At 38.5% G+C, this 144,179-nt stretch overlaps 1 protein-coding gene across 3 annotated transcripts; it reads right to left on the bottom strand.

Moving 5' to 3' along the window:
• Positions 1 to 27,678: 27,678 nt before the first annotated feature.
• CHRDL1 (chordin like 1) lies at positions 27,679 to 128,818 on the bottom strand. 3 transcript variants are annotated; one of them, XM_077147043.1, is made up of 13 exons: positions 128,363 to 128,818; positions 124,699 to 124,847; positions 108,619 to 108,731; positions 105,918 to 106,011; positions 102,838 to 102,894; positions 66,656 to 66,801; positions 65,147 to 65,240; positions 51,164 to 51,231; positions 44,985 to 45,156; positions 40,012 to 40,221; positions 35,124 to 35,291; positions 32,953 to 33,042; positions 27,679 to 29,735 (listed from the first exon to the last, which is right to left on the bottom strand). In XM_077147043.1, the coding sequence occupies exons 2-13, from the start codon at positions 124,793 to 124,795 to the stop codon at positions 29,638 to 29,640; spliced, it is 1,407 nt and encodes a 468-aa protein (XP_077003158.1). In that variant the 5' UTR covers positions 124,796 to 124,847; positions 128,363 to 128,818; the 3' UTR covers positions 27,679 to 29,637. The 3 variants fall into 3 exon arrangements, with proteins under 3 accessions (XP_077003158.1, XP_077003159.1, XP_077003160.1); XM_077147044.1 differs by lacking the exon at positions 102,838 to 102,894; XM_077147045.1 differs by lacking the exon at positions 102,838 to 102,894 and having other exon boundaries at positions 66,656 to 66,798; positions 128,363 to 128,817.
• Positions 128,819 to 144,179: the final 15,361 nt, after the last annotated feature.

Below are 144,179 nucleotides of genomic sequence, written 5' to 3'. Positions count from 1 at the left end.
AACTCAACTGCAACATTTATTTATCATAAAGAAACATTAAAAGTATAAGATTGCTTGATAAACACAAACATTTGAAGTCAGGAGTTAAATTGCAGTTGTATAATTTCACTTTTGTAATTTGTTTTGGTTACACAGTGGGAAGAATAATCTGATTCATGCAAATAAGTATTTGCAAATAGTAATAATTCATATTCCCTCATTCAACAGAATACTGTAGAAAAACAGGATGTTCTTTGATTTAACTGGATGGCAAGTGAAGGTTGACTTCTTCACAAACATGAAATCTACTGATCAATTCAGGCTAATCCACTGTTAGTTTTCAATGCATTAAAATTTGACATATAATATTTTTTAATGAACACATTGCTCTAAGTTTCATTTTCTTTAGTAACAAATTTTAAGTTGTCTACAAATATTTTAAATTATATCAAGTTGGTTTTAGAACTCCTGAATCATTTCTGCCAAATCTTCAGAAGTGAAAGCATTTACCTCTATCAGTTTTTTTCCCAAGCACTAATTTGGGTACTAACTTTACTATTTTTATTATATCCATAACCACTTGTCCTACTATTCACTTAATATATTTCATCAAGTTGATCAGCTTTTAAAAATATATAGCCTCATCCTAAACAATAATAATCTGGAGATTATGGGTTTGATATGGTAGTTATATTTTTATAATACATGTTGAAATAAATATATAAATACTTCTACATTTTCAAAATTAATTTTTTCATTTGCTGGTGATAATACACTTTCAGAAATTAATGACCACAATGCAAAGAAATATATTTTATGGTTTTTGTGTCATATGGTTATGTGATAATTTTTTAAAATACGGAATTATTATTATGATAACTAAGGTAACTTATTAAGGTAACTAAGGGTTCCCTATTGGGCTTCAAGCTACACACTTAAAGGAGATTTCACAGAATAGTGTGTGGTGGCAATAAAGGATTTAATCTAAGAAAATAAACATATCTGTAAGAATTTAAGCTGTAGTTTTTCCACACCAGTTACAAGGCAGGGATGCCATCTCTATATAGAATTGCACTGGTTCCTTGGGTTCTTAAGGTCAGTGGTATCAATTACTTTTGAAATAAATGATGTAAAGAATAGTGGGGGAAGCAAAAAGGTAAAGAGTATCTCCATTATAATTTTGTCTTAAATGATAGTAGCCACTGACCTTTCAAATATGTTTTTTCCCCTGTTTTTGACAGTGCCAGATAATGGACAGTCTCTAGAGGAAGCTCTATAATGGGAGCAGATGTGAAGACATTGAAGAACAGAAAATCTTTGGGAAACATTCTAAGAAAAAAATACAATTCACATTAAGGTCCAGATTGTCAAGCTTCTCACACTTATAGCATGAATCCTCCTTGATAGAAACTCATAAACATCAGATGCTTTTTTGTCCAGCTCTACAACAGAGCAACAGCAGGAAACAGCTGGAGAACAACTTGCAAATCCAGGGGTGGCTACCTTCTGCATGTGAGCTGCAAGAGCAGCCTGGATTTGACTCCACCATATGGAAGATTCTCATTACATGTGATACTTGATGGAATGACATTACAACTCAAGTTTTATTCACCACTTAAGCCATCCTCCATCACTGCATAAAGATCCATCAGTCAGGACAAAAGAGCCTGAGGCTAAATAAGAATATTGTTGCTTTGACTCTCACAAACCAAGATACTGAACTGAGAATTAAGAGTGAAGGTAACCTTGTCCTTGTCACTCTGGTTTCTCCTGGTTTGGTGGTCTTGATTTAGGTAAAAAATGTTTGCCCAAACACTGAGATAGGAAAATTGTAAATACCTTTCAGCACTTTGATCATGAGGTCCTATAGGAGAGGATTTTATCATTCCACATAGGCCAAGCTTATACAGAATGGTGATTCCATGAAAATTAGTTGAGGAGCTTAGTATAAAAACAGCATTCAACCACTCACAAATGGTACCAGGAGACTGAACCAGAATGGTCAAGTCATCACTGAAATAGTGTAAAATTGGAATCAGCCTAAGAAACTATCAATGGGAGAATGGATAAATAAAGTGTGGTATATTATTATAATGGAAGACTGTACGACAGTGAAAATGAAAGATCTTGAAGTATATTTATCAATTATGGATACAACTTGAAAATATATTTACAATGTTAAACCATTCATACAAAGGTAAACAACATGCAAATAAATATTGTGTATTGTTTAGGAATATATCCATATATATGCATTCATTTGTGGTAAAAGTATAAATAAAGAGCAGACACCATCTTCAAGAGAGAGGTTACCTCTGGGAAGAAAGGTAAGAAAATGAGATAAGGGGTGGGTGATGAATACATAGTTTTTCAGTACATTTTTCTCTATGTTTTTTAAATATATCCAACACTTTTTCATAAAAAAGCATTATTCAATTATGCTCATTGCAACAACTCATCTGACAGAAATCTATCAAGTTCCAGTGGTCATCCCATATGAGCTGAGTTATTCCACATACTGGACCTGGAAATTTTACAGATCAACAACCTTGTGCTGATCCAAGAAAGGGCAGGCTATTTAATGTTTTAACCTCAAAAGTGGGTTTTGCGTCGTAAACACTCTGGGATATGAAACCCATTAACACCTTGTGACTGGATTAGCCAGTTACCTGGCAGGGCTTTGAAGGGATAGGATCTGGGAGAGGCTGATTGGCTTGGGCAGAACAGAGATAAGTCTAGGACAGTGGCCAGTAATTTTTTTTTATTAATGAGGGCCAATTCAAGAAAAACTAAAATACCTATGAGTCACATTTTTTCATTATTTGTAATGAAACAATGTTTACTAAGTTCAAACTTGGATTATTTGCTTTATAGCCAAAAAAAAATGCCAATGACACAGATCAATGGTTCTGCCACTAAACATTAATATCCAGCCATGTTTGAATTGCCTTTCTAATAGCTCATTTTGAAATTAGGTTGTAAGTGTGTTATAAGGTTGGTTGGTCACATGAGGCTTACATTTCTGTGGGTAGCTCATCGTTGTCATAGAGCAGGGGATGATAAAAACAAGCCATGGTCTGTATCTGCAAATAAGGCTTACTGGAACATAGCCATGTTCATTCATTTATGTATTGTCTATCTGCTTTTGCACTCCAATGGCGAAGTTCAGTAGTTACATCAGAGACAGACTAGCCCACAAAGCCTGAAATATTTACTTTAGTAAATAGTAATAGAATATTACTTCTAGTCCTTACCAAATAATTTTTATCAACCTCTGGTCTAGAGCATGAGACACTGACAAAACTCTGTGGAGGGCAGGCAATGGTGGCTCAGTGGCAGAGTTCTTGCCTGCCGTGCCGGAGACCGGGGTTCAATTCCCAGTGCCTGCCCATGTAAAAGCAAAAAGTAAAACAAAATACTCTGTGGGGCAGTGGAGGAAGTGGGTTTCAGGAAGAACTGGGAGAGGCAGACAAAGGGCAATTCAAGTCAAACTTGGGTTCATTTCCCCAATTTACAACCTACCGACTCTATCTGTATCCATGCTGCGGTTACTCCAAACCATTTTTCTCCCTGGCACATCCCGTCTAGCCACCAGCTGCTACCTTTTATTCTGGTGTCTCCAGATCTGGTCAAACTCAAATCCATTAATTACCAAATTCCTGATGTCTCACCACTTCTCAAACCTGCCCCTCAATTTGTCTTCCCCATATCAGTTGCTGGCAATTTGATCCTTTCAGTTACTTAGAATGAAATTCTTCCAGTTATTCTGGAACTCTAATGCTCTTTTTCTGCATCATTCACATCCAACCCATCAGCAAATTCAGTCAGCTCTACTTTTTAAGTATATCTGAATTTGACCATTTCTTATCTTGCTATCACTACTTCACTGGTCCAAATCACCATAGCCTTTTGCCTGGATTATTACATCTCATTCCTAATTGGTCATCTCACTTTCGTATTTGCTTCCCTGCAGTTTATCCTTCATGTAGCTGCCATAATTATCCTTTTAAAACATAAATAAGATTATGTTATTCCCTTACTGAAAACCCTCCAGTGACTTCCCATCTCACTTATAATGAAATTAAAATCCTCAGTTTAAAAGGTGCTATGCCTTCTGGGCCCCTGTTCAACTCACACTACTCATTTTACATCATTTCAACCACACCTGTCTCCTTACCGTTCTTCAACCATACCAGGCCCCTAGCATGGAACAGAGGCCTTAGCCACTGCCTGGAACAATCTTCCTACAGATTACTTCTTTCCTTACCTCTTTCAGGTCTCTGCTCAGATGGGACCTTCCCCATGAGACCTTCCCTGATCTATCTAAACTCATGGCCACTATTACTACCACCACCAAATCTAATAGTTCTTACCCTTTCTAACTTTGCTTTACTTTCTTTATGGCATTTATTATTTGATACATTATATATTTATGAAATTATTTTGTTTAAGGTTTATTACCTCCTATTAAGATGTAAGTTCTGTGAGGGTAGAGATGTTTGTCTGCTTTGTTCACTGTTATATTCAATTTGCTTAGGATAGGCCATACAGTATATGTGGCATATAGTAGACATTCAAAAAATACTTATTAAATGAGTTATTAGGAACCAGTTTCTAGTGAAGCCCCATGAGCTTTGAAAATCACTAGAAACACTCACTAAAATGATTACTATGTTTTCTCTAAAATATCTGCTTGTCTCATATACCTCTGATAGAGAGCATCATGGAAAAAAGGCTCAGGATTTCTAGTCATGGTGGGCTGCTCAAGTGTTACACTTTGCTTTGCTTCTGAAATGGCACATTAGCTTATGGAGGGGCGTTATCCTCCTTCTCAACTCTCCTTCCCTCCAAACGGGGAGGTTGAGGTTCAGTTTTCTTACTTGACACCTCTCTGCCTTATTAATACTGGGAAAGGCAGTACTTTCTCTTTTTTACCCTGTTGATGCTGTTGTTTTATTATCTCAAACTGTTGATATAAACTGGATTTTTTTGAACATTGAAATTTTAAAAATTAATTTATTTATGTACACTCCATATCCACCAAAGTTGCTTTCTTTTTTGACCTCATATGAGAATGGCTATGAACTACCTGAGAAGAGGAACAGCATCTAAGCAGCTGTGTTGGCAACAGAGGCAGCTCATTAGGTCCAACAACCACTTTTCTTTGCAACCTTATCTTGTTAGCCCCAGGTCCCCTTCATTCCAAAGAGAGCCACTCCTTTGTTCAGCTTAAGCCACAGTTTATGGGGATAAAAGAATCTATGGTAGCTTGAAGTCAAGGCCAATATCGAGGGTTATAATAGGCTTAAAATAGCTCTGTAAGTGCATAAACTCTTAATAATTCATCTTTCAGCAGCTCTGGAACATGAGAAAATTTTGTTTGAAGCTTCATTCTTTGGTTACCAATCACAACAAGAATGGTATCTTTATTCCTTTTATCAACCTGAGTAATTATGCTGCGGCAAGTGGGTCCAGTCACCATCTCCTTCCTTAAGAAGGTTCCTCCAAGAATGAGTAGGCCAGGTGGGCACAAAGGTCCACTTGCTCTTTTCCACCGAAGAGCTGGCCTTGCTCTTCAGGAACAACTGATTTCAGATGTTGAATGCTCTGCTCAGGAGATGTTCCATGAGACACTATGTACCTTTAGCTTAGATTTTCTAGCTCTGAGTTCATTACCGTTTCCAGAGGTGATTGGCTTGAGAGACTGATAGTACCATGGGAAATGGAAAGGGCATCAAGATGTTATTCTGACCATTCCCCTGCTTTCAGGCTATGGCCAGACCAGATGAATAAGAATATCTGTGATTTAGGAAATGAAAAAAAAAAAAAGCTTGCTTTGGCAACAGTGATTGTGCAACCTGCTCTACGCCTGTGCTGAGAGTCAGAATGGTGTTTCCCTCCAAGAACAAGAATTTAAAGCCCGCTATATAAGGCTGACAGTTCCGCTGTCTACTCTTCTCAAGCAGAGTCTAGTATTAGGTCACCTCTGAGCACATGAACATCTCAACCAACAGACTGAACTCTGAGCCCTGCTGGGATTATGCATGACAATCCCTTTGTGCATATTTTCACTTCAGCAAAGATTTGGTATTCTTGTTTACATGTCACTCAGAAGACATTATTTAATTTTTTGTTAATTCATTAACTCACTCAACAAATAAATATTTGTTAATTCACTCAACAAATACTTATTGGGCACTTACTATGTCAAAGATCTTGCTAGGCACTGGAAGTTCAATAGTGAGGATGTGCAGACATGGCTTCTGCTCTCATGTCATTCATTTGGGAAGACAGGTGTTAATCATACCCAAAATTATAAATTTACCACTGTGATAAATGAAGGAGGGGCACATGGCATTATGGGAGTTTGAGGAAGTAATTATTGAGCTGGGTCCTGAATGATGAACAGGCATTAAGTAGGTGGAGAGAATAGTGGAGAGTATCTCAGGCAGTAGAAACAACCTGAATAGAGGTCCTATGGTGGGAGGGAGCATGGTAAGTACAAGTAATCAGAAGAAGCACATGTGGCTGGAGTCCAGAGAGTCAGGGGATTAATGTGGTTCGAGATGAGCCTGCAGAAATGTGAAGCAGGTGAAGAGTTGTGGTAGGAAGCCTTTGAGATGGCCCCCAAAGATCTCAACCTTCTGATATTCAAGCCATTGTGTAATTCCCTTCCTTTGACTGTATGCTAGACTGACTGACTCACTTTAAAAAATAAGGCATGGTAGAAGTAATTTTGTCACTTCTGAGATAAGGTTATAAAAAGACCATTACTTCCATCTTGAATGCTCTCTCTCATTCGCTCTTGCATTTCTCACTCTGTAGTAAGCCAGCAGCCATGTCATGATATAACCTTTTGGATGGGCTCAGGTGAGTGATCCCATAAGGTGATTTTCTGAGTTCTGCCAATAGCTATGTAGGTGATCTTGGAAACAGATCTCCCCCAATTAGCCCTTGAGATGACTGCAGTACCAACTGATACCTTGATGATACCCTTGTGAAAGATCCTATCCTTAACCAACCATTTAAGCTACTCCTGGATATCTGACCCACAGAAACTGTGATGTAATAAATTCTTGTTGTTTGCAGCTATTAAGTTTTGTGACAACTTTTTATGCAGCAATAGGTACCTAATGCAAGGATTAAAGAAGAAAAGCCTTATAAGCCATGATAAGGAGAAATTCCTGAGAGATAAGTTTATAGCTATTGCTCCTTGTCCAAGAGTAGGGAAGAGCCAGAATTGGCTAATTGTAGGATGGGAATATTATCTGCTTTCTGGCTCCAATTGGTTTTAGGTTGGTCCTGTAAATGTCCATAGTGTCAATAGGCAGTGATACGGTCAAGGAGAGGTGGCTTGTACAAGTACAACCAGTTGTGAACGGGTGAATTAGGATCAGGGAACAGTACATTATTCCAAAGTTCTTCTCAGACTTCCAAATTATTCCATCTGAATAGTCTTCAAGGATTGTAGATGACTTCACTAGTTAAGGCATCCCTCTCCATCATGTCAGTAAACAGATGATCACTTTATTTCCCTTAGTTTTAATTAAGTAGTGATTGATTTAACAACAATTAGGAGTCATAAATAAAGCTTTCCTATGAAGTCCCTTCATCTAGCTCTATAGCTTTACACTTAACATCAAAATTCCTGATTGCTTGTAGGCCATTTTAAAGTTCTTTAAAGGCTCTTTCAGTCTCAGAACAGATGGAAACCAAGTAATAGTATATGGAAATGATTTGCAAAGGACACAGGCTGCAAAACTCAAGATATTCTCCAAATTTTTAAAATCTTCCTTATTATCTTGCCTTTTCTAAATGATTTACTCTTATGTGTGCTCTTTACCAACAAGACACCTTTGAAGATGATTTTAAAATTCTCTCTGTAAAAACATTTCACAGCCTGCTACATTTGCATTGTCCACATCCTGATTTTCTGCTGCCAATAATTAGGCAGCCGCTTTCCAATCCCTCACCCCTTGGCCCATCTCAACTAAATTGCCATGATACCAAGCCATTGGTAAGGATTTGTTTGTAGCGATAAGCTTCCCAGAGAAGGGAATGAGCTTGGAGATGCCATTATGACTCAAAACTCTGTTGTATCTCTGCAGGTAAAAAATTCCTGAATGCCCGCCGATAAATATCCCCTTCTCCCAACATTCATTTCATCCCCTCTGAAAATATTCATTATCAACATCTGTGCGACATTTTAGAATCTACAAAGCACCTTCTCACATCATTTCTTGCATTTGATCAAACCAACAAACATGAATTATCTCATTATCTATCTCCATTTTAAACATGAAGAAAATGAGACTCAAAGAGGTTGACTTACCCAAGTTCTCACAGCAACTAAATGCCAGAACTGGGAATTCTCAAACCCTGACTTCTTTCATGAGATCCCTCTCTGCTTGGGTATTGTGGTGGTTTGGAGTTGTATGTACCCGACAAAAGCATGTTCTTAAAGTTAATCCATTCCTGTGGGTGTAAACCCCTTTTTAAGTAGAACTTTTTGTTTATGTTACTTCAGTTAAGGTGTGGCCCACCTCAATCAGGATGGGTCTTAATCCTATTACTGGACTCCTTTATAAGAGAGAGAAAGGTACAGAGGGAGGAGCCAGAAGCTGAATTCGTAGTAACCAGAGAAGGGAGAGACCAGAAGAGGCTACCATGTGCCTTGCCATATGACCAAGGATCGCCAGCAGCCAGCCCCAGAATGCCACAGTCTTTGGGGAGAAAGCATTACCTTCATGGTGTCTTGATTTGGATATCTCCTTAGCCTCAAAACTAAGAACTAATAAATTTCCATTGTTTAAGCCAATCCATTGCATGGTATTTGCTTGAACAGTCAAAGAAAATAAAACAGATGTCTCACAGGCACCTTTAAATCCACATGTTCAAAACTGAAATCATCAGTTCCTCCTTAATCTAATTCTTCTATGCTTGCCCCTTTAGTGAATGGATCCAACATCCTAAGGCAGAATCCTTGGGATCATCATCGATGCCTTCCTCTCCTTCACTCCCCACAGCCAATTTGTCAAATCTGTGGAGACCACCTCCTAAAACGTTGTTAAAATGTATTGACTTCTCTCACCCCCACTGCCACCTCCTTATTTCGATCCACCATCCTATCTCATCTAGACTCCTGCAGTGATTTTCTAACTGATCTTGCTTCCATTTTTGTCTTGTTGCAATCCATTCTCCATGGAGTACCCAGAGTGATCTTTCTGAAATCAAGGCTGATCATGTCTTCAGTTTTGTAGCTGTTATTGAGTCTTTTAATAAAGGGACATGTTTAATTGAGCCTTAATTATGTAGTAGATGAAAGAATAGGTGTTCTCATTAAAGTGAGAATCAGAGGTCTAGATCCTTGAAATTTTTTCTTCTGCTTTCACTGAAACACCAAGTGTTCTGCAGGGCAGAGGGTAAAAACCACTAATCCTACAGAATAAACTTCTTAGCATGTCCTAAGAAGTTCTTCATGATTAGACCCTTACTTACCTCTCTGGCTCCATTCTTCAGTCCTGCTACTCTTCTTTTCTGTATTAGTTAGTATAAGCTAGGTTATGATGCAGTAACAAATAAATCCCAAAATTTAATGGCCTAAAATAATAAAAATTTATTTCTCACTCATGTTACTTGTCTATTTCAAGTCAGCAGGGATACCTGTTTCTCTTCATCTACATTCTAAGACAAGGCCTGATGGTGCCTCTACCATGTAGAGCATTGCCTGTACTGTGACAGAGGGAAGATAGGTGGGTGAAACTCTTAGTCTGACAACTAAATGTTCAGACTGGAAATGACAGGCATAATTTCTGTCCACAACTCATTGGGCATCCCTGGACACAAGGAGTCCAGAAGGTCACTCATACCATATACTAAGAATGATGGGGTTGGTAAAAATGCATGCCATGGAGTATTAAGCAACAGTTAGAAGTGACAGATTAAATATACATCCACCATGGATTGATCTAAAAACCTAATGCTGCAAATTCAAGAAACAGAATAAGATATATAAAACAGTACCACTTATGTAGATTAAGAATGCATGTATACCAAACAGCAATACACAGTTCAAAAGAACACACAAAATGAAAATATTGCACATTAAAACATATTAGGATGCCTCTGGGGATAAGGAGATGAAGGGGAGTGAGAGTGGGTTATTAGGTTAAAAGAACAGATAAAATGAACACAACTCAATATAGGGGTTTTGTCTTTAGAGAATAACAATTTCTACAGAGCTGACACTATTCAACTATACAGCCTTATCCAATTCACTTGACTCAACTACATTTTGGTTTCCTCAGCTTGCAGACAAAGAATCCTATTTTAACTGATGCATTGTGGTTGTTTTAAAAATCTGGTTTCTTACAAATGCACCAACATGAAACCTCTTAAAATAAAAAACAAAACAAAGCAAAACACAAACACAGCAACAAAAAACAGGAATCAAAATGGGCAGATCTTGAGATTGGATTGACACACATCTTTACACAGGATGGAATGTTCTTCAGGAAGTACCCTGAAATGATTGTTCGAGGTTTTCAGCTGTTCCATATTGCAAATGATGTCAGCTGTTCCTATTCCAAATGAAGAACAAAGATAGCCATTTTAATACATTTGTTTCTTGATCTATAGTTGACAAGAGAAAGAATTCTGGAAGTAAAATTGTTGCAGGTGCATGACGATTCCCATACTTTAGACACATGTGATGAAATGAAGACTTGGTTCATGAAGAATGCCCCTCCAGAGGGTTATGGACTTCAGAATTGGACACTTCAAGGAAGCATGGGGGCCTAAGCCTGCAGTGTCCTTTTCTCAGCACAGTTCCTTAGATTCCAGAGGCTGGATGTGGAGCAAATTTTGAAATGGTACAGCAGCCAAAATGCTCACAGAAAGAGCTACGTTCATCATCCAAACTGCTGCTTTCCTTCAGTGGCCTTGCCTTCTAGAGAGAGTGCTTTAATATTCCAAAGCATTTTTTGTACAGTTGATTTGTGAACGCATTCACAGATTTGGGACAGCAAAGCAGCAGGAGGAAAGAATAAGCCTCGGGAATGATAGCTCTTGCTTGTCCCAAACATCATCAGTTTTGTGGCCAAAACTTATCATTGGCCATACAAATGTTTACTAAGAATAATGAAGCATATGGAAGTTTGTAACTTAGGCCCTGCACTCATTAAAAAGAGTACTCAGATCCAAAAGAACACCTAAGGCAATATATAAGGTTCTACAAAGGTTTCATGCACTAGGGTAACTTTCCAGAAACCTACAGCCTCCAGATGGGTCCCTGGACCAGATAAGCCCTGAAACCTAGAGGGCCCAGTCTCTCCAGAGCATCAGCTAGTTCCATCTTTCTACCCCATATTATTGACAGTCCCTTCCAACATGAAACATTTAGAATGGCCATAGCCCAAATACCTCTAAAGAGTGGGATAGAAAGTTCAAAGGTGATGGTGGAGTTATACAGAGAAGGTAGGGTTAAACAAGCAAATATGATGCTGAATCATTAAGTTGCTATTTCTTTTAGTCTCCAGTGTCTTAGAGCAGCTAGAAGTAAAAACCTAAAATTGTGGAATTGTAACCCATACCAAACTCTGAAATTTGTTCTGCAACTAATTGTTGTGCTGTGTTTTGAAATTTATTGCTTTTATATATATACATTATTTATGACAAAAAAGAAAAAAAAGTCAATTGTGATGATAAAAAATATTTATTCCTTCTAGCCTCCTATATTCTGTAATAGCTAGAAGGAAAAATTTGAGAGGATGGAATGGAAGCCCATGACAAACTCTGGGATCTGTCCTGTAACTACTTGTTGAAGATTGCTCTGAAAAGTATTGCTTTCTCTTTCTTTGCTTTTTGTATATGTTATAATATACAATTAAAAGGTTAATTAAAAAAAAGAATACTCAGTTAGCAAGACAGAAAATAGCGTTTCACTCACTAGGCTCCCTTTTAAAACATAGATTATGCGTAATTTACTTCTACTTATCCTCAGCTCATATATCAGTTCCTCAGAGATGCCTTCACTGGTCAAATCCATGTAATACATATGCTCATAGCTCCATTTAGATCGCCCTTGTAGCACTTAACATATTTGGTTTTACGTTTACTTGTGTGCTTTTTTGATTAAAGTCAGTCTTTCCCACTAGGCTCTAAGTTCCATAGAAGCAAAGATGGTGTGAGTTTTTATTATTTAACAAACCTTATATAACTTATACTATGTGTCAGGCATTTTTCTTATCCATTTACAATTATTAGCTCATTTAGTTCTCATAGCAACACCATAAGGCATTATTATCATCACATATATGGAAGAAATTAAGACCTGAAGAGGAAGAATAACATGACCAAGTTCATGAAAACTACCTAATAAGTGATAAAGCCAGGATTCAAACCCTGGGATTTTGGGTCCAGAGTCCATGCTCCCTCTCACCATTATGCAAAGCCAATTGGCTCATCATTGTATCTAGCACATTACCTGATTCATATTATATTCTCAATAAACATTTGTTGAATAAATTAATGTATCTTTTCCTTTCCTAGTTCACATCAACTTATATCACATATTCATCAAATTTACGTTCCAAAAATAAGACAATTTTAATCCATGTTGTGATTTTTTCCATTTTTAAGTGTCTTTTTCTATTTCTTCTCCTATAAAGTCTTTAAGATTTTTAGTCAATAAACATGGAGGTGTCCTAAATGAATTAGCAAAAATGTAAAATATTATATAGAAGGGTTTCAGTTTCTGGTATGGCTGAGCAAGCTCCTATCAGACTCAACCCTCTTGCAAACACCAGACTAGTGGGGTTGGCAAACTATGTACATAGGCTAGATTCAGTCTGCCATCTCTCTTTCAAAATAAAGTTTTATTGAACAACAGCCACATTCATTCATTTATATATTGTGTATTTCTTCTTTAATGCTATAATAGGAGAGTTGAGTATTTGCAAAAGACTGTATGGCCCACAAAATTTTAAATATTTACTACCTGGTCCTTTACAAAAAAAGTTTGCTGACACCCACTCTAGACAAATAAGGCACTGATGTGTGAGCAAATGTAGGCACTTTCTGTACAGGGGCTGACATTAGAAAAAAGGACAGTAGTGAATGAATTTCTAATTTTTTAACTCCTTTTATACTGAGGAAAGCCAGAGTTGGGATTGTGTGAGGCAGACAACATTCCAGTAGGAAACCAGTAGTCTTTCTGGCCTGAAGAACCAGAAGGCAGAATTCTGAGCAACCACAATCACTGGAAAATAAGGGGAGAATTCAAGAAAGGTCAGAGCCAGACAGAGGAATCATCAAATTCTGCCCAAATATCTGACTTACCTATGAAGCATACATTGCAGGGCAAATGCAAAGCAGCCCAGCTAAGGAATCAGTTGGCAATTTGAATCTAAACATGATCATTTCTTGCTTTTAAAACAAAAACATCCATACTAATCAGGAGAATATAACGAAATCTCAGAACCTCCACAGACATGCTGTACAGGTTTCTGTACAAAATTACTTGACATGTGAAGAACCAAGAACATGCGACTCAGTCTCAAGAAAAAGAAAAGACAATAGAAACCAGCCAAGAGATATCTGTAGTGATGAAATTAGATGCTAAGGTTATAAAGTACTATTGATACTATGCTCAGTGAAGTAAAGAAAAAGTATGATTACAATCAAAGAAATGATAGAAAATAGAATCAGATAAATAAAAATGTCATAAAACAACAAAATGAAAATTCTATAACTTAAGAATATAATATGTGAAATAAAGAGTCACTGTATAGGCTTAATAGCAGAATGAAGATGACAGAGGAAAGAATCAGTGAACTTGAGGATAGATTGATAAGAATTACCCAATATGAAGAAAAGAGAGAACTAAGATTGACAAAACTCTACAGAGTCTCTGGGATCTGTGGGAAAGTACCTAAATGAAATTGAAGTCCCAAAAAGAAGAAAGAAAAATGGCAGAAAAAAATACTTGATATAAATTGTATAATGTCCAAAAACACCCCAAATTTGGTGAAAGAGTCAAGAAGCTTAGTGAACCCTAAGTTAAATAAATACAAAGAAAATCATTCATAGACACATCATGGTCATATTTCTAAAAACCAAAAATAAAAAGAAAATCTTGAGTTGGAAAAGAAATGACATCAGAGGCAAATGGAAATCTTCAAGAACAAAGAAAGAACAAGAGAAATGGTAAGCATCTGGGGAAGTATAACAGATTTTTCTTCTTCTGTTAAGTTCTTTAAAATATGTTATATGGTTGAAATTAAAAATTATAATACCTTTTGATTGGGCTTTCAATGTATATGCATATGATATATACAACGACTACATAATAAAATGGTTTTGTGTAAATGGAACCTTATGGTAAGGTTTCTACATTTCACTTGAAGTGATAAAATGTTAATCCTAAAATTAATATTGGAAAAAGTTAAGTATGCAAGTTATAATCCCTACAGTAACCACTAAAAAGAATACGCAAAGAAATTTAGTAAAATTTCAACAGATAAATTAAAATGGAATACTAATTGTTTCAAATAACACAAAAGAAGGCAGGAGAGAAGAAACAGAAGAACACACAAAAATTAATAAAATGCTAGACCTAAGTATAAACATGTCAATAATTAAAGATAAACTGTCCATATCATACTAATTAAAAGACAGAGATTGACAGAATGTATAAAATCACAAGACCCAAATATATATTGTTTATGCTATAGCCACTTTAAATATAAAGATATAGATTAAAAAGTAAAAGGATGGTAAATAATATATCACGAAAACACTAAACAAAAGAAATCTGGAATAGCTATATTAATAATAGGTACAGTAGACTTAAGACCAAGGGATATTATCAAAGAAAGTGAATCATAAGTATATAATTATAAATTATAATCACATAACTATAAAGGAGTCAATTCTCCAAGAAGATAAACAAATATTTAAAGTGTATGCATATACTAACAGAGCTCATATACTTTCACAAAAATTGATAGAAATAAAAAAAAGAAATAGAAAAATCCACAATTATCAGAAACTTTAACACTCCTCTTACAGTAACTGAAAAGAAACATACAAAAAATCAGTAGGGCAACACGATCAACAATTTGACCTAAATTGCCATTTATAAAACACTTTTCCCAAAAAGAGGAAAGTATACATTCTCTTCAAGTGCATATGGAACATACATAAGACAAACTATATTCTGGAAAATAAAACAAACGTTGAGAAATTTAAAAGAATAGAAATCATACAAAGTATGTTCTCTGATATTTTAATAAACTTTTGTATTGTATAATATAACGTATTTACAAAGCAAAGAAAATAGCAATAGTTTTCGAAGCACTATTCAACATCAGTTACAGGACAGATTCCAGAGTTTGTCATGGGCTACCATAACATCCTCTCAGATTTTTCCCTTCTAGTTGCTCCAGAATATAGGAGGCTAGAAGGAATAAATATATATTTTTTTATCATTATAATTGACTTTTTGTGAAAAATAACATATATACAAAAAAGCAATACATTTCAAAGTACAGCACAACAATTAGTTGTGGAACAGATTTCAGAGTTTGGTATGGGTTACAATTACACAATTTTAGGTTTTTACTTCTCGCTGGTCTAAGGCACTGGAGATTAAAAGAAATATCAATTTAATGGTTCAGTAATCACACTCATTTGTTAAACCCTAACTTCTCTGTTTAACTCCACCAACACCTTTGATCTTTCTCCCACTCTTTAGGGGCTATTTGGGCTATGCCTCTTCTAACTTTTTTATGTTGGAAGAGGCTGTCAGTGATATGGGGTAGGGAGATGGAACTACCTGATATTTTGGAGAGTCTGGCTCCTCTAGGATTCAGGATTTATCTGGTCCAAAGACCTATCTGGCGGCTGTAGGTTTCTGGACAGTTATCCTAGAGCATGGAAACTTTGTAGCATCTTATATATTGCCCTAGGTGTTCTTTAGGATTGGTTGGAATGGTTTTGGTTGGGGTTTGGTAAGTTATGATAGGGAGAAATGTCTAAATGAAGTTTGCGTAAGAGTGACCTCCAGAGTAGTCTCTCGACTCTGTTTGAACTCTCTCAGCCACTACCTTACTTGTTACACTTCTTTTCCCCGTTTTGGTCAGGGTGTCATTGTTAATCCCACAGTGCCAGGGCCAGACTCATCCTTGGAAGTCATCTCCCACGCCACCAGGGAGACGTTCAGCCCTGCATGTCATGTTCCACATAGGGGGCAGGGCAATGATTTCACTTGCAGATTTGGGCTTAGAGAGAGTGAAACCACATCTACGCAGCAAAAGAGGTCCTCCAGAAATGACTCTTAGGCATACCTATAGGTAGGCTACGCTCCTCTGCTACATACATAAACTTCACAAGAGCAAGCCTCAAAATCAAGGGATTGGCCTATTGATTTGGGTGTCCCTAATGTTTGATACAGTATCAGGGGATTCCAAGATGGTAAAGTGTAATAGTTTCATATTTTTTCTCCCATCCTTCAAGGGACTTTGCCAATACTTTTTGATTATCTGCTTGATATATTCTAGGATGTATCCAGGCATTACATTAAGGTGTACAGGATTAAAGGGCCTCATTCTTATTCTGGACTACCTGTGTTTCAATTACTTAAATGCTCTATCCAGACAGTTTAAGTTAGATTATGTGCTACAGAAAATTTAGGTTCCAGGCAAAATAAACCTTTCTTCCTTTGGTCTCAAAGAGTAGATGAGGTTCTAAAATATAGACAATGTCTTCCTTACTGCTGTGTTTCTGAATTACCTTAATCCAAACCTGACTGGCTTTGTTCTTATCTCTAAATATCAGGTTATACAAATATAAAATAGTCTCTCAAAATCCAGAAATAATAATTACCACCCCAGAATACATGTGACTGACATAAGAACTTACAATCTAGGTGCCTGTTTTCTTATAAGCTTTTTCTAAAGGAACCCATACAATAATTGCTCTTTTGTTTCTAGTTTATTTTGCCTCACCAAATGTCCCACAGATTCATTCACAATGTTGCATGCCCTCGCAACCTCATTCCTTTTGTAGCAGCACAATATGTGATTACACGTATACAGCATAGTTACCCAATCTACTTCTCAGTCAGTGCATTCATCAGACACCTGCATTCATTAGGCATCATATATAATGTCCAAAGTCCACAGTTCATCAACATGCTCAATTTTAGATAATTTCATTGTTTCCAAGAGAAAGGTAACCAATAAACATACCCTCATGAAATAGGAAATCTAAACCTCCTCTTAACTCTTGTCCCTCCTCACCATTAGAGATAAATCTGTACAAGGGTGTAAAGGACTTGTACATAGAAAAGTACAAAACATTGCTAAATGATATCAAAGGAGACCTCAAGACTAAGTAACATTTAAGATGCCAATCATACCCAAAGCAATGTATAGATTCAATGTATTTCTAATCAAAATTCCAACACAGTTATTTGCAGAAATGGAAAATCCAATCATTACATTTATATGGAAGGGTAAAGGGCCCCAAATAGCTAAAACCATCTTGAAAAAGAAGAATGAAGATGGAGGACTCACATTTCTCAATCAAAACAGCATGGTATTTGCACAAGGACTGATATTAGAATTAAATTGAGAGCTCAGAAATCAATCTTCACATTTTTCGGGACCTAATTTTTGACAAGCTGTCAAAAACCACTCAATTGGGAAAGAATATTCTCTTCAACAAGTGCTGTTGAGAAGACTGGGTCACCATTTGCAAAAACAAAAAAAGAAGGACGACCCTTACCTCACATGATATACAAAAATCACCTCAGTATGGATCAAAGACCTAAATATGAGTTAGGACTATCAAATTCTTAGAAGAAAGCACAGGGGGAAGCATCTTCAGAACCTTGTGTTAGGCAATGATTTATTAGATTAACACTCAAAACACAAGCAGCAAAAGAAAAATTAGATAAATGTGACCTCATCAAAATTAAAAACTGTTGAGCCTCAGAGTATTTTATCATGAAAGTAAAATGACAGCCTACACATTTGACAAAAGTATTTGGAAACCACCTATCCAATAAAGGCTTATTTCCCCTAATGCATAAAGAAATTGTTAAACTTAACAAAAAGACAAAACACCCAATTAAAAATGGACAAAATACTTGAATAGACATTTCTCCAAAGAAGACATACACATGGCCCCAAAGCACATGAAAAGATGTTTAACATCATTAGTAATCAGGACAATTCAAATCAAAATCACAATTTGTTAGCATTTCACACCCATTTGAATAACCGCTGTTAAAAAATGGAAAATAACAAGATTGGAGAGGATGCAGAGTAATAGGAATACTCATCCATTGCTGGCAGCAGTAAAATGGTGGAGACTTTGTGGAACGCTGTTTGCAGGTTCCTCAGAAAGCTAAGTATAGAAATACCATATGACCTGGCAATCCCACTGCTAGGTATATACCCAAAAGAATGGAAAGCAAGGACTTCATATATTTGAATACCATTGTTCATAGCAGCATTATTCAAAATTTCCAAAAGATGGAAGCAACTGAAGTGTCTATCAACTGATGAATGGATAAATAAAACATAGTACATACATACAATGGAATAGTATTGAGCCATGAAAAGGAATGAAGTCCGGATACATGCAACAACCTGCATGAACCTTGAAGACATCCTGTTAGGTGAAATAGGCAAGACACCAAAGGACAAATACTGTATGATTTCACTGATTTGAAACAATTAGAATAAGCAAACTCATAAAGTCAGAATATAGAATATAGATTATCATGGGACAGAGAGCCAGAATCTAGAATACAGGTTATCAGTGGACAGGGTGGGGATAGAGAATGAGAAGTTATGGCTTAAAATATCTGGGGTTCTTATTTGGGATCATGGAAATATTTTGGCAACGGATGTTGGTGATGGTAGCACAATATTGTGATCACAATTACCGGTACTGAAATATATATCTGAATATAATTAAAAGGGGAAATGTCAGATTATCTATGTGGTGTCTAATGTCTTATTAATAATTGTGATGGATATCAGTAATGAGCTCTTATTTCTGAAATTAAAGATCTTCAATATATACAAAAAAAGCTGAAATAAAGTGAAAATAATCCCTATATTTGCTTGAAAAGAATATAGGAATCCACCAAATCCTTCATCTTGTACGCGATAGGAATGATAGGCGTGACTTGATTCTGAATGGGTCATGTAATCAGCCATTAGTTTAACAGAATTTCTGACTGCATGCTGCCAACTAGAGGGCATGTTCTATGTGTTTCATCCGGATGTGTTTAGAGTTCTTAAAAGGATAGAGAGCTGAGACTTCATTAAACTTATGGAACAGGTTTTATAACATGTTGTGCCCATTATACTAATGACTAAATTTCTATGTGAGGCATAATTTTATCTAAGCCTTGCTTCTTAAATAATTTGGTATGGAGAGTGTAGAGGAGTAGTTAGACTTCACTGCCTCAAACCTCTTTGCCAACTACTATTATTAGCAAATAAGAACTATGCATTGCTAAATTATTATCCTAAGCATTTTGTGTCATTAATCTATTTATTTCTCAAAACACTGCTAGGAGGCAAGGATAAGTAGTATCAGAAAAGAGTAAGATGAGGCTCAGGGAGATGAAATGAGGCACCTAAGGTCATACAACAAAAACATGGACCCAGGCAATCTGATTCCAGTGCTGGTCCACTTAATTCTACTTCACTAATTGATGTTTTTCCATCATCATCATTTCTTTTCAGGGTATACAAAGTCAAGAAAATGATATCAGTAGGAGTCAGTCTTGAATGGAGCTGAGGCCAGCCTAAACTCATAGGCCCTGGAGTTATGAGAGCTCATATATGGGGATCTTAATGTGGCAAATGTGCTGACCTCAATATTCCTGATGATGTTCATTGGTTGTTTTTTTTTAAGTAAGATTTTTATTAAGATGTAATCCACATACCATGAAATTCACCCATTTAAAGTTTACAATTCAGTGGTTTTAGTATATTCACAGAGTTGTACAGCTCTTCTCCAAAAGGTCTGTTTTGAGAAATTAATACACCTGTATTTGTGACAGTAGTCAGACTTTGCTATTGTTCAGCCATCTCCACTCCCAAAAGTCAAACCATGAAAGGTCTATCAACTTCCTGCAGGGTTGGTCTTTCTGTAAGTCATTCAAATGAGCATTTTGGATGGTATTTTGGAACATGAGCATTTCTTCATTTTTCTTTTGCCAGCTGTTAATTAGCCCTGCCCAGACCACCTGCAGAAACTATAACTGTAAGGTACATGAGAAAGGGTCCACCCCTCCCTACTGGCATAAAAATAACTATGGTACCAAACTTCCAAAGAGATTGAACTTCCTGCTTTAACCATTTTTTTTTTCTGTTTAATACAGCAGTTCTTAATCTGGGGCCACAACCCTCTGATGAGCTAGGGAGTTACTGTGGGGGACTTGCAAATCTCCCTGGGCCAAGGCCTTGCCTTTATCTTAAATAAATATGCCTTGTACAAATATTTATTACTATTTTTCAAATGTACATGGGTGCTAATTGTGACTAATAAAATACAAAACCTTCTAACCATGTGGCTGAATTCCTAGAAAATCATAACATACTAAAAGTATAACCACTATCAAGTGATAATCAAAGCAAGCTTTGATTGAGAAAAGCAGTCATTCATAGTCAAATAGTTTAGGAACCACTGAGTTAAATAAAGACCCTTCTTCATAAGCTACAAATGTTTCACTGGGTAGGGCATCAACTCATTAACAGCTGTTAAAACATTAGTCTGAATTAATTAGCTTGCTTCAGAGTAGGCCACTGGACAATTTCATTCTAAAAGCAGAGTGGGGATCAGAAATGGTCCCAAGCAGGTCAAGATATCAACTGGACGGGTTAGCCTTTGGGGAGCCATATGTGCTTGGGGAAATGGATTTTTTTGGATTTACGGCAGTACTCAGCTTCGATTAATCAAATATTGTTTGACTATTACCACTCCATAGAGCCAAATCCTGAATGTTCCCCAGCTTCATCCAGTGCTGGAAGACAAGCAAGGGGAAACAGGTGGGTGCTGAGCATTAGGGGTGGGGGCTAAACAGTGGGAGGGGCTGCCAAATATGTGGACGAAACTAAATTTGCCTAATTCTTCGTTTGTGGGAGGGCAAGGGTAATGTCTACCCCAGAAGTTTAACAGACTGGAGTCTTGAGAAGCCTACATTATAGATTGTCTTTCCTTTAGAGGTTCTTGCTTCTGTTTGTTTTTTTCCCAGAACTTCCTTTTCTTATATTTGTTTGTAAGCCTTCCCCATCCTATCCAATCCAGAGTCCCACTTTCTATCCAAAGCCATTCAATCAGCTCGAATTGTCTATGTTTTTCTGGAAGAGTTTCTTCTCCCAAGTTGCCAGAATGTCTCAATATTCTTGGAACTTGTCTTCAGTTTCCAAAACTTCAGGGCGTCCCTGAGCCCACAGCTCTGATTTCAATGCACATTGACCTTTTCTTTTCAACCAAATAGCCTCCTTCTTTCTCATTCTAATGCTTCAGAGCCTCCTCAAGCCTGTGGACTTGCTCCAGGCACCCCCCTGTTTGTGGCGTATGCTTAATATCTGATCCTTTTCAATCCCATGCATGTGATTATGTCTTTGTTTCAGATCCAGAAGAGTAATCATCTCATACTGGTCTCCACTAACCAAAGCACAAGAAATATTTGAGGAAACAAATGACCAATCCCTACAGAAGGCGGGGGTGGGGGTGGGACGGGGTGGGGAGGGAGGGTGTTTAGTTGCCTGGCAACTGGCAGATTGCCTTAATTCTGCTGTTTTACATGACCTCTGGGCAACAAAGAGGCTACTTTCCCCATCACTAACAGGGCTCTAACAAGTGAACAATGAGAAGAGGCCACTTCCCAAGGGGTATCACAGAGAATTTATTTTCTTAATATTTCAGAGTAAAGGTTACTGTGAACTGGGCTGAAAATTTTGTGTTTGGCTTTCTCCAATCTCTACCTGACTGCCACCTAGTGGCAAACATGGAGATGGGGGGGGTGGAGTGGTCCACCAGGGTGCAGTCAGTAGGCAGGTGCATTATCTGTAGAGAATTTAAAAACAAAAATAAAACCAACTAAAAGTCAGCCAGACATTTATCATCACCATGCACAGGTGATTCTAAACAATGTCAGCAATAAAATACTGATCCTGTGGGTACAACACTGCACCTATCACAGCACCTACATGGCTCCCTCAGCTCTTTTGGAGAGTCATACTTAAACCTGACTTTTTTCAAATAATCCCTCATAATTATACCCCATCCTCTATCAAAATGTCTTTGTCCTGTGTTCCATCCCCCTAAGGCTCTGCTCTCTAGTTTTCATGATGGAATTTCTTTATAGGGGAGTGGCTTATGGTGGGTCCCCAGTTCCCCTTACCAGGGGCACCTACATTGCAACAGAGGTCAACTGAAGAGTCAATTTTTAGTCTAATGGTCTTTCAAATCCTTTTAAAGCAGTAAGAACCTATTTTGAAACAACTCCTAACTTTTTTTCAAGTCTCACCTTCAATGTCATTTCCTTCAGGACTAGGACAAGTTCTACTAATCTTATAGCACCTTGCACTTGCCGTTTCATACGACCCATCACACTTGTAATTACTCGTTCAGTTTCTATTCTCTGTGTAAGCTCTATGAGGGAAGATAGCATATCTATCTTGTTCGTTCTTGGACCCTGAAAGTCACGCACAGCGCTTGGCCACTGTAGGTGTTGCATAAATAGCTGAAGAATGAATGAAAACATTTCTGTTATTACAGTAAACAAATGTTGTGAATAGCCAAATCACACACCACACTAGGTTTTTACTGAAATTATGGTCAACCATAACCCCTCATGTCATTTTCTAGAAAAACTAAAAGTGGCTAATCAGGTTTCCCTACCTTTAGTTATACAATTACATTTAAATTTAATTAATTAAACTTCCAGTTTCTAGTGGGTGTATTCTCTTTTTGGCTATATCAGGTTAGGACTTCCTACAAAGCCATGTTCAAGTTCCACTTTCTGACTGAAGCTAACACAAGGTTAGACTGCTTTCCTTTTTCTCTGAATACTCGAGCTCAAGAACAAAGAGCTATTTTTTTAAAGGGCATTTACTGTGTACATGTTCTGTGCTAATCACTTTATGTTATCTTATTCAAACCTCACAAAAACCCTATGAAGTAGGGATTATTCTTATCCCCATTTTACAGATAAGGAAATGGAGATGTAGGAAACAGGGAGATAGGGAAATAAATATGAATTGTTAGTGCCCAGTCTTTTCCTGTTTCCTGAATGGAGTGGGCTCCTTGCTAGGTGTGCCGGTTTGAAAGTTTTGTATACCCCAGAAAAGACATGTCCTTTAACCCTGATTCAATCTTGTAGATTAGATTATCTCCACAGGATGTGACATGCCCAACTGTGGGTGTGGCCTTCTGGTTAGATGGAGATGTGACTCCGCTCATGCAGGGTGGGTCTTGATTAGTTTACTGGAGTCTTTTAAAAGAGGAAACATTTTGAAGAGAGCTCAAGACTGAGCAGATACAGAAGCTTGGAGAATAATTGCTTCAGAGATGACAGAGCCAACACAAGACCCAGATGTTTGGAGAGTCAGGACCCAGCAAATGTCACCATGTGCCTTCCTATGAGATGTTAAGCCAGAAACCCGATTGTGTCTGGAGGAGCTAAGTGAAGGACCACAGTCGCCAAGTGAGGAACCCTCATGTGAAACAGAGGCTGGAACCCAGGAGCAAGGGACCAGCAGATGCCAGTCATGCCTTCCCAGCCAACAGAGGTGTTCTGGATTGCAGCAGCCCTTCTTGAGTGAAGGTAACCTCTTGTTGGTGTCTTAGTTTGGACATTTTCTTGGCATTAGAACTGTAAACTTGTAATTTATTAAATTTCCTTTTTAAAAGCCGTTCCATTTCTGGTATATTGCTTTCTGGCAGCATTAGCAAACAAATACACTAGGTTGGTTCTAATCTTCTTATTTTATTTTAACATTAATTTTGGAGATTCCCTGAACAGAGGTGCACACCTTGATTGCTGGACTGCAAATGCTTAAAGCCATTCTGCGGTGTTTCCTTTTTCCTTGAATACCTTTAGATGAAGCTGTCTCCCTTCATTGATACATTCATAAATTTAAGAATTCCTTTCTGAGTACTCCTTAATAGGGTTAGCAGAGAGCCACAACCCGGTGAGTGAAAATGGATAATTGCACAGACAGCCCCTTCCTCCTTGCCAGAGCCTCTGTTGCCACGAAACTACTCCTTCCCACAATAAACAGACTCCAGACCTGGGCATCGTAGAGAATTAGCAGGTTTAGATACGAAAGAAGGAGAAAGCCGGAAAAGCAGGCACAACATTAGCACTGTTTACAAGGGGTGGAGGTGGAGAGAGCAGATATATAGGCAGGGATGGTAGGTATGACCTATTTGACTGGTGCTGCCTACTTCCCCTACTCCCCCAAAATCTCACCTCTATCCCCTGCGCCACATGTGAAGCATTTTCCTATTGCCTCCATTGCCAGAAAGGTTTCACTTACCTCTTCCCTCTGACTATAATTTTGTAATTGGGGAATTCATCTTGAGGGTAATTAAGAGTAAAATTTCACTTTAAATGCGAAAGGTATCTGAGGATTAAGGAACTATCATTAACTTCACTAAATTTGCTCCCTTCCCAAGAACCAGACAGCTGCCCTGAAGAGATTCAGGTTTTGATTGTTGAGTAAGTTGGCTAATGGTAGAGAGTAAGGTTCTTTGTGGAGCAATGTAAGCCTTTCTAGGACTATAGCTGGATCCATAGGATGGAATGACAGGACTGGTGACTCTTAAGAGTCCATGATGAAACAGTGAGAGGAGGCCATCAAGTACAAACTTTGCCCTCTTTGAGATTTTTACCTAGAGCCTGTTTCCACCCCCCTCCCACTTGATCCACCTAGGAAAGTGAAAGGAAATTCCCTGATTGCTCCGTTCTCCTCACCACCTGTCCCTGCCTCCAGGACCAAGCTTAAGCAGGTACTAATTAGTACTGTATATTACTTGCCTACATTCAGGGTTCAAAAGGCTTGTGTGGACTGGCTTGGAATCTGAGCATCAGATAGAATGCTGTTTCTATAAGAAAATGCATGCTGAAATTGTAAAATTTGTCCAGCATTATGTTTCTAGATTGGGAGCTGCTTATTAGAAACAATTCAGAACTCCTCTTGTCTACATGAACTCAAAGCCAGGCCTTGGATTTCTGGTGTGGTCCATTTTGTGAAGGGTCCAGATATACCATAATGGAGCCTAATTATTCTCTCTCTCTCTCTCTCTCACACACACACACACACACACACACACACACACACACACACACACACTTTTGGAGAGATATAGACAGATATAAGTATTATAAATATGTGTTATAGATAGTCTAAATATTATATTATAGATAGTATACATAGATATATCGAAGTCTTTTACATCTGAGTATTGCTATGTAGACTGTGCCACAAATGCAAGGGCGTCTTGCTTTAAGTCTGAAAAAAAAATCTAAATGCAAATCTGATCTTTATCAGTTATTTTAAAAGACATCTTATGACCAATTCTTTTGCAAAGGAAACAAGCACTTTTTCTTTGTATTTCTAACCACAGACTTTTCTAGTTTTTCTTAGAGTAGGCTCTAGAGAAAATGTCCTAAAGGTCTGCCTAGCCCCTGGACATGTAAGTATTCCCTGATCTGCTTTCTTTCCCAACTGGAGAATATTGTTAGAGTGATTATCCATTTGATGAATATTTGTTGAATGTCTGGTAGTGCTATGCTTTGGATCCCTGCCCTCTCGGAGCTTCCTGATCTAGTCAAGGAGAAACTGGAAGAGAAAATATTTCACATTTTCACATATAATGTTATGTAAAAGGTGAATGCCCTCAATGTTCTCATCTCTAAAACAGAGTCAATAATTGTACCTACCGCATAGGGCTGTGGTGAGGATTAAATGAGGAAACATATGCATGTAAATTGATTCTACAGTGGCTGTCACAGGGTAAGTGCTCAGTAAATGTTAACTGTGGTTATTATTTCCTGGGAATATGGACAAAGGACAATTAAATGTGCGCGAAGTGGACAAGCTATCACAGATGAGCATGATGACTATAAAAGACAAGTAGGTGTTCATTAAGCAGAAACACGAGGGGATGAACCTTCCAGGCAAAGAGAACTGTGTACAAAAGCACAGAAGAACTAAAAACATGACACATTCCAAGAACTTTGATTTGCTTCATGTGGTTGGAGAATATAATACATAGAGGCACAATGGTGAAAGAGTCTTTCTGCTGTGGCTGGAGCTTGGCATTCAAGGAGCCATATTTCCCACTTGGAGTTTTCTGTTTTCTTGGGCATATCAGGCAGAGTGGTGGGATGAGCCCTCTGAGGTTAATGTAAATGAGGGTTTTGCTGGGGTAATGAAGCAGCACATGTGCACCAAATGGCAGAGGGTTTGGGATGACTATCGCCTGCCTGTCTTGGAGGCTTGTACACAGCAAAGCCACTGCATACTGGCCACTGAGCCTGAGAAAAGGGCTGAAAAGGGCTGAAAAGTGGAACCTGAAGGAGTTGTTTCCATGAAAATCTCTATGAGACCTTGGAGCACAAAAAGATTCTGCCTTAGTCCATATAATATACACTTAAGAGCCATTTGTTAGCTGGTCTAATATAAGATTACAAAGTGTAACCTCACAGGTGGAGAGAGAAGAGGTCATTGACTCCATCCGTGCACAGGACAAAAACTTTCCTTTCACCTCATATGCTTCTCCAGCTACTTCCTTTACATTGTCTCCCCACTTTCTGTAGTTCAGCTTCTTGAAGGAGTTATTATTAGCTGCTGTCTAAAATCCCCTATATCGACTCACTTCTAGCAATCTTCTCTAATTTGGCTTCTGTTCCTATCACCCCACCTAAAATTTTCTGAGATCACCAATGATTTCTGTGTTGCTAAAATCAATACATGGTTTTCTGTCTTTATATTATTTAACATCTCCTCCATAGTACTCAATGCATTTGACTACTCTTTCTTAAAGTACTTGTATATCTTGGCTTCTGCAATAGCATAAATTTAGCTGGTAATGGGGGTTTTAGGGATTTTAGTTTGGATTAACATTTGGATTAACATGCTCCCCTTTATAGATTTATCCATAAGAAGCAGACCAAAATTGAGGATTCTTTGAGATTCAAGTTAATGGCCTCTATCCCCAATCTTATAAAGGTCTTGACTTTTAGGGAGTCCAGACACCAATGGCCAATTTCAATGCCACTTCATCCTTGACCATTTATGGTCATAAATGAATGTTAACTATGTACCAGACATTATTCTAATCACTTTATATGCACCAACTAGTATAAACCTCATAGCAAGATGGCAAGTAAAGGGACAGGACTATTCCTATTTTAGGGCTGGGGAGACTGACAAACAGAGCTGGTAAGTGCAGAGCTTGGATTAAAAACCCTGGTACTCTGACTCCAAAGACCACACTCTTAATTACTGTTCTATATAGTGTGATAAGTATGTCAAGCTGAGTATGAAACTGCCAGGGCCACCCATGACCTGTTACTCAGTCCAAGAACACTGTTGAACAGAGGGTCAAACACTCACACATTATTGCAGATAATTATTCAAAATTAATTTTGTTTATTAATTTAAAAATCCACAAATACAGTGACTACATAAATAAGTACCATATTTAAGGTACATGTCCTGTGAGGGAAGTGAAAAGATAATACCTGTTTTGTTATTCTTACTTGTTTACATGACTTACTATGAAATTGTTACAACTGCTAAATGTGGTTATCATCTCTGTTGTTTCAAGTGCTTATGATACAAATAAATACACAAGATGAATCACATTCATTCTTCTCTAGTTAACTACAGGCAGCTTGGCCCCTTTTACCTATGTCCTATTACCTACACAACATCAAACACTAGAGGGTCTACGATTGACTTAACATAGCTCCCCAGCTCCTGCTTCACACAGCACTTTGCAAAGGTGTGTCGCAGCACCTGGAGGCATGAGTCTATCTAGGGAAGCTCTCTGGGTGTTCCCTTATGCTTGAGTTTTCAGAGAACACCTGGGTGGGAAGGCTTTGTGGTGAATCATGGAGAAAGGAAATCATCCCTTCGCTTCAGGATCCGGTTACTAGTCTCCACATCATGGAAATACTGACACCTCTGGGTGGGAAGGCAGCAGCTGCTTAACATTCCCCTCCTCCACATCTCCCCACTTTCACCACACACATGCACAAACTAATACTCTGTGGCATTTCATCCCAGGATGGTCTACCTCCCATTTCCAAGGAGAACGTGCTTGATGGGCTGGTGAGAGTTTTGTCCCTTGAAGTCCTGACCACAAGGCTTGTGTGTTTCTTCATGAGAACAGATTTCTCTATGCCAGGTTGCCATAAAGACTGAACCTTTCGTGTCTTTCCCTGCTGAGGCCAAATACTCTAAGAAAAAGGAAGTTCCTGACAACAGGAAAGTTTGGGATAGAGATCTTTACCAGATCCCCAAATGAACAACTTTCTTAACTGAAGATGCAACACTAAGAATCTAGTGAGGAGTAGGTCACTTTGCAAAGTGAAAACCAACCCCTTACTTGTAGAAGGAAAACCTGCTCTTTGAAGGAGCTTCTGGAATTTACTAATAAACCTAAATTTTACAGCTAGAGAACTATGACCTCAAGAAAATTAGTGGGTATTGAGCTATTAATTGGAGAATGTATTGATTTGGGAAAAAAATGATAGCCTTGTTGATCTCTATTAACTCCTTTATTTAACAATTGTTTAGCCTTACATGGATTCATTTTTAAAAAATCCATCCAAAACTATCTCCTTTATGGAGACCCTATACGTTCATGGAAAAAAGAGAGGTGTATCATTAGGGCAAAGTTGTTTACTACTTGTTACCATGCTATCACAGTTGGTGACTTTAACAACCACACCAAAGAACCAAGGGCAGAGCCTTCTGCCGACCCTTCCTTATTTATTGTCTTAGTCACCAACAACCTGTAAGATACTTAAGAGCCAGACAAGGGATAGGAGAGTAGAGTTTAGGTTGACTTTACTTCAGAATAACTGCTATAGTTTAATGTATGGGTGTGTGTATGGTGGGGGGTGTTAATTAAAAAAAAAAAAACACAAGACATTCTAAAATTCAAAGAATATAATTTCGTATGAGTAATTGCTCTGTACTCCAGAGCTCCTAATAAGCATTCCCTTCTCTTTCTTTCATTTGAATAACTTTCTAGATTGAAACCCTGGATTTTGTTCGCTCTTTAACCTGTAAAGAAATGTTATTTTCCAAGAAATTAGAGCAGTGTTGTGGTGTTTTGTCCCTCTTCCTACCACAAATAATTCAGGACTCTTCTAGCCTCTTTGGAAGGAGATGTTTAAAGGCTGACACACCACTCCACATAAAGGAACAAGTTATGCTGTGCAAGGCGTGAATAATTGACTGTGTTTGAGTTTGGGGTTTTAGGGCACTGTTGACTTAAGCAAAATAACCCTGCAGTCCAGCTGCAGCTTGAGTTTTTTTGCTTTACCCTATCCAATGCTGTCTGTTTCACCTAACAGTGGCCCTTTTCAGAACTTTCCAGGTACTAAACCTTAACCAAATCTTCAAGCTCTGTTCTGCACACACGACTTGAACACATTTGGCTGATGTGAGCTTCTCCTTCAGTGAATATCTTCCACTGGCCTAAAAAGCAAACACAAATGTCCAGGAAAGTGTAAAAAGAGAGCAGAGCAAATTAGGAGTAGAACCGATATATCCTGTTCTTACCCACTCACTCATGGACCGACTAGGGAACACAAATGTCAGATGCTTTCAGCAAAATAACTGTCCCCCCCAATCCAAATAAAAACTTATCTTGGGCAGATGTGGAAAACAGGACACGGATTTCATTTCAACACTTAGAATTTGTAAGAATAATACCTAACTGCCTCCTTGAGAGTAAGATATAAGTATTATTAGTCTTGGAAATTTCACAGTATACTTAGCATTTGCAAAATGCTTCACTATCAGTTTGTTAGCATTTTGAACCGCTCACAAAACACTTTGGAAAAACAGTACCTGGTGCATTAGTGGGGGTCTGCTAACTTTTAGGGGCCCCCAATATTGGTTTTGGTTACTTGATTATTTACTGCTCTTTTCTCTATTCCTGCCACCCTTTAGCAAAAACTGCTCACTTCTGCTTTCTTCTATACCTAATGCTGTCCTTATATACACTTTAGCACCTGTAAATTCCTCCTCATGGCTCCTTAATTTGTTCCATTCTCTTACTCCCCATGTTATTTCTTTCCATGCTGGGTAAACTTTGTTGCATCCCTTCCGTTCCCTTTTGTCTCTGGTTGTGTCCCTTTTTGCTTCCCTATTTTTTCCTCTTCCTCCATGAAACTATCCATACTTCCAATGTTTCCTTACCAACTTCTCTATTTCCCCCTCTTTGTCATGCTAATGGATGAAACATTTTTAAGTGCATGCTCTGTGCTCAACACAGGAAACCCCTGTGTGTCTCTGGATCATCCCTTTTCTAACTTTTCTGATCTTCAGGGGGCAAGATCTACCTTCTCTTTCTATCGTCTTGCTCTATCAATCAAGCTTCATCACAAACTTCCCATCCTGAAGATCCTTCTTTGGTCTTCATTGCTGTGTTTATGATGCTGCAATCTGGAGAACTCTTAATCCAAGGTAAGCAATCTCCTTTTAATTCAGAACCTATTTAGAACGCTTTTTCTTTCTTTAGCCATATGGACCTCATTTCTCTGCTCCTTTCTCTCTTGAACTCTTCACTTTTCCCCATTACCTCTGCCTCCATGGAATAGGAGGAGGGAAAAGGAGAGAAGGGCTGGGCAAACAGAACCAGCTTTCACCCAAGACCTCCTATGTGACAAGCTCTGATAGGCACATAGAATGAAGCTTGTGCTTCTTTGCCCTCAGGTGACCCTGTAGGATCATCATATTACTGGCTGCCTTCAGCTGTACACAGTTTGCCATACACAACATCTCCTTCCATTATCACTCCAAATCCTGACTACTGTGGGCTAGAAATATGTCTAAATCATCTTTCCAGTACCCTAGTGCCTAGCAGAGTGCCCTGCTCATGGTATTAATTAAAAAGAAGTTCTTCGAAATTAATTGGTAATTTCAAAAGTCACATCATTGATCCTGTTATCCTAAACTCTGCCTCATTTATTCCTTACTCACATGTAAGGATTCCCAACTCCTCTATTTGAATTTTCATCTGGTCCAGTTTATTTTTTATCATTCTCCTGCAGAAGACAAGCAACTGACTCAATCACCCCTTTGTCCAGCTGCCTCCTGGATAATTCTGCTCACAAGACCCTTAAGCATCTTAATCTAAACATGTTCTAAGTAAACTCATATGCATTGTTTCATCAAAACCTGCATATCCTCCAGAGTTTCCTGTTGGTGAGTGGTAGCACTAGTCACCCAGTTTTATAAAGTTGTTAATATTGAAGTCATTCCAAACTCATTTGTCTCTTTGATACCTGATCTTGTTGATTTAACTCAGAGATGTCTCTCATAGTGACCTCTCCTCCCGTCTCACTACTTAATATAGTGTAATAGCTTTCTAATTCAGACTGTCAGCAGCTCTGTAATGGACACTCCACTTTTCATCCACACAGCAGAACTGCCTCTTCCTAAAAATCAAATATGCATGCATTTTTACTTGATTATTAACCTTTATGGGGGAACTCTGGTGTAGAGATCAACATCAACTTCTTTGCATGGCATCTTGGACCTTTCATAATCTGGCTGCATTAAGATGGGTGGCTTTAATAAATCCATCTGGCAGCTGAGAGACATCTTTCTAAAGCACCATTTTGATATCACTATGCTGTCTGTAAGTTTACAGCAACTACCAATGCTACTTGCCTTATATTTGAACTTCTCATTCGGTTTTTCCAGGCCTTATGACAACTCCCTAAATCCAACACTTCTCGTCTTTCAGTGAGCCCTATGTGGTCTTTGCAATTGTTCTTCACTCACTTACCTACACCTACAATTCTTGTTTGCTCCTGTTTGAGTCTTCTCTTAGGCTGCACCCTCTCCCTGGAATGATTTCTTGACCTGTTGCCCAATCACACCGTTTTCTTTCAAAACACAGTAAAACCTCACCTCCTTCCCAAAGACTTCCCTGCCTAAGCTCACCTGGCTCTCATCTCATTGCCTTTTTCAGATTCCTCTGAGCACTTAGGTATTTAACTCCTCAGAACTATACTAATTCATACTTAAGGCATTTCATGTTCTGTCTTGCTCATTAGAATTCCCTGTGGATAGAGATTTTGTGCTTTTATTATTTAGAAGTAAGTGCCCCCACCCCCATGCCTAGTGGTATCTAGTCCCCAAGCTCCATCTAGTGTATAAAATGGGAGAGCTGTAAGTATGCTTGAATGCCTGAAGGCTTTAAAAGAAACATGCCACCCATGTGCAATTAAAAAAAAAGTCAAAGAGAACTTTAATAAAGCAAGGGAACTGATATGTATTTGTTTTCTCTCTGTTTTTCATGCCCACCACCAGAAGACATATCCTTCCAGATGTCAAATCTCCACATATATATCATACCTGGATCTTGTGAGCTATCTCCACCCCTTTTGAGGCTCTGGGTCTAGCAGTTTCATTAAAGATACTCAGAAAACTTTGGCCTGAGGTAGTTTACATTCAAATTACATTTGGGTTTGTATTTACCATGTCCAAGCTTTACAGTTCACATTCAGTCACCCTATTTGCTGCTAATTCACCCAGATGAAAGACAGAACATCCTCTGATGTTGATATTGAGAACTGTTAATGTTCACTGAGGTACAAAGGGACTTTAATTGGGGTTAAGCTACATTGATAATGGGATGCCTTTTCCCAGGGAGTAGTAAAGAAAGGAAAGTACCACTTACTCAGGGTTGTCCTGGTCACCAGTTTGAAGTGATGGAGCTCCTCAAACATCCTCTTGGAGATCTTCTCAATATGGAAGTGCTGGAGGATGCCTGGAGCCAAGTAAAAAGTGGGGCAGGTGGTCAGGTACTCTTCATCTGGAAACACCAACCCATTTTTCTGCTTGGGCTGAGCATATCATCTTATTACTGGGGCTTAGGAGCATTGGGCTGGGCTGTGTAATGTGCTTAACCAGGAACTTGGATGGCTCAAGGGTTATAATTGACTCCATTTGTTTTCTTGGCTCTCTGGCCTCTCATTGGCTTTTCTAGGGGATGAAGCTAAAGGAGATAGTGCTGCTGAACATGGTACCCCCCCCCCCCCGCCCCCTAGAGAAAGCTACATGGAAGCAAGCATGGGTGCTGGTGCAGCTTCTGCAGCCAAAGGCAGTATTAGAAATTCTGCCTAAGCCCCAAGTCCCTGCCAAACTACTGGGCTGCCCTCCTGGGTAAGCAATGAATGCCAGCAGTAGGATTTCAGGCAGGTTGTTTGTGTAAATGGAGAAGCCATCCCTGTTCCTGAACTCACTGAAAAGTCTATTTTCCTTTCGGAAATATTCACAGGTCCTTTAGCCTTCTTTTATTTAAAAAAATGGGGAGACTTAAAATAGTGTGGCTCCCAAAGTCTCAACTTCGCCTGAGTAGCATTCATCAAAGTAACAGGTAAACAAGAGAAAAGTGCTTTGCATGTTACCACTCCACTTAAATAATCCTCAAGAGATCTATAGGGGATAAAGTAAATGAAGTCTGTGCTTTTCTCTACCCACAAAGCACAGACACTGATTGCCCCATATTGTGACTAACAGGCTATTTAGATGCTACATTAGCAAGTCGAAAAATATCTACAGACCTCTGTGGGGTGAGAGATGTGGGGAGACGAATAGTGAGCCCCATGTCTAGGAAGCCAACAAGCTAGTTTTAGTCCTAGACAGCCAGTTATGGGTGAGCTAGGAAGTTAGGGATAGAAAATAAATATTGCTAGGTATAGAGCAAAAATAAGCACAGATGAGAAATATATATGCATATTCTAGTACATTCTGGAGGAGGGGAGGAATGCATTCTTTAGAGAAAACATAAGGCTGTTGTGAAAAGGAGGAGAAGCCCTCCCTTCCCACAAATACTAGAGGAGTGTTTCTCAAAGTAATTTACAAGTGCCACCTGCATTAGAATTACCTGGCTTTTTGTTAAAAATGCCAATACTCAGACCTTACTCAAAGCCTATTGAATCTGCATCTCTTGGATGGGCCCAGGAACCTGCAATTTAAATCAGCTCCTTGAGTGATTCTGATGCACATTAACGTTTGAGCCCTCTAGAGCCTTATGCAGGAGCCAGCAGAAAAAGGATGTGTTTTATTTCCCAACTGGAATCTCAATTCCCAGAAAACTTGACCAGACTAATTAAGCACTAGTCTTACATCTATAGAATGGTTTGAATACCTGTGGAATCACAGAGAATATAGTGCAGCTTGATATGGTTTTCAATGTGAGTGAACAGAAAAGAAACTGGATGTGATAACTGGAGGGGTTTTTCCAGTGAGGCCAGAACTTTCAGGATGTCAGGGACAGGAGGTCAGGGACAACGTTTTCAGCTTGATTTCTCCATAGTACATAGCATGATTCTGGGGATTTAGCTTCACACTGTATGAATGGTTTTCATGTTTGCTGAGCTTGATATTGGAAAGTGTGGTAGACTGTAGTGTGGTAGTTCTCAGCCTTGGCTATACATTAGAATACATTGTTTTTTAAGAAAAAAAACAAACACAACATTAATGCCCAGGCTCCACACAAGAACAGTTCATCAGAATCTCTGGAGGGTGAGGCCCAGGCATTGATATTTTTTTTAAAAAAACCTCCCAGATGATTCTGATATATAACCAGCCTTGAGAACTGTTCCAGCTTTTGGTGGTATGAGAAAGACAATAGATTACCAAGCTCAACATTTACTTTTTAGCACAGTCTATGGTTAAATTCAAAAGCCATTGCAACAAATTTGTTAGACATGTGTGAGTTTTTAAGCAACTGGGAAGAGTTCTGACCCAAACAAAGGAACAGATTGAATCAAAATTAAGGTGAATATTTCCTTACTTCCCTGTGCCATCCTTACAAAGAAAATAAATTAATGTTGTCTTGCTCACCCTTTCTAATGGTCCAAGCATGGACTTCTACCTGAGGTGGTCTCTCAGTCTCCAGTGCTATTTTTCTTGTGGTCTCCCCATCCTTCATGAACACAGACTCATACACAGGCATTGTTTCTTCTCCACAAAAGTAGCCTTTGTTTTCTATGCTTTGGCCTGGAAGTTCTTCTGGAATGAGGAAGCAATAGACATTTATCATAGTTTTCCAAAACACAGAACTGAGTTTATGTCTCATTTATGTCTCTCATTATTTGTGACACCTTAACACTTATCAAAAATGAACAATCAACAACATTCTCAGATAGATATTGGACCCATATTTCATTGACTCGGCTTAGATTGCCCCTGTAACAGCCATCAAATCACAAAGGAGCACAACATCTTTTATTCAAATCCATGTGATGACGAATCCATAGTTCTGCAGAATACTGACCCATAAACTAAACTGGATCCAAATACTACCATCGCTGAGAACTGGACCTTCACAAGGAGGATGAATGTGTCCAGCTACAAATATCTTAAAGGAACATAGGGTTTTCCACAGGCTCATACCCTGTCCAGCCCAGTGTTGCCAGCAGAGGCCCAGGAAATGGGCTGACGGAGGACCTTGGTTAACTTTCCTGACATTATTTAGGTATACTTGGAAGTCATTTATGACATTCATTCATGTGCATAAACTTGCCCGAAGGATCTATCCAAATTGACTTGACATTTCTGAAGGCTCTTTAATTTGTTGTAAGGGGAACAATAATATCAGATCAACACCAGTGCCAAAGCCTACATGTCAGATTAGTCATATGTATGTGATGCGAAATGTATGGTTGGGAGAAAAAAAAAAACAACTGGTCAAATCCCTCAACTGAAATTTATTTAATATATAAATTAAGCTTTTCAGCTCCCAGGCATAAAGATACCAGCTCCCTGATACTCTCCATACTCCTCTAAACTTCTCTTGCCTTAGACCACTACCAAAAAAGTTTCACTTGGTTGATTATCAGTGGGTTAGTTTCTTTGCTGGACTCGTAGTCAGCTGTATATTTAATGTGTACACTCACATCAAGAACTACAAAGAAAATCCTTGGACACCCTGAAAACTTCAAACATGTGCAGAAGCCCTCTGTAAGAATATCTGAACTGTTGAGGATGAAACCTTTCAGTGTTGAGTTCTTTGGATTTGTGACTCTAATTAGGGAGACCCACCACTAGTCAATCAGACACATTTGGACTAGAGGTTGTAATCAAATTGTTATTGCATGTCTCCTGCAGATCTGATTAACTTTGGCACTATAAGGATAAAACCATAATCTTCTCTGGATGATTCCAGGTCAGATTTCTCAATTTGTGGATTATTCTAGAATCAAGCTTTCTTTCTCCTTTTGTCCTTCCTCTTAGCTATTCAATTACTTGGTGGGATATTCTTCTTAGTGATATTGGGTAGTTAAGGGATAAATCCTAGCACCTTTCGACTGGGTGGGTTGAAGGTCACTAAGTATAAAAGGACATCTCTGTATTCCATTATCACCTTTACAATGGAGCTGAATTCATTTATTAAACCTTGCTTGTCAGCTTAACAATGGCCACAGCTATAACCAGCATATTAAATCTATGATTGCACTTGATGCACCTGTAATATGCTATAAATTCTCCCAGTGCCCTGAAGAGTTACTCTGCACTACTACCCCCTCCCCATCCAATAACTTAATTTACTAACCTGAAGGGACCTACAAACAACCAAACCCTTTAGTGCCTCAACCACGGCTGGCACTTGACAATACTAAGAGTAAGCAAAGTGTGTCTTTAGAACTATGTAATTGGCCAAATCCTCTGCATTCCATACTCTCCACCTTAAGGTATTATATGATCACTTGATGTTCACTTACTTTTGTTTCCTTAAGGGGAAGCATGCCATTTGTGGAGTCATCCCTGGTCATTCCCACCTTCCATGAGAATGCTCCTGCCCTGAGCCCTACCTGTTCTCTCTAGAACTAAGAAATTGAGAAACCATTCCTTTTGGAAGTGGTGATGCTGAAGAAGGAGATGCATTATTTCACCCCAGAAAACCTTTAAGTTCGAACAAGGGGTTTTTTATGGCATAACCCAAAAAGAGTGTTGTAGGTATGGGAATTGTGAGAGGTGGTTTAGCAACCTTCAGGAAGTGGAAGTCCTATTCAACCCTACAGGTGGCCACTAATATACAAGGCAAGGCCAGCCTCCAATACAGCAAATGGAAAAGAGAGATGTGAAACTCACAATCTTTATTTTGGCCCCAGTTTGATAAAGGGGCCTGTAATCCTGTATAACAAGGAAACTTTGGGCTAGGATCATCAGTGAATTTTATTTACATCTTTTCACTTATCAACTCAAATAACTGAACTCACTGTTATTTTTTTCACTCTTCTTCCCTCCTTACTCTCTTGCTGCTTTCCTTTTGTCATGTATTTCCTGAGAGCCCAGTGATGTCATGATCTTCCCATTTTTCACCCCTTCACATCATGCAGGACACTACTCAAATACCACCTCTACAGAGAAGACTACCTTGACCACCATGTAGAAAGTGCCCCCGCCCTATTCTCTATCTCTTGATGCTGAGATTTTTTCCTCAAAGCACTCATCACATCTTAACATTATTTTATTGCTTTGTGTTAATTGTCATTCTTCTCCCACTAGAATGCAAGAACCATGATGGTGAGTAACCTTTGTCTTGTTCATCACTATCCTTGGTGACTTAATAGTGTCTGGCACAGAGTAGCTACTTAATAAATATTCCCAGATTGGATGCATGAATGAGGGCATGCCCTTTGATGCTCTATAGTTGCTGAGTACATGGAGCAGATGTCCTGAGCTCTATGAACAGAGACTCTTATAAGGTGATGTGACTATCCTAAGTGATGCAATATGAAGAAACCCATGTCTGGTCCACCGAGAGGTCCACGGAACGGAATAGAAACTCTCTCCCTCCACATTGCCCAGGGAATCCTCATACATCTGAACAGAGTAGGAAAACAGGAAAGGGGGTTCTTCCAGAGAAAAAGGTTTAGCCAATTAGACTCTTCAAATTATTGTCAATTTGGATTATAAAAGTTGGTTTTTAAAATAATAACGTTAATTATTTTTCTAATAACAAGAGTAATCCATGTTTATTGTTGAAAATTTAGAAAACACAGATTTTTACAAAAAAGGAAGAAAATAAGAATTAATTATAATTCAGTCATCCAAAGATGACCACTGTTTAATTTTGTCATATACCCTTACATTCTTTTTTTTATTTTTCTCTAAGCATATTTGAATACCTCCTTTTTTTTTCTTAACATAAGTGAGATCATAATATACATATTTGCTCTTTGTACTTAACAAATACATTCTGACCATCTTTCCATGCCATTAAATTTTGGTCTACAATGATTTTAATTGCTGCATAATACTCCATATAATGGAGATACCATAATTTTCAAACATTCCTATATTCTTGGATTTTCAGATAATCTCCCCTTTTTTTGCTACTGGAAACAGCACTGGGGTAAATATCCTTGTTCCAATATCTTTGTATATGTCTCTGATTATTTTCTCAAAATTCTTAGGAATAAAATTGCTGCGCTAAAGAGTATGTACATTAAGGTTTTAACAAATACTACCCACCTGAGAGGGCAACTATTTAAAAGATAGTAAAGATAGTGCCTGTTCTTTGTCCTGTTCTCATGCCTTTTTGGGAGGGGGGGCAGCGCATAGTCAGGGAATTGAACCCGGGTCTCCCTCATGGAAGGCGAGCATTCTACCACTGAACCACCTATCACATGCCTTTTGGATTCTTTCTTTTCTTATTTGAATCACTACATAAAGCACACAGTAAAATAGGATTTTGTCTGAGGTCTGAGACTCAAATTGGATTATTTTACAGTGAGAGGGTTTATCTTAGCAGGGTAGTTTTGGTAACTAAGTTTTTGTCTGAACTTATCTTGTATTATTTATATAATTAAAGGTATTGCACCCTTGACAAAAGAGAAAATTGTGTTGATGGAACTACTGACAAGGGACACTGAAAGGTTTGGAGATCCAGTGAGATCACAGACTAGGAAGTATTAATAGGTCATTGTGGCTGGGTGGCCTCAATGTCCATATCATCTTTAGAATGTGCTCACTTCCTGTCCCTAAGCATGTACATTTCCTCTTCAGTACCAATGCCTTAGTTCTCTACTCCCAATCAGATAGCCCCTACCCTCCACACCCCACCCCTTATTTACTCTGGAAGGTGGGGTCATTATATTAAGGAAGATTTTGTTTGTGCCATAAACCAGTGCTTCTCAAACTTTAGAGTGTGAAATCCCAAACCACCATGGGATCTTGTTAAAATGTAGGTTCTGATGCAGTAGGTCAGGGGTGGAGGTTTGAGAGACTGCCTTTTTAACCAAGTCCCAAATGATATCCATTGTTTGGGTCCATGAACCACACACTTTGACAGTAAATCACCCTGGGCCTACAGCAATGGTTCCCAAATTTGTCTGCAAATTAATATTGCCTAGGGATGTTTCTTTATTTCTTTATTTCTTTTATTTTTACTATGATCTTTCCGTTCTACATATATAATCAATAATTCATAATATCATCACATAGTTGCATATTCATCATCATGATCATTTTTTAGAACTTGGGACTGCATGGGTCAAAGGTGTGATACTCACAAGCAAATCCCCAATATATTTCTGTGTAGCAAATTCCTTTCAAGCAACCATCTTCTCAGTCCTTCACGATAGGAGAGAATTAAGTCCATTATTATAACCACTATTATTACAATTATATGACAGGTTGATTACGTTTCTGATGTTCAAAGAATGTTGAGATTGACTATGTGAGGGAGCTCAGTCAAGCAAAGGCAGGGATCCAACCAACGCACCTTTTGCCTTTTTACCTGGACACACCTTGCAGCACCTTCCATCTATTTTTTGAGGATACTTGCAGGGGTATCGATTGGGGCAGTGGATTTTCTTACACTCCTGCTTGGTGACATTACAAGTGCACAGCACACACTCCACAATGCCAAATGCCCGGAGGTTTGGGTGCCAGGATTCGCCGTGGGAATAGGTCTTTCCATTGGAAACACAAACTGGAAGAGAACACAGGAATGGAAATTAAAGTCGATGGAGCTCAAATGAGTTCCTGTGCTCATAACCCAAGCCTTGAACTCCTTAAAACCTCAAGCATCCTTTGTTCTTGTCATGGCCATGGTGATAGGTTTAGAGCAGCCTCTGTAACCAAGAAACAGCTTGGGCCATGTTCTACCATCAGCAGCTATTCACATTGTACAGCAGTGGCCTCCAGATACTTACAAGTGCCTGACATATAGTAGGCAGTCAATAAGTGTTTTTTTTTTTTTAATGGAGGAATGAATGGATACATGAAAGCACATTTTTCTCTGTCTTGGGTATCTGGTAAGGAACACAGTGCTAATATTTGCAATTTCAGAAAAGATTTATATAGCCCAAGTGGATATTTTTACAGGCATGAAAATTTTTCAGAGAGATTTGGTGCCCAGGTTTGATCTCAGTGAAGCTAGAAGAAAAAACTGTTGCTCCTCCCAAAGGGCTGTTTTTTCCCCAAATCCTGAAGTCCATTCAGAATGTCGAATGCTGTGAGAGCCTGCTTAAAGAATATAGATGGGCATGGAGCTTAATGATGCTGACCTACTCTCGGGTGTGGGAATGAAGACGCTAAGACAAGATTTAGAGGAATAGAATCTACACCTCTTGGATAACTTATGAAAGAGTGGCTTTTATGCCTCATTTTTTCTTGCAATTTCCTCAGTCTGTACCTCAAAGGTGGGAGATATTCAGCTAGGGTGAATCACTGCCTGCCCCACTGATATCCTTTGTCACTCTCACATCTATTGAATTAGAAGTGAAGTCATTGGCTCTACGTTTTCTGAGGGACAACAAAAGGCCAAGCATCTTGGCTGCAGGCCAAGAGGCCTATGAAAGGAAGGGGCCACAGGAACAGCCTGCAATGCCAACCAACTAAAATCTCTCTGGAACCTACTGTAAAATATAGAGGTAAGCTCCCGAATAAGAACTTCATAGGGCTATGCATCTGGAGGTCTGAGAATGAGTTCTCTCCCTTTTTGAAAGCACTGAGACATTCTGGAGATTTCAAACAATGACTGAGACTGGGTGTGTTTCTTATTATTCCCTTCACCTCATCATACCCTGGGAGACCTGTCGGCATCCTAATCAACAGCATCTCTAGAGTGGGTTGTATCACTTAAGGCAGGGCTAGGGTGGGAGAAATAGTCCCACTTGAGACGATTCTAGGAATTGACTGATTTGGCTGCAAGACAACTGGTTCAGAAGGATGATTCATCAGCTTATTTCTTTCTCATCAAATCCACTGGGTCACATTAGGAAATATAGATGGTTTCACTGCCTTTTCCTATTCTTTGCAAGAGCTGCTAGATTACTGGGCACTCTCGCAGGTGAAATCCAAGTAAAGATTTCCAAGAACCTACACTGGGTAAGCTCTTAACCTAACAGTGAGATCAACCAGAGCCTTAATACCTAAACCATGAGGCTCAGGGACGTGGAATCATACAACAGGACAGGCTAAATGTGGTTTTCCCTCTTCTGCCTTCACTTTGTCTCTCTCCTCCCAAAACAATAACACTCCCTTCTAGACAGTGGGAACAAGTGGGTACATAGTTTGCTTCAACTAAATTTAAGCTGGGCTCAAGCTCAAAATGGGGAGTACTACCACTTCTCTTTTACTCTAACAGGAAACCAAGTAGGTATAACTTCAAGGACTACATCATTAGCAAGAGAGCTAAGAAGAAGGGCATCCCAAAATCCCTCATATTTTAATTAAGGGAACAGTCCAGACAGGGTGAAAACCCACTCTCTGAAGTGGAATGGGGTGAAGTCAGTTCCCTAGAGGAAAATGCATTCACCTTCTCCCCACCAAAAAATTCCCAAGATAATTTTGAGTCATCCAGCTGGGGAGTTGGGAGATGGGGTGGGGCAAGTGATTCTGCAGTGAATCGTAATAGAAAGGTCAGAAGAGAACTGAGGCATCCAAATCGATGGGGGCATATGGATAAATATAAACCAGCTGGGGCTTTTGTAGGACACGGAGAAAATCAAGGGATGAGCCTCTGCCCTGAAAATAAAGAGGCTTTGTGGAAATTACAGGATTTAGGTATTCAAAGTCCATTTCCCCACACTTTTTTTAAGGCTTTGAAATACTTTCAGAGCAAATGGAATCTATTGGAGTTAATTTAGGATTGAAAATCAAACTGCATCTTTACCTAACTCCTCCTCTTTTCACAAATTCATATCAGAATGCCTTGAAACTCAAATATAATAAATTTCAAATCAAACCCAGATCTATAGTAAATATTTCCAATTCTTCTCACACACCACCATTTTTATTAAGATTTCATTTTTTAATGTTCTTCTTTTAAGCCTGTACATTTCAAAAGCAATTTAATTTTTTTATCTGTAACCTAACTAGTAACAGATGTGATCAACTAGCTTTGGCTTGACTAGCTTTGTTGAGATTTATAGTAGGAGTTCTTTGTAACGGATTGTTTTTCACCCATGTTATTCAATCATTTGGTTTAATAATTTATTACTTTTAACCTATTCTAGAACTGCCTTTGATTTTGTTTTTCCTTTAAGGAAACAAAACATGGTTGTGGTTTCGTAAAAAGGAACCAGCTGAGCTCTTGCTCTAAAGAGCTGGTTGACACGATGCCTAACAAAGTAAGAAGCAGTCAATTGTTTGAATCTCTCCTCCTCCAACTCCCATTCCTGGAGCAGGGGTGGAGGCCAGAGAATTCTGTGTAGGACAAAAGAGGGCCATGGATGCATGTAGGTCTGTGCTATAGTCAGTTGGCCACTGAGTGGGCTGCAGGTCAGTGTTACCCTGATCACTTCTCCTGAGTCTGGGCTAGAAGAATTCTGGATTTATCACTAAATTGCTCATTTCTAAGGTCAGCTTTTTCATGCTGCACATTGTCAGGAATGTTGCTATGTTATTTTCTAGGAGAAAGTTGGATCTATATCATTTGGGGGCAGGGTATCCTCATGTGTACACTTGATCTATGGGCTTCTGTGGTTTGGAGGAAATGCTGCTCTCCAAGATGCTTTGTGTTCCCTAGGTCTCAGTGCAATGTTTTCCTTTGCAGGTACAGGTGGATAATAAAAATAGAATGGCCAAAATGTTTCTTCTGTGAGTTAAGGCCAACTCCAAATACAAAGAAGCTTAAACTTCTAGGGGCCAGGTCAGAGAACCCCTTGGCTAGGGTGGTAGTACACAGCCAAATTCTCCAAGTAGTTTACCTATAAGAGGTACAAAGATAGCATTAGACAGTATCAGTTTTATGCAGGCCGTGATCAGTACGCATTAAGTCCTTCAATTGGAGACAGGTAAGGCCAGATTCAGGTTTAAGGAAAATAATAAAATATGCCTGGGTAGACTTTAAAAGGCAGAACACTCAACTGTCATTCTGAAACTTTGGTGGTGGTTCCTTCCCAGGACCAAGGCCCTTTCCAGGTAAGTGTCTATGCTTAGAAGCCCTGATGGGTTCTCAGATGTCTTAGAAAATGTGCTATCCCATGAGTTAATGATGCAATTATGGTAGCTAAGTAGGTCTCTAAAGCAAACTTTTTGGGTTCTGAATTTCAGTGCAGATGAAGAGGAAATTTCTTATCTGGATTCTGAGCCCAGAGGATGGGGGACCAGACAAGCAATTCAAGTTGCCCCTAACTCTCTCAGTTGGGACAGAGGTATTTCTTTCTGGACACAAGGAAAGCTTTGCAGCACATAGCCATTAACAATATCTGAGAGAAAACTGTGGCTGGGGTCTAAATTAAATCTAGTCATAAGTAGTGGCAGCGAAGATACCTTTAAATCACGGTATTTTTAAGGGAAAGAGGAAGAGCAAGAAGGGCAAATGATGCTTGCTAAATGGTAGAAACCATTGTCTGGAGCCAGGGATGAAGCTGCTGGGATGGGAATAAAACCCTAAGTAGTCTCCCTATCAGAAGGATGCGACTAACCCTAGGTCCAGGCCATGGAGTCAGTGGGACTTCTTTTGAAATATGAGATCTACTAGGAGCCAGAGTCCCTACTCCAAGCCTAAGCTTGACAAAGAAACAGCGAGAGGTACCAATTGTGATACAACTTTCAGAGACATTTATGATTGTAATTCTTCTTCCTCTTAAGCCAGTGTTTCTTAAACACTGTTCAAGAAACCAATTGCATTAAAATTACTTGGGGGGCTTGTTAAAATGAAGATTCATAGGCTCTGACCCTACTCCAACCTCTCTGAGACTGAGGCCAGAATGCATATCTTTTATACATTCTTTCAGGAGAACCTGGGACAGATGGAGGTATGAGAACCCTTATTCCCAAGGTATGGAAAAGAGATTTAGAAGTGTTTCACACTGTGTACCTTTGAAATAGGGTGCCCTAAAGGAAAATGAACAACTTCTCATTTTATTAAAGACTCAACCAATTTTCCCAAAGGACCTTCCAACACTCAGGGATAGTGGCGAAAATGCAAGAGGTTGCAGAGAAGGGACTGCCAATATAATACTTTCTGTAGACTTTAGAGTCACTGCTTTCTTGCCTTTTGTCCTAACTAAGAACCAGGTATAGCTGATATGTGAACTATGCTCTTTTGGCTGCACTTGCAGAAATCCTAAGAGTCCCCTTAAGTCATTTGTCCATACTCATTTTGTGGACATGATGGTAAGTGATCAATGTACAAATACGTGAAAAGTGTGGAAGAAAAAGTGTTTTCCAAGTTCCAGGTCTCCAATGATCAGGGGCTGAAGCCCTGATGCGGATGCAGTACAAATGGAGGATGCCCCTTACCTTGTCCATGTTTATGTTTGTTATTGATGACAATCTGCACGATGGTCCCTGAAGCTTGCTGGGAATCCATAAGAGCTCCCCGGTGACTTCTGGCCCCAGGAAAACGGGTCAGGCTGCCTGCCTGTCGGTTTGGTGGTGGAGGATCATAGTGAGAACGCTGGTAAGAGTGTCTCTGTAAAATGGCAAGGACCGGTTCAGCAAAAAAAAATCACCCATGAGAGGGCAGAGATGAAGTTACATAGTTACACACATTAGCAGTCATTCAATGATTTTATTAATTTTTAGGGATAAGCTCTGATGTCAACTGCAAGTCCACCAATATCAATAGAAATAGGGATATGATGAATGTGAAAGTAGCACTGGCAACATGCTGAGACTTTTATCTTTTGCTAATAGATTGGACTAGATTTACTGACAAATGCCTGAAAGGAAAAACAACCAAAAAGGGTAAAGTGCCATTCCAGTAACCAAGAATCTCACGTTTAGGTCTGAGTTAGATAGTAGAGCACAACACAAGGCAGAATATGACAGGGGCCACAGTTATAGTATAAAGTGTCGTGCAAATTTAAAGGAGAAAAAGAGCTTCTAGGTGGGGAGGGTCTGTGACTTAAGCCATGAAGGGTGGGGGGACTTTTTACAGGCAGAGTTGGTGAGGGAATATTTCAGTCAGAAGTTTCCAAATTGAGAAGGTATAGCAGAAAATATAGAGTCCAGGAAAAAGGAACAGTTGAAGAATTAATATTCCAAAAATGGGTTGGAATCAGATCATGGGGGACTTCAAATGATAAGATAAAGGGTAAGGACTTTATTTGGTAGGCAATAGAGATGGGGTATGGAATCTTTAGAGGGATTTTTTTTAAACTAGGGAGATGATGTAATCAGAATTATTTCTAAGCACTGAATTCCTTGACAATGTGTAGGGTGAATGGCATAGGAGAAAGGGACAGGAGTAAGGTATAGTCTAGATAAGATGTTCTAGAACTCAAAATACAGCAGAGCACACATACCCTAGATGTTTTATAAATAAAAGAATTGACAGTACATGACAGTACTAGAATGTATGTTCTACAGAGTCAAGGACTTAGTTTTGTTCAATTGTATATCCCCATTGCCTAAAACAGTGTATAGCATATAGAAACTGCTCATTAAATTTTCTTTGAATAATTGAATGAAAGCTGTGGTCCCTAACAAAAGCTTGGCGTCTCCTAGCAAAAATAATCCATTCACTGCTTCTTCAGCAAGGATTTAGGACACACAATGAGCCCACTATTCTGCTACCCACTCCTCTCTCAGGAACTGAGGTAGGCTAGGGGCAGGGAATGATAGAATGAACAAACAATGGAACCTTAGGGCTTATAGCCAAATAATATTAGTTGAGTTTCTAGGGATGAGTTTTAGGAGTGAAGGAGAGGCACCCATTAAAAAATCCTATCCCAAGCAATAAAAAGTAAAATCCTTATATCTAGTGGTAAAAATGGCAGGGAACCTTGGGAAGGTAGTTCTGGGGTCACCTCACCCAACCAGTCCATAAAACATTTTTTTAAGTTATGTGCCATAGACACATATGCTGCAAATGTGGCTTTGGGACTATTATTGCTCTCTTAAGGGTAGGACATTAGTGGTAGACAGAGAGAGAGAACAGGAGCTGGAGTAAGAAGGTCTTTCAAAATACGATATTATTCTCCATATCTAAGAAGAGCCCATGCTAGTACATTGCTATGAAAATTTACACAAGTAAGAATGTGCATCAATTTATTATCATGCACACGGGTGTGATTCTTAGTGCAGATATTTTTCATTTCCATAAAGGCTTATATGTCATTTTCTGCCATCATCACTCACATTTCTCAAAGGCTGTTAAAGATAGTTTTGTCCTTGCAGGAATTTGTCAAAAGTTTTGCCAATGGAACACTGGAACACAGAGATGACAGTTTGGCTGATGGGTGTCCTTTAATACTAAAAGGAAGGAGTTCTACAGGGATACAGCTAGAAAGGGAAGGTCTCTGACCCTGGATAAGTACAAGAAGTTCTCTGATTCATGATGGTAAGCACAAAAGAAAAAGCTGTTCTTTGGTACCAAGGACTCAGTTCCTGGATATATAATAGGGACATAAAAATGATTCAAGGCACATAAAACACCACACTCAGGAATTTTGATCAGAGACCTTATTGTAGAACAGTGAGTCCCCAAGTACCTCTTCTTTAAGTCTTTTATTTTACAGACAGAGAAACTGAGGCCAGGGAGGAGAAGGGATTTATTTGGGGCCACAATAAAGGCTGAGACTTTACAGATGGCGGGAATGTGAGAGTGGGGAAAAGGGGATATGAGGACAAATAAGAGGAGAAGGAGGAGGAGAAAGTGAGAAAGATGATCTTTGTCAAGCTCTGTGGTTCAAAAACATTTTCGCAAAAAGCTGCGTCAAAGAGAAGTTCTTTCAGGTATGAAAGTGGGCTACATTATTCACAATCACATACATCACTGGTTTGCAAGCTAAGCTGCACACTGGAGTCACCTGGAGAGCTTTAATAATACTAATACCTGGGTCCAACCCCTAGGGATTCTGATATAATTGGTCTGGGGTAAGGCCTGGGCATTGGGATTTTTATATAAATACTCCCCAGGGGATACTGAAGGGAAGCCAACATTCAGAATCACTAACATAAAGGATCTTCTGTTAGAGTGGGGAGGGGGTGGTTGGGGTGTGATTTTGATTTAAGAGGAAAGGCTTTTTCAGACTCATTCTCCTAAACAAAGGAATGAGGCTGACCAAAGGCCATTATGACCTTGCAACTTATAAAAGGTGAAAAAGGCATTAACACCTTGGAATTGTGAAATTAGAACTTATCTTAAAAACCAGCTGTGACTAGGCTGCTTGAAAGAGCAAGTCAAAGCTAGTTAGTTAAAAATGACCATATTGTTATGCTTTATTTCTTTTTGCTCAATGTTTTGGTATTATTTGATTTACTTACTTGAAGGGCTGAAAACTCAGGCTTTTGAGATGACTCTTAACTAATTCTTTTCTGGTGTTGAAAAGCCCCCTCCATTGAAGTGGCTCCCTAGAATTTTCTTCCTTCCTTGTTCTAAGGTCTAAAAACATCAGGGTTTTATTGGTGGAGACAGGAGAACATCCAAGTCCAGTAAAGGCCTTCAAAGCGCCTTCATGCCAATATCCTGGTTGTGATCTTGTACTACAGTTTTGCAAGATGTTATGATTGGAACTGGGTAAAGCACACATGGGATCTCCCAGTATTAGCTTTTACAACTGCATATGAATCTATAATGATCACAAAGTTAAAAGTTTAATTTTCAAAAGTCCCTTCACAACATGTCCTAATTCACATAGCCATGAAAACATATTAAGTCGTAACTAACTTAGGACTATCCTCGCCTGGAAGACACCAGGTCAGTTGACTTCCCAAACCATTGTTCTGACAATGTGAATGAGACATGGATTTTTATCTCTTTCATATTGCTTCTTTTACTTTTCTAATGGTAGATCTTCGTGTAATATATTGGGGGCAAAATCAGTTTGTCTGTGGTTCAAAACAAAATCATGCTTGCTTTAATGTTTTAGCTTTCTACCCTGTGCCTACTTCTCTCTCCCTCCTTACATACCACACCACAGCACACACACACACACACACACACACACACACACACATACACACACACACATAACCCTTCCCAATGGTACTAGGACCAGAGCATGTGAAATTACAGTCTGGAAATCAAACAAAACCTGTTTCAGGTTTTCACAAAGGAATCATATTTGAACCACAGTTTCCTCTTCTATGAAGTTTGTAAAACTTGATAAACTGAGCATTTTCATCCATCTTGACAAAACCAATCAATCAGCTGTGTTCTTGTTGAACTGAGATTTAGATGGCTCGGTGTAAATAAGAAGGATCTATTGAAGAGCTATAGAAATGTGTGGTTTTGTTCTCCCATGCAAGCTGTTGGGCCTGCAAAGGATATTCAGAAGGGATTCTCCTATTTTTCATTTCAGGCTGGTCAAGAGCAAACATGAAGCCTGAAGAATTTCTCTCTGATTTGGGACAAATTCCTTAGCTATTAAAATTAATGAAAAGCCCCATATACTCAACTTCGTCACCCATTCATTCAATACATATTTATTGGGTGCCTACTATGTGCCAGGTACATACTTTTCCATTAATACAGATGCTATTCATTATTAAAATCATATCTCACTATATCTGCCTCTTTCAGAACAAAGGAAAATATTTATTTATATTAAAGTGGAACCATCTGGCCATTTTGGTCTACCAGGCTCAAATGTTTGCTTCTAAAGATAGGTCTTAAACTCGTTTGAAAATCAATAACTATTTCAAGGCTCTGGATTCTGTACTCGACCTCTTTAGCTAGAAAAATACTAGATTAAGTCCAGCCCTATCACTAGCAGTTTAAGAAAAACAATGAGACTGAAAAACAAAGGGTGGAGTTGGGGACACTGGAAGACAAAGTCAAGAAGAAAAGCTAACTAATGGCATTAACAGCAAGATCACTGGGGTGACCACAGGGCTCAGTACTAGGAACCTGTCAGGAGGTAGAACACACATCTTAAGGGGACCGAGCCCTAAATTTAGTTTAGAATGGTATCTGGTTGACAGCCACTAATTCAGCCATTTTTGACTTTCTACCACAATTTAAAAAAGGAAACTAAGAAAAATAGGAAATTTACAATACAGAAAACTGAGACTTACATCATCTCCTGTCAAGATCTGGAAAGAATCTCACTTACTATAAAGCACACAGAGATGAGTGAGGAAAACTTTTCCTCAGGGAATATATCAATCCCAAAACTGGGAAGCCCACCCTCTCTTGCAGTAATGCTGTTTTTTTGACACGACGTAGTACTTTTCTCCAATCCACCCACAAGCTTTCCACATTCATGCAGAAAGAACAGGCCTAAAAAACAGTACTACTAGACAATAAAGCAAGCATAAACCATTGCATTTCACTACTGAGGCTTCAGATTGGGTGCTGGCAAGCTGGGGACATGCATGCCAAAAGTGGCACACATGACTGCTGGGAAACATAGCCTAAACAACACTGTGATATTTGTATTGGCCACTCTATCATGTCCCCTATCATCGCTTTCCTCTCACCTTCACTATCTTCAGGCCGGCCATCTAATTCCTAGACTCTTGCCTTATAGCCAATGCTTATTGTCAACTAATCCCTAAGATTTTAGAAAATCATTTAGATCTTACTTATTACAAAATTAACTCTTGCTCATTGAAAAACAACAAATAATGTGGAAGATACGATGTAAAAAGTGAAAGTCTGTGTTTCCCCCTCCCAGTTCTATCCTTCCGAGATTAACAATCTTAATGTTTTGTTATGTGGTCTTCCAGAACAATGCTGCAATGCATAACCCTGTACACTCTGACATTCAAGGGTGTGATGACCCACCCTTTGTGCATAATGAACACCCTTGTATACTTAGTACACTTTTATGAGGCTTCTTATGTTATGCATTATTTGAACTAAAATATTCCTTTTTTGGATTTTAATAAGTTTAGGGTGTTTCTCTCCTCCCCCCCACCCCCACCTGATAAACATAAAAAAATATTTTTTTTAGAGAAGGGGCCTATTCAGTTAATTAATTAACAATACAAAGGAGCAGGAGATGCTATGCTATGAATGGACAAAGACATAATATAAGGCTTAGTCTGAGATTAGTACCTAAAACAGAAATGAGATGTTGTATAGTGAAAGGAGGAGAATCAGTCCTGCTACCTTTCCTCTATTCCTACTGTATGGCTTAGAATTCAAGGCTTAAGGAAAGGTTTAAGCAGATGGGCAGAGCTACCTTACAAAAGCACAGAAGGCCCTCACTGTTGAGCATAAGGGTAGTAACAGATCTTTCTTACAGAGGACATGAAGTTTTGGCAAGTCATATTGAAAACTACTGATCTGGATTAGATAAGGGCTGGGGCTTTGCTTTCTTTATGTTCTATGCCCTGCTTGCCAATTGCAGGGTGCACTTAAGCGGTTACAGGTTGCTGTTAATTCCATTCAAATTGCTGACAAAGGGGAAGAAAAATGGTATTTGAAATGGGCTCTTTCATGGCTATAGTGGGATACTGGCCATGGGGAGAGAAGAGTTTGGCCTGATGCTGTGGTGTGTGGAATTATTTGAGTTATTCATACATACTGCTTCTCTGTTGGCAGGTTGCCGGAAGATATCACCATCAGAATGTTCCCACGACAAGTCTCCATCCCCTGTTTTTAAATAAGAAATAAAGAATCATACATATATAGGAAGGAAAATTATCACCCTTGTGGCCCAGCAAAATTTTTTGGATCTACGACTCTACAGTTGTCGATAATTTTTAGTCTAAGTATTTTAATACACAGTGCTAAACAATTTCTCTGTTTTTGCCCCATTTTTCAAAACAACGCTGAAGGAAGTTGCCACTTTCTAAAATACACCATCTAGAAGCATTTCCCCCAATTTGGAAAATAAGAGGGAAAATAATCACCTTTCACTTTTATACAGCCATCATTGTTACTTTTGCTTATTTTATTCCAAGGACTGTTAAGAATTTTTCATGCCATATTTAAGTTTTGAGGATTTAATCAGTTATGATTTGTTAAATTCACCACTATGTCTCTGAGAAGCTATGACCTGATCTGAAAGTTCAAATAAAACTTCCTGTGGTTAAGATGTTTTCACAACAAATATTTAAGACACTGTCCTCTATTTTTACCCAAGATACCTATCCCTAGGTCTACATGACCCAAGGTTTGGAAGAGAACCCCTATCATTGCTGACTTCAAGGGTAATTGCCTTGAAGATATTCCTCTGCTTATTAAAGATCAAAAACAAGGGGATATTTTCCAAGAATATTACCTTTTGTTACTATGAACAAGCAAGCAGATGGGAAGAACTTGGTCTTAGAAATGTTTGAACTACTCTAAATGAGTACAATTTAAATGTTTTTAATCTTTTATGTGTGTGTGTGTGTGTGTATACATATACAACCTTGCTGAAAATAAACACAATATCAATTCAATCAGATATTTCATGGGATAACAAGGATAGGAAAATGAATATGCCTTAAGAATGCTCTATTCTAGTTGATCTTCCAAGCTTTCAAAACTTGAAGCTAAAATAGCAACATGTTACCACTTCAAACATGTGGTAGTCACTGTTAGGGAAATTGTTAAATATTGCTGGCTTTTAGGGCCTGAAAAGGACCTCAAAATTCATTTGATAGAAATATTGTAATCAGGCAGTGACTTATATAACAAAGTATGGCTTTAACCCTTTATGACTCAAAGATAATCATGTGGAATAAAATTATGAATGCTGAAGATTTAACTCTGGTTGCTAGCTTAATCTTTCTAAACCATTACTTTCACCATATAATCATATCACTTCCTGACCAAAACTCTCAATGGTTTCCCATCTAAAACTCGATAATCAGCCCCCACCTCATTTTATTTGGGCACCTACCTCCTTCCCAACTACATCGGCTACTCTACAGCATGTACCCTTTTATCTCCCTGCTTTTCATTGAACATGTGGCTGCTATTCTTGCTTCCATGCTTTTGCTCATGTTCTTCTGAAATTACCTCCCACCTCCTACCCCACGGTTCCCCTATGCCTATGAAACCCATATCCACATCTAATTTAAGTTTTCCTCCTCCACAAAGCCTTCCTCAAGCACTGTTACATGCTTCCTATTGCCTGAAGGACTTAGCATCACATAACCTTAGAGATATATAGGACTTCAAGCATAAGTTTATCCACTCTTTAGTGGATAAAGAAACCAAGGCTTAGAAAGGAGGAGTCGGCCATTCATCAACACTCAACGTAATGAGTTTCTGACAGCTAACATCAAAACCTCAGGCTTCCTGGTTCCCAAATCACTATGTTCACCCATAAGAGTAGGGTATTTAACTTGTGTTATTCATGGCTGTATCACCATCACCTATGACAGAGCCTGACACATAGGAGCTGCTCAATATATACTAGCCAAATGAAGGAATTCGGAGGCCTTCTCTGCCACCCTATCTAAAACTGCAATCCTCTTTCTACTTTCTCATCCCCCCTCTTTGTTTTTACTCCTGAGCATATATCATTATTTTAAATTTTACATATTTTATTTATCTTCTTATCTGTCTTCCTCCACTAGAATTCTCCATGAGGGAAGGGACTTCTGTCATAGTTAGCACTCCTTCAGAATTTGCTGAGCAAATAAATACTGGAACTTTATATAATACTGTTAAACTGTGTCCTGGGTCTGTCTTGTTCCCTGATGAAACTGTAAATCTCTTAAAACCAAAGAGCATGGAAAAAACCAAAAACCAAAAAACAAAGAGCATGCCGTAGATTTCCTTTAAAACCCCTAGAGCAGTGTTTCTTCAAACTGTGGTTTTTGACCAGCAGCAACAGCATCTCCTTGGAACTTGTTGGAAATGCAAATTCTTGGGCTCACCCAAGACCAACTGAATCAGAAACTCTGAGGTGGGGCCCAGAAGTCTGTATTTTGACCAATCCTCCAGGGGATTCTGATGCCTTGGGGAGTTTGAGAATCACTGGTCTACAGCAGTTAGCATATTGCTGGGTATACATCAGATGTTCAAGAAATATACAGAATTGAACCGTAGTCAAGGATGCAGCATAAAATGCTTGGTCAATAGTATACTTACCTCTGCCTGATTGTGTCATGTCTGAGAAAATGTGGTACACAAAGACTGCATGCAGACCTATGTGTAAACCCCAAATGACTCCGTAAAAGTGAACATGATTTCGCCTTTGTTTATGGTCAGTCAATACACACTGAACTCCTCTTGGGTTGAGAGCCTGATACTAGGGCAGAAGGAGAGAAATCAGCTTGGACCTTGCTCTCCAACCTGGTTGGAGGTGACAGAGAATCAATATGGGAAACAGCCGAAGACCTTACATAGAGCAACAACTGGAAATACAAATGGAATATGTGTGCTTAGGTGATACTTAATAGGAGGCAGTTATAATTGTGGAAATCGTCCTGAAAGAATTGTCACATTTTTAGAAGTAGATGCTGCTGGGCATAAACAGTTAGTGATATAGGCAGAGAGTATCCCATTAAAGGGAATTACATTTGCAAAGGAACAGAACTTAGGAAATAGCAAGTCACATAATGGGGACGTAAGAGAGATGGGGCTGGTAATTATACGTAGGAAGAGAGAGAGAGAAAAGAGAGAAAAAAGGGACAGGGTGGGGGCATGCTGTTGAGGTAAATAGGGATGGTAAATAATTGCTGTATGGTTTAAAAAGAGATAGAAGAATTTCACAGTTCAACCTGATACCAATATTTAAGTAGAGGAGTCACATGGTAAAAATGATATTTGTGGAAAATTATGTTGGCAATGGAGTGTAATCTAGTTGGAAACCAATTGGGATCTGCGCTGTCAACAAGGAAACTGTTGTAATAATGGGACTGGCAATGTACATCTACATTAGGATGGAGAAGGGTTGAATCAGATTACTGTAGATAAAAAGAAAATGATAGACCCTAATAGAAGATTTGATAATCACAGGGTGAAGAGAAAACCATAAAAATAACTCTAGGTTTGCAAATCTGGAGAGCTGGGAAATGGCACTGTCATTGACAATGATTGAGTGGGGATTCATTCTATTTTAACTGTGGTTCTAAGCAATGTCCTGAATCAAATGAAAACATGGGACCAGAGAGAAAAGATTAAAAAACAGAAAAGATTCACCAGCAAATATCAAAATAACAAGTAAAAGCTATAGATGTGATTTTAAGCCTTATTTAAGTAGCCAAAAGAGAGAGTACAAAAGACGAAAGGAAAATGACAGAATAGTTCTCTCCATCAAATGTCCTTTTTAAATGTGGATTTCATGATTGTTATCGACATGAAACGTTTGCTCAACATGGCTTTCTGAAAAAGTCAATTTATTGCCTTTAGACTCCAGAGTTTTACAAAGGCTTTCAAAGAATGTCTTTAAATACTTATAATCTAGTCAGAATCTCAAAGCATTACAGAAACATATAGTTCATGTTACAAATGAACAGATAGATAATATAAGGCAGTGAGACAAGTTAGTAACAAGTATAGCATCAGAATATCAATACTCTATAATAATCACAGGCAAGAAAATGATCTCTAGTTTAGATGAATGTGTTAAAATAGGGATGTCTGTTTGCAATAGTTTAGGTTGTTATATCTAAAGAAAAGTACATAAAGTAAAAGCAGGCACCAATATTCTTTGAAATTTGTTTTTTGTTTTGATTTGCTGGATGAATTCTCTTGGGTGAGAAGGGGTGTTTTTTTTCAGCCAAGGATTCTTTAAAAAGTGATTCCAATGGATACAGATAGATTCTTGTTAATTCTGAGAAGCAACAAGACATAATTTTAACCAATGTTTAGACTCAAGCGAAAAAGAACTCTAGTGTACTCTATGTCAAAAAATAATCATTTAACCTTAAAAGTGTTGTTTATTCAAACCTTAATTATATTCTGAGTGGTACCCTATGGAGTTGGAATGACTTGGCTTTTTTCATAATGGGAGAAATGGAGAAGTATTTGTAAAATTGTCCAGAACTAGGGTGCAATTCAGACTGTTTATGAGTCCCATTGCTTCCATTAATCTCTGGTTGGCTTGAGCATGTCATACAAGTAAACTCTGACCTCTCAAAGGACTAAGTGTACAATGAGCTTATGAGATACCCAAGAAGATAAGCCTCAAGCAACAAAACTATGCCATTTTCTTAACCACACATGATATTATAAATACAGTGACCAAAGGTCACCACATAATTATCAACATATCCCCGTCACTTTCAAAAGTGTCTTGTTTGGTTGAAAAATTAAATGGTCAAACAAACCAGAAGGTAATTAGAAATTAAATTGATCACCAAGGCTGAAAGAAATGATCTCTTGGACAAAGGTAAGTGCTCTCTGTATTTTCTGAGGACCAAGTTGAAATCAGTGGCATTAAAGCAAATAATTTTAGGGCTTTTAAGGGAAAGTGGAAAAGGGCAAGGAGGAAGAGACCCATCATGAAATCCCCATGTACCACGTGCCTGTTTCTGTGGAGGGGCACTTTACAGTACTCTAGTATTTGGCACCCAAGCTGCAGATGAAGAAGGGACTAGAAGCAGATGCCTATAGATGTCTCTGTCATCCATCTAACTCTAATTCTGCTGGGATGAAGTAAGCATGCTGAAATTTGAGGGAAGCTTTAAGGAGCACCTGTATAAGGATTTCCGCACTGATACATAGACCTTTGTGCGTCAAACAATGATATATAATACTGCACAATGTTCTCCCATGTCTTGTAAAGTATACAGTCTTTTTTTTTTAAGAAAATACTTTTTTGTCAAATAAAGCACATTATTGTCTTGGCTGTCCATATAAGCCCTTAGCATAAATATCTGCTTGAGAAAAACTAACACACAGATGAGGGGTTTGTTGGTTTCCTGCCAAGAGTAGCAAATCAAAATAATCATAAGTACTTATTTTCTTAAAAGTGCATTGAGAGAGTGCACATATGTACAGGGGAAAATAAGGAAATCATTAGCTGGATGGTGGCCACAACCCACGCTCTGCTATTTCAGTGGAGACCTGGCTAAACAGATCCAAGTTTATGGATAGAAATTGGGTCACTGCTTCCTATAGTAGTCCCAATGTATCTGTTGGAAATGCTATCATATCTGACCTTTGGAGCAGAGTCATGATAAAGTCTGCTCCTCCAAGTAGCTCCAGAGTTAACAGTTCCCCAAATTGAGAGGCAGCATGGTATAATAACTAAGAGAACAGACTGAAACTAGACTGCCTGGGTCAGTTAGAAGGTCTTTCTTCTTTCCATGAACACCACGTTGGCTTCTGGCCCTACCAAAAGAGGACTGCTCTACTTGGTAGGACTGTAGGGACATAGGCATGGCTTTAATAATCAAATTTAAGTGGAAAGAAGACATAGCCATACCAGCTTCTTTGCCTGAATTAAATGGGTAATTGCATCAACTGATCACTTTGGTTGGTCTATGGATGCTTGGATTTCGTAAGTTCTTTTGGTTGGAGTAACATTCAAATATAATCTTCTGCTTGAAATTCCCTCCTTTTCTCTCTTTTTCCTCTATTTATACTGTTAGTCAACAAATCAGAATAATTTCTGTAAATGTTGGAGTCTAAGTTCATGAAGAATATTTTAATATGAGTAATGGACATATTCAGTGGTATGTTTCAGGGCAGAAAGGGCATTTCTTGAAGTCTGGAGCTTCGAAAGGACAGGGCTGAAGAAAAAGTGGCTTTAACCACTGTGGTTGTTAGTCTAGACATGTTCTTGATCTTGGTCTGTATTCTGGTGGGTATGGATCCATTGTAAATAGGTTCTCTTGAAGATGCGATTTCAGTTAATGTGAGGCCCAAGTGAATCAGGTTGGGATTTAATCCAGTTTATTGGAGTCCTTTATAAACAGATTGAAATTCAGACATAGAGAAAAAGAGCCACAGGGAAAGAAACTGGAGGTCATCAGAATATGGAAAAGAAAGGAGAAGATGCCACCATGTGCATTGCCATGTGACAGAAAGGACAAGGACCCAAAGCCTGTCAGCAGGCAGTCCCAGAATGCCACAGTCTTTAGGGAGAAAGCATTGCCTTGCTGATGCCTCTATTTTTTCACTTCTGCTAAGTGCCAAAACCATAAGCCAATAAATTCTTGTTGTTTAAACCAACCTCTTGTATGGTATTTGTTTTAGCAGATGGGAAACTAAAACAACCACACATGAAAATCTAATTGCTCTGAAACGCTTCACTGTAAATTCCTTATTTTTATTGTAGAACCAGTCTTATTTATACCAGAAAAGATCTCAAGCCCATAAATAAGCTGGGGCATTATTGATTTTGACAGGATATCCCAGATGGCCAATTAGGAATTATCACTTTTTTTTTTGGCATGGGCTGGCACTGGAAATTGAACCTGGGTCTCTGGCATGGCAGGTGAGAATTCTACCACTGAGTCATTATCGCACCGCCCCACTATTAATTTTTTAAGCTCAGAATGAAAGTCAGTGTAGCCCCAACCACTTTTTGAAGGACATTCTGTCTTAGAAAAAACATTCTAGACATAAGAGACATGCCAAGAAGGAATATGAGGACTTTTTGTGGGTGGGCATCCTTGGGACTGTCAGCAAATGTATGGAGATGAATTCTGAGCTCAAGGAATGGAGAGAATAAAGATAACTTGGAAAGTTTTCCTGGAAGGAGAAAGCTTCTGGTTGGGGTTTAGAAGAAGAAAAGGGGAAGGCAAGGATGGAAAATATGGTCCTGTATTCATGAACTTGAATGATGCACTTTTTTTTGTACACTATATGGCAGGGTCACATTTCATTATTTTTCTATGTGAGTATTCCATTATTGCAGCACCTTTTGAATTTTTGTTTGTTTGTTTTGCTTGTTTGTTTTTTGGGAAGTGCATGGACTGGAAATCGAACTCAGGTCCTCCATGGCTGGCAAGAATTCTACCACTGAACTACCCTTGCACCTCCCTTGAATGATTCACTTTTGAAAAGGGATTACTATGGTGATCAGACTACTCTGTAGCTATGAAAAGATCAGAATGTTCCAATACAGTTTGAAGTTTAGTTGAGAATATACCAACTCAAAAACTATTAAGTTAATTTTAATTGTTAAGTAATGTTTTTTCACTGACAGTGTTTTCTTCCTTTCATTATGACCAGGAGATAATGTGTTTCTGCAGAAAATGTGGGTCTATATTAGAATTGCCATGATTTTCCCCAGTTTTCATTGAGTTTGAAAATTCTGAAAAATTTCGTGGGTTTTATGATGATAAGTAAATGAAATACCTCACACACCACTTTCCCAGAGATCCCTGGATTCTAGTCAAGATGGCACCTGAGGTGCAATTTTACTGCTTTTTGAAAAAAAGAAACCAACAGTCCTAGGTAAAATGGCAGTTGCCTCAAATTTGCTTTTAAAAAGTTGCTTTACAGTTCCAGTTACTTTGAAGAAATGAGACATACCTCAATTTCATTTAAAAAGTGACTTCAATTTTCTCTTTGGGCTCTTTAAGATGTGCTGGATGAATGATCTTGGATTGAATGAGTTAATCAAGAAATTTCTCTCACTTCCCTAAGCAAGGTCTGCACTTGAAGTACTGTCAAGAGTTTTTTGTGACTGTGGTTCTCTTTGTTTTCAATAAATCCATCAGAAAGGCATATGCTTAATACCATGCTAGGGGAAAGAGGAAGAACAAAAGAGGGCCCTTTCGTTACAGAGCTTCCCATTTGAGAAGACAAGACAAACAAAACAATGAACAATAAAATAAAATATTTTTAAATGCTGGACTCTATGAACCAGACAAAGTCCTGAAGGTGGTAAAAGAAGGAAATCATTGAGTATGTGAGAGTAATCAGGGAAGACTATTTAGAACAGGTGAGACTTCAGTTGAGTTCTTAAAAGCTGGATAGGATCTTAATAAGAAAGAAAGGAAGCTAATCCAGGCTTGTGGGAAGGAAGGGTTAAAGAGAAGCACATAACAGGAGTGAAAATAGAAAGGAACATAGCATATTATAAGATAAAAAGACACGAAAGCTTGGAGTAGAAGGTGTGTGTGTTGGAATCAGAGAAATGAAGATGGATGGGTAGGTTAAGGAAAGATCAAATGATTTCATAGAGGGCCTTTCAAAACAAGTTGAAGAATTGAGGTTAGATAATACAGTAAGGAATGTTAGCCAGTGACCAACATAATAAAGAAGTACCTTAAGAAGAAAAGCCTAGATTAGAATTTATGCAGCATGTATGATGTAGGAAGAACAGTATAGCGATTCCTACAGAATGGGGTGTGGTTTTGTTATGGGATCAGAAGTCAGGGATACTGGGAATATAGGATTGATGCCAGGCATCTCCCTAACTTTTGTGAGTCAATCTTCCCTTACCCTGCTGGAGTGCAGAGTGAGGAGGAATACGGTGTGAGTAGAGGATGAAAAGCTGGTTGTAGGTGTCTTCCTTTAACTCCCTGACTAGGTTAACATTGCCCTACCCTCCCACTCAAATATAATACCAAATACCTTTACTTTGTAACATGTGGCACAGTGACAATCTTATATTTCCTTGTATCATTATTTTATAAATGTCTGTCTTCCCCACTAATCTCCATAAGAGCAGGCTCCTTGTTTGCTTTTGTTCACCATTGTATCTCTGGCATCAGTACAGTGGCAGGTACTAAGTGGTTACTCAACAAATATTTGCCATATGAAAGAATGTAGATACTTATGCTCAGGCCTCTTTAAGCCTAGAGAGAGAGAGAGAGAGGGATGAACGTGGTCCCAGTTATTGAGAGTGTGTAGATTGAGGCCTTGGTGAGGAAAGACAGGCAGGTGTGGTTACTCTCTTAGGATTATCTGCTTACGCTAATGTGCCATGCATGTTTTCTTCACCTCTACTCCTGTGCACTAATAGAAGCCCTTATCATCTTCTGTGAATGGATCCTAACAGATAGTGTAGTGGTGAAGAATTTGGAATCTGAAACCAGACTGCCCTCAAATTCTAGCTCTGCCACTTACTACCATGTATCCTTGGGAAATCACTTAATCTCTTTGCCTCAGTTTCCTTATCTGTAGCATAGGGGTAATAATTGTTCCTACTATTATGAGGATCAAATGAGTGATTACATATAAGTGTTTAGAACACTACCTGACACATATTAAGCACCACGTGTACACTGTCTATGAAATGCAGACTTAATTCTCTACATAGTCAATAGCCTACCTCAAATACTTCTCCCTTGTCTAGAGTCCATGTATATAGTCTTCCCCCTTGCTTTGGCAAGATAAGCAGGAGACAGGAACTAGAAATGATAAATGGTGAAAGGAGGCTGGGTTTGAGGTCTGCCTGCCAAGAATGTAGCAGTAGTACAATCTCTGAAGAGATTTTTCCTTCTGATAAAGTTTCCCTTAAGGTTCCAGTGGATTTTTGCTGCTACACTTCCAGTCCAGATGAGGTTTGCTGAAGTGCCAGCAATGACACGCACCCTGCCAACACTCTACCGACTGTCCTAGCCTCAAAGATATGTCTAAACAACTGATGCTGGGACTGAGATTCAATCCACATCTAAGATTGCTATCTGACCTTGGAAGAAAGGCACAAATTAGTATTTAGTGACAGAGCAGAGAAGTTGTTTCAATAGGGCCCTTTATATTAAGGTTTGCAAGTTCAGCACTTGAAAGGTCATTTCTTCTTCAGTATTTTGCCTTCAGTTAATGTGGCTAGCATAAGGAAGAAGTGTATCTAGGTTCCTGGCCATCTGAGTAATACACTTAGACAATATATAACTTTGTAAAAATGTCATTTCAACAGAAAAAAGTAATTAGTTGTTTCAAAAATTAGAATGTCAAAGGAGTTAAAAATTACATTATAAGGAACTGAAAGATATAAATAAATTGGAGGCATTGAAGAAACAATCTTATGAAAGTGTAGGAATTAGTCTTTACAAGGAGAGATGAAAGAAAGTGGTTTTTTAAGGCTGGAGAAGAAATGGTGAAGAAAAAGTTAATGAATCTTCAAGTATATGAGGGAACAATACATGATTAGTAATAACTAGCTTTTATCTGTTGCTTCTGAGGACATGAAAAAAGAAAAGAAATTTAAATTGGGACAAGAGAACTGTAGAGAAGATAGCCCCAGTATCTGTTACTACAAGGACTAGAAAGAAGGTTCTGTACATGGAAATCGAATAAGCCAAAAGGCAAGACTATCTGAGATAGAGGAGAAGGTGCAATTCTATCCAACATTAGGGTAATAAATATAGTAATATTATATAAAATGTAATAATTATTACTTTTTAAGTAATGACTCTGTGTTAGGCCCTCTCCTAATAAATAGCACCTCAGTTAATCTTTACAACAACTCCAGTGGGGGTGATGGTGGTGTTAGATATTATAATCTCCATTCCTAAAATATGAGGTTCTGAGTGGCTAAATAACTTGCCCAATGTAGCACAGCTAATAAGCGGGAGCCCTGAAATGTCGAATTTATGTCCTTCAAGCTTCAAAGCCTATGTTCTTTGCTGTATACCAATGTAATGGTTAGGTTCAGGTGTCAGCTGGGCCAGGTGATGGTGCTCAATTGTTTGGTCAGGCAAACACTGGCCTGTTACTGCAAGGACATTGCATGGTTGGTAATAAACAGAAGGCTGTTTTATTAAATCATCCATCATTTCATTGCATCTGTGGCTGATTACATCTATAATCAATTAAGGGAATGTCTTCCTCAATGAGAGAATTCAGTCAGCTGGATTTAATCCAACAAATTGAAGATTTTTAAGGGAGAAAAAGAACTTTCACTTCTTCAGCCAGCCAGCCTCTCCTGGAGAGTTCATCAACAACGTCCATTGGAGTTGCCAGCTAATAGCCTGCCCTACAGATTTTGGACTCTTGCATCCCCATGGTTGCATGAGACACTTTTATAAATTTCAAATTTACAGATCTCTCCTGTTGGTTTTGTTTCTCTAGAGAACCCTAATGCAACTGTATTGTCTTTTTGATGCAATTATATATCTTTTTGTGGTTTCCTTCTCTTTTTTAAAATTGTTCTTCAGCGTACACTTCAAATATCCCTTTTAAGACAAAATAGTTCAGCCTAACAGCTATATTACACTGCCCAGCTGGACATATTAGCAACCATGTGTATACCTCTGTTCACAGTGCACTGTCTTCCTTTTGGGGCAGACTCAAATTAAGTTGATACAAAGATGAAAAAGGAGGTAAGGGCATAGAGAGGTGAGGAACAAAATATCCATCTTTCCTGGCTGCAACTTAGTAGCTATTCTGAGATATAAATACACACACACACACACACACACACTCACACACACACAGTATGAGAAACAGGTATGGAAAGATCCAGGGCCTTATTGAAGCATAAATCAAATTAGGCTATAACTAAATCCACATTGACTTCTGAGGGCTGATATAAAGAACATATTAAAAGGGGTGAGCATTTACTGGTAGTCATAACAAGGTCAGTCTTTCCAAAATGAAATGATAATTATAGTGTCCTAAGGTGGGATGAGGGAAGAAAAAACAACATGGGAGTCAGGAATGACACTAAGTAATTTCTTATTGACTAGGAACCAAAATATAGTCAGTACCATCTACCACATTCAATCAGTAATGCAGATGGGAAACCCCACAACAGCAGCGTTATATTTTAGCAGTATTTAAATCAAGCCATGACTAACTTGCTGGTAATATTTCTAACCTATTGTACTTTAATTCAAGGAGCATATACTCTGTGCCTACTCCAGTGGGAGAAATAAAGATAAACCAGAAATATTTTCTAGCTTAAGGAGCTTATATATCGGTAGGGGTCATAAGACATGGAGACAGATAATAAAAGACAAAAGATGACAGGGTAATAAGCGCCACTGGAAAAACACAAATAGGTGCTAAATGGTTCCAGAGAGGAGGGAGGTCTACCCTTAGTTCTCAGGATTAAACAATGCTTCAAGTAGGAGGTGGAATTTTGGCTGGCCTTTGAAAAATAAGCAGGATTTAGGGTGAAGAAATTAGGGATGGTGATGGAAAGGCAGAGAAAAGAGAGTTTCCTGCTAGTATTTATCAAAATGTGATTTGAGGACTAACTGCATTAGAATCCAAGGACTGATGGGATTCCCACAGGCAGAGATGGAGGGAAAAGATTTTCCAGAAAGAGGCAACATTCCCTCCTTCCAATTTTACTGTATACATGCAGATGTTAACTAGGTAGCCATTTTGTCTCCTTTTCTTCCTCCTTCCTTATCATGAAATGGTCTCCACTCATTCACCCCAAACGTTGCCATATGGTTAGAATTAAATGCTCTTACCAATTAGAAAAGAAAATTGGTTACTTTTCTCTTGGGTTACTTAGGTTTCAGACTTTTAGTAGGCTCAATATGAGTGCACAAAACTCAGATATAAAACCACAGTTTCAGACTGCCTCCAGTTATATACATGGGTGTGGAAATGGTTTCTCAAAGAGGCATGGACCTATATCAGAATGAACCAAAGAGAGGCCTTCCCTGACCACTCAAATTAAATGCCTTCACCTCTTATCCTCTCAGCTCTTTTTTTCCTTCGTGGAAACTGCACTGTTTATATTTAGATATTTGTTCACTTATTTTTCTCTTCTGGTAGAATACTGAGTTCTGTAAGAGGAAATAACATGTATTTGTTGCCATGTATGCTACTGGTGGTTGTGTACGTTGTGCACTGTACAAAGGTGCCACAGCTAAGGGGGGGGGGTGCCATTCACAATGATTTTCTGGCAGATTGCAGTAAAGTATCTTAAGCAAGGCAAAATAATTTTTTTTTCTAATTCACCTAAGATGCAATATAATCTAGCAGTGCCCTGTGTGTCTATTATATACACCAATATATATGCAGTTGCCACAGTGGTGAGCACATAGAGGATGCTCAATAAATAGCTTGAGTGAGTGGAAAGAGAGAGGAAGGAGAAATTAAGATAGTGCCAGAGGGAAATGGGGAAATGAGAGGGATTTATGACACTGCTGATAGATTTGGTAACTTGAGAATAGGTGACAAAGGAGGAATTAAGCGTGATTATGTATGATCCAGGAACCGAGAGGGAAAAACTGGTGCCATTATGAAAAAGTGGAACTCAAGAAGAATAAAAACGGACTGAGATGGTGATTTCATTGTGGATACAATTTGGGAATATGATGCCTTCCATGTTGTTTTATTGAATTTGTCTTCATTTTACTGTGGATTTTAAAAACAAACCTAAATTTGTCCTGAACAATCTTCAAAATGTTCACATCAATGTTTTACAAGCCCACTCTTCCTTTAAAAGCTGGGCATGAAAATGGCGTGTGTTTTACAACACAATAATTTAGGGGCCAAGCTAGAAAGGCATTAAGGAAGGAGAGAGAAATATATTCGCTTGCACTTTCACTCTATCTGCCCTGCTACACTTCAGCTCAGTTTCTTTTAGGGCCTGGCCCTTAAAATCAGGGCTTTTATTTTTTCCTTTCTATGAATGAAAACACCTCCTAAAATTAAGAAAATTTCCTTTTCCCTGGACACTGGGCAAGTATTTTACTCTTTTTAAATTCCTCCTATTCGGGATAGCAGCAACCTAGAACTTGCGATGTGATATACCTACCTCTGCACACCCGGCAGCAGGAATCCGGAACAGAGATTGGAAATGCACAGGTTAATTTGGGACATGTCTTGAGACCACAATATACATTTCCCTCCTGCCAAGGAGAAACAGAATTAATTAGTTTCCTACCTGCCAAAGAGAAACAGAAGGATTAAATGTTAAGGCTTCAGCTCAGTACCTGGGATAGAATATGGGTTCAAAATATGGCACTCCCTTCCCCACTGCTATCCCATAGTCAGTTCTAGGTGCCTCCTAGATTTTGTTATGCATTCATTTTTTTTCAACTTATTATTCTTCCATTCCAATGAGTAAGTCACAGTAGAGTTGGCAATGATCCCATTCTATTTGAGCATACTGATCTAAGGTGGTACAAAAGAGTCAGTGTGAGGGTTATCATCATATTCCCTTCTTTGTTCACTGCATCTTGTGGCTGTCCATCAGGCCCCATCTGGATGTTAGGGGTTTAAGGAAATGATGATTTATATGACAGCAACCATTTGTAACATTCTTTAAAGTCTCTCTTTCAAATCAAAGAGACAAGCTATTTGGAGTAATACAGGACTATATGAATTCCGCTGCTCAGTCCAGCACAAAACAAAGAAGAGGATAAAATTTTCTTGCTGGTTACATCTGTCTTCACATATTCTCTGTTTTTTAAAACCCTATGCTCAGAACATTGTTCCTTAATTCTTGTTCTTAGCTTTTAGAAACATATCCTTCTGAGGCTAGGTGGGTTCCTGAAATGTCATTAGGAAAGCAAGGTCACAATCAAATTCTCTCAAACTACTGACATTCAATATTGTTGCTAAAGTCTCTAAGGGAAGAGATTCTATAACTTTCCATAGCAATCCAGTGTTTACTACCCTTTAAGGCAGAAGAGTTGTTTTCTACATCTAACTTCATTCCTACATGCTTTAGTTTAAACCACCATCTTATACTATTTTCTGGTTCTATCATATTCTCTGAACTGCACAATTAGATAAAGTTATTGTTGGTATAATATATTCTTGCAATGTATGCAGTTCTTTTGATACGTAATATCACAGAAATCATCATGATAAAGCATTTACCTAGAGTTCCCTCATTGCAGGGCACCATGAATGAACTGGTTATTAGAAAACTTCAGAGATGGGCACCAATAGACATCTCTGCTTTGTTGTTAATTGGATTAAATGGCCTCAGATGGTGATACTATTTCCAAGGCTTCAAATAATGGAGTCTTTCAAAGGAAGGCCTTGGTGGCATAACTATTGTAAAAAGGTATGTAAATCAAGATCACCAACTCATCTTTGCCCATTCATGAAGTGCTAAAGCTTTAAGATTGGGATGCAGTCTGACGTCACCACACAGAGATGTTCAGGATGGATGAAGACCAGGAAATCTGGATTGGCAGGGAAGCTTATGATTTAGATATAATTCAGCTTCCATTCAAACACCCCATGGCCTAGGTTCCAATTAAAGTCTTACTTGGGTAGGGGCTAGCAGGGGCATTAGGATGCAGGGTCTTACCGAACAGCTGCACTGGGTACACTGATTGGGTTGCCGGTTCTGAAAGAGCCCTTCAGCCATGAACAGCTCGCCGTGTTGGTAAGTAGTCCCATTGTACTCACATGACTTGCTGGTCATCTTATTGTTTGCGGGGGGTAAGGAGTCTTCTGGGACAGGGTGGAGAAAAAGCACACCAAATACTGGCAAGATGGCAAACTATTTCATAATTCCCAGCAGCAGATGAGGCTGTACTATGTAGAGGGAGTTAAAGACAGTCCCTTCTCCATAGCTTATGATTTTAGATAATACTAAAGCAGCCAAACAAGAGTAATAGCTAACATCACCATTCATCCGTTCTATCATTTACTGAACATCTATTGAACATTTACTATGTGCCAGGCACTATACTAATAGCTAGAGAGGAACAGTGAAATAAATCCCCTGCCTTGACAGAGATAGCAGCTTTAGATGAATAAGATATTTATTTACTTGAAAGGAGAGAGCAGATCCTACCTTTATTTAACCTTTCCCCTATTCTTTCAGAAGAGGAATCATCAATCACAACTTTATCATCCCATTTTTTTTATCACTTTGGTATGTGCTTGTATGCTTGTTCCAGCCTTTTTAGTCTTTGCTTATTTTTTCTCCCTCCAAAAAGCTTGTCTACCCACCCCCACTCTTTCCACTTAATGAAATCCTTTTTGACTTTTCATTTTGAAGGCTCAAGTCCCATATCTTCCAAGAACCATTTCCTGACAGCTCCATCCCATAATCTGGACCTCTCAAGGCACTGATCACTGAAACACACAATTTGACACTTGAATATTACTGCAACTCATGTATGTGAATTATAATAACCTAGCAAACAATTTTAAAATAGTCAATCACATACAATATCAAAATGGAACCTCATAACAACCCTGGGAATAAAGTAGGACAGGTTTATATCCTCATTTTTCATTTAAGAGAAACAAGTCTCTGAAGTTGAGAGACTTATCTGAGATCACAAGTGTTGAAAAATGGAATTGAACCTAAATCCCATCTTCTTTCTATCACCCTATGTTTACATATAAATGACTTGCTTCTTGAAAACAAAGAAGCCATTTAATAAAAAGTCAATATCCTTGTCAAATTGATTCTAACTGAATGATATATAGATGTCTTTTCACTGGGCTTCTTTAAAGAATATACTGTGCATGCACATACACCCACACCCTACTCCCATCCACATGCACATGCCAGACAACAAACAAGTCCTCAGATTAAACTAATTACTGATATATGAATTATTAAGATAAAGCAAAGCTTGGAAAAGTCCCTGCTGTGGAACAGTGGAAGAAGACAAATAGGGGGGAGTTGTGTGTTTCATTAGAAGGACATTTGGGGAGTGGGATCATCCCTTCTTTCTCATCAGTCAAAGCCAGAATGAAAACAAACCAATTTCATGGTAGCTAAACTATACCTCAATAAAACTATGTAAAGAAAATCAGAATGGAATTATTTTCAGGATGTAGGTGAACATGACAAAGCTAAAAATAATAATAATTTAATGGGTATTACTATAGCTAATATTTATTGAATATACTATATGCCAGACACAATGGTAAGTACTATTTTGTAGATGAGCAACTAAAGCTTAAGAAATTAATTAACTTGCCCAAGGTCGCACAAGTTGTAAAGTGGCCGTGTCAAGATCTGAATTGATGTCTAATTGATTCTAAAATCTTCTTCCCCTTGCCACTATCATGGAGGGCACCATTCACTTATTTGGTGCAAAATCTATATTTTGGGTAGTGCATTTTCTAATTTAATGCAATTTGCGGTCAGTTTAGTTGAACACCATAAGTAAAGGGAAGCTTGAATAGGGTGTGAGATCTTGTTGATTTGTATAGGTTAGTGTGATGTTCCGGTATATCCCAGAGTAATATGGGCAGTGAATAAAGAAATATTTGCAAAGTACCCTTGGGGGAATGGGGAGAAAGGGGGAAAATTCAACTTTCTGGTTTGGAGAGTTCCCAATATTCTCACAAGCAGTGGGGACAACCAAATCAAAAGGCCGAGCCCTCAATCTTGGGGTTTGTTCATATGAAACTTACTCCTACAAACGACAGGCTAAGCCTACTTTAAATTAGGCCTAAGAGTAACCCCAGCAAGCCTCTGTTTTTTGCTCAGATGTGGCCTCTCTCTCTAAGTCGACTTGGCAGGTAAACTCACTGCCCTCCCCCCTATGTGGACATGACTCCTGGGGTGTAAATCTCCCTGGCAACATGGAACAGAACTCCTGGGATGCCAGTATGTTGAATGAAATGTCAGAAAGAAAAAAACAAATATTATCATGCCTCACTCATATGGACTAACTATAATATACAAACTTGGATACTTGAAACCTGATAGATTATTAGGTTGGGGCCTATTGTAAAGGGTCTTAGACTGTAAGCGCTTAAAGCAGTCACACCTATTCTGGAGTTGTAACTGTTATTTCGAAATAGCGAGATACTGAGCCATTTGTGTATGTCCCTGTCGTTCCTTGAAACTTAGAGTATTTATGTGACACCTGGGACTCAAGAGTTAGAGCTCTGAAGGTATAGTTGAAAAGGCAATCAGACTTTGACTGGAAGGATGAATGAAGCTGATCTGGATAAGACTAAAGTAAATGAGAATACAGGGTAAAGGATGATATGGTCTATATTTTAAAACTTCAACTTCTGTGTAAGACCAAAGGGAGAGATGTTTATTTGGTGCAAAATTTATATTTTGGGTAGTACATACAATATCTAATATAACTTGTATGGTCAGATTATTCAAATCCCATAATTACATGGAATTTTGAATAAAGGTGTGAGATCTTGTTGGTTTGTTCAGGTTAGTGTGATGATTCAATATATCCCAGAGTAATTTGGGCAATGAATAAAAAACTATTGGCAAAGTCCCTTTGGGTGACTGGTGAAAATATTCAACTTCCCCTTCTGGGGAATTCCTCATATTCTCACAAGCAGTGGGGACAACCAATTCAAATCTGAGCCCTCAATCTTGGGCTTCAACCCTCTGAAACTTATTCCTGCAAAAAAGAAGCTAAGCCTACATATAATTATGCCTAAGAGTCACTGCCCAGAAAACCTCTTTTGTAGCCTCTCCCAAATGTGGCCTTTCTCTCTAAGCCAACTTGGCAGGTGAACTCACTGCCTTCTCCCTACATGGGACATGACTCCCAGGCATGTAAATCTCCCTGGTAATGTGGGACAGGACTCCCAGGATAAGTCAGGACCTGGCATCATGGGATTGGGAAAGCCTTCTTGACCAAAAGGAGGGAGAGAGAAATTAGATAAATAAAAGTTTCAGCGGGTGAGAGATTTTAAACAGAATGGAGAGGTTATTCTTATGCATTATGTAGATATCTCTTTCAGTTTATGGTACACTGGAGTGGCTGGAGGGAAGTACCTGAAACTGTTGAACTCTGTTCCAGTAGCCTTGGTTCTTAAAGACGACTGTATAAAGACATAACTTTCATAATGTGACTATGGGAATGTGAAAACCTTATGTCTACTGCTTTTATCCAAGGTATGAGCATTTGAATAAAAAATATGGACAAAGAATAAATAAATAATAGAGGGAACAAAGGTTAAAATAAATTGGGTAGATGGAAATACTAGTGGTCCATGAGAGGGTGGGGTAAGGGGTATGGGATGTATGAATTTTCCCTTTTTTATTTCTTTTTCTGGAGTGATGCAAATGTTCGAAAAAATGGTCATGGTGATGACTATACAACGATGTGATGATATTGTCAGCCATTAATTGTACACCATGTACGGAATGTATGTTAAGATTTATCAATAAACATATCTTTTTAAAAGAAGTCTTAGTTCCTAGAAAGAGTATAACTTAAACTCATGAGTATAACTTAAACTCATTCTGAGCTCTGAGTCTTCACAGTTGCCCATGAGTACACACAATCAGACAGTTGCAGATAGTAGACATGCATGAAACTCATTGGATAAATGACAGGAATAGGTCCATTTGACCCTTTGGCTCTAATTATATTAAATATCAGCATTTTGTGGTAAAAGAAAACTAGGATGGCCTACAAAATATCATTTGTCAGGACTCAAAATAATATTTGCCAGAAACTCCAGGAGTTTCCAGATCTCTGGAATACCAAAAAAAAAAAAAAAAGTCTGGAATTATTTCACCCCAAAGAAATGTGGACTGATTTTTGAGCTGGGCCTTTCATAAGGGGATCAACAGCAACGCAACTGCAAGTTGAGGTTTTCCAATGGAAGCATGAACTTTAGAGTCCTCCTTGACATAGTCTTCTATGTAACCTGGCATCACAGTCTATTAATCTACTCAACAGGATATGGGAGAGAAAACAAAAGAGAGAAAAATCAGAATGAAAGAAAATAAAACCAATTATGAACATGTTTAATACTAATGTTGTGCAGTAAACTTTTTACACTTTCTCATTTATTTTTGAACATTCTTATTTATGAAAATTATGATTAAAGTGAGATGATTGATATCACCTAAGATGTGGCCTGTGTTAGTGGTTTCTTCACACTTTTTAAATCGATATACATTATGTATTCACATACCATATAATCATCCAAATTGTACAATTAGTGGTTCACAGTATCATCATATAACTGTGCATACATAATCACAATAGATTTTTTAACAATTTTATTACTTCAAAAAAATAAGAATAAAAGTAAAAAAAAAAAGTGAAAAAGAACAACCAAAACATCCCATACCCTTCCCCCACCATTTTTTATTTATTTATTGACTTTTCTTTTCTTAATGTCAGTCACAAGGTTTTCACAATCACACCTCAAAGCTCTATAGTTATTCAATCATCTTTAGGAATCAAGGCTATTGGATTACAGTTAAGCAGTTTCAGGTATTTCCCTCTAGCTACTCCAATACACCAAAAACTGAAAGGGGATGTCTATATGCTGCATAAAAATGACCTCCAGAATGACCTCACGGTTATATTTTAAATCTCTCAGCCACTGAAACTTTATTTTGTTCATTTCTCTTTCCTGTATTGGTGAAGAAGGCTTTCTCACTCCCACAATGCCAGGGTCAAGCTTGTCCCCTGGAGTCATGTCCCACATTGCCAGGGAGATTTACACCCCTGGAAGTCATGTTCCACATAGGAGGGAAGAAAGTGAGCTCACCTCAGGAGTTGCCTTAGAGAGAGAGGCCACATGTGAGCAACAAAAGAGATTCTATGGGGGTGACTCTTAGGCATAATCATAAGTAGACTTCGGCATAATCACAAGTAGACCTCGCTTCTCCTTTGCAGGAAAAGTTTCATAAGGGCAAGTCCCAAGATCGAGGGACTGGCCCATCTAATTGGCAGTCTCCAATGACTGTGAGAATATCAGTTCTTCCCCAAGAACTGATTCTTGGGGGAATTTAATATTTCCAGCTTTTTCCTCAGTCCTTCAAGAAGACTTTGCAAATACTTTTTAATTCTGCTCTGATTATTCTGGAATGTATTAGGACATTCCACCAACCTGTACAAACCAACAAGATCTCATTGCCTATGCCAGTTTTGAAACTGTTGTGTACCTCAGAAAATCCATCTTCATTAATGCTGATTCAATATTGCTGGATGGGATCTTTTTTATTGTTTCCATGGAGATGTGACCCACCCAATTGTGGGTGGGATCTTTTGATTAGGTGGTTTCCATGGAGATGTGTCTCCATCCATTCAAGGTTGTTGCTTACTGGAGTCCTTTAAGAGGGAACCATTTGGGAAAAAGCTTGAAAATCAACTAAACAGAAATATTTATAGCCAGAAAGAAAATGTCCTGAGGGAAACTGCTTGAAACCAAAAGCCAAAGGACCAGTAGATGCCCACCACATACCTTCCCAGCTGACAGAGGTGTTCCGGACCCATTGGTCTTTCTTGAGTCAAGGTATCTTTACCTGAATGCCTTAGTTTGGGCATTTTTAAATAGTCTTAGAACTGCAAACTTGTAATATAAGAAATTTCCATTTAAAAGTCACTCCATTTCTGGTATATTTTATTTTGGCAGCATTAACAAACTAAAACACTCTGTATTCAAGGTTCCATGGTGTTCCATGATGTTAGAATAAACTGACCATACAAGTCAGATTAGATAGTGTGCTACTGAAAATATAAATTTTGCATCTAATAAACATCTCTTCCTTTGGTCCCACACAGAAGTTGAAATTTTAAAATCCAGTCAATATCATCCTTTATCCTTTAGTCTGCTTTACCTTAGTCCTACACAGACCTGCTTCATTCATTTCTCTAATTGAAGTTTGATTACTTTTTCAGTGTTTTTAACATTTGCTTTTTCAGTTTTTTAGCTGTTTTTTAACAGTTGCTCACACAGCTGTTTAATAGTACAGCCAACTCTGATTCTAAGTTTGTGTTCTTTTCATAAAGTTGGGTGTTAAAACTGAGATGCTAGAGTCATAATCCCATCTTGGGTTACTGATTCCCCATAACCTTCGACAGCTCACTTCACTTCTTTGGGCCCCAATTTTTTCTATCTAAGAATAGGTTATGATACTTAAATCTCCCCTTGCAGCTTTAGAGGGCCAACAAGCAGGCTTCCCAACCATATAAGTATGGAAAACCACCTCTTATTCTACCCCTCTCTTTTCCCAGATTTTCCAAGGTGGCTGGGCTTCTAACCAACTATTCTTGAAACTCATTCAGTGTCCGTGCCTGAAAACTGGCAGAAAATCAGTCCAAAGCAAAGCTGGTAACAGGGTCCTCAGGGGACTGCTACAATAGAAATGGCCAGGCTGCAAAGCTTCTAGCCTCTCCCAACTCCCCTGTTTCCAGTTAAGTTCTCAAACAGCACTAAGAGAAGTAGAAGAAGGATATCGGGGGGGAAGCAGAAACACATTAAGACACACACTCGGACTGCAGATGTATTGGAAAAGAAATTTTTCTTCCCAGGTGAAGGATGGTCTTATATGGAAACCATCCTTCCATATGGTTTCTGTGATTTCTGGAGTAATCAAACACATTCCCTTATCTAACATACGTATTCCCACCTTTTTTTTTCTCACTGATGCTTAAGTTGCCACCATTAGAGACCTTTGGGTAAAATGGTTGCCTTCTTGCAATCAGATTTTACAATCTCAAAATTTCTCTAAGAGGCTACACATTGTCACTAGGTACTACAAATTCTACCAGGAAGTCTGCGGCCCTACCCCACTTTCTTTGGAATACAATTCTCTCCCCTTCTGGCACAACTACCCTTTTCCCCATCCTTTGGAACCCAAAGTTCTGGTTGCTCTCTTTCTCACTCTGCCCACCCTCAATCTCCATTTTCTTAGTGGGGCAATTCTTCGCTAGTCAGTCAGGCAGCTTTTTATGTCAGGCAGCAAATCAGTTCCTAGTGTTTAGAAGATAATGCAAGTTTTTCCAGTGCTCCCAGGAATTGGTTGCTAATCTCTTTGGTTCCAAGCCCTTATTTCACCATTGCTGCCGTTACTCTGGTTTTACTTTACTTTGACTGGCTGAGTCTGAAGCTCAGATTTCTAATCTGGTTCTCTGCCATTCCACTGTTGTAGTCCCAGCACATCTAGGGGCCATTTTGGGGGAGATGATGGAAGGGGGGTTGGAGATAAAGGTAAAAGGCTTGAAAGAAGAGATTATGCTCCCTTTAATTACCTGAGAGGCATACACACATGCATACACTCCCACACACATATCCAACAAAATATAATTGTATAGTTCAAAGGACTCAACCTTAGATCTCAGAAACACAACGTAAGAAAGAACAGCAAAAGGTCTAGAAAAGGAACCCCTGGGATATGGTGCTGTTTGTACACAGTGTTCTCAACTCTATATTTCACAGCTAAGCAAGGGAAGAAAATTGAGCCTTTTCTCTGGGATCTGCAGACATTAGGTAATAATCCCAGCTCTGACATATCTCAGCTCAGTGACCTTAGGAAAGCTACTTCATCTTTTCCCCTCGGTTTCCTCATCTTCAAAATGAGTATGCCATGTATCTTACATGGCTGGGAGATTTAGAGATAATTTATTTTTAAAAAAACCCAATGATATCTGGTACTTAATAAAGTTCTCGATAAATGGTAGATGGTATTAGTCTAGAAAGACAAAGGCACAGAGAAGAAAATTATAAATTTGAAGAACATGAAGGGATTTTCCTTATTTCCATGGAAGACAGGGTAATTAATTAAAAGGTGTATGCTTTTCCTTCTTATTTCTCTCTTCATTCAGCAAGCATTTAGGTTGGCCCCCGACTATGTACCTGGCACTTTGCTAGGTGCTATAGCTACAAAGATAAGTAAGGCGCATTCCTGACTTCAAGAGGTATCCCGCACAAAAAAGGTGTTAAATTATTATGGATTTTAAAAACGCATAAAGGTTAATAATGGAAGTGAGACCAGATTAGTACAAATTGCTGAACTATGCCAAGAAGGAAGGTGTATCCACTATATCAATAAAGATTAAGGCTATAACTTAGGAAGTATTCCTGACTGAAAGGGCTCTTAGAAATGGAAATGATAGGTCAGCAGTACAGGGTAGTCATTTTCGAACTGTGTTCTGTGTTGTCTTGGGATACTTCATAAGTGTCTGGGTGGTATAAGGTAGGAAACCCCACCCCGACTTCAACTACAACAGAACAGATTCAACTGTATTGGTTCTTGTGTTTGGATATTTTATAATTTCATTTGAAGAACAGGTTTTGCTGCTAAAAAGCACTGTAAAGCTACTGCATAGCATCTCTTCGGAGATTAGCTATTTTTTTTGTATTAAAATCCTATTTGCTCCTAAAAGATAAAGAGCTTCTAGAAATTGATAAGAAAAAAACTAACAACCCACCAGTAAAAAAAATGGGCAAATATAAAAAAATGGTTGATAAAAATTAAACTACAAATGGCTCTAAGACATAAAATACGTTCAAACTCATTCTTAAGAGAAATGCAAATTAAAATGACAGAAAGACCATCTTTTCCTATTAGATTTGTAAAATCCAAATATTTGATGAATAAATTCTCTTGACAAGGCTGTAGGGGAATTTGTACAAACACTAAGGAGGGCAATTTACTCCTATCAATTAAAAAAATATGTATATACATCGCCATCCTATATGTAAGAATTCATTCTATAGATACACTAGCAAACATGAGAAACATATGAAAGTTATTTTGCAGCATTGTTTGTAATGTCTGTCAATAGAAATATAATTAAATATACGATGGCTCATGAATACAATGAAATATTATCTACTTGTATGAAAGAATAAGTACTATGCACAAATACAGAAGGATATTATTAAATGAATAAAGCAGTAAAATGCAAAATAATGTCTGTTGTATACTATCTTTTGTGTAAAAGAGAACATACATTTAAATGAGTGCGTACTCCCATTTGCTTATATTTTCTTAAAGAAAATATGAGAGGATACATAAGAAACTATTAAAAGCTATGGGGAGAAACTACATGTTGTAAGGGGAAGATAAGAACTGAGTTGAAATGGGATGGGTACCTTTTACTGCATACCTTCATATATTTACATATGTATATATATGTAATCATGTATACATATACATGTATGTATGTATTCATGCTCAAACTGTGCAAATGTATTTATTATTGAAAAGGTAAATTTAAAAAGTTTAGATTTGTAAAAGATTCTTCCTGAAAGCCAAGAGCTAGACTAGGTGTGCATTTTAAGTCCCTTCCAACTATAGGAAATTTGTCCTATAAAGATGAATATCAGAAGATGAGCTATATTCTCTCATGTCGACACTAATCAGCACCTCTGTCTAGGGAAAGCATGGGCTGTTACACTGCTTTCTTAAATGGTTTTAAGGTACTTTAAATTTGGACTGGCTCTTAGGACTTGGACCAAATGGAAAGAAAATAGACAGACAAGGTGTTCGTGGGAAACAACCTGCAGCCCTCAGACAGAACGCAGCTATAGCAGAGGGAGTGGCAGCAGGGTACTACATCTTAGGTTAAGTTCAGTTGGGCCTACAGCAATGAGGCAAAACACTTTGTAGAATGAATGCATCACAAACAGTGGGTGTCCTCAGTCACCTTCCAGAAAAGGGAACACTGCTCACACCGTGAGGCCATATGGGTTCAGAAGAGTTTTTCTTTGAGATTTGAGATTGAAAGATTGTTTCACATGGATCCATCCCTAGGCAGCCAAACCAGTGATGCTTATCATTTGGATTTCTTTGTTTCAGTGCTCCAAACACAAAAACTTCTTTTCTACTTTGGGTTTCCCAATGTGATGACTTAACTAGACCTACTTTCTTTAAACTCTTTCCTCCATAAAAACCCAGCTCTTCTGTAGCCTGCCACATTGATGTTTTGCTATGGGGCCTTAGTACTAACCCCATTAATCACTTCATACCAAGGTGCTAATAGAAGACAATATCTTAAAACATATTCCTCTTCTATATAATTAAACTGTAACATGGGCTTTTGATACTTTATTCATAATGATGCAGTAGAGCACAAGTCAAGGAGTTAGAATCTTGCCAGAATTGAGGGCTTATATGGGGAATCTTACTGAAAATACATACTCCAAGATCTGTTCCGAAGGGAGGAAAGGCCTTACTTCAGAGTGTCCCATTTTGGTTCAAATCTCAGTTCCATTACAAATTTGTTGTCATTTATGAGCGGAGTGAATCACTTAACATCTATGGATCTCAGTTCTCCCATCTATAAAATGGGGATAATAGTATCTACATCATAGGATAGTTATGAAAATCAAAGAAGATATGATATATAATGTGCTTAGCATAGAACCTGGTGCATATTAATGCTCAATAAATACTGATAGTGTTATATTACCACTAGCTGTAAATGGTAGGGATTCAGGAAGGCAGAAAATAGGCTGGTAAGAGATACAATATGGGGCCTCCTAATCCTTATAGTGCTCATCCACTCATCGTATTGACAGACCCTAACTTGCTTCTGCATAAGTCTTGCCTTGAATTCTAAGGCAGACTTGCTTTGAGTCAGTGTTATAAACTGTAACTGCTGGAAACACTGAATACCTGCAATGCAGTGACAAGTTTTGTTTTTGTTTTTATTTTCACTGTCCTGTAGAACTTCAGAGTCACCCCAGAACCGTGGAATTCATTGAAAATCCTTTTACTCCTCAGCTCTAAGCTAATAACATCTGTACCCCAAGTATCCTCTTGGGAACCCACCAGATAGGATTTCTTTGGCCAAGAAGCTGAGTGGCTGTGGATTTCCTGAAGGCCCCAGGAAGGTAGTTTTTTTTTTCTAACAGAGAGAAAACCAAATTCTTGTTTTACATGAAGATGTATTTGATAAAAAAAATACTAAAAATATTGTAAAACTATAAAATCTTAGCTAACCTTAACCACAACCAATAAAATTCCCTCCCAACAAGACTTCTGCAACTTTCTATATCCATCCATTTTGTCCTACACATTCCTGTTTCATATTCTACAACAATCAGCTATTTTATTTTAAGGGAAAAATTACTGTTTTTTTTTTTTAACAAAAACACTTCCTCAGGCAGGTGGATTTATGCAACTGAGTAGTCATAGGCGTATTTATGATTGTAAGTGGTCCTAAAGGGCAAGGAAAAGTGAGAAAAACTGAACTCCTCAGACAATTCTCCTACTGTATTTTAACCATCCTTTCCAGTGTCCTCTCCTGCTAAATGTTTGCCAGAGCTTCTAAATGAAAGTCATTGTATTGGTTTGAATTTCATCTTTGTGTGGGTCAGTATCTGGAGCTGCTCTTCAGAAAAGACTTAATTTTTTCCGTTTAGAATGCCTCTCCCCTTACCCCTTCAACCATCTTCTTTCTATCCATCTTTCTGGGCCCAACCCAAGCCTCACCTTTTCAAGAAAACCTTGCCTGACTACTTCAGCACTTTATGATATTTTGAGGGCAAGGAGAAAAGACTGGTAGAGTAGGCTGTTTCTGCTATGATAAAACTTCCAAAAGTAGCAGGTTTACTCTATTCCTAAGCTTTCTTTCTCTCTATTCTGCCAGAGTGCCTGACATGTGCACAGGTTCAAGCATTAGAGAAATAGTTTTGTCTTTCCCTAGAGGAATCAGTACAGAAGACTAGAATGGTCCAATAAAGATCAAGGCCCTGGGGGAATAAAAAACTGGAAAGTCAAAACCACAAGTAGTAACTTTACACCTGATAAGATGGTTACAATAAAAAATAGATGACGACAAATCTTGATGAGGATGTGGAGAAATTGGTGGTGGGACTATAAAATGGCACCACTGCTTTGGAAAACAGTCTGAAAGTTCCTCAAAATGTTAAACATTGAGTTACCATCACCAAACATCTTAGTTACTTTGAGTTACTAAGAGCAATTCCACTCTTAGGTATATATCTAAGGGAAATGAACACATTTGTTCACCCAAAGATGTACATGAATGCTTACAGCGGCATTATTCATAACACCTCAAAATTGGAACAATCCAAATGCCTATTAACTGATTAATGGATAAGTAAAGTATGGTATCTACATACAACGGAGTTCTAGTTTGCTAGTTCCTGGAATGCAACACACGAGAGATGGATTGGCTTTTAATAAAAGGGGATTTATTTGGTTAAAAGTGTACAGCTCTTCAGAGGAAAGGCAGCTAACTTTCAAGTGAGGTTCTTTCTTACATGGGAAAGCACAGGGTGATCTCTGCTGGCCTTCTCTCCAGGCCTCTGGGTTCCAACAACTTTCCCTAGGGTGATTCTTTTCTGCATCTCCAAAGGCCTGGGCTGAGCTGTGAGTGCTGAGATGAGGTATGCTGAGATGCTTGGGGTGTATTATATTGTGCTCTCTCATTTAAGCATCCAGCCAGTTAAATCACTCATTGCAGCGGGCATGCCTCCTAGTCAACCGCAGACATAATCAGCAGCAGATGATGTTCACATGCCATTGACTCATGTCCACAGCAATAGAACTAGGCACATTCACCTGGCTAAGCTGACATCTAAATCTAACTGCCATATGCCCATCAACTGATTAATGGATAAGCAAAGTATGGTATCTACATACAATAGAATATTACTCAGCCATAGCAAGGAATAAAGTACTGATTCATGTTACAACATGGAAGAACTTCGAAAACATTATGCTAGGTGAAAGAAGCCAGTCAAAAAAGGTCAAATATTATAGGATTTAAATTATATGAAATGTCCAGAATAGACAAATTCATAGAGACAAAAAGCAGAGTAGTGATTGCCAGGGACTGGGGGGAGTTGGGATGGAGGAGTGACTGCTAATGGGTGTTGGGTTTCTTCTGGGGGTGATGAAAACACTCTGGAATTAGTATGACTCTACTAAAGTCTACTGAACTATTCACTTCAAAAGGGTGAATTTTATGATATGTGAATGGTATCTCCATAAAACTGTTACTAAAAAGATTTAACCACTAAACAGCCTACGGATGTAGAAGCAAAAGCTGAGTATCAGTGTTGGGGAGGCCTGGATAAAGTGAGGGTTACTGTGTACCCTATCTATAGGGAGACAAGTGCAAAAGAAAGGGAGAACCACAGAAGGAAGGAGAGGTCAATCCTAAGTCATAATTTTGCCTGGTGGCTCCTGGCCATTGGGTACTGGCCTTGGGATTTAGGCTGGAACTATCAGATAGCTGAGCTAAAGGAGAGTAGTGATGGGGGAAACTTCTCTGCTTGGAAATTTCAAGGAGACTCTGTGTAGGCCCACCCCTTCAGCAAGACAAGTGGCCTCCATACTCCCACCCTCAGCCTAAACTCCAGTGGGGTCTCAGGCCAAGAAATTCTTGCAGCAGATTCAGCAGATCACTCTACAGCTAAACAGTCAGACATAACACTGTCCCAAACAAGAAGGTGCCGAGTGAGAGGAAATAGTCATCTGCTGGTCCAGCTGGAGAGAAGAGAGGGGAAGAGGGTGCTGAAAGCTCACACCCTAGTATAATCCCAGTTCTTCCCCTCATCCGGAATCCATCTGCATGCTGTTTTTCATCTCACTTCCGTTAACATTTCAGCTCCTGTCTGTCAGTAGCTGATTCTGCCTAGTATGCAATCTTGCCTGGGAAGGATGGCTTGAAGAGAGGATTTCTGCAAGAGGAGACTAGTGAAGTAGGTAGTACCTGTAGATTGGGCATTCATTTTTGTTTTGTTTGTTACATTTTCTTTTGATGGAGTACAAATGTTCTTGGCTGGGTTGTGATACTGATTTGTATAATGGCAATGCTGCCACTTTACATCTCTGGATCTCAGTTTCTAAAGAACTTCCTGTGATTGTGTACATATGTGTGCTTTTTGGAGGGGGTAATCATTTTACCTATTTCTACTTCACAGGGACGTGGTAAGAACAATCAAGATTATGTTTTGAAAAGTTTTGAAGAGGAAAGTAGTTATATGCAACACAGTTATTTGTGTAACTTACCAAACGCCTTCCATCTAAAGCCGTTGTTCAGAGCTTGCTATACTCATAAAGGTCATGCCAACTCAGAAAAGGCCCCTAAGCTTGTGATTCCCTGCCTTTCAGGTGGTAATTACAACTTTGCAATGCAAGTCACTTGCCTGTGGGCAAGCATCCAAGGGCTGTATGGAGAAGCATCACCGCATGGTTCAGCCAGGGTAGTGAAGCACATCTAAAAGATGCATCCCCTGAGGACATTCCACTTAGCTAAAGATTCCTGTACTAAAGACCAGCTGGTCTCTGCTCCCATTGTGCACCTGCTAACTCTGTAATGACACATGCTAGATCCAAACACCTCCTAGGGAGGACACTCCTCCCTAGCCTCTGAAGTCTATTAAGCATTTTCTGATTTCATACAGCAATCCTGTTAGTCTGCACCCTACAATCTAACACCTGATAACAGAATGTCTTGTATTTCTTTCTAAGTAATTAGTAAGTACAAAGGTCACAGGGTCTATGTCTTCTACTTTTCTATCTCCAGCTAGTCCTAATGCTGGAATGGAGTATGGTATGGAGGAACAAATATTCAAATAATGATAGATGCTTGCATTTTGAGAGTCTATTATTAATTCCTTCAAGATATAAACATGCATATCTAGGGACAAGGTGGCTATTTAAGGCTCAGACAGCTGAAGAGAAATGATTATTACTCTTGAAAAGGATTCTGAAATGTTACAGAATTTTGCATGTATGGCAGGTATATGCACTCTTCTGGGAAGAGGGTACATGGCTTCCATCAGATTCTCAAAGCATTCTATGACCCAAAAGAGGGGCCTTCACTATTTCAATAAAAAAGCAAGTGGCCTCTGGGTTTTACTTCAGCAACACCGAAGCTCTGCAGGCAAGCTAATCCAGTATCTAAGACTTCAAGTTTATGCATACTCTTTTTCAGCTTTCTTTGCACTGAGAACACTTACCGATGAAAGCTTCTCACAATCCAACCTTCAGAGGGAATCTCTATGTTCTTTCCCGTCATGTTTCTTCTTCCACTATCGAACTCGTTTATCATCAACTCCATTATTTAGCTTGTAGACTATTCCAATCTCATAACATAAAGTATTCTAGGATTTCTCATGTATATCTCCAAGAGGGAACTGAAAGGAACTTCTCATTTTAAAGATAGAAACGAGGCCCAGAGACGCCATGGGGACATTGCTATTTAATGCCAAAGCAAGGATTCAACTTGGGTCTCTTAATTTTACTTAGAGCCACAAATCACGAAGGCTAGAGAAGCCCTCTAAAAGCCAGTCCAATAAATAAGCAAGAAGATAAAACACAAATTCTTTTGCTTTCTGGGATCAATGTCTGAATCTTAAGTCTTCATCTGAACTTCTTAGATTGCATAGACACACCAAATGAACTCCTTCTGCAGCAGATCTGATAGGTTTGTATTACTCCTTTTTGTTATTATACTATAATTATTTTTATTTTTAATTACCAAAGGTGTAATAAATGGATTTGTAGTTGAAATGGAAATGTTAACTATTAAATGTAATGCCTGATTACTATACTTGTTAATGAGATTTTGTTGTAACATGTCACTTCTTCCTCTTCTCTAAATAAATTGAGAATGAGTTCTGCTATTACTTGGTTATTTCTAATCCTTTGGGAACGAGGCTCTTTTTGCAAGGTCAATGACTCTCTGTAATGGACAAATTGGTCACTGCCCTCAAGCAGCATTTACAGAAACAATGCAAAGCATCTGAATGAGACAGTGGGGAGTTCAGTCAAGCATTCCTTTGCATTGTCTACGCCATCATTTCCCAAAACTGTTCTGCAGAACATTACTGGTCTGCAAGACGCTCTGTACAAACAAAAGCCTGCAGTTCAAAAAAAGTCAGAAAATATGCATATTCTCTGCTCATGAAGTCCCTTTATCTTGTTAAAGGACCTCAGAAACCCCACAGTAAATAAACCTGTTTAACTAACCAAGTCAGTTTTTGAATAACTTTACTGGACTCTTTTTTTCACCTATATAACAGCTACTAACATCATAGGAACATCCTCTGGTAAATGCTGCTCTATACTATATCTAATATCTAGATATTCTGAGGATCTGGATATGTGCCATCTCATGTACATTATAAACTACTGAATTCAGTACCCTGTTCCCATTCTCAGTCACTTAACCTTCAGCAGTGCCCTAACATATTTCTCCTAGATGGGCTTACAGCATTGCCTTTATCTTTTATTATTTCTTTCATTAACAAGCCCTGGAAATCAAAAGAAAATGCCCCCCTGTGGAATACTGTTTAGTACCAATAACGTGAGCATCACAATTCAGCACTTGCAACAATAGTCCAATGACATCAGGCACAGGGAATACAAAGAAGTCAAGTCCAGGTGTTTGGATTTTTCCCACATATGATGAAAAGCCACTGAAGTGATTTAAGCAATGAAGTTACTTGATGAGATTTACATTTTTGAAAAAGACTGTTCTAGAATGGTTAGAGGAGAGGATGGTAAGTTTAGACACAGGACATGTTAGGAAGGCCATTGAAAGAGCCTAGTGCTATCATATTACATACCAAAGGAAGAACAGAGGCATTCAATATTTGAGATTGAGAAAACTTATCCCCAAACACACATTTTGTTGTGTTTGGAAAACTATTAGCAGAAGGCTTCAGAAAGGGGTCCGTGGAAGCCATTGGCAAAGGCTGCATTGAAGGCAGTGACAGGGGAAGGCTCCAGGATGCTGGAGTGGTTGGAAAATGCAGTCCATCTCTTCCTGGAGACCAAAGGGGGCAGCTCATCTGCCCTGTCCCAGAACTGCTAGAAGGAAAGACACAATATCATGTCTCTCCTGTTAGGAAATCCCTTAGGAACTGAAGCCAAAGTCCCAGCTGGAAGGAGTGTAAATTAGGTAAGGATATATAATACAGAGAAAGGGTAGGGAACATGTTAGGGACTTCATATTCTAAAGAACTCCACCATTGATTTCTATGGGCTGGTGACCATTCTTCAGAAAATGGAGGTGTGAAAACAAAGAAATACTAAAGTTCAATGAAAAACTCCAGTTTGAATCTGAGATTCTTTCTTTCAGCAGCTAGATGCTCAAGTAATGGTCCATCGCCTCATTTTAGAGTAAAGTTCTTGGGAAGAAAGATGCTAGTAGTTCTGAGACAAGGCAGAGATTAAGCAACTAAAGATTTTTTATGCTCTTGGATTTACCAAGGCTGGAAATGGAATACGAGATTCAATCACTGCTTTAGACCAGTAATTCTCAAAAGAAACCAGACATATCTCAATCTAAGACTTGACCAGTTTCAGTTCTTCCCACAAAGAATCATACTTTCTTAAGGCAAGAATACAGTAATATACACAATACTGCATGCTTATCAAATCCATTTTTTTTCTTCCCCCAGACACCCAGCTAGACTACATTTCACAGCTTCACCTCCAGTTAAGTGGGGCCACGTGAATGAGTGCAGGTCAATGGAATGTGGTCATGATGTAAACCACTTTGAAGCCTAGCATGCAAAACCTCCTGCAAAACCTTCCTTGTCTCTTTCTTTCCCCTAGACTAAGGGCCATATATAGAGGAGCCAGTGGAGAACTTGTAGGCTCTAGAAGATGGTGAGAGGAGGCCACTAAAGCAAAAGGGTCCCTGAATGACTGCAAGGAGCAAAGCCTGCCCTCCACACTCCCCGCCCCCCACGTTGGACACTGAAATTTTGGGATTGTTAGAGCAATTGGCTTATTACGACTAATTCATATGCCTTTAAAAGTTATTCCCTCCTCCCCAATCATGTGCCATAATTTTCACTTTAGTCCATATATTGCATTGATCTCATGTACATTTTCTATCATTCACTCTCCATCTCCCTCTTTCATATTGGCAACTTCTCTCCACAGCAATAGTGGCAAGAATTGCCTAGTGTCAATGTGATTAGAACTGTCCCTCTGATTCAAATTCCCATTAAAAGTAAACCAAAGTGGGGATGCGAGGGTAGTTCAGTGGTAGAATTCTCGCCTGCCATGCAGGAGACCTGGTTTCAATTCCTGGTCCACGCACTTCCCAAAAAACAAACAAAAAACAAAAACAAAAATTCAACAAATGGTGCTGCAATAACGGGATACTCACATGGAAAAATAATGAAATTCGACCCCGCCATATAGCATACAAAAAAAAAAAAAGTAAACCAAAGTGAACTCAAATTTAGAGGCACAAGAAGTCCAATTTTTCTCAGACCTGCTGCCCAAAGGCAATCAGTGCTTGGATACAATCATATGTAGGACTTGGCTCAAGGCTTGACTTTATTTTCATGGCTGGTCTACACAGCACTTTAAGGAATAATTATTGCCCTAATGACTTAGATCCTAAGCTATTCTTCCATGTGTTAATGCTGGTGACCAGCAGGGCTATGGAAAGCCACGCAGGGTTGGACATAAGAGATCCAAGGACTAGGCAAGTAGGGAAGTGAAGAAGCCTGGAAAGGAGTTCTTAGAGTGTAGGTGGTAATTATTAAGGCTGTTTCTCAATATTTCAGTTTTCTCCCTTCCAGGTACATGTTAGGTTTGCACTTCCCTGTCCCTAAAAGTCCAGGCATAGCCACATGACTTGCTCTGCCACTTCTGGGCAAAAGTCTTTAAGAGCCAGGACACATTTCCTATGTCCCTTTTCCTCACCACTGGAACTAAATCCTAGATGGAGGAAGCACTATCACTCTAAGTCACGGGGTGAGAATGACATGCCAACTTGAGATGAACACATAGTGTGAGAAAGAACTAAACCTTCATTACTTTAAGCCAATGAGATTTGGAGGTTAGTTGTTATTGCATCTTAATTTAACCCATTCTGATTGTTACAGGGTATCCAAGATTTGGTGAAAACAGTTTCATATGCAAAATGGGAAAGATGACAAGTATTCCCATAATTACTATATCTCTTTCCTCAAAGAACTGAAGATAAGAGTGGTCTCATCCCCAAAGTGATACTCATGGGCACTAGCAGCTGAAACTAGGTCTTGCTTGTCAGTCTGACATAGCCTGCTTTGTCTAGAATAGTGTTCATGGGCCAAATCTAGCCAGTTGCCTACTTTTGTAAATAAAGTTTTGTTGGAACACAGTCATACCCATTCATTTACATATTGTCTATGACTCATTTTGTGCTACAATGGCAGAGTTGTTGCGACAGGGGCTGAATGGCTGGCAAAGCTTGAAGTATTTATTAGCTACCTCTTTTACAGAAAAATAATGCTGACCCCAGGTCTAGAAGAAGCCAAATGAAAATAGATCCATGGAGCATTTGGAAAAGAAATCCAATATACATTCTCACTCAAAGTAAAGAATGCATACTCTTGGTAGCTACGTACCCCGAAGGTCAAGGGTTGGTATTGGCAGGGATTTTCTTTGTGCTTAAGAACTTTTTAGAAACAGGGAAGCAAAGGAAACCTAACACCAATGACTTCCAAAAAGCACATCTTTAAAGTTCTGTTGTTTACCTCCTCTCTGCCCCAGAATCAGGCTGGGGACAGGATCTGAACAAAGGAGATAAACAGTCTATGTCAGGATTAGTGAACCTGACAGTACTCAGGATGACTCAGTGGAAAGTTGTTTAAGTGCTTGTTCAAAATGATTCACTGCCTGGAGAATACATGTCAAGTCAAATTCTTGGGCTGAACTGGACAGTACAGTTTGTCCATCGCCCTGAACTGAGTACAAGGGAAGCAAGCAGGCCCTAAGTGAGAGAACAGGCTCTTGGAGGGTCTGAGGAGGGTCACAGCCCACTGAATATGGCCTATGCTGTGGCCACTGGCTGCCCTCTGGGGGTGATATGGCCTCTACTGTGGCCACTGGCTGCCTTCTGGGGGTGGGGATGCATATGGCATGGCTGGAATGCAAGGAATCCTGGGCTGGTTTAGCAGGCACTCCAATTGGCTTGGTGATCTACATACTCCAAAGACTTTTTCCAGTGTCCTTGGCATTAAATGACTACACTTGGGCTTATGATTTTTAGGGCTGGGCGGGTCCCTGAAAGTCTACTATCTCAGCACCAGATCTGCTTCTTCATTAGGTGGGACCAGCAAACAAGCCAGCCTTTCCCCTGCATATGGAATACAAGCCATCTGCTCCCTTGACTTGGCCTGACTCTAGGCAGGGCTGCCTGGAAGAGCCAGTTGCTTGGCTGAAACTCAGTCTTTGGTGGCTATTACAGATTTTGCTTCATTTCAGTTATTGCTGTTACTGTTGGTTGGCAATGAGTTGGAGGTAGAAGCCTGGGGTGTGAAATAGAAATGAAATGAAAGGATGTTTTACCTGAGTTGAATTGTTTGTTCTTTCAGCAGTTGATCTCAGCTGAAGTTAGTCTGGACTGGGCATCTTCTCTCAAGTCTAAGGTGACCAGTAAGATATGGCCCCCAAATCGTATCTTTAGTCCTAGATTGACTGGTCTTTGCCAAAGGAGATATGGAAAAGCGAGGGAGCTATGCCTGATGTCACTGGTCATCACTAAGCCTAGAGAACCCAGAATTGAAATGGTACCTGGAGTCCAAGATGCTATAGCACTTACATCAGCCTTCTAGGCAGCTTCCCAAGTTCTCTAGTCTATACCCTTTATGCAAACATCTGCACGGGCCATGGCTACATCTGCAAAGGCTCTGTCTCCCTAAGATGAGATAGCATGAGCATAGGTTGACTCAAACCCACTAGACAGCAGAAGTTATTTTTGAAAAATGTAATATAAATGATAATTTACAACAGGAAGATTTTAGAGAATTAATTCAATCCATAAAAATTAGTCCAAGGCCTACAGTGTGACTTGGCATATGAAGACAGATTTGGTGATCCAAATTGTTTCTACATATCAGGGAATTAATTTAAGTTATAAGCAGTTAAGAGAGTGGAGAGGGAGAGGGTATTCTTTTGAAGACTTTTCTTCAAGGGACATGTGGTAGAAGCATAGTTCAAGAAGCAGGTAGACCTGGATTCCAGGCTCAGCTAATGTTATCAATGAGTACTGTGGCTTGGGGTAAATTTCAGAGTCTCTCTGTCTCCCCATTTGTCAAATGTTGGGGCAAGGAGCTGGACAAATGATCCCGGAAGATACAAAATTAAATTCAATGTAGCACAAAAGTATCCGCTAGTTGCATTTAAATTTACACTTAAATTAACATTTTATTAATTATCATCAAATAAAATGTAAAATGCAGTTCCTCAATCACACCAATCAAATTTCAAGTGCCCAGGAGCCACATGGGCCAATGGCTGCCATATTGGACAGCGCAGATATAGAACATTTCCATCATTGCAAAAAGTTGTATTGGACAGTGTTGGTATAGCCAATACGTACCAAAAATGTCCAAAGAACACATAATTTCTGCTCCAGGCCTCCTAGGCTTGAGCTTGTTGTAGTCATTCAGCTGTGACCATTGCTGAGCTTCACAGATGGTGGGGTTCTGTGCCTGGCCACAATTATTGCCTTCCTCCGGGAACTCAGCTGTTCTAGCTACTGATACTTTCCCTGTTGTCTCTGTCCCTTTGTTCTTTCCTCAGGGCCTATGGGAAAGTCTCATAGTCCTCTTATGAAAAATTCCCTTTTAAATGGACCTATGAATAATCTAGATAATCCAGCAATTCATGCATCTTCTAGAGCTCCCTGGGCTATTTGCCCAAGAGGTAGGTATGGTATGCAAAGTCCAACAGAGACATGTTTGACTTATCAATAAAAGTCAGCATTGTATTTATTAGTTTAAAGAAACAAGCATGGTCAAGACTGAGGAAAAAGACCTTACATGCTCCCTCCACAGTACTATTAATAACATGAAAAAAATTATCCAGTTTAATCCCAAAGACTGATTTCAAATCAAAACAAAGCAAATAATGGAAAGCAAAACAAAAGAAGAGCAAGACAAGCACAGGGGGCTCCCCAGGGTTCCTCTAGCTTGTGGAATGAGTGTGAGTGTAAGTGTGTGAGAGTGTATGTGAGAGTGCATGAATGTTTGAGAGTGTACATGAGTCATATGTGTGTGACTGGGGATGAGGAGGGGTCAGGGGGACAAACAGACTCTGATGCTTTTGGGGTTAGGGCTCAGTAAGCATGCCTCTGACTCAGAGAGGCAATTTCAGTTTCTTTTGGTGGGGAGAGGAAAATTTAGCTTTTGTCAAACAATCTCATATCCAATTCCTCTAAAGGGGGGCGGGGAGGACAGTGTCATAACAGATAGAGTTAATGATTGCTATTTTAACAATCTAAACTCACTGCTCCAGGGCGCCAGCAGAAACTAAACAGTTTTACTGCAAAGGGAACAATTTTTTAAAATCAAATAAATAGCTGAAGGCGCACTCACATTGAACTTGTGCCCAATTCAGTGTCAATCAACAAGTTTCCATTGAATGCCAGACAAGCCAACCCCTCTTCCAAAGAGAACACAGAAAACACTGTAAGTTCACATTGGGGGCAGCTGGATGATCTTATGTATCCTGTCCTTTCCAGTTTGTTTCCCCTTTTGCTCCTTCCTTCTGAGGCTAAGATTTTGTTCCTTAATCCAGCCCCTCCCAAGTTAATTTCTTTCTAATGCATCACCCTGGCTCTTGCCCTAAGTGCTCTGGTTCTTCTATTTTGTGTTTCCACACATGAGGGCAGACTTGCTGGCTTGGGCTGTAAGGTAGAATTGCAGCCATTTGTAAAGCAACAGTGGAGATGGAGAATGTAAACCTAAATGTACACAAAATTATGCTAGGGCTCCACTTGAAAAAAATTTACATTTTGATAAGCTATATGCTGAAAAAATTAGATTGTTCCAGTGTTAAGAATGTGGTCTAGGCACACATCTGAAATTAGCAAGATATAGCCACTAAGTCTTAGCATAAAATCCTCCACACCTCAGGCGGGCCATGTGGCTCAGTAGGCAGAGTTCTTGCCTGCCATGCCAGAGACCCGGGCTCGATTCCTGGTGCCTGCCAATGCAAAAAAAAAAAAAAAAAAAAAAAATCCTCTACCTTATCTCCATCCTGATCAGAATGTTCACACTTCTCCAGACTAAACCTTGGCCCTGTATTCTAGAATAATAACAACAGCTTGTATTTATTAAGGGCACACACTATGGGCCAGCACTGTGCTAAGCACCTTATATATATTAATTCATTTAATCCTCACCAATCCTGTGAGGTAGGATTATTCCATCCCATATACTCTCTCACACACTTAAACCCACAATCTCACTCACTCAGGCATGTGCCCTCACACATGTGCTCACATCACTCACGTACACTGAGTACTTGTAATATGAACAAGGCCCCTTGGCCCTGTCTCCCTACTGCTTAGTTCTTCATGGTACCCTATCCAAAGTTTCCCACTGGCATCTGGAACTCTATTTTTAGTGAATTATTTTAGTTAAACATTGATCATTCTGCTGTTAAAGAGCAGATCCCTTGGAAGAGGTAGCCCAGCCTTACTACCACCAGGTGTTAGTGACTAAGAGCCCAGTGGTTGAGAAAAAGGTAAAGATGTGATGGACTGAGAGGAAAAGGGGTGAAAAAAGGTTATACATGAAAATACCAAAGACAAACTACCTATTTCCCACTTTTCAGTAGAGGCTGACTTTACAAAATAATGTCTAACTATAAAACATACAAGGCCCGTGGTAACTAGGTCTCCATCAATCTGACCTTTCAAGCCTTTTCCTTTCTGTACAGACCCCACTCTCACTATGGTCACAGGTCCTACACATGCCTTTGCACATGTGCTCTCCACCTCCCCCATCCCCAACTGGCAAAGTCCCATTCAAGTCAGAGTCCAGCTCAAAAGCTGACTCCTCTCTGGGGCTTTGCCTACATTGTAGCTGGGTAGAGCATACGTCTCTTTCTCCATTTGTGACTATACAGCCCCTTGTCCACACCTATACCAGAGCACTCATCATATTATGCTTTACTGATGTCATTACTCCTGTCTCCCACACTAGACTGAGCATCTTAAAGCAGGGACTGTATTTTGTTCTTCTCTGAACCCTCAGCACCATATGTGAGGCCTAGCCTCAAGCTTGTATTCAGTAAATTTTTGTGAAATGAATGAATGAGTGAGTGAATGAATGAATGGACTCAAAACAACACCATCTGGTAGGGGGAGACTCCCTTCCATGAGCTTCTCTGGGTCAGGCTCTTGTCTAGTATTTCCCACAGGGACACTACTGGAATTTTGGGTAGGATGCATCTTTACTGCAATATGTTCCCTACACATTGTGAAATATCCCTGGTTCCTGCCCACTAAATGCCAATGAAACCCTGCAACCACTGTGATGACCAAAACAGCTCCCTGACATTTCTTCAGAGGAAGGAGGAATCTGTTCCTTCCTGGTTGGAAGCAGCACTAAAGCAATGACTCTTTTCCCTAATCCTGGTGGTCTGAGAGGCCCCCTGCAGTAGGGTCATGCTGTGCTGCTGCACGAGGTGCTGGATGACAGGCTCCAGCTGAACAGGAATTAATAAGAAAGTAGGGACTGAAGCAGTCCTGGCCTGCCAACGGGAATTATGGCACTCTCTTCGGCACAAAACAGTACAGAACACAGAATCCTGCTCATTGTTTTTACGGTTTTCTAGGGGTGGCGGTGGGGGTAAGCCTAGGCAAAAATAATCCCCTTCAAGCTTTCGAGGCAGCCCAGATAGTTTTACCTTGCTCTGAGCGCATTTTAAACAATAACCCGTCTCTGCTAAGCATTACCATAAGCATTAATGTGCACCTCACTCATTTGGAGGAACATCTGACTATCTAATCAGAAGGAAATAGAAAGGAAAGACAGAGATGATGCCATTTACTTTATGCCTTCTGCCTGACTATCATTAAAACTGTCACCTGCCTACTTTAGACCCCCCATATCTTTTCCCTTAGACTGGAGACATATGGTTAGTGCCTGGTTATGGGGCTGCTGTCATTGTGATCCATAGGAACAAGTACCAAATTTCCAGGGTTTCAGTCTTTGCCCACATCCTCTCCTAATGTAATCTGGAACCCAGGAATTAAATTTCTTCTTTCACCTGCTGATCACTACCTTTCTTTTATATACATCCTCTTGCTTTTCAAAGAAAGTTATCACATCAACTTTTTTTTTTTCACTCTCAATGCAAACCTGAGAAGAAGGTAGGAATTATCACTCTCATTTTAGAAGTTAAGAAAATAGGCACAAAGTGAATATTCAACTCTGGGAAAGTCCCTCGGTGAACTGAGGGGAGGGCAGGGCTAGATGCCATCATTTTCTGACCTGCTGCCTGCCTCTCTTCCATGAAAGCACAATAAGGTCTCACCTTGGGGGAAGGCCTACATAGCACCATAGGACCCAAGCTCCCGCTTCTTTCCAAATGGGGTCCTGATCAGTGTGACTTTCTGGGAGCCAAATGGGCTCTCTGTTCAGTGAAACAAGCCTGGGGCTAGAAGGCTTGGTATACAAGTCAACATAATGTGCACCCTGCAGCCTTGGAGATCAAAACCCCAAATGCTACAAATGTCTTCTTACTAATTCCAAGGGCCCACCTAGGGGACAGAGGGCACACCCAAAGAAAAGACCAAACCAAACCTATCCAAACACAATACCAAGAAGACTCTGTTTTAATCTACCAAAGCTGCCAGAATGCAACACACCAGAGATGGATTGGCCTTTAATAAAAGGGGATTTATTGGCTAAAAACATATAGTTCTTCAGAGGAAAGGCAGCTAACTTTCCACTGAGGTTCTTTCTTATGTGGCAAGGCACAGGGTGATCTCTGCTGGCCTTCTCTCTAGGCCTCCGGGTTCCCACAACTTTTCCTGAGGTGGTTCCTTTCTGCATCTCCAAAGGCCTGGGCTGAGCCGCAAGTGCCGAGATGAGGTATGCCGAGCTGCTTGGGCTGTGCTACATTGAGCTCTCTCATTTAAGCATCCAGCCTATTAAATCAAACATCATTCATTGCAGCAGGCACACCTCCTAGCTGACTGCAGATGTAATCAGTGACAGATGAGCTTCACATGCCATTGGCTCATGTCCGCAGCAATAGAACCAGGTACCTTCACCCGGCCAAGCTGACACCTGAACCTAACTACCACAGACTCAAAAACAACATAAACAAACAACCAAAAAGAAATAATAGCCCCCCAAACAGCCATACACACAGAATCCCATGCTTGGTTGTAACCTTACAAGATCTTATGGTCACCTTTTGCCTCCAATAATAATCATTCAAAACAAATGAAATGTAATGCTATTAAAATATATAATATACTAAGAAATATTAATTACACACTGAAATACAAATGTTCAGTTGGATTGATGCTTTTAAAGCAAACACCCCTGTAACAACCTCACAGATCAAGAAATGGAAAATGGTCAATACCTTCAAAGACCCCCAATCTGTCACCTTCCTCCCCACTGGACACTCCTGACTTTGTGGTAATTATTTCCTTGCCTTTCCCTATAGTTTTATCACATTTATGTACATCACTAAACAGTATAGTTTAGTGGCACTTGTCTTGACCTTTATATTAATCTAATCACATTGTACGGATCTCTGTGGTGTCTTGCTTCTTTTACTCAACATTATACTTGATCTGTAATATACCGATTTTTAGGGGGGTGGGGGTGGGGATGCATGGTCCGGGAATCGAACTCAGTCTCCCGCATGAAAGGTGGGCACTCTACCCACTGAACTACCTGTGCATCCCCTGTAATATACTGACTTTTAAAACACTTCTGCTGCTCTTATCCATGCCTGAAGGTTCTTCCTCATACCTAACTTTCTTATGCTTGAAGCTCATCTCCGCCCCTCCTGCACCCTCATTCCCCACCCTTTTCGGAGATGGAAAGAGAAAGTTAATGAGCATCCTCTAAGACCCATTCATCTTTTTGAGGCATATAGAAGTCCCCTCAGTCTTTCTTTCACCAGGTTCAGTAGTTACAGTTTTCCTTCAATGTTGCCTCATGGGTTTTATTCTCTAATCCTTTAATAATCTTTCTAATAAAACCATGTTGAATGGCTACAGACATGATTTCCCTTAGAAACCTATCTCGGAGAAGGTCCTTTTGGAAATGTATTTATACAGATAAAGGGAAACAATGATATAATTCTACCCTTATGGATTTCTCCAAATGAAGATGTTAAAACCTGCTGGTAATCAGCTCCTAATAGATGATGCTCTCTGAAGTTCCCTCGGAAACATTAATAAGGAATATGTCTTTCTTTCAAAACCTAGCACTAAACATAATCATTGCTACTAGCTACCATCTGTCATGCCTGTTATAGTCGAAGACAGGTGTATTCTCTAAAGTCTTCCTTACCCTATGAAAAATGTGCTCTGAAAACCAACTTTTGCTAAATTCTTCTAAGACCCCTTGGCTGTTTCCTGACTTCACTTCTCATATGTACCACCAGCCTCTTTTCAAATTTCTTCTCTCTCTTCCCCACTTGAAACGGAAGGAACAAAAAAGGGAAGGAGGGAAGGAAGTAACGAAGGAAGGAAGAAAAGTATGATGTCCTGTTCCTTCCTTCACAATCCCCACTTTCCTTCCACTAAAATAATAAATGAATAGGGTACAAGGGTAGTTCAGTGGTAGAATGCTCACCTTCCATGTGAGAGACCCCGGTTCAATTCCTGGACCATGCACCCCCAAATAATAATAATAACAAATGAATAAACCATAAGCCATGATGGTGAATGTGGACTCTAATTTAGCCTTAGATCCCCAAGGAGCACAATCTTGTGGAAAATAAGAAATTAAAGCTGGGTAAAGTTGTTCTAGAAAAGAAAATAGAGCTTGAAGGGACACTAATGTTACCTTCATGTTTAAAAATAACCTCTACTCCGAAGTTTGATGTCTTTTCTTTTCTTCCCAATTAAAAAAGAATTCAACCAACCCTCTACTTCCCCCTCCTGAAGACAACTTTTATTTATCTCTTCCTTTAAAAATACAGCACATATACTTCATGGCCTATCTCCAATTCACGCAGTATGTACCTTAAAATAACTTAAGCAGCCACACATACATTGCTGAACTACTTTCCATTCTTTGGGTCTTAGCCCATATATGGCAAAGACAAGAGACAACATATCAAGACATTTATAAAACCAACTTTTTAAACTTTTTTATCGTAAAATGTAAAATATACACAAAAAATCAATAAATTTCCAAGTACATTTTAACAAGTACAAAATAGACCATTTTGATGGCCAAAAATGGAGTCCTGTGAGGAGGATTTTGGAGTAGATTTCAATAACTGACACCCTACGCTTGCCAGTTTCTAAAATCAGTTTTTAGGAAAAGCTGACAGTGTAAAAATCTAATCAGATCAAAAATCAGACCAAAAATCATTCTAATAGACTGTTATTTATCTTAGTGGCTGCAAATAATCTGGCAAACCTTTTGCATTATAGTTATTTTGTATCCAAAACCCTGAAGTGAAACCCTTTGGCTCTAGGCAACAGATAGCAAGGATATTTGGTTACTTCTGGAACATATTGGTTTCAAATGAACAACCCCAAAGTGAAAAACTTGAGAGCTGGCAACTCATCTTAAAAACCACTGTCCTCTGCCATGAATAAAGAACTTTTCCTTAATATTACAGAGAGAGAGACCTGATGCTTTGAAGGACTTTGGAGAAGGTAAAGCCTAACCCCCTAAGCTCCCCTATTTATCACCAGCTCCCCAACGTCCCTGCTGAGCACATGTCCCCTTCTCCTCCCTTCTACTCCCACCCCCCTCACTGTCTCTAAAACCAAAATCTGCTTTCTAGATCTTGTGTTCAGATTAGATTAAAATGATTACTAATATTTGTTTCCTCATTCAAAGATAGATGAATTTATCAGGAATCAAGCCTAAATTTAAAAGATGAAGCTTTAAGAATGATAGAATTTCAAGTATTGGGTGACTTAGGAGGGAAATGGAGGTAGAAGTAGAGAAGCCTGTACTGTTGGAATCACAGGTCACAGGAAATTAAGATCATAATCACCTACTTTGCTTAATCAGAAAGCAGGCTCTGGTTCAAGGGCCAGTCCTGCAATCTGAATGAAAGAACACTAAAGGACATTTTACCAATCTTTGCTTTAAATATCCTAGATGTTACTTTTATTTCAAACTGAGTTGAAAACAGACTAAGATGAAAACACTGATTCATTTCAGATTATTTTGATTGTCTTTCCTTTTGAGAATTTCATTTGTTTATCAGCAGAAATTCCTAGGCTAATTCTGAGAAATGCCATTCATTTCCCGCCAACAACAAGTCATGGACAATGCGTTGGGTAGAGGAGGAAGCTTTCCATGGACGGCTCTTCTTTATGGATGTGGCAGCCAGGGGCTCTGAAGGTGGAAGATGACGGAAGGGAAAGGCTTTGGGTGGGAGCTCTGGGAGAGCAGGGAAAGGAGATCAGAGGAGCACTGTGCACATATAACTGCAGGGTTGGTCCTGGGGAAGTGTCACATAGGCAAAGGGTGTTAGGGTTGTCTATGCTCCTCATTCTCAGAGAAACAATGCTGTCAAGCTGCCACAGCCCTCTGCAGATTCCCAAGATCTTACCCAGAACTGTTCTATGTTGAGAATGCTCTTGATCCTCCTTTTTCAAAATCTCCCCTGGACCCTATTACTATTGTGCAGTCCCCAGTCCAACTGCATCAGAATTAGCTGGGGTTAAACTGAATAATTCCCATTGCAGCCCAGTGGAATAAAAAAATTTAGTGTAGTGCTCAGGAGTTGGCATTTTATCAGATTCCCCAAGGTGATCCTTAAGCACACTAAATTTTAAGAAACATTACTTTAGGGTCTTGTTCTAAAATGATCCTCTACCCTAAAGAGGATCTCCAAACTAAGATATTGTATGTACCAATAACATATTGCTTTAACATGAACAATGCCTGGAAACTGAATGGCACAATCTAACCCTTCCTAAAGCACATACTAAACAATGCTAATCCTGCAAAGTGTTTTATAAAAAACAGGTCTTGTGGATGAATATGTTTGGAAAATACTGCATCCCAAAACTCTCTCTCTCATAGATTCATGCGTCTTAATATAGTAAAGGTTTTGAGAAGTCCTGCATTAGAATAAACTTGTTTAGCTTTCCCTAAACCAGCATCTCTCAAATTTCTTTGGCCATACAGTATTTTCCTACTAAACCCTATTATCATTCCATAAACTGATGTTCCTTGGCACAAACTTTGGGAAACAGTGCCTTACCACAGAAGAGCGATTGTAATAGTGGAAGTTTCCTGAATATAAAAAGCAAATGGACAGAATAAGAATGAGGACCTTTAATCCTGTATCACTTAATGTAATGCCTGGATTAATCCTAGAATATATTAAGCAGAGAACCAAAAAGTATTGGAAAAGTCTCTGGAAGGATGGGAGAATAAATTTGGAAGTATTAAATTTTACCTTCAGGGACTCCCCTGATACTGTGTCAAGCATTGTGTACACCCAAATCAATAGGACAAGTCCTTGATCTTGAGGCTTACTCTTGTGAAGCTTATGTAGGTATATTTAAGAGTTACTTCTGGAGGACCTCTTTCCTGCTCAGATGTGGCCTCAGTTTCTCTAACGCCAACTCTGCAAGTGAAATCATTGCCCTCCCCCCTATGTGCGACCTGACATCCAGCGGTGAAAGTCTCCATGGAGATTTGGGAAATGACTCCAACGGATGGTGTGGCCCTGGCACCGTAAGATCACCAATGCCATCTTGACCAACAGGGGGAAAAGAAGTGTAACAAATAAGGTATCAGTGGCTGAGAGACTTCAAAAAGAGTCGAGAGTTTATTCTGGAGGTCACTCTTATGCAAGCTTCAGTTAGATATTGTTACCTATAATAACTTGGCAAACCCCAACCCAAACCATTCCAGCCAATTCTAAAGAACACCTAGGGCAATATATAAGACTCTACAAAGGTTCCATGCACTAGGGTAAGTTCCTAGAAACCTACAACCTCCAGATGGGTCCCTGGACAAGACAAATCATAAAACCTAGAGCGCTCAGCCTCTCCAGAACATTAGTTAGTTCTGTCTCCCTACCTCATATTATTGATAGCCTCCTCAAACATGAAAAAGTTAGAATGGCCATAGCCCAAAGACCCCTAAAGAATGGGACAGCAAGATCAAAGGTGATGGTGGAGTTATACAGAGAAGATAGGGTTTCACAAACAAATATGATTGCTGAATCATTAAATTGATATCTCTTTTAGTCTCCAGTATCTTAGAGCAGCTAGAAATAAAAACCTAAAATTGTAGAACTGTAACCCATACCAAATTCTGAAATCTTTTCTATAACTAATTGTTGTGCTGTGCTTTGAAATATATTGCTTTTTTGTATATATTTTATTTTTCACAAAAAAGAAAAAAGTTGATTGTGATAATGAAAAAAATATTTATTCCTTCTAGCCTCCCATATTCTGGAGCAGCTTGAAGGAAAAATATGAAAGAATTTTTCAAACCCAGATCTGTCCTGTAACTACTTGTTGAAGAGTGATTTGAAACTATTGCTTTTGTATTTCTTTGCTTTGTATATATGTTATATTATAAAATTTTAAAAAGTAAAAATAAAAGCAAATGGAAAATTTATCTTGGACTGATGGGGTTTCATAGAATCCCTTAATGAGGTGCCACCTTCTTCACCATTGTGTGGGGTCAGCTCTGATTAATGTTCATTGGAAGAAACAGAAGTTAAGAGTTCTTCTCTAACATAACAGAAGGCAGGCCATCTTTTCCTTAAAAGCCTTGTTCTTATATGACATAAGGAATTCTAGCATGTTAATGGCAAACCACATTCTTTTAAAAAATTTCAATCCCTAATATTTACCAAAGACAAAGATCATCTCACCTGGCAAGAGGCAACTTGGTTGCCATTTTCCTGAAGATTTTAACCCTTCATACTTGGCAAAATGCTCGAAGACCAAGTTTATGAGAAAAATAATGGAAACAAAGCATGGAAAATAGTGAAAAGAGTCTAAGAGGTATTGAAAGTTTAGTTATCAACCCCTCAACAACCATAACAACAACAATGTCAATGTCAATGATTATGATAATAATAACAATTATACAAAATCTTTGCTATCCAGACCAACATTTCATACTCCTCAGGCTTTTTGATAGCTCTGGGCAGAGAAAGTATTTTCTTAAAACTACACCAATCTTTCACAGGAAAAGAAATAGCACCTCACTGATCATCTTGCATACTATCTATTGTAGTCATTTTACTAAAGGAAAATGAAATCTGTTCATTGGCTTTTACTGTTTAAAGGGGATTGATGTTTTTCCAAAACCATCAAGAGGCAAGTGAAAAATAACAGTATTTAGAAAATAACAAAAGAAGAGAGGAAAGAGCAAAGGAGAGACAAGGCTAACGGAAATCAGCAGTAATCAGAAAGAACCATGAGCATGACAGGTAACAGATAGTCAGTAAGATGAACAGAAAAAAAGACGGGGCAACTTTCAAATTTGGGGGAGTTTCCTTAACAAGTTAAACACAGAATTAACATATGACCCATCAGTTGCATTCCTCAGTATATATCAAAAGGATTGGAAAACCAGATGTCCAAACAAAAACTTGTAGATGAATGCTCATAGCAGTTCTATTCACAATAGTCAAAAGATGGAAATGCCCTTCAACCAATGAATGGATAAAAATGATGTGGTATATACATACAATGGAATATTACTCAGCAGTAAAGAAGTACAGATATATGCTACTATATAGATGAATCTTGAAAGCATTATGCTAAGTGAATGAAGCAAGACACAAAAGGCCACATATGGTAGATTCCATTTATATGAAATATCCACAGTAGGAAAATCCATACAAATAGAAAGCAGATTAGTGGTTTCCCAGGACTGGCAGGTGGGAGTAATGGGGAGTGGTAGCTTACTGGGTGTGGGTTTTCCTTTTGGGGTGGTGAAAATTCTGGAATAGATAGTGGTAATGGTTGTTCAATGTGCTGAATGTACTTAATGCCCCTGAATTTTACACTTTAAAGTAATAAAGTTTGCACTGTATGTATTTTCCCACAATAAAAAAAAAATCACCCTTGAACTTTTGCCTTAGAATGTAAGGGAAGCAAACAAGGTCCCTCTACTTGATTACTATAACACTGGAAGCCACAGACGTAGTCATAGACATAGATCCCCTTTTATATATAAATGTATGGGATGGGTGGAAAGTAAGACACAATGTGCAGAAAAGTCAGTGATTATGGACCAAAAAACAAACTCAGAGTATTGGGGTGATTTGCAAAGTCCAAATGCCATATGCCAACCTCATCTTCTACAGTCTGGTTGTGCTATAGTATGGGTTTGTATAATGCAAATTTGTTCATGTACAAGAGGTAAATGAAGGAATGATGTCTACAAAAATGGAAATCACATTGGTTCATACATGATATTTCCTGCAAACTATTTTCAACACCAAATAACAACAGCTGAATGTAAATACACTAACATAGCATAAATCAATGAGCCATCGAGGAATAGTTCTGTATACTATTCTTATTCACCCCACATTCCTCCTCTTGGTTCAGTTTTGCCGCATGTTCTATCTTTTAAGTGCTTACTACATAATTCTCCCTGATCTTTATGCACTTTTTTCTTGTCTCTAACTCTTTAGCCTCAACCCTTCCTTACATCCTCTTCCTTCAAGATAATGCCACCAGTTTAAAAGGTAAAGCCTATATTTACTGTAGTATTATTTTATTTATTAGAAATTTACTAGATCTTTAAACTGTTATAATGCTTTATTAGCAGAGTTGTGTTGTTAGTACTCTTGCTACAAAATTTAATAAATTTTGAGTGTTCTTCCCCAGTCCTATTTTTTCCTTAAGCCCTGTTAATTTTCACGGTGCAATTTTGCAGAATGTGAGGATTTTCAGAAATGCATATATTACATCATATCAGAAATGCTGGCATTCACTAGCTAGCTCATCTAACCCAACAACCGTTGTGACAGAAGTGCCACAGTATTTCCAGACTTCTCCTTACCAGAAAACAAAGACCATAGTGCATTATTAGAAAGGTCACTTCCTTAACCTACCTTGAATTTAAGGGACCAGGATGAAGGATACCTCTCCTGGCAAAACCACACTGTCACTCTCCCTATTAAAACTGTACCAAACAGCTCAACTTCTTTAAACCCAAAAGAAAGGGAACACTGTGGATGAGGTCTCTGGTAATCAGATTAAATCATATATTTGGGAAATTTATAGCAGTTTTTATATGCTGGAACAATTCCAAAAGAACCTAAATTCATTAATTCTGAATAACAAATTCTTAGTAGAATGACCATTAAAAACTCTTAGATCATGTCATAATTTGGGCTTCTCTTCACCAGAAAAGTCTTCTTTTGGTGATAAAGTTTTATATAATAACAAAAAGAAGTCATATTCTTCCACCCTGCTTTACCACTCTACTCTCTCAAAAGAGGAGATGTGGAATCTCATTCTTTCAAATTTATAAATATCAGGGAGTATATAGAGTCCTGCTTAGAAGACAAGACGGATTTAATGACTTCCACAACTCCTTTGTAGGCTTGGCTTCTCCAATTAGAATGCTCCAGTCTACATGGAGCATCAGCTTCTTTGGGCCCAACTGAGCCCTGTGGTATGTGACAAAACCTTGACCTCTGCTAGCGAGATTTGGAGACCTGCTGATGAAAAATCTTTCATTTGCTCTTCATGGGGACCAGTATAGATGTCTCTCTGGTAATTCTGGAAAAACAGTCTAGATGTTCATATTTCCATTGTTTAGCAGGAGCCGTAGTAGATAGTTTCAAAAGCAGATAGGAACCTTGGTAATTTCAGGGGTAAGGAGTTTAAAAGGCGAGGGCCATGGGAAACACAAAAACAAATAGGGAGAGATGGCTCCTCTGTCTACTTCAATGGAAGATGAACTCGAATCATGGCAAGTAGGACATTCCCACCAAGTCCATCACTACCTAGATGAATGTTCCCCTAGGTCAATATTGCTATAAGAGAGCATATAAAACCCATACTTTGTGTATATGGTTTGCTTTTTTGCTTTTTCTTTTTACTATAGAGCTTTTTCATCATCATAGCTTTAAATATTCTATTTTTAAATGAGAACATTTTCATAACAGTACCTTATTTTGGCTTAGACAGAAAACCAGAGCTTCTATCAACCAAACATTTCTATGGCCCTGAAGACATGAGTTTCCTCATGCATTATAATCATGGGAGTGGAAAGAATACATAGGAGTCGATTCATCCACTTTCTTATCTCAAAGCACCAACTCTCTCGAGATGGGTGGGTACCTTTGTGTTTCCAGAAATATTCAGTAAGGAGACTAAAATTCTCCTTAGTCATTTATTCTAGAATTTAAAAATCACTGTGTCCCAAAGTTCTTCCTTTTTTCAAACTCCACTCTTTTCTGTTATAATTTTAAATCATTTACTCTTGTTTTATCTCCAATAGAAAAAAAAGAACAGCTGGCTGCATTCTGATTCAATATGGCAGAGAGAGCACATGAGAAATTTCCCTGCTCTTTTCCAAACATGTAAGAGTGATAGATAAAATGCAAAAAATTTAAAAAAGTAAATTAAAACTTTAAAACTGCAAGATCATATTCAAAAACAAAAGAAAATACTTTGTGTAATTAAACATAGAAGGGAAATACAGAAATAAATGGGAGATAAAGCCATTTAGACTATTGGCAGCGGGGACTGGATCCAGACTATTGGAGGCAGACAGCTAAGCAGAATGTTGACCTGTAAGTGGCTTCCTGTGTAAACTGGGGACTAGGATCATATTCCTCATCTATAAAAAGGGGCTAACAAAGCTCTGTCCACCCAAGTTTATTCCTTAAAACCCACTGCTTACCCAAGGCAGGCAATTGCAGCTGAGGTCCCAGTCCAAAGTCAATATCAGGAACTTGCACTGCACAAGAAAACAAAGATAGAAATAGACCATCCAGGCATGAGAGAGTCCAAGATAAGACACTAACAGTGACCTGGTTTAGAGGTACATGAAATACAAGACCTGAAACAACCATCCCACAAGGAAGGGCTTATTCAAGAGAACCATTCCCCCCACCCCCATCAGGGGATGATGAGTTCTCAAACAAAAACTTCAGAAAGCTAAAAGAAACTCAGAACTAAGAAAAACTGTCAAGAAACCCAACAAGAATGAGATTTCACACCTGAAAAATAGAGATATTTGGACAATCTCAAAAGGATTAAATATTTAAATACTCTAAAGAAAGAGAAATAAATAAATAGTATCCCAAGAAACAGTATGAAACTATAAAGCATAGGTATAAAAAATTAGAAAAAACATGGGGAAAATCTAGTCATTGAAAATAAAACATCAAAGAAAACCTAACATATAACTGAAATAGTAGGAATGAAAAAGGAGAAAAAGTTATGAATTGGAGGGCAGAATCGACACAATGCACCATTACAGAGAATACACCAAGATGGAAAAATTAAAGGCAACTTTATGAAGCATAGAGGATAAATTAAATAAGCTGAAAAAATATATGCCAAAGACAATTTAGAGAATGAGAAAAAGAAAGGGAAGATGGCTAAATAATTGAGAGATTTGAGTCCTTAGGCTATACCTCACTGTGAAACTAAAGCGCACCAAATAAAAAGAGAAAATCTCAAAAGCTATAAGAAAGAGAAAGCAGATTGTCTATAAAAGAACTATAATTCAACAGCAGACTTCTTACCAGTGAACAAAAGAAATCAACACACCAGGGGTATGAGGGTAGTTCAGTGGTAGAATTATTGCCTGTCATGAGGGAGACCCAGGTTCGATTCCCGGACCATGTACTTCCCAAAAGCAAACAAACAAACAAACAAAAATAAAACAACAAAAATTCAACAAGTAGTGCTGCAATAACAGGATACTCACATGGAAAAAGAATGAAATGTGACCCCCCACCATACAGCATACAAAAATAATCAATACACTATGATGTAATATCATCAAAGTGCTGAGGAAAAATAAACATGCACTTAGAATTTTATCCCCAGACAAATTATCCTTGAAGAATGAGGGCCAAATAAAGACATTTTTGCATTAGGAAACATTAGTACTACTACCCACAAAAGAACTGTTAAAGGTTAAAATGAACAAGAAGAAAAATAAACTCACAAAGAAGTGAGCTGCAAGAAGAGAAAATGATTTCTCTTTTTTCTATACTCCATAAAATGAACTTTTCAAGCCTTAAGGACAATGGAGTTTGTTTCTTTCAAATGTCTCCTCCCTGTAGTTTATGACCTCAATTTTTTAAACTTTCTTTTTTTCCCACAAAATAACTGCTAGCTTATAATTTCCCATTTCCCCAATAATTATTTCTTGTTAGGCAAATGCAAAAAGTGATATCCACATTCTACTCAATGCTATTCAACCCTATGCTTGTTGCTGGGCTCATGCCTCAGCCTCCTCCCCAGGCAATAATAACCTCAACATCATAGTTTTGAAAAGTTCCTATGACATTAGACCACTTTTAAGGACTTCTGAGAAGGAAAGCTTCTATAAGGCTATTTGACAGGGTTACTGGGAAGAGATTTTATCCGAAACTTTAATTTCATTTACCTGAGCCCCTTCCATACCAAACCTTTGTAAGCCACTTTAAATAGAAGAAGCAAATAAACACATACAAACATAATAAGACTCACTTAAGGATTTATTCCAAAATTAATTTTAAGGTTGCCCATGTGCTGAGCATTTATTATCATTACCAATACTAGCAATGATATGGCATGATCTCTGTCCACCTGGGAAAGAGTCTCCCATGTTCATTGGAGCATATTTATTGAGGCAGGAAAGTGCACTAAACTATTTTATAAAGGTGGTGACAAAAAGGGTTTGGAGGTTTCTTTTCCATTAAATAAAACTCTGTTCCTGAAACATTTCAGTTAACTGACTTTTTATTGGATCTCATTCCTAGCCTCATTCCCACCATTTTTTCCCCTGCCACTTTTGGTTTCTCTCTTCTAAGACCTGGAGTTTCCTCCATTTAGGAATATCAATAAAGCCACATGGGTGCTTTCTATATGAATCTGCAAATATACATGTTTACACCAAAACTGAAATTTAAAGGGTTCACTGATTCCCTAAAGCCTACCCATGGGTCCCAGGTCAAGAACTTCCAACAGAGGGAAATAGAATCAAATACAGGACTAGAATACTTTTACTTTCCAAATCCCTAGATTGCCATTTAGCTTTCTGTAGGATAGCTGTTGGGTCTACAAACATTCTCTGAATGATTCTGTGCTTACACAACTTTGGTGTGTGAGCCAGGCCCCAGTAAGACACGAACAAAGTGTCATTGAGGGAGCTCCTGCCTCAGACAAACACCCCAGCTGCAAACCTTGAAAGTAGACACCCTAACAGCCTTGTGAAAAATATCTCTGCCTTGCTCCCCCTTAGAGCTGCTCTTAACAATGTGTACATAATAACTGTACAGTCTGGAGGTGGTAACTATACAGCAGGCAGGCAGCTTTATACTGTCATAAACTTCACTGGTTCAGCTCCTTTGATTTATGAACAGCCCCTCATCATTTAGAAGCTATGCTTGGATGCAATTCCAGCACTAATTGGATAGGACACAAGCTGCTATGCTACATGCCCACTGCCCATGGCAGGAAGAGGTGTTTATGGCAGAAAACCTCTGAGCCACAATTCCCTTTCCCCAATTGACAACCATCTTCAAATGATTAAAAGCGCAATGAAAATCTGTTACTGCGTACCCAATAACTTATTAGAGCCTATAATGTGCCCCACTTGGGCTATAAACAATATTTAGGGGCCAGTTTGGGCTGCCTAAAGGTGTCCTATTGTTATTTCTGTCTGGAAGTTTCCCTTCTGGGGAATTAAGGAGATGGAGCCGGGTGGGTGAAGAGGGAGGGAGGAGAACCACAGCTGGAAAAGAAAGAAGCAAATTGGTTTACCTGGGCACCGAGGGCAGCACAGATGAGGAATATGTACAGGAGACAGGCAATGAAGGCTTGGACATCTGACTCGGCTGCAAAGCACATTTCCATTCTGAAAGAAAGAAAGAAGGCAACAACAACAACAAAAAAAAAACAAATGTCTTTCAAAGGTCACTGGGATCATGCCAGTTTGGGAAACAGTCATGCAGGGACTCATCCAGGCAGTGAATAATGCATTACCAAGAAGCTGAATGAAATCAGCATTTTCTTTCCTTTTCTCATCACTAGCACCTCTTCTTGGTTGGTTGAAAGCTTATTGGCATATTTTTCTAAATCTGGGATCACTAATACTTCAGTTTTCAAAGTCTCCCACTAATTGTGGAGGATCACAGTGGTCTGGCATTTCTACAACTCCCCACCTCTAGCTGCAAATCTTTTCCAAGAGCCTGGTTTGATTTTATAATCCTCTTCCCAATGTCATGGAAGGGGAAGAAATACTGAGTGTTGGGTTCCCCGAGCTGCTACCCACCCCTGGGCAAGAAGGCATCCCTTGAACATAGATGTGGGATTCCATATAACTCTGCCTTGATCCAGCAGCTGAATGACTGTTCTTTTTGCCCTTTTCAGTCAAAACTTTACTGAGAATAAGCTAAAGTTTGGAATTGAGCTATTAGCTAGCCTGGGTGGGGTGACTGGATCCTGCCTGATTTAAAAGTATAAGATCCTTTAATCTGCCAGCTCTCAAGCATTTCTAGAGCAAAGGAAGACTTTGGAAATCAACTTTGCATTTATATTTTTCATCCATAATTCATTTAAAGCAAAGGCTACTTGCATTCATTTGTCAGGCTATTATGGGAAAACAGTGTGGTAAAGAAGATAGAGAAAAAGATGCCTATGCTTGGCATTGAGATCATATTAATACTTTCATTGCCTTACAGACATCAAAGTCTCAGCCCCCAAGGGCTAGTTGTCCATCTCCAACATGTTGGGTCAAGAATTTGACATAGTCATGCCATACCAGATGGCTAGCCTCCAGATACTCAGTTTAATACCTGCCTTGGACATTTAAAGAGGCAGGCTTATTTTATTCAAATCTGAATCACCTTACTGCAACACTTGTACTTTCTAGAATAGATTTTTGGATTGTTGAATGTGGAAGTACACAGAGTCTCTTTTTGTATTACGATCTTCAGAGTCAGAAGGTATCATCCTGAAGTGAAATAACGGAAGCATGTCAGAAACCACACCTTCCTGATAAGGTTCAGAACGAACCCTCCTTAATGCTTTATAATTAATTCTGCTCTAGAGTTAATAGAGTAATAAAAATAATGATAATCATAATGATAACAATGTAGTAATAATAGCAAAAGTTAATATTTCTTGAATGTTTATAATGAGCCAAGCACTGTCTTAAGTGACTTAAATGGATTAGTGAAATTAATTCTTAGCACCACTCTGTGGAATATACATGTTAATATCTATTTTAAAGAAGAGGAAGCTGAAGGAAGCTTAAGGAGTAAGGTAAATTTATCTAACATAACATGGTTCATGGGTGGCAGAGCTGGGATTGGAAACTTGGTATGTCTTGACTCCAGAGCTCCACAGCCTTTCAACACCACCATATGCTTCCCGAAGGTTAGGGTGACACCTGTTCAAAATTTTGAAGGCCCAATTTTCTACACAAATGGCAAAAAGATCAGGCTTGCAGTGACTGCTTCTGCTCTACCCAGACCCTAGGAAGGGGTTGTACTTCTTCCATGGGGTCTCAAATGAGAAGCTGGTCTTGAAAATTATTTCTCTATGTTCAGAATTGTCAACTCTGAGGCCTACTAAAAGGCTTTTCTTCTCAGTTGCCCCAGTGTAGTGGTTCTCAAGGAGGGGTGAGTTTGTTCCCCAGTCAACCTTGGTCATGCTGGAGACATTTTTGGTTGTCACAACTGAGAGGACGGAACGGAGCAGTGCTACTGGCATCTAATGGGGAGAAGCCGGGGATACCGCTAAATATCCTACAATGCACAGGACAGCCCCCTATAATAAAGAATTATCTGGTCCAAAATGTAAATACTGCAGAGGGTGAGAAACCCTGGCCTAATTCATGATAGCAGAGGCTTATTCAGAAAGCTGGATCATCTAGGTCCTGGGTCAAGATCATGAAAGAATACAGAACTAACTGCTTTTCCTATTGCAAAAATGATATTTAAGCTGCCCAGAAGGCTTTTTGAGTAATGGAATTAGAACCAAGGTCAATCCAGGAGAACTCTAATCCCCGCCAAGTACAGGTCAGTGTTTGACATCCTCAGTCCTGTTTAGAGTTATTGGCTGAGACACCATAAAATGCATTCACCTAATGAACCAGTTTATATTCTATCTTGATCTCCTTTCTAAAGGACAGCCTTAAAAACTATTTTGTCTTACAACTCAGGCATGATATTGAGCTTTTGCTCCACTTCACCATTAGGCTATTCTGCCTTCTCACACTATGTTCTATACCATTAGGCTAAGAGACCATAAGTATCTTCCACAGCAAATACTCAGAGGTCACATGAAAATCAAGCCAAAGGGCAACAGAAGGAAATGGCAGATGTTTATTTTTCCTTGAAATGTTCTACCTAATTTCACTTGGGCTTTTATCACCTGCACTCCTGAGCTACCTGGGCACTGAAAGCTGCTTTGTATGCTAAGGAGAAAACTTGGAAATAACATGCCATAAGGATTGTACCTCTGAGCAGATGCAGTTCACACAATAAACCAACCCATAAGGTTCCAGGTAAGGATGCCATCTCTCACCCACTCTGTATTTCTTGTCTTGAAACACACAATATGTCTCTGAATCTGTGGAAAAGGATACAGAGAATATACTTGTTAGAATACTTGGAAAAGAAAACAAAATCCAAAAACAATCACAGGTTATATCTGTTCTAGTATATATCAAGGGAAGAGGCATAGCTAACATTTACATAATCCCCCCTACGCGCTCCATGTTTTACATGCTTTGCTCTATGGACTGTTTAGTAATGTAGGTATCATGATTAGTCTCATTTTATATATGAGGAAAATCAAGGATCACAAAACCATTAAGAAGCTGAGGAGGAACTCAAACAAAATCTTAATTACCACTCTGCTAGAATGATAAGATAAGGGAATAAATAGTGTGTCGTTTTGAAAAGGGTTGTGTTCCTTTTGTTTGGGAAATCTAAGCTAATGCCTGAAATGTTGATAGAACACTCTCAGCTATTAGATGGTGGTGTAGGTGCGATGGACTAAATATATTGTATTGGGTCCGTATAAGTGGCTTTGCCCACACTTGCTGACATCATTCAGTTCCTAAATAAACTATTGAACACCAGCTCTTTTCTGAGCCTAGAATAGTGTTGGGGATAAAATGGTGAGTAGTCCCTGCTCCCGTTCAACTTACAGACTTCTACTTGCATAAACAACCCCCAATTACCCCCAAATTATTTTTCCCTCCCCTTTGCTGTAACAGAAATTTTGATAGCCACATTTTGTCTTGTATCATAATTACTTGAGCTCATACCAGGTTACATGTCTAATTTTATGTATTATTTCCACATCATGTTATAAGGTCCTCAAATTCTAAAACATTTATTCTTTACTCTCTATCTGTCACTTGGCTTACCATATCATGGTCAATAAATATACGTAAAGAATTGATAAGTTGAACTTCCAAATCAAGTTGTTTGTCTTCAAATCCCCTCCTCTTCTACCTTCTGCTTCCCATCATTCAAAGTAAATATCAATTACGATTCCTTTTGTATCAAAACATTAACTTTGCTCACTCTCCAGTACAGATTTCACTGAGGATCAAAATCGAAAGGATAAAGAAAAGGCAGAAAAGCATGAAAGTAGAAGGAGATAATTCTGACACACAATGAAGTATTAATATAAAGTATCAGTATCTGGATTTTTTAATAATTTAAATTAAAAAGTAAGGAACCAACAAATCCAATAGAAAAATGATCTAAAGACATGAATAGGCAATTCTAAGGGAAGAAATGGGACGGACAATAAACATATGAAAAGATGTCCAACTTCATACATAAAAAGAGGTTCAAATTCAAACTATGCTGAGATGAATGTCTCATGACACTTATTGGGTCAAAGACCATCTGTGACACTTTCTTACTGCCAAAAGATAAATTCCTTTCCAAAATTTATTTCCAATTTCTTCAGAACCATGAACAAGGAGACAGCAAACTTGGGTTGGAGTCCTAGCTAGCTCTAGCTGTGTGGCACTGAGCAAGTCAGTGAACCTGTATCAACTTCAGTTTCCAACATCTGTGAAATAAGGATTATATGTTCTTCAAGCAAACGTTGGAGGATTAAATGAAGCTCTTTGGAAATTAGAAAATCTTGCAAAATGTAAAGTGTTATTTTATATTAGTTGATTTTTTTTAGTTAGGAAAGTAATGTATGTTCAATGTAGAAAACTGTTAAGCATACAAATGCAAAACAATAACAACAATAACAGTGTAAAAGTATATAGGAGAAAGAAACATTACACGTAATACCAGCACCAGAAGATAACTACTTTTTAATATGCTGGAAAGATTTAAATAGCTCAAGGGGTGAAGACAAAATCAAAAAGTAAATAAGGAAGTATTTTATAATAAATGAAAATGAAAACACAACATATCAAAATTGATGCGATTACGCTAAAGCAATACTTACAGGAAAATTTATAGAATTTTTATAAAATTTATAGAAAAAGAAAAAAGTCTTAAATCAACACCTTAAAAAAAACTAGAAAAAGTAGGGTAAAATACACCAAAAATCAACAGGAGGAAGGAAATAATAAGAACAGAAATTAATGAAATTGAAGACAATATATCAATAGAAAAAAATCAGTGAGACGAAAACCAGGTTATTTGAGATCAATAAAGTTGAAAAACCTCTAGCAAGACTGACACATAAAAGTAGAGAAAATTCAAATTACCCATATCAGAAACAAGAGCGGACTTCATTACAGGCCCTGTAGGCACTAGGGAGGATAAAAGGGGAATAATATGGACAATGTTATGCCAATAAATTCAACAACTTAGATGAAATGAATAAATTCTTTGAAATGACCAAAGCTCATGCAAGAAGAAACAGATAACCTGAATAGCACTATGAATTTAAAGCAATTGAATTTGTTGTTAAATACTTTCTCACATAAAAACTCCAGGGTCAGATGGCTTCACTGATGAATTTTCCCACACATTCTACCAAACCCTTCCAGAAAACTGAAAAGGAGGAAATATTTCCTAACTGAATCTATGAGGCAAGAATTATGCTGATACCAAAACCAGATAAAGGTACAGCAAGCAAAGAAACTACAAACTGATATCCCTCTTGAATGTATATGCAAAAATTCTCAATAAAATAATAACAATATATAAAATGGAAAATACATAAGAAGCAAGTGGGGTTTATCCTGGGAATTCAAGATTGGTTCAACTTTCGAAAACCAATCAGTGTAATTCACCATATCGAGACCAGAGAAGAAAAACCATATGATCCTCTCAATAGACGCAGAGAAGACATTTGACAAATTGACATCAGCAATCCAGGAAGGGAACTGAGCCTCATAAAGGGCATCTACAAAATCCTAGAGAAAGACTGAATGCTTTCCCGCTAAGGTTGAGATTAGTCAAGGATGTCCACTCCACCACTATTATTCAACACTGTATTGGAGAGCAAAGCCAAGGAAAACAGACAAGGAAAAGAAAAAAAGGCATATATATTGGAAAGAAGGAAGTAAAACTGCTTCTATTTACAGATGACATTATTGTCTACGTAGAAAAAACTTAAAACTATAAGAAGTTACTATTTTCTAAAAATAGTAACAGAAATTTGCAAGGTTGCATGATACAAGGCCAATATACAAAAACAAGCACAGTTCTATATATTATAATAAGCAATTAGAAGTGAAAAATTAAAATGTTATAATTTGCAATAGCTCAAAAGTATGAAAATATTTAGACATAAAGCTAACAAAATATGTGCACTCCAAAAACTACAAAGCACTGATGAAAGAAATCAAAGAAGGCTAAAAAATAGAGAGCTATACCTTGTTTATAGAATAGAAGATGTAATATTGTTAAGATTTCAAAACAGAAAATGGAACCTCTATATATTGTTGGTAGGGCTGTAAAATGGTGAAGCAACTGTGGAAAACACTTTTGAGTTGGTCAGGAAGTTAAAAATAGAAAAGATCAGAAGGAACAATTTCCGAGTTTACAGAGAGCTGGTAATAGCTCACATGCCCAACAGTAAGTGTGGAGAAACCTTGTAGTACAAGGGGCATTGGGTTGAGTAGTGAGGGAAGGGCTGCCAAGTGGTACAAGAGAACTTTGGTAGGTGATGGATACATTTATTACCTAGATTGTGATGATCATTTCACATGTGAACACATATGTTTAAGCTTATCAAATTGTATGCATTAAGTAGGTATAGTTTACCGCATTCCATTATATGTTAATAAAGCTGAAAACAGTACAAAACTTCTAGAAGAAAATATAGGGGAAAATCTTTGTGACCTTAGCTTAGGAAAAGAGTTCTTCTTGACACCAAAAGCACAATCTATACAAAATAATGATAAATTGGACTTCATCAAAATTATAGATTTCTCCTCTTTGAAACACAGTGTTAAGAGAATGGGAAAAAAGTCACAGACTAGAGAAAATATTTACAAATCACAAATGTATCTGGACATTTATGCAGAATATATAAACTTAAAAAATTAACAACTCAATTAAAAATGGTAACAGTTTGAACAGACATTTCACCATAGAAGATATATGGATGACAAGCATATCATAAGTCACTAAGGAAATACAAATTAAAACCATGATGAGATATCACTAGTCACCCATTAGAATGGCTAATCTAAAAAAAACATGACAATATCAAGTGCTGGTGAGATGTAGCACAATTTGAACGTTCATATTTGCTAGTGGAAATGCAAAATAGCACAGCCAATTAAGAAAGCAGCTTGTCAGTTACTTATAAATTTAATCACGTACTTAGTACACGATCCAGCAAACCTATTTACCCAAGTGAAATGAAATTTATATTCACATAAAAACTTGTACATAAATGTTTACAGTGCCATTATTCATAGTCAGTAAAAACCGGAAGGAACCCAAATGTCTTTCGACTGATGAATGTCTGATGATCCACATCTAAGAGGCATTTGCTAAATGAAATTATTTGACTTTCTTAAAGAGGCAAAACCATAGGAAGAGAAAACAGATAAGTAGATGCAAAGAACTGGGGGTGGGAGAGAGATTTGACTACAAATGGGCAGGGGATAAGTTTTTTTTTTCCGCACTCATACAAGGAAATTTTAATATACTCATTGAAGACAGATCAAATGAACAAAACACTTAGTAAGTCATAAAATACCTAAGCAAAGTTGTCAATGAAATAGGTATTTTATTTATTTATTTTGGGGGTGTATGGTCCGGGAATTGAACCCAGGTCTCCTGCATGAAAGGCAAGCATTCTAGCACGGGCCCACCCGTTTAAATTTCAGATTATTTGCTGTCTTCCTTTTTTAAAAAAAAAAAAACAACCTGGGTCTCTGACATGGCAGGCGAGAACTCTGCCTGCTGAGCTACCGTGGCCTGCCCTGGGCACGGGGTAAGTTTTGTGGGTGGAGGAACTCTTCTATATCTTGAGTATGGTGGTGCTTACACGACTGACTTCATTTGTCAAAACTCACAAAACCATTAAAAATGGTGAATTTTGCTGTATATAAATTATACCTTAATAAAGCAATGAAAAAGAAATACGTAGAGGAAAGAAAAATCACATACAATCCCTCCAATGGCAGATAACCATTTTTAATATTCTGGTAATGTCCTTCCTGTCTTTTTTCTATGCATTGCATATATAAAGGTTTTCCTGCGAAGTTAGCAGCTTAAAAATATATGTATATAGTATCCTATTTTCTAAAATCAACATATCGTGAATATTTTTGTGCCATTAAATATTTGCCTCAAATCTGATGCCTAGTGACATGATTTTAACCAAAATATAGTTGAATCATACTTTATTCACCAATTTCCTCTCTGGCCAAATTTCTTTCCAGAAAAGTTGCACTAATTCACGTTCCTATTAGCACTGTTTAAGAATGCACAACACTGGACATTTTAATTGTTTAAAGTTTTGCCGGTTTGGTCAGTAAGAAAAATGAAAACATTATTTTTTATCAGCAAGGTTGAACATATTTTCATTTTTTAGTAACCATCTTTATTTCTTCTTTTAGGATATGCCCAATCATGTTACATATTATTATATTATTCTATGTTACTGGGCTAAGAGTAGGTGTTCAAGATATTTAATAATTGAAATAAATTTGAAAATCAAATTTAGTTTTTCAGCAATGTCTTGGCAATGATACAATTTTCTGGATATAGACACAAATTAGACTTCTGCTGCATAATGTTCAAGAATAAAGTAAGAACAGTTTAAATATATTAACAATCTCAGCATCTTCTACAGTTGAGAGATGATCATGAATTTCCCAAGGCTGGGCTCTAAATGAGGCATCTTTCCCCACCATCCACATGCTTGTGAGAGCAACGTGACTGTTTCTCTACACTAAATTTATAGTTTTACTGACAAACACTAAAGTGATTTGCATTTCATATATACAATTTATATAGACATTTCAGAAAGAATCTGCATATACACTTGGAAGCAAATCCATGAAGATGGCTATTTTCAGTGTCCTTAGCTCATTAAGCTAGCATAATTATACTTGCATGGGTTGCAAGTCACTAATTTTTGAATGAGTGTAAGCTTGAAGTTACTTTGCTGATCCAAATCTATATGAAAAATGTATTGTGCATTTGGTTGTGGATAATTTTCTTTGCTGAGTGAGCTAATCCAAGCAAAGAAATAGAATATGTAATGGGGTAAGTTTTCACCATCAACTATGTGCTCTGAGTGATTGGGTGACTTACCCCTTTCTTATTTGATAAAGAAGAAATGAGCTAATAAAAGATAAAGACCTCTGAAAGCTAAGCACCAAAATAAGACAAAGCTACCAAAACATGGGTTTCAAATGCATTTATAGATTTACAGAAAGAGCATCCAAATTTTTAAAATTTCTAATTTACTTGCGAGTAGCAGGAAAGTCTACTTCCAAAGGGAAGGTATATACTGATGCCACAAGGAAGGTATTATTGATGTACTACTTTTAAACAAGTTGCCATCTTTTCTCTGAAATTTCTTTAATTCAGGTTATTTCACTGACACTATTAAATAGGTTCTTTCAATATATCCAATCTGACCATTATTCACGAAAACTATACATAATCTAAGTATCTTGTTTCAGCCAAAAGATTCCATTTGCCCACAAATTCAGCTGCTAGGGAGTAAGTATTGTTAGCCAAAATGTGAAAACTGAGTGATCTGAATTTTCATGCTCCAAATTTGGCCCAAAGTTTAGGTTGCAGATGATGAATGTAATAAGCAGCTGGGAACCAGGTCTTCAAAAACATGTAGCTAGAGGGGGATGGTGAAAGCAGTAGTAACAAAGATAACAAGTAACGTCTGGTGGGTATTTCTACCAGCCTGATCCTGTTCTAAGTATTTTACATATATAAATTCACTAAATCTTCACAACGACCGCACGAAGTAGATCCCGTTTTATACCCATTTTACAGATGAGAACACCAAAGCATAGAAAAGTTTTACAACTTACCTAAGTTGCCATATTATGTAGCTGGGATTCAACCCTAAATATCTGACTTCAGAACCAAGGGCTATAATCACTATAGATTTTTGCCTCTCCTCAAACCTAAGGTACAGGTCATCACTTTTCAGAAGTTTGAAAATAAAGGGTTTCCACACATTCTTGCCTAACTTATTCTCAAGTTATCCTTCTATACTATCTTTGAAGCACATATCTGATCACTTTTTAAAGAAGTGAAATCAAGTCACACACAAGATAGACTATATAAAATGGTACCACTGGCAAAGAAGTTCTTTTGCCTTTTTGGTAGCTATCTCTGTTACAAGGCATAAAGTATAAAATAGTGCCCATGCTCTCAAAGGCTTTGAAATCTAGTTGGGAAGACAAGTTTACCCCAGCTAAAAGTTCTTTCGCACTCTCTTTAAACCTAATGGTACTTTCCTCATAGTATTCACATGGCCTTTATCCCATCTTAGGGTATAACTATCAAACACTGACTTCTGACAGAAACCTGACCCTAAATACAATTGTCTGTCATCAAGAACATTGATCCTATTACCTAAACAGAATGGGATTTGGCAATTAGGCCACAAACAGAAACCAACACCTCCTGGAAGGAACAAATTCAGGAGCTGAAGGCAGACGAGGAGCTGAACAGTAACACCAATGGTGCTATTAAACAATGCTTCTGCAGTTACTAATACTGACTTTTTTTCAAGCATAAAGCAGAAGTAAATATCACAATCTTTAAGGCATGGTTTACCATGGTTGTCCAAGATTGAGTAGTCAGCACAACTATAGCTGATTTCTCTATGAATACATTGGACCGTTACCAATTTTCAGAAGCTATGATACAGCCAATTTCAGAGCATACTTTGAAGACTGAATTTTTAAAAGTATTTGTCACCACCTAGGAGAGAATTTATTGAGTTACAAAATATAATCAACCACACCTAGTGTTCCTGAATATTCATCTTGGACAAGATGTACTGTGAGCTGATTTTATTGATATAGTGATGCCTCACCAATTTCTAGAAGATAAAGTCAAGAAAAAGTAAGGTGATCCCCTGCCTATTACTGAGAGATACCAGTTGGAGAATGAATGGCTTATCCCTAACTTACAGTATCTGAGAGTAGAACTTGGTCCCAAAGGAATTCTAACTAACATTTGAGAGGGACATTCAACTTGCACTATTGCAGTTATTTTTCAAATGGTTCATCTGGCCCTAATTAACGGTGGCAATCTCTCTACCTTAGGGGTCCTGTAAATAGGAACAGAGATGACAAAAGGTAAACAACAAATATGTGACACTATGCCATCAATATTTTGCCCAATCGCTACTGCCCAGCTCCCAGGACTAGGTCAAAAGGTCAATAACTTCATCACCCATCCAAAAGCAAGAAACATTCCCATGAACTGTTCTTGATAAGAGAAAATACTGTCAACACATTATCATGTAAGTTTAACAATAATATTTATTCTATTATAACACATAAGGGAAGTGGAAAGGGAGAGATGAATCTTTGCTGTTGATTATATGAATGGACAAGTAAAGTAAACAAATTCTTTTTAAATTATTTTTTAAAAAGCTACTAGAACAGTGAAGAAAAATAAAGGCATAAGTACTTTTTTCTGATATTTATCAGACTTTAAGCAGAATGAAGAAAGCGAGAGATATGGGGAAAGAGATATGGTGGGGGGGACTCTCCTATTTCTCTGGCAATTGGACTTCAGAGTTGAAGTCTCTGTCAGATTTCCTCAGGGAAATCTTCATTTCCTCAGGGAAAGCTTCATTTCCAGGCCATGGAAGCTAGTGAAAAACAAAAATCCAGGAAGAACCCAAATTTTCTATGTGCCATGTATACAATTTATTTCTCTTCATTTTACTAGTACTTGCTGGATCATTTGCCCCAAATTAATTCACCTTAATAGGTATTGAGGGCTTATGCACAGCATGGCCCCCCTACTGCCTGCACTGTTGTGGCTATCTCATTTTTCTACTCACAGGTGGGCAAACAAGAGAATGAAAGGGTCCATATTTCAAAGAAGTTTAACAGTTGAGCAAGGTGACACCATTGGATACGATGAGAACTGGAAATTTCCCATGAAATTTCAATTCATTGTGCTCTCTCTATCCTCTTTTAGCACAGATAACTGGGAGTTGATGGCATTCTCATTAGTCTTTACTATGAAGCCATAGGGAGATCCTTTTACAGAAAAGCTGTTGGGCTGGTGAAATCTGACCTGAATATTTTTCTGGCTAAAATCATCTGTCTCTTCCATGACATATGGAATCAGATTTTGAGCAAAAATCAAAGCTCTTGTTTTAAAAAAATACTTCTTCCCATCAGTGCCTCAGCTACACAAGTCTATACTAAAGGAGGTTTATTTCTGTTTGGTCAAGAATACTTGTTGGTCTTTTGAGCTAAACTCAGCTAGTATTCTTGACCAAACAGAATTTTGGTTGCATCCTCTGAAACAGGTATCTAAGCCACTCAATGTTCACTTCAGATGATATGGCATGTATCTCCACTACAGGTACATTTTAGAGAACCCAATTGTGAACTGACATCATGAACCCTGATCAAAATTGGTTATAAGACAGTGTGTCATTTTTATAAAATATTATGTTTGTATAGCTGAGCACAGAAAAAAAGACTAGTATATATATCAATTAACCTTAGCTATCCTTACATGTGATTACATGTGTAAATCACATGAGATTACAGGTTATTTTTGTTTACTTTCTACTTTTCTGTACCTTCCAAATGTTTAACAATGAACATTATTTTAAAATCAGAATAAAGTCATGCCAACATAAAGCTTATGTAAGGCATCTGATTTTTGGCAATCCAGTCTAGTAGATGTATTAAATATCCATTTGTTTAACATTTCCATGTTCTATCCTCTAATTAACTTAGATCATGCAAAAGTAAAATACCTGCACCACATTACCTTCACACTCATAGAAAGACCTTTATTGAGTTACAATTTAATTTGCCCTCTTCCTTTACAGAGGGTCAATAAAGAAATGCCAGACAATACTTCTTTTATGAATCTAAGGCTGCATACAGATGTCTCCTTGTACCACTCCAAATGTGCTTTATTAAACTTCACATGATTAATACTGCTTGATTGGGTGTGAAGTAGGAATAATATCTGTAAATGAAATTGTAAAAACCCAAAGTATCTCTATTTTTTCTTTCAGGAAGCATAAGTCAAATTTAGAGTGTAAATGCTGTAATCTACCAAGCCAGGTGTTAAAAAAAGTTCTACTCCTTCTACTTTCTTTAGATGACCTCTGTTTTGTTTCATCTTTAAAAACTTTATCTTGCAGCTATTCTTTCAACTATACCTGTATCTAATCCTTTTAGAAGCAAGCAGGCTATAAATCTTAAATGAATAAAATACTCTCTGCAACGACCTTGTGACATTAATAAAAGTCCAGGTGGTTTGCTCCATGCACCTAAGGCCAAGGTTGGTTTTCCTTGTCCCACCGCTCCAGCCTCTATTCTGGTATTCTTTAGTTTTCTGTCCAAAATGCAATAATTCTGTTTATAAGTATAGAACCTTCAGTTGAAAGATTGTGCATGACCAAACCAATATCACACAGCAAGCTACCAAGGACAAACAAGAAACCAGGTCGCCTGACTTTTATTCTTTCCACTAAACTATGAGGACATTCCAATCCTACTGTGAAGTCAGAGAAATCTAAGAACTGTGGACATAAAGGCACATATTGGACATAAAGGCACATATTTTTAAACCTCCTCACAATTTTCCTTTGGTTTACCTTGTTTAGGTCCCTGAGTAATTTTAGTCCTGGTCTGTCTTTTAACTCACGAACAGTATACTGCCTGTCTTAGGAATTCTGGTTACAAAGTTCTTTATGCATTCACTTGGATCATCTCTTAATTAGCAAATAAGAATTAAGTGACTGCCAAGTGCAAAAGACTGGGCTTTTATTCAAGAGAATGGACTGGCTTTCTCAGAGAATTACTCAGAAACAAACTGAAATAGTGAACAGAACACTGAACATGGAGACCTGAGGGCTTTAGTTCTTGCTCTGGTTTGGACATGCTGTCTGTTTTTATACAAAGTCCCTTGACCTCATTAGATTTAAAATTTCTCATTTAAAGATTAAACAGATGATATCACTTGGCATGTAACAAAAATTGTTCTAATAGCTACCACTTATTGAAGGCTAACTATGTGCCAGCCACTGTGCAAAACAATTGGGGTATACAATCTCATTTATTCTTCAATGACCATGTTGGTGGTTGTTATGCTATTATTTCCTTCACTGTACTTATAAAAAACTAAAAGTGGAGAAGTTAAATAATATTCCCAAGGAACATAAGAAATTGGTGGGACTGGGATGTTTGAATCTAAGCCGATTCCAGACCCTTTACACAAAACAACACTGCCCTCCCCACCAATATGAAAAATAAAGAATGCAATTTAAAAACCAGAAGGTATCTAAATTTAGGGTATTCCTCCTTTTTTTCACTTGCAATTACTTAAACTTCTAAGGTACAAATAGGTCTACTCTTTCCTTACTTCTTTCTACTGTCCAATAATCACCTCAAATCTCCAAGTGAGGATCTGGAGGAGGAAAATTCATGGCTTTCTGGCTGGCTTTCACAGTGGGAAGAGAGGGTCTGTGTGGGCTCTCTCAAGTCACTCTTCGCATTTCTCAAAATTTCTAAATATCTTCTTCCCTCCCTTCAATCTTTTGGTAGCTTGTCCTTCCTGAGAAGACCAAAGATACAAATTCAGTCAAATATGAATGCCAGAAACTTTTCTCCTGGGGAGAAAAATCAGTGAAAATACAGTCCCTTGGAAGATCCAGCTGATTCATCTTATAAAGTAGGAATGGACTCCATGAAATTCAAGAACAATTATTTCCCCAGAAACTTTGCCAGACTTGGCACAGGCAGGTCCATTAAAGATACATAATTGAGTGAGTAGTCCTAACAACCATTTCTTCAACTTCACTTTGGTCAACAGTTCATTACCTAAGTTAGGTCTGCCAAAAAAGGCAAACTCTTCAGTCCATTTGTCCCATACTTGCATGAATATTATGCACTAAATGTTACAGTCCTTTGAAGTTCAAAAGAGCTTCTTGACCTCTTTGACTATAACTTTAACAACAGAGCACAATGGAGTTACAGAAAGACTTTTCCCAGCTAAAGGCCTTGCTTAAGCTGGACAGTAACAAACTTTTTTATAAGCAACAAATGGTTCATTCATCCATTGCAATGCACCTAAGTTACTCCATCAATATTTTCTGGTTCCTGAGCCTATCTTCCCTCTTGTGAGAGCAACTGCAACTATGACTAATTAGTTACCAGCTAGTGGAAGCACCCACCACTACCTTTCCTTGCAAAATGAGTTTTTTGCAAATAAAGCAGACCTCTTACATTTCTAAGCTAACTGAGTGAGCATCTTTGATCATAACAGTGTCTCCCTTCATTCCATACTACTTATGTGCATAGTAAGAGAACAAATAGGACTTAAAGCACCATTTTTGACCCAAAAACTTATATTCCAGTAAGTTCCTGAAAGAATAAAACTCTTGATTTCCTTGCATAAGAATGATACCATCAGCAGGGAGAATCATGAAGGTTTATCATTCCCTACTTATATTTTTCCTTGAGTTTCCCCAGGATTTTTTAAAATAAAAATTATTTTCCATTTGTCTCTGCCCATATCTATACTTCTTTAGAACTGGAAAATAAAATATGGGAAATGTGGTGTCCTTTTATTTTAAAGAACTTTTCACTGGTTCTAAAAGTTATACTTGCCAGTTGCGGAAACTTTGAAATAGACAGAAGCAGTACAAAGTTAAACAAAAGTAGCATTAATAATATTAACAGCAAGAGATTTTAAAAATTTCCCTACTGCACACTATTCATGAATATAAATTTCAGTTGGAACAGTGACCTGGAGATAAAAATCAGTGATAGCAATAGAAAAAAATATGTAAGAATATGGGGCAGGAAAGACCTTCTTAGAAATAACAAGAAATACAGAAGCCATAAAGAAAATTAATTAACAGACCTGATTACATAAAAAGTTAAAACTTCTATATAGGAAAAGAAAATTTAAACAAAGTTTAAAATAAATGGCAGACTCCGAAAATAATATTTGAAATACAAAGGTTAATGAACTTAACTATATATAGTAAGCTTTACAAATCTATAAGACAAACAACCCACCTGAAAAAGGTTGAGTAACTGAAGAAATACAGTTGAACTAAGAAATAACCGAAAAGTAGCTCCATTTCAGTAATAGGAAAATATCAATGGAAAACTGAAATATCATTTTTCCCAATTAAATTGGCCTCAAAAATCCAAAGATTAGTAATATTTTGGGTGAAGGAATTAGAAATGGACCCTCATACACGTACGGTGAGAATATAAACCAATTATTACTTTTTTTGAAGGGCAATTCAGCAATACGGATCACGATTAAAACTAATCGTATAATTTGACCTAACGATTCTCCACAAATACTTGCATAAGCACATAAAGGTGTTCATTAACGCATTACTTGTAAGAGCAAAAACTTAAGGCAACCTTAACATCTACAGTAGGGACTGGTTAAATAAAGCAGAGCACATTTATGCAATTGGAAACTATGTGGGCATTATAAAAAACATGGCACTGTTAGCTTTCTGACATGGAAGGATGTGCTAGACATATTGTTGACTAAAAGCAAGTTGCAGAAAAAAATGTATATATATAATACCATTCTATTTTTGTAAATGAAAAAAACCTATACCCATATATGTATGTTTTTATAACAAAGAGAGAAGAGTTTGGAAGAACCCATAGCAAACTATTAATAATGGTTACTCCTAGAGAGCAAGATGGGGAGTTGAAGGGTATATATTCTTTATCAAGCTTACATACTTTCATATCGTTTTGTACAATGAGCATAAACTAACATTGTAACTTAAGAATTTAACGAATAAGTTAATATGAGTATTTTTTCAGGGTAACCAAAATTCCAGTGAACAGCCCTTTTAATGGTAGCATGAAATTACATTACATGAATTATCTATGTAATGACTCCCCCATAGACAGGCATTTCCACTGCTTCTAACTTCTTACTGTCAAGAGTTTTGCAATCTAAATCTCTGTGCATGCATTGTTTGTGTGTATGTGTTAATATGTGTCTCTGACTATGAATATATAGCAAGGGAAAATGCATAGGGCATGTGCTTTGAGGTTTCTTCTTTAGTGGAGAAGACTCTGCACATGGCTTAGAGACAGTTAGTTTGGGTGTGGCCACACACACAGAATGAGGCTGAGTGGCTCATTCTGGAATTGACCATGACATTAGCTTCATCATTTGACTATAAAAGCCTGAAACACTAGACTAGAACTGGTGCCCTGGGCCATCTGTTATATAAGCACTTTGATGCCAAATGAATATCAAAAGTGCCTGGGAGAAATTAACAGGCAGCACAGGACATTAGAAAGTGATCATTTTTGGTACATAAATTTTTTTTTAAGTTGCATCGTTCTTTGGTTCATTAGTTAAGCTCTAAATTGCATAGACAATGTTCCTCAATTCCTCATAAATATGGAAGGCTTCCCAGAAGAGCTAGTCTTCTAAGAGTTATAAACTTCCCCATGATGTTATCAGTACTAGATCATGAGGGAGGGTTTTTTCTAAGAAAGGTGGAATTTTAAAGCACAACTGATTGTTACCTGAGCTTAGAATGCATGAACAATGTTCACATCACATCTATTTAAATCAAGGAGGACTTCTGGTAGAGGAAGACTCTGAGATCAACTATATTCAAGTGGAAGGAGAAGGAAGTAATCTGAGGATTATAGTAGGGGAGGCTGATACAAACTGTCTCACCGAGATCTCGCCCTGCTGAATTTCCTTTTGTGTACCAATCATACTAGATATTACCACAGATCACTCATGCTTAAAAGCCTAATAAAAAGCACTATTTCTCTGAGGAAGAGGACTGTTTACTATGAAAATGGAAGTGGTACAGAAACACACATAAAGATAGAACAGGCTTGGCACTGTTCTCCCTGTCAGCAAGCCTCGTGCTTGATATGCTTAACTTATGCTGATAAAGGAGATAAATATTTAAGTGATGAACTTCAGATGCTGCTTCAGCTCCTACCAAGTATATTTTCACAGTTCCTTCTCATGAATAAGTCCAATGGAGCACAGAATACCCCTCTTGGATGAGTTCCACTTTGTACTTGTTTTGATTCAGCTAAAAAAGGGAACTAGAGCTATGCCTTTCCTGCAAATTTAGAGCAAAGAATCCACCTCAGAGGTGGTTGCAAGTGGCCCAAAAGGTGAGTCCTATACTGTACACAGGTAGAGAAAGTTCCTAACAAGAGCAGAGATGTCAATGGTAACTCATAAATATTCCAAATGTGGTGGCAAGTAGGGTTAATTATCCCCCTTCCTGCCACTCTCTGCTTTCTCCAATGTGTTAGCCCATCACGGATTACTGACTTTCTAGAAATAGTCCCTGTTTTGCAGGGATGCTCCTTTTAAAAACTGGCATCCAGTTGCTAACAGTCCCTGGAATCTCAATTTCCTCAAAGGATTTCTCATCTGAATCCAGTTCATGTGAAGGTTTTTTTCCTTATTCATTTTTCAACATCAGGGAATGGGAAGACCTTGCTTTACTTGTTCTTTTCTTTTTTTTATTTTCCCAGTGTTTTTTCTAATAAACTGAAAACCTTTGCTGAAGAGTCTGAAATTTGGGAAAAAATCCAGCTCATCTGTCAGATATTTCTAGAGTTACGTAAAATGGAATGATATTTGTATAGTTTAGAACAGGAAAGGGAAAATAAGCTAATGTGTCATGTGTTCTATGAAATTGAAAACTATAAGATAATCAGAAAAACAGCCCCAAATTTAGTTGGCCTGATTCAAAGCTCTCATTCTTTTATCAACTCATGCATGTACCAGTAACATCTACTTTCCTCTCTTAGAATAATGGTATGCCACATTTGGGCTAAATCACAATCCCTACATCATATAACCACCTTTCAAAGAAATTATAAGACAGTATCTTTTTTTTTTAACCTCAAGACACTTACGTTTTACTTGCTCTGTTATGCTTCCTTCTAGGAAAAGAAAGAACAGCAACAAGGAAAAGCTATATTTCAGGCCTCCCATCTTCCACTTTTTTCTCATTTTGAACACTACAAAAGGCAACTCAGAACCTTCAGGGCCCAGAGTACACAAGCTGTTGTGAAAAAAAGCAGAAAAAAAGAGTTAAAACAGATCCTCTGGAACTGATGGATATCACTGATTCTTAGGCTTCGAACCTGCTAGAAAAAACGCTGGAGAGTTTACATAAGCGCAAGCATTGTTTTTCTGCATAAGAAAAAAAAAACTTGTCTCTCCTCTTGCAAAGATTGTGGGAGAAAATTCAAGCAAATGAACATGTATGTATTCCTACCCAACTCTAAGGCTAAATCCTTACAGGCAAGTCAGGAAAATAAAAACAAATTTTGAAATCCTCCTTCCTATGGGAATTGAAGTGGATTTTCAAGAGATTATTTTGGGAAAAAAGGGAAACTGGGGTTTGAAAAACTGCTACTTTGGCAAAAAATGTAAAAGTATTAGGCATGAGACCCAAGCAATTTCTGAAATGAAAGTGAACTAATCTCAACCTCAAGATCATCATTATTATTAATCCTTCAGGGATGAGGCACAAATTGTTCACTGTTTCTCCTTTACCTTCTATAAGATCTACTAGTGTTGGAAGAGGTTATGTAATTAGCAAATGGATGCAATAAAACACCTGAAAACAATTTTATTGCTTAGAATGGTTCGGACACATTCTTCCCCTATGAAGTTCATTGTGCAATGGAAATTTAAAATGGGCCATTTTAAAGAAATTTAAACAAATTTAAATAGGTAATTTAGTTCATACTGCACCACCATATAAAAGGTCACAGGGTAAGAATCTATCTTCAAACAACTACAATTCTTAAAAATATGAGACTTGTATTTCTAATCTAAGGGGTGGAAATCTTAAGCTTGTGAGCCTCAGAACACAAAAAGTTTGCTATGGGTCATATCCTGTCACAAGTCATTTCCATAGACTACAGAGATTTTAGAAGTCTTCCAGTGGGTATTTGAAAATATTTAATTATTCTAGAAATATCACATTCAGTCTGAAGTTAACCCTGAATAGGAACTGAACTTACTCATTTTTCAGAGGTTCCAACTTATAATATTAAGCATAAAGAGTTCAAAAGAGTGCAAAATGATTACTGTAGAGAAATGAAATGTCTTTGGGCTTTGAAGTGGATGCCACAGCTCCTACTTTATTCTATGAAGTTATCCCAATAATTAAAAATCCATTGCTACACAATATGAATGTATAACTGAGGAAGAATTAACGGAGGGTAATTTGTGCCATCAGGCAGGATTTGCAGCACCCTTCTGCCTTCTCTACCTCCTCCCTACTTTTTAAACAAGGACTATATTCTCTTAGTACACTTTTCTAACCTTACAAAGGCATGGATTCTAACTTCTTAGTCCCCTCTGAGAGTTCGTGGTCCACTTTCACTCAGAAGTCTCCATCCCCTGAGAGCTACCGGTTTCCCTTAAAGCAAATCATTTCCATTAAAAGTTTTAACAGAGCTACCCACCCCAGTGAGGTTCTTCCTGAGCTTACTTTAATAAACTACCCTTCAAGCCTCCAAATAAGAAAGATTTTTAACCACTGAAATCCAATTAATCATAATCACATATGGATCTCAGAGGAGCGTTTTTGAAACCACAGTTTTCAGGTCTCCCCATGCAAGAACCAACAGGGTTGTTTTTCTTTACAATGGTTGGGCGACTCGGTGAACAGTAGCATTGCTTCATAAACTCAAGCTGGCCAGAAAATGGCTCTTAGAATTTTTTTTTTTTTGCTTTCCTTGGGCCCCAACTAATGTTATGAGCAAACAGAAAAGTTGGTGACTAGAGAGCGATTAATCTCTTTTGGCATTCCTGTCATCTGTGTGACCTCCCAGGCTGCAATGGAGAACATCATAAAAACGAATCATTTTATAAAAATTCACTTTTGATTTATAAGATCCTCAAGTCCTGCTTTTGTATTTCTGGGCAGAGCTATAATGGAGAAGAGTTCCCTCCCCAAGTCTCCCCACCATTCAATTTTCTCTTTATCTCTTTAACTTTTTTCTTTGGGGGAGAGGACATTCAAGACATTTGTTGGGAATGCAGTAGTAAATACAACCAAGCATCGCTCAGCAAACATGCTGACTCTTATTCTTGCAAAGAGCCAAACTGTCCTTAATTTTTCAAATTATACTTTGACCCAGTTAACTGGAGTTATTTCTGTATTAACTCTCTGTCTGCTTCCCATGAGCTGCTGTGCCATTGAACTTGCACTGGCTCTTTTACAGGTTACTTAGAAATGTAGCCATTGACATGTTTTGGGGGATCCAGGACCCAACAAGAAAGCTACAAAGAACATAAAACCCTGCAACTAGCACTGGGAGGCGAGAAGGTGAGTGGACTTTACAAGAAAATAAGAAACATGACAGATATAAAAGGAAAGGTGTCCCGTAGTGTGTCTCCACAACAAACATTCACATTGTTCATGTGCCTCAAGCAAAGGGACCAACTGCTCCTTGCCCAGCCGATAACTGCAAGGCAATCTGGGCTATCAAGTGTCAGAAGTTCACTCTCAGAACATGTTTCCTGGCTAAAAAGAACCAAATAGACACCTCAAAAGAAAGGTAAGGGGTGAGTAAATGTCAACCAGTTCATGCCCCCGGCTTGACTGACCTTATAACTTCACATTCACTATCATCTGTGGAACAGCGTCCAGGGTAACAATTCTCTTTGTGACAAATAATAAGAAGAAGCTAGAGTCTCAGACCCTTGTCCATCAGCTGAAATCCTGTCCCCTCTTTACTCCTCAACAAGAAAAGCTCAGTTAACTGGTGGTGGGTAACACTGAAAAATGGTCTCTCCTGCCAGAGTCAACGCCTTCATTGCTGCATATGACTGACAAACAATGCCTTGTATTTGGCTTGCAAAACATTATCCTATTTATCATTGCATTTTATTCCACACAACAACTGCATCTTCAATATGGGCACCCTGGGGTCCAGAGAACTCAAGTGATTTAGCCATTCTCACAGTTAGTCCCCGGGATGGGAGGGACTTGAAAGCAGACTTTCCAGGCCCTGTGTTTCAGCAACAGAACATTGTTTCCTGAGTCCAGTGTCTCAACCTCCAACCCCAGTGGTCTGCGCTGGAAAATGAGGCAGGTGTCAGAGGATAGAGAAGCCTCTGGCCAGTCCACACTGCTTCATTTACTTTAGCACATATTAATGATCCACTGATCCAGGGCACTTCAACAAATGAGAAAACAGTCTCAGGACACACTCTGTAACTGAGCTGACTGCAGAGTCCATCATCTGGCTCTGCAGTGAGTAAACCAAGTGGCTGCCCGAAGTGCTAGAGCATGGAGTTATGTGGGCCAAGCGGGAGCAGCAAGTAGTGAGTTCGAATCCAGAGTCCCCAGCCTGCCTCCAACTCGCGCCCTGGGTCCCACTTCCTCCTCGGCCGCTGGCAGCTGGACCTTATAGCAGGGTGGGGTGGCAGGTCGGGAGAGTCTAGGACGTCCTGTAGGAACCTCCAAGGGGCCACTCTGGTCAACAGTGGACACCCACCTGTGCAAAGCCTGGAAAGGCGGGTGGGGGAAGCGGGCGGAGGGCACTGCTCACTGACCTGGGCACTGGCTTCCTCCGTCTGCCACGCGTGCACGCGCTCCGAGCTCCCTGGGGTGCTCCTCCGAGGTCTGGGGCTGCAGGTTGTGGAGAGAGTTAGAGTGCGTGCGAAGGGGGGAGGGGGACTCAAAAGTGGGTGGGAGGAAAGAAATCACCGCCCTCACACCACGAGTGAGCAGTGGCTCGCTGGGCTCGTGGAGGCAGAGCCAAGGCGCGGGCGCGGCGGTCAGGGGCCACCTGCCCGCCCGCCGGCTTGCTCCCCACTTGGCCCGAAAGGCCGGTCGCTCGGCGCTGGCGGGAAGTTCCACTGTACGCAGCGGCAGTAAGCCCGCACCCCCTCTCCGCTTCGACCACAAGGGCTTTATTCCTGCTCCCCGTCCCGAAAGTTAAGAAATCGGGAGAAAGTGCGAGGCTTAGCCGGCGACTTTCCCATCACGCAGCGCCCCCGCTGGACCACCCCCCCCCCTCCTTTGGCTAGGCGAGCGTTGGGGTCTTAAAGGGACCGCACATCTTCTCTTGCCCCTCCTCCCACTCTGCACTGGATGTACCTAGGAACTCCCCACTACTCGCGCCCGCCCTAAAGACCTCGGCTACTCCCCGACTTCTTTGCCTGTAAGTCTGCAACCTCTCTCCAGGCACAATGGCCTTTCTGGATGCACCTGAGCTGGTGCGCGGGACGGAGGATGAACTGATTACAAGAGCACTGGTAGGATGATGTTGGGTATGTGTGTGTGTGGAGAGGAGTGTGGAATTATGAAATCTGCTTTCTTACAAAAAGAACCTCTATTAACTGTTAAGTGTCTTTAAAAACACCATAGCCACTGTTTTTAGCAGTCCCTGGGATTCTGATGAGATGCCAAGAGCCTAGCCTTGAAATCATGATAGCACTCTCCTTGCCTTGGCATTCCTGAAACAGACTATTCCAAATGTGTTAATAGCATGAGCAATAGTTTCAAATGATTATTGAAATCCTCTAAGGTCTCAAAAAGTTCTCCCTTGACAGATAGTACTCATTTATATTTTTATTTTAAACCTAAACTTAGAAGAGAGCTGCAAGGCTTTTTTTCTACATAGAACTGGATAATGTAAATATTCTTAACATCTGCATAGTACTTTATAGCTTACAGAATACTTTCATATACATTATTATTACTTTTTATATCCTCAAAGCAAACTGTGAACTATCTTTCACCTGTTATGAGAGTTGGTGGGGAAATTCTGGGCCATTCTGTTCAACCACTTCACAGATGAGGTGACATACTTCAGGTCGCATAGATAGTGAATGATAGATTTGAGATTCCAATTCAGATTTTTTAATTTTCAGCCCACTACTCTCTGGTATTATCTTTAGTTTATAGATGAGGACATTGATGCTCAGGGAAATTGCAATTTGCCAAAAAAAATCACAGGTGAGAAACAGATGACAAAGGAAAATTAAAACAAGAATGAATATCCCTTGAAGTTGCCTCCTTTTTCTTTCTTCAAGTGTTCATATCATCCAATAACCCCTGCATTGCTGGAGATGTTTATTTTACTGCTAACAAAGGAAAGGGGGCCTTTTCTGAAATATTGCCTTCAGGGCCCAAAATGTCTAGCTCCATCCTGCTGCTTGGGTAGCCATACATTGCCACATGCATTCAATTTGTGCTGTAGTGTATTAGTTTGAACTTGCTGATTTGTTGCCTTCCTACTATTTTCATGCCATTTAATGTGCTAAAGTTTAGTCTTACCAGACTGTGAGTTCTTCAAGGGCAAGAACTGGTTGTTCAATTTCCTTTGTATCTGCATTCCCCCATTCCCCCATAATCACTCTCAACATACTTACAGAACATTTAAAAAAATAAGTTTCAGGGAACAGCCTTGGACAAACATGCATCTTAGCATTTAAAACCAATAGACTCACTGGAATTTAAAAGCTACAGTCACTTGCTTTTTTTGTTTGATGTAGTGTTCTAGTTATTGCTTAATAAACCATGCTCAAATCTAGTGTGTATAGTGGGTTGAACTATGGACCCCAAAAGGTATGACCACCTAGAACCTCAAAATTTGAACTTATTTGGAATAAGGGTCTTTGCAAGATGTAATTAAGGCCAGGATCTGGAGATGAGACCATTTTAGATTAGGACACTATTTCTAATGAAGAGTGTCCTTGTAAGAGACAGAAAAGATGGAGAAACAAGGGAGAAGTCCATGTGAAGACAGAGGCAGAGATTGGAGTTATGCTGTCACAATCCAAGGAATGCCAGGAACCCCCAGAAGTTGGGAAGAGACAAGGAAAGATTCTGCTCTAGTGCTTTTGAGGGAGCTGGGACCTTCTGATGCCTTTCTTTAGGACTTCTTACTTCCCGAATTGTAGGAGAATAAATTTCAGTTGTTTTAAGCCACCAAGTTTGTGATAATTTGTTATGACAGCCCTAGGGAAAAGTGCTTAAAACAATGCATCATTATCTGATTGTTCTGCTGAACTGGGCGAGTCTTACTCAGGATCTCTTATACTGTTTGTTGCAGGCGATGGTATAAGGGAGCTGCTGGAATTCTCCAAAATGTTCTTCATTATTAGCTCCAGTCTTGATTTCTGAATTGGAAGGTACAAATTGGATGAGTTCTAACCTACACTTCCTACCAAGTCTTGTGCAAATTAAACTGATGATTATCGCCATGCTTTATTTTCCTTATTATTAAATGGGGATGAGAACATATATAATCTCATATTCACTTTTTGAAACATTTCTATTTTGAGATAATTTTAGGTTCACATGCAAAAATAAGAACACAGAAGGATCCTGAATATCCTTCACCCTGTTTCCTCCAATGGTAACATCTTTCATAACCATAGTATACTATCACAACCACAAAATGGACATTGATACAATCCATCAACCTTATTGCAATGTCACCAGTTTTACATGCCCTCATTTGAGTGTGTGTATTTGTACATGTAATTCTATGCAATTTTATCACTTGTGCAGATTGATGTGACCACCACCACAGTCAGGATACAAAACAGCGTCAATACCACAAGCATCCCTTGTGTTACCCTTTTATAGTCACACTCAACTTCCTCCCTCTGGCTCTCCCAAATCCATAGCAACCACTAATTTCTTCTCCAGCTTTATAATTTTGTCAGTTTTAAGAATGTTACATGGAATCACACAGTATGTAGCCTTTTGAAATTGGCTTTTTTCACTCAACATAATTATCTGGAGCGATTTAAGTTGTTGCAGGCATCAATCGTTCACAGTTTGTTTAACCATTAAACAATTGTTTAATCGTATATTGAAAGACATATGAGTTTCATTATGAATAAAGCTTCTACGAACATTTCTCTACAGGTTTCTGCATATCATTTCTCTGATAAATGTGCAGTAATAATTGCTGGGTCTTATGATAAGCACATATTTAGTTTTGTAAGGATCTGCGATTCTCTTTTTACGGAGTGGCTGCCCCCTTTTACTTACCACCAACAATATATGAGAGATCCAGTTTCTCTGCAGCCTCTTCAGCATTTGTATTTTCACTAGTTTTTATTTTACCCATTCTTGTACATTTTTTTAGTGATAGCTTATTTGATTTTTATTTGCCTTTTCCTAATGCTTGATGATGTGGACTGTGTTTTCATGACCTTATTTGCCATTTGTATATCCTCTTCAGTGAAATATTTCTTCATGTCTTTTGCCCATTTGCTAAGTAGATTGTTTTTTTATGGTTGAGTCTTGAGAGATTTTTATACATTCTAGATGCTTTATAGTTTGCAAATATTTTTCCCAGCCTGTAGCTTGTTTTTTTTTTTTTTTTTTTTTTTTTTTTTTTAAAGGAAAGACAGAGAGAAGGAAGGAAGGATAGAAGGAAGGAAGGAAGGAAGAAAGGGAAACATTTTTAAACATTTTCTTGTTTTATTGTATTCTGTTTCTCCGTTTTTGTTACATGGGCTGGGGCCGGGAATCGAACCGAGGTCCTCCGGCATAGCAGGCAAGCACTTTGCCCGCTGAGCCACCGCGGCCCGCCTGTAGCTTGTTTTTTATCCTCTTCACAGAGATTTTCACAGAAGTTTTTTTTTTAATTTTGATGAAGTCTAGTTTATCTATTTCCCTTTTTATAGCTCATGTTTTTTATATCAAATCTAAGAACTCTGCCATGCCTTAGATCTTGAAAATTCTTGCTTATGTTTTTTTTCCTAAAGAGTTTATAGTTTTAAGTTTTACATTCAGACCTATGATCTATTTTTAGTTAATTTTTATATAAGGTGTGACATTTAGTTTTAAGTTCACTGTTTTGCTTATAGATGTCCAATTGCTCAAGCACTATTTATCGAAAATCCTCTTTCCTTCCATAATTGTGTTTTCATCTTTGCCAAAAATCAGTTGAGCTGGGGGTGCGAGGGTACTTCAGTAATAGACTTCTCACCTGCCATGCGGGAGACCAGGGTTAGATTCCCGGCCCATGAACTTACCAAACAAACAAACAAGCAAGCAAAAAAACAAGCAAGCGAACAAAAATTTCAACAAATGGTGCTTCAAAAACAGTATACTCACATGGAAAAAGAATGAAATGTGACCCCGCCATACAGCATACAAATATGCTCAGTTGAGCATATTTATGTGTGCCTATTTCTGGGTACGCTATTCTGTATCATTGATGATGTGTATCTCCCCACCAATAGGATGCTTTTTTGATTACTGTAGCCATATAGTAGGCCTCAATTTTGGGTAGAGTGGTTCCTCCCAATTTATCTTCTTTTCTAGGATTGTTTTAGTTATTCTAGGTCCTTTGCCTTTCCACATAAGATTTAAAGTAAGCTTGTCTATGTTTATAGAATGCCTCGCTGAGATTTGGATAGGAATTAGTTAAGCTTAAAAATCAATTTGGAAACATTGACATCTTACTAGATCAAGTTTAACAGTCCATGAACATAGTATAGCCATTCATTTAGGTCTTTTAAAATTTTTTTCACTGGTGTTTTGTAATTTTCAGCATGCAAACCCTGTGCATGTTTTTGTTACATTTATATCTATGCATTTCTTTTTCTTTGCACCAATTGTAAATAATATTATATTTTTAATTTTGCTTTCCACGTGTTCATTTTTTAACTTTTTTAGTTGCATAGTATAACATATATACAAAGCAAAGAAATAAAAAAGCAATAGTTTTCAAGGCACTCTTCAACAAGTACAGGACAGATCCCAGAGTCTGTCATGGGCTGCCATATGATCGACTCATATTTTTCCTTCTAGCTGCTCCAGAATAATAGGAGGCTAAAGGGCTTAAATACTTTTTTTGTCATCGCAATCAACTTTTTTTTCCTTCTTTTGTTGTGAAAAATAACATACATACAAAAAAGCTATAAATTTCAAAGCACAGCACCACAATTAGTTGTAGAACATATTTCAGGGTTTGACATGGGTTACAATTTCACAATTTTAGGTGTTTACTTCTAGATGCTCTAAAATACTGGAGACTAAAAGAGATATCCATTTAATGATTCAGCATTCATATTCATTTGTTAAATCCTATCTTCTCTGTATAACTCCACTATCACCTTTGATCTTTCCATCCCTGTCTTTAGGGGTGTTTGGGCTATTCATGTTGGAAGGGTCTGTCACTAATATGGGGTAGGGAGATGGAACTATCTGATGTTCTGAAGGGACTGGGCCAGGTTTCAGGACTTATCTGGACCAAGGAACCATCTGGAGGTTGAAGGTTTCTGGAAAGTTACACTAGTGTGTGGAACCCTTGTAGAATCTTATATATGGCCTTAGGTGTTCTTTAGGAATGGCTAGAATGGTCCTGGTTATGATAGGTAGCAAGGTCTAACTGAAGCTTGCCAAGAGCAACCTCTGGATGGTGATTGTGAATAATGCTACTATGAACATCAGTGTGCAAATGTCTGTGTGGTTGCTTTCAGCTCTTCTGGGTACATACCAAGTAATGCTATTGCTGGGTCATAGGACAACTCGGTATTTAGTTTCCTAAGGAACTGTCAAACAGTCTTCCATAGTGGCTGTACCATTATACATTCCCACCAGCAGTGCATATGTGTCCCAGTTTCTCCACATCCTCTCCAACATTTATAATTTTCTGTTTCTTTAATAGCAGCCATTCTTATAAGTGTGAGGTGGTATTTCATTGCAGTCTTGATCTGCATTTCCCTTATAGCCCATGAAAATGAGCATCTCTTCATATGCTTTTGAGCCATCTGTATTTGCTCTTCAGAAAAATGCCTATTCATAGCTTTAGCATATTTTATAATTGGGTTGTTGGTTCTTTTGTTTTTGAGTTGTATGATTTCTTTGTATATACAGGAAATCAAACTTTTGTCCAATATGTAATTTCCAAATATTTTATCCCATTGAGTTGCTGCCCATTCACCTTTTTTTTTTTTTTCTTTAGTACAGGTTCCCTAAAATTATCTGCTTAACTACCAGGGTTCCAGGCTTTTTGCTGAGCTCAGACTCTGGTATCTGTTAAACCTTGTTTAACCTTCTGGAGCTCTGGCCTCAGGCCTGCTCCTGACCATTTTTTTAGCCAAAGTTCCCTCTGTCGTGCTGAAATGAGTGTAGTAACAGAACAGAAATGGGTAGGGACAGTGAGCCAGATCTCAGATGAGTCAAATATTAAACCTTAACCAGCTATCAGGTGTCAAGAATAAAAAAGGAAGTTGAAAGTCACCAAAGAGATACATTCATGACATCTACAGATAATGAAGCAGAGAGTGCTGGATTACAGCACGGAGTCTGGATTCAAGGAGAACTCAGTTAGCTAGAATGTGAACCCAAGACAGTAGCATGAAATTTTAAAGAAATAGAAGTGCTTTTTCTTTTGGTATCAATGTGCCATAGCACTGATGGAAAAAATTTGGCTTGGGAGCAGTTTTGTGTGAAAACATCTTGGGGTTCAGTTTAGCACAACCTCAGCGTAAACCTAGACTGTTAATCCTGGGTTATGCTAAAAAGAGAATGGGATTTAATGGTCCCCTTGAATTCTACACAAATCAGACCTCATCTGGGATATTTGGTCCTGGTCAGGGCATAACCACTGGGATGGGATATTAATAGAAGGTATTGGAAGAAGGATGTGCTGCCCAGATCCCCTTTCCTGGGCACCCGTCTCCCATCTGCTGTTAGTGTTGGCTCTTGAGAATTGCTGTAGCCCAAATGGGAACCACTTTTGTGAGGGTGTTTATCCCCTAATTCCCCTCACCCCGAGGGTAACCCATTCACCTTTTTGACAAAGTCTCCTGAAGTGCAGAAGCATTTGATTTTGAGGAGTTCCCATTTATCAATGTTTTCTTTTGTTACTTGTACTTTGGGTGTAAAGTTTAGGAAGCTACCTCACATTACTAGGTCTTGAATATGTTTCCCTACATTTTCTTCTAGAAGCTTTATGGGGCTGCTTCTTATATTTAGGTGTTTGATCCACTTTGAATTAATTTTTGTGTAGGATGTAAATAGGGGTCCTGTTTCATTCTCTTGACTATTGATATCCAGTTCTTCCATGCCCAATTATTGAAAAGACTATTTTGTCCTAGTTCAGAGAATTTGGAGGCCTTGTCAAAAATCAGTTGATCATAGATTTGGTGGTCTATTTCTGCACTTTCGATTTGATTCCATTGGTCAATGCTTCTATCTTTATGCCAGTACCATGTTGTTTTGACCACTATGGCTTTATAATAGGTTTCAAAGTCAGGGAGTGTTAATCCTCACACCTTGTTCTTCTTTTTTTTAAGATGGTTTAATCTATTTGGGGTCTCTTTCCCTTCCAGATGAATTTGGTAATTAGCTTTTCCAAACCTTCAGAGTATATTGTTGGAATTTTGATTGGTACTGTGTTGAATCTATAGATCAATTTGTGGGAGAGAAGTGGCATCTTAACTGTATTTAGCCTTTTATCTATGAGCAGGGAATGTCTTTCCACCTATTTAGATCTCTTTTGATTTCTTTTAGCAATGTTTGTAGTTTTCTGTGTAGAAGTCCTTTACATCCCTAGTTCGGTTCCTTTCTAAGTGCTTGATTCTTTTAGTTGCTATTTTGAAATAAATTTTTTCCTTAACTGACTTCTCAGCTAGGTCATTGCTTGTGTATAGAAATGTTACTGATTTTTGCACATTAATTTTATATCCTACCACCTTGCTGAATTTGTTTATTAGCTCAAGTAACTTTGCTGCTCATTTCTCAGGATCTTCCAAGTATAGTATCATATCTTCTTTAAATAATAAGAGATTTATTTTTTCCTTTTATTTCTTTGTCCTGCCTGATTGCTCTAACTAGAACTTCTAGCACAATGTTGAGTAATAGTGGTGACAGTGGGCATCCTTGTCTTGTATCTGATCTTAGGGCAAAGGATTTTGGTCTCTCTCCATTAAGCACAATGCTGACTATCGGTTTTTCATATATTCCCTTTGTCATATTGAGGTAGTTACCTTTGATACCTATATTTGGAGTGTTTTTGTAAGAAAAGGATGCTAAATTTTGTTGAATGCTTTTTCAGCATCAATCGAGATGATCATGTAATTTTCCCTTTTTGATTTGTTAATGTGCTGTATTACATTAACTGATTTTTGCATTGAACCATCCTTGTATTCCTGGTATAAACCTCACTTGGTCATGGTGTATAATTCTTTTAATGTGTTGTTGGATTTTATTTGCTATTGTTTTATTGAGAATTTTTGCATCTATATTCATTAGGGAGATTGGCCTATAGTTTTCCTTTCTTACAGCAACTTCACCTGGATTTGGTATTAAAATGATATTAGCTTCATAAATTGAGTTAGGTAGTATTCCTTTTTCTTCAATACTTTAGAAAAGTTTGAGCAGGTTTGGTGTTAGTTCTTTTTGGAATGTTTCATAAAATTCCTCTCTGAAGCCATTTGGACCTGGGCTTTTCTTTGTGGGAAGATTTTTGATGACTGATTGAATCTCTTTACTTGTGATCAGTTTGTTGAGATCTTTTGTTTCTTCCTGAGTCAGTGTAGCTTGTTTATTTGTCTCCAGGAATGTGTCCATTTCATCTAAGTTGTCTAGTTTGTTGGCGTATCGTTGTTCATAGTATTCTCTTATGATTTCTTTTATTTCTTCAGTGTCTGTGGTAACACACCCCTTCTCATTTCTGACTTTGTTTATTTGCATCCTCTCTCTTTTTTTCCTTGTCAGTCTTGCTAGTCACCCACCAATTTTATTGATTTTCTCAGAGAACTAACTTTTGGTTTTATTAATTCTTTTTATTTTTCTTTCGTTCCCCCATTCATTTATCTCTGCTTTAATCTTTGTTATTTCTCTTCTTCTATGTGCTTTGGTGTTTTCTGTTCTTTCTGAAGTTCTTCCAGGTGTGCTGTTAAGTCCTCGATTTTTCCTCTTTCTTGTTTTTTAATATAGGCATTTAATGCAATAAATTTCCCTCTCAGCTCAGCCTTTGCTGCATCCCGTATGTTCTGATAAGTTGTATTCTCATTTGCATTCATCTCCACATAGCTATTGATTTCTCTAGCAATTTCTTCTTTGACCCACTGTTTGTTTAAGAGTATGTTATTTAATCTCCACATATTTGTGAATGCTCTCATTCTTTGGTAGTTATTGAGATCCAGCTTCATCTCATTGTGATCATAGAAAGAGCTTTGAACAATTTCAATGTTTTTAAATTTGTAAAGACCTCTTTGTGCCCCAGCATATGATCTATCCTGGAGAATGTTCCGTGAGCACTAGAGAAGAATACATATCCTTTTTCTTTGTGGTGCAATGACCTATATATGTCTGTTAGGCCTAATTCATTTATCAAGTTATTTAACTTCTTTATTTTCTTGTTGACCTTCTGTCTGGTTGTTCTATCTATAGATGAGAGTTGTGTATTGAAGTCTCCTAATGTTATTGTTGAAACATCTATTGCTCCCTTCAGTTTTGCCAATGCTTTCTCATGTGCTTTGGAGTCCTTGATTGGGAGCATAAACATTTAGGATTGTTATATCTTCTTTGTGAAATGACCCTTCAATTAATATATAGGGTCCTTCTTTGTCTCTTACGATGTCTTTACATTTAAAGTCTATTTTGTCCGAAATTAGTATAGCTACTCCTGCTTTCTTTTGGTTACAATCTGTATGGAAAATCTTTTTCCATCCTTTCACTTTCAGTCTATTTCTATCCTTGTGTCTAAGAAGAGTTTCTTGTAAGCAGCATATAGCTGGATTATGTTTCTGAATCCATTCTGCATCTTTCAATTGGTAAGTTTAGTTCATTAACATTCAGTGTTATTACTGAAAATGTGTTTGTTGATTCTACCATCTCATCTTTTTAATTTTATTTGTCAGATCTATATATTCTTTTCCTTCTTTCTCTTTGTATTTTTAAAATTACCCTTAGTGGTAATCTTCAATTCTGTGCCCTCCTCCAGACCTGTGACTTCTGTCTTTTTTTTTCCAGACAGCATAACTCCTTTCAGTATTTCTTGTATGGCCAGTCTCTTGTTGACAAATTCTTTCAGGACTTCTTTGCTTGTGAAAACTTTAATCTCTCCCTCAATTTTTTATTTTTATTTTATTGCATGGGCAGACACCAGGAATAGAAACTGGGTCTCCGGCATGGCAGGTGAGAACTCTGCCTGCTAAGCCACCGTGGCCCGCTCTCACCCTCAATTTTGAAGGACAGTTTGGCTGGGTACAGAATTCTTGGTTGGAAGTCTTTCTCTCTCAGCATCTTAAATATATCGTACCACTGCCTTCTTGCCTCCAGGGTGCTAGTTGAGTAGTCTGAACTCAGTCATATTTGGTTTCCCTTGTATATAGTAGATTGTTTTTCTCTTGCCACTTTCAGGATTTTCTGCTTCTCCTCAACATTTGACAGACTGATTAGTATGTGCCTTGGGTCAGACTTGTTTGGATTTATTCTGTTTGGAGTTCTTTGGGCATCTTTGAGTTATATACTTATGTCCTTTATGAGGGTTGGGAAGTTTTCCCCCATTATATCCTCAGCTAGTCTTCCTAGTCCTTTACTCCTCTCTTCTCCTTCTGGGACACCAATGATTCTTATATTTGTGCACTTTGTTTTGTCTATCATTTCCCTGAGATCCAATTCAATTTTTTTCTATCTTTTTTGTCATTTGCTGTATTGAGTCTTCAACATCAGTTACCCTGTCCTCCTTATCACTTATTCTTTCTTCTGTCTCTTCAAATCTGTTTTGTGTGCCTCTAGTATGTTTTTTATTTAGTCAACAGAGTCTTTAATCTCTGTGATATTCTATTTTTCTATTTGTTTTTTTCATATTCTTCTTTATGCTTTTCTACTGTCTTCTTGATCTCCTTTATGTCACTGCTGTCCCACTTATTTTATTAAGAAGTTTGTATTAACATCTTTGTTTATTTGCTCGAACTTCTATGTCTCCTCTGGTGTTTTAATTTGGTCATTAGGCAGGGCTGTATCTGTCTGCACTGTGATATGCTTAGTGATCTTCTGCTCTCTTCATGGCATGTAAGTATCTTGATAGATTTACTTTAGGAGTTGATTTCTTTCGGTAGTCTAAGGCCTTGTGTTTGTGGGATGGTCGTACAGTAGGGACCAGGGTACACCATGGGGCACTCAGTGCAGTCATTTGGTTCAGGGCAGGTATAGGCACAGGTTGGGGATGTTACATTGATGCTTCTGAATGTGGGTGCCCAGTGGCCAGGGAGGATTTAGCTGTGTGAGTGCACTGGTCTGGGGGGTGTAAACCTGGTGGGCGCTGGTTTAAGGCATGGGGTCCTTTGTGCACATGCATAGAACTGTGGCAGCAGGTTGGCATTATGCCTTCATGGATTGTGTGCAGATGAGACCCAGCCGTGCAGATCAGCACTTTTTCACAGCTAGGATGTGTGGCTGAGGGCCGTGCACATGCGTGGTTCTAGGACTGCTGTATACTGATGTTCCCAGAGGTGAATGACGTGATTGGGGGCCTATGCCCATGTGTGGGCCTAGGAGTGCCCTAAATGTGATGCGCAGAGCTCAGGGGTGGGTGAGGCAGTTAGACACTATAGGCAGGGGTCAGGGGTAGCCTGGGTATGGAGGTTAGTGCCCGCAGCCTTTATGTGTTGACAGCTGCCTTCTGGGAACAGGGAGCAGAAGCTAATGTTCAGGAGGGGTGCAGGAGAGGTGGTTTGGGCTGCACCTGGGGTGGGGCATGGGGCAAGTACATGCACTGGGGGCTGGTGTATTGGTGGCGCCTGGAGTGCAGGGAATGGGAGCAGGTGATGGGGTTCAGGTACATGGGGTGTGGGGTGAGTCGCCGGTCATGGGGCTGTGCTGGTGAGAGTAGCAAGCCCTAGGACTACAGCCTGGCTTTCTTCCTAGCCCCCGGCTCCCATCTGTGCACTCCCATAGACTCCATGCGTCCACACCAGACTCCAGCGCTCTGCCTCCCAGTTCCTTGACCTCTGCAGAAGGCTCTCCCTAGTCAGCTGCACTCCAAAATCACCGCTTCAGTCACCCTCCTATCCCTTCTCTAACTTTTCCATTGCAATTGTTGCGAGTTGATTTTGTATCCAGCAATATTGCTGAACTCATGTTTATTTTAAAAATGAATGTGAAAGTGAAAGTATTACAGAATGATTAATATTGAACAATGTTCAAATGAAATAAACTTTAGCCCTTTAAATGCTTCTTGCCCTATTCAAATCTGTAAAGACTCAAGTTATTTGATTAGCTTTCGAAAAAATGGTAAGAGATATAAATGTTGCTAAGAGGTATTTTCAGTATAAGTTGTCTCTTTATACAGAAAATCAGGCCAACCTAGAATTTTTATTAATCATATACTTGATTCAATATGTAGAAGTTGCCAAATCACTCTACAGAACTTTTTGGACATTAACTGCACTTTAATATGAACTCCTTTATTAATTGTATGTACTCTTGTTTGCATGGTACCAGTTTGTTTTATTGTCATTTTGCTATTGTGTCTTCCTGTTAGTGATCTATAAAAAGTACTAGAAAATAGAATTAGCTTTCATCAGTGTTGTTAGTGTGGTTCACTGAATATTTTCAGCTTTTCTCCCTTTTAAGAAGTTGGTAAGATTTTACCTCTCAGCCTTCTTTTGAGTTGAACATGCTCATCTGATTTGCTTTGGCCAACTAAATCTCAGCAGAGAAACTTTTAGAACCAGTGCATGAGTTTCCCTGTTCCCTTCCCACTACCACAGGAATCACAGGTGCATATTGAAATGAATCTTGTTTTCCTTGGTGACTAATATGAGCAAAGCCCTTTGCAGATTCATTTTGGATTAGACAGTGTGTTGGTTTGAATCTGTCATGTACACCAGAGAAGACTATGTTCTTTTAATCTGTTCTTGTGAATGCAGACCTATGGTTGGGTGGAACCTTTTGATTAGATTGTTCCACGGAGATGCGACCACCAAATTTAAGGTGGGTCTTAAGACTTTACTGGTATCCTTTATGAGAGGACATAGGGAAACACCCTGAGACATCTTAGAGAGAGCTCAGAGCTGAGAGAGTTCAGAAAAAGAAAGCAGGGAAAGCAAGAAGGGCCCACAAAATCTGAAAGAGCCGTTTTGAAACCAGAGTCCAGGAGAGAAGGACCAGCAGACTTTGACATATGTTTTCCATGTGACAGAGGAAACCTAGATATCAGCAGCATTTCTTGAAATAAGGTATCTTCCTTGTGATGCCTTAATTTGGGCATTTTCATAGCCTTAGAGCTGTAAATTTGTAACCTAATAAATTTCCACTGAAAAAGCCAACCCATTTCTGTTATATTTCATTCTGGCAATTTTAGCAAACTGCGACAGGCAGTTAGTGGTGAATGAATTTTTGGAGGTTGCTTATTTTTTGAAGCATAACTTATCCTGTTATAGCTGATACCACCAGTGAAAACAATTATGTTTTCTAGTACTTTATGAAAACCAGATAAACAGAGAAAGCAACTTGTAAAATCTTAGAAACATAAATAATGAAAGCAGTTCCTTTTTGGTTCAATGTGTTATTCAGTGAAGTTGTCATTTTCCATTTATACTTTTAAGTTAGTGTGGTAAACAAAATAACAAAAATAACTCAAAGCATTTTGAATTTGTGCTTTGTGTTATATATGAATTGTACTTCAATTATTTTCCTTTTCAGAGATTTTGAGCTATTTGTGGTTTCATCTTAAGTGATTCTTTTCCTGAGAAGGTCATCTGTAGATTTATAATAAAAGTCATTGAAAAGACAAGATTTGGTGTACAAAAAATTGGAGGAACATATTTGTTAAATCAGGGTAAACTCATAGTGTCCAACGAAATATATAGAAGGTGAAAAAGGGTGCCAGTCTTGATCCAAAATTTTAGTGTGCCGGACAATTGCAATGAATGAAACACACGGGAAAATTGTAAAATGCACCCTTGCTGTTTGAAGCACGCATAGCTAACTGCATTTTTGAGCAGTCTTCCAAAATGGTGTAAATGTTGTTAACATGGGATATCATAAAAAAGAACTGGAAGTAAATGTGTCCAAAGTGTTATATTATGCATAGAAAAAATGCAATATGAAACAAGGCTGGTGGAGTAGAAACTGCCTCCCTTAAGCTCTATTGCTATAGAATGTTTAATCACTTTGAATTAGAGGGATTTGCTTAAATAGCTTACCATAGGACCATAAGATATTCATAGTTCCTTAGAACCACCAGATAGCAGAATATCCATTATTGTTTTTCAGCAGAAAAAAACAGAAACAGCTGTCTCATTGTCTTACCCTTCATATCCAGTTCTCCTCAGAGAGTTAGCATGATGCCCTCAAAAGAATTAAGGCTTAGGAACAAACCATTGTTGAATTTGAATCCCAATAAGTCATATAACCTCTCTGAGCTGGTTTCCTTATACATAGAAAGGTCATGGCAATAATGTTGTGGAGATTTGGTAGCTTAATATATGTGGAGTGCCTGGTATTTAGTATGTACTCGGTAGTTGTTTCCATTCTTAGTTTCCCTTCCTTGTCCCCATCCACTTAGTTCAAATGTGAATGTTATAACACATTCAGTAAATTCTCTATTAGCTACTCAAGCTTCAGGTTATCTGTCTGTAGAAGTGAGTGAGGATAGACGCAAGAAGAGAAAACCAATAATTAGACCAAATTCCCATCCTACTTTTCTGGGCTGGGAATGTGTCGGAGAGTGCCAATCTACTTTCAAGTGGAAGAGTAAACAACTGATGCTCAGATAGAAAGCAGACGCTCCTCACACACAGATGTACAAGCACCAAGTATTCCATGAGTATGAGCCCATTCCCACATTTCATTTGCTGTGAAGTGTGTTTCTTGATCAGAAGCAATGCTGTGTGAAATACCATGATGGTGGATAAAGCATTCTGTAAGTCCACGGATGATACTTTTGGCAGAAACATTGTGTGCAGAGAAAGTAAACCCATATACAGAGTATGTGTCTATTCCAGTTAGAACAAATCACTGCCCCTCCCATGAAGGGAGTGGTCCAATGTAATCAGCCTGCCACCATGTAGCCAGCTGGTCACCTCAGGGAATGTTGCCATGTCGGGGACTGAATGGGGGTCTCTGCTGCAGGCAGATTAGGCACTCAGCAGTGGCCATAGCCATGTTAGCCTTGGTGAGTGGAAGTCCATGTTGCTGAGCCCATGCTTTACCTTCATCACTACCACCATGACCACTTTATTCATGAGTCCATTGGGCAATGACGGCAGTTGCTGGGGAAAGAGGCTGACTGGTATCCAGAGAACGGGTCATCTTATTCACTTGATTATTAAAATTTTCCTCTGCTGAAGTCACCCTCTGGCGTGCATTCACATGGGACACAAATATCTTCATGTTTTCAGCCCACTCAGAAAGGTCTATCCACATACTTCTTCC

This window comes from Tamandua tetradactyla, chromosome X, assembly GCF_023851605.1.
Source record: "Tamandua tetradactyla isolate mTamTet1 chromosome X, mTamTet1.pri, whole genome shotgun sequence".
NCBI lineage: Eukaryota > Metazoa > Chordata > Mammalia > Pilosa > Myrmecophagidae > Tamandua > Tamandua tetradactyla.
Note: the sequence above shows the minus strand (reverse complement) of the source record. Positions and strands in the feature narration are given on the sequence as shown.

Coding starts and splice junctions, on each gene's coding strand:
- CHRDL1 (XM_077147043.1), bottom strand. CDS start 124,795: ATGAGAAAAAAGTGGAAGATGGGAGGCCTGAAATATAGCTTTTCCTTG. Junction 106,012..108,618: donor TGAACTGCATCTGCTCAGAG/GTACAATCCTTA, acceptor TCTTTCTTTCAG/AATGGAAATGTGCTTTGCAG. Junction 40,222..44,984: donor CAAACATAAACATGGACAAG/GTAAGGGGCATC, acceptor GTTCTCTTCCAG/TTTGTGTTTCCAATGGAAAG.